The sequence below is a fragment of the Talaromyces stipitatus genome, genomic scaffold (assembly GCF_000003125.1).
Source record: "Talaromyces stipitatus ATCC 10500 scf_1105507295549 genomic scaffold, whole genome shotgun sequence".
NCBI lineage: Eukaryota > Fungi > Ascomycota > Eurotiomycetes > Eurotiales > Trichocomaceae > Talaromyces > Talaromyces stipitatus.
The window spans coordinates 206,456-340,223 of NW_002990117.1; the positions used below are offsets into that span (position 1 = coordinate 206,456).

The 133,768-nt window shown below is 44.7% G+C and overlaps 41 protein-coding genes across 45 annotated transcripts in view, besides 30 other annotated features; 20 read left to right on the plus strand and 21 right to left on the minus strand.

The window, feature by feature from the left end:
• The first annotated feature begins 69 nt into the window (after nt 1-69).
• Nucleotides 70-864: a mobile genetic element.
• On the plus strand, nt 70-4,355 carry TSTA_009530 (uncharacterized protein; the record flags this gene model as incomplete). Its single annotated transcript, XM_002483020.1, has 2 exons — nt 70-3,081; nt 3,166-4,355. 2 exons carry the CDS (start codon nt 70-72, stop codon nt 4,339-4,341), a joined length of 4,188 nt encoding a protein of 1,395 aa, XP_002483065.1. The 3' UTR covers nt 4,342-4,355.
• Nucleotides 745-4,347: a mobile genetic element.
• Nucleotides 1,567-2,160: a mobile genetic element.
• Nucleotides 4,356-6,490: 2,135 nt separating the features above from the next.
• Nucleotides 6,491-10,030: a mobile genetic element.
• On the plus strand, nt 7,697-8,551 carry TSTA_009540 (reverse transcriptase, putative; the record flags this gene model as incomplete). The annotated part of the gene is made up of 2 exons (XM_002483021.1): nt 7,697-7,824; nt 7,927-8,551. The coding sequence occupies 2 exons, from the start codon at nt 7,697-7,699 to the stop codon at nt 8,549-8,551; spliced, it is 753 nt and encodes a 250-aa protein (XP_002483066.1).
• Nucleotides 10,031-10,232: 202 nt separating the features above from the next.
• Nucleotides 10,233-10,287: a microsatellite.
• A 261-nt stretch (nt 10,288-10,548) lies between these two features.
• Nucleotides 10,549-10,582: a microsatellite.
• A 764-nt stretch (nt 10,583-11,346) lies between these two features.
• On the plus strand, nt 11,347-12,054 carry TSTA_009550 (uncharacterized protein; the record flags this gene model as incomplete). Its single annotated transcript, XM_002483022.1, has 2 exons — nt 11,347-11,615; nt 11,910-12,054. 2 exons carry the CDS (start codon nt 11,347-11,349, stop codon nt 12,052-12,054), a joined length of 414 nt encoding a protein of 137 aa, XP_002483067.1.
• Nucleotides 12,055-13,477: 1,423 nt separating this feature from the next.
• Nucleotides 13,478-16,468: a mobile genetic element.
• A 216-nt stretch (nt 16,469-16,684) lies between these two features.
• Nucleotides 16,685-16,742: a microsatellite.
• A 265-nt stretch (nt 16,743-17,007) lies between these two features.
• Nucleotides 17,008-17,027: a microsatellite.
• Nucleotides 17,028-21,508: 4,481 nt separating this feature from the next.
• TSTA_009560 (uncharacterized protein) lies at nt 21,509-22,585 on the plus strand (the record flags this gene model as incomplete). Its single annotated transcript, XM_002483023.1, has 2 exons — nt 21,509-21,753; nt 21,790-22,585. 2 exons carry the CDS (start codon nt 21,509-21,511, stop codon nt 22,583-22,585), a joined length of 1,041 nt encoding a protein of 346 aa, XP_002483068.1.
• A 664-nt stretch (nt 22,586-23,249) lies between these two features.
• Nucleotides 23,250-23,269: a microsatellite.
• A 1,165-nt stretch (nt 23,270-24,434) lies between these two features.
• Nucleotides 24,435-24,680: a mobile genetic element.
• Nucleotides 24,681-25,588: 908 nt separating this feature from the next.
• On the plus strand, nt 25,589-27,277 carry TSTA_009570 (uncharacterized protein). Of its 2 annotated transcripts, XM_002483024.1 has the most exons (6): nt 25,589-25,635; nt 25,688-25,795; nt 25,847-26,130; nt 26,187-26,223; nt 26,370-26,578; nt 26,638-27,277. In XM_002483024.1, the coding sequence occupies exons 1-6, from the start codon at nt 25,626-25,628 to the stop codon at nt 27,220-27,222; spliced, it is 1,233 nt and encodes a 410-aa protein (XP_002483069.1). In that variant the 5' UTR covers nt 25,589-25,625; the 3' UTR covers nt 27,223-27,277. The 2 variants fall into 2 exon arrangements, with proteins under 2 accessions (XP_002483069.1, XP_002483070.1); XM_002483025.1 differs by lacking the exon at nt 25,589-25,635 and having other exon boundaries at nt 25,665-25,795.
• A 2,324-nt stretch (nt 27,278-29,601) lies between these two features.
• TSTA_009580 (glutathione S-transferase, putative) lies at nt 29,602-30,430 on the minus strand (the record flags this gene model as incomplete). The annotated part of the gene is made up of 2 exons (XM_002483026.1): nt 29,602-30,322; nt 30,414-30,430. 2 exons carry the CDS (start codon nt 30,428-30,430, stop codon nt 29,602-29,604), a joined length of 738 nt encoding a protein of 245 aa, XP_002483071.1.
• Nucleotides 30,431-31,225: 795 nt separating this feature from the next.
• Nucleotides 31,226-32,162, plus strand: TSTA_009590 (short-chain dehydrogenase, putative; the record flags this gene model as incomplete). The annotated part of the gene is made up of 3 exons (XM_002483027.1): nt 31,226-31,523; nt 31,591-31,841; nt 31,902-32,162. 3 exons carry the CDS (start codon nt 31,226-31,228, stop codon nt 32,160-32,162), a joined length of 810 nt encoding a protein of 269 aa, XP_002483072.1.
• Nucleotides 32,163-32,647: 485 nt separating this feature from the next.
• TSTA_009600 (uncharacterized protein) lies at nt 32,648-35,856 on the minus strand (the record flags this gene model as incomplete). The annotated part of the gene is made up of 5 exons (XM_002483028.1): nt 32,648-33,322; nt 33,480-33,594; nt 34,074-34,696; nt 34,916-35,578; nt 35,827-35,856. The coding sequence occupies 5 exons, from the start codon at nt 35,854-35,856 to the stop codon at nt 32,648-32,650; spliced, it is 2,106 nt and encodes a 701-aa protein (XP_002483073.1).
• Nucleotides 34,232-35,566: a mobile genetic element.
• Nucleotides 35,857-37,534: 1,678 nt separating the features above from the next.
• Nucleotides 37,535-40,093: a mobile genetic element.
• Nucleotides 40,094-41,114: 1,021 nt separating this feature from the next.
• Nucleotides 41,115-42,031, plus strand: TSTA_009610 (uncharacterized protein; the record flags this gene model as incomplete). Its single annotated transcript, XM_002483029.1, has 2 exons — nt 41,115-41,171; nt 41,333-42,031. The coding sequence occupies 2 exons, from the start codon at nt 41,115-41,117 to the stop codon at nt 42,029-42,031; spliced, it is 756 nt and encodes a 251-aa protein (XP_002483074.1).
• Nucleotides 41,642-41,721: a sequence feature (C-rich).
• Nucleotides 42,032-43,002: 971 nt separating the features above from the next.
• Nucleotides 43,003-46,470: a mobile genetic element.
• TSTA_009620 (reverse transcriptase, putative) lies at nt 44,485-44,945 on the plus strand (the record flags this gene model as incomplete). The annotated part of the gene is made up of 2 exons (XM_002483030.1): nt 44,485-44,888; nt 44,912-44,945. The coding sequence occupies 2 exons, from the start codon at nt 44,485-44,487 to the stop codon at nt 44,943-44,945; spliced, it is 438 nt and encodes a 145-aa protein (XP_002483075.1).
• A 243-nt stretch (nt 46,471-46,713) lies between the features above and the next one.
• Nucleotides 46,714-46,771: a microsatellite.
• A 265-nt stretch (nt 46,772-47,036) lies between these two features.
• Nucleotides 47,037-47,060: a microsatellite.
• A 254-nt stretch (nt 47,061-47,314) lies between these two features.
• TSTA_009630 (short-chain dehydrogenase, putative) lies at nt 47,315-50,773 on the plus strand (the record flags this gene model as incomplete). The annotated part of the gene is made up of 9 exons (XM_002483031.1): nt 47,315-48,321; nt 48,495-48,535; nt 48,673-48,740; nt 48,925-49,085; nt 49,164-49,231; nt 49,322-49,447; nt 49,943-50,434; nt 50,512-50,625; nt 50,664-50,773. 9 exons carry the CDS (start codon nt 47,315-47,317, stop codon nt 50,771-50,773), a joined length of 2,187 nt encoding a protein of 728 aa, XP_002483076.1.
• A 377-nt stretch (nt 50,774-51,150) lies between these two features.
• Nucleotides 51,151-52,989, minus strand: TSTA_009640 (uncharacterized protein). Its single transcript, XM_002483032.1, has 6 exons — nt 52,832-52,989; nt 52,358-52,775; nt 52,134-52,289; nt 51,915-52,070; nt 51,738-51,860; nt 51,151-51,679 (listed from the first exon to the last, which is right to left on the minus strand). The coding sequence occupies exons 1-6, from the start codon at nt 52,890-52,892 to the stop codon at nt 51,442-51,444; spliced, it is 1,152 nt and encodes a 383-aa protein (XP_002483077.1). The 5' UTR covers nt 52,893-52,989; the 3' UTR covers nt 51,151-51,441.
• Nucleotides 52,990-54,567: 1,578 nt separating this feature from the next.
• Nucleotides 54,568-55,261, plus strand: TSTA_009650 (uncharacterized protein; the record flags this gene model as incomplete). The annotated part of the gene is made up of 2 exons (XM_002483033.1): nt 54,568-54,671; nt 54,748-55,261. 2 exons carry the CDS (start codon nt 54,568-54,570, stop codon nt 55,259-55,261), a joined length of 618 nt encoding a protein of 205 aa, XP_002483078.1.
• A 295-nt stretch (nt 55,262-55,556) lies between these two features.
• TSTA_009660 (aldo-keto reductase (AKR13), putative) lies at nt 55,557-56,785 on the minus strand (the record flags this gene model as incomplete). Its single annotated transcript, XM_002483034.1, has 4 exons — nt 55,557-56,142; nt 56,195-56,264; nt 56,355-56,548; nt 56,613-56,785. 4 exons carry the CDS (start codon nt 56,783-56,785, stop codon nt 55,557-55,559), a joined length of 1,023 nt encoding a protein of 340 aa, XP_002483079.1.
• A 380-nt stretch (nt 56,786-57,165) lies between these two features.
• TSTA_009670 (uncharacterized protein) lies at nt 57,166-59,093 on the plus strand (the record flags this gene model as incomplete). The annotated part of the gene is made up of 3 exons (XM_002483035.1): nt 57,166-57,206; nt 57,265-58,937; nt 59,026-59,093. 3 exons carry the CDS (start codon nt 57,166-57,168, stop codon nt 59,091-59,093), a joined length of 1,782 nt encoding a protein of 593 aa, XP_002483080.1.
• Nucleotides 59,094-59,881: 788 nt separating this feature from the next.
• Nucleotides 59,882-61,204: a mobile genetic element.
• TSTA_009680 (uncharacterized protein) lies at nt 59,894-61,068 on the plus strand (the record flags this gene model as incomplete). The annotated part of the gene is made up of 4 exons (XM_002483036.1): nt 59,894-60,448; nt 60,591-60,699; nt 60,729-60,855; nt 60,891-61,068. 4 exons carry the CDS (start codon nt 59,894-59,896, stop codon nt 61,066-61,068), a joined length of 969 nt encoding a protein of 322 aa, XP_002483081.1.
• Nucleotides 61,205-61,710: 506 nt separating the features above from the next.
• Nucleotides 61,711-61,734: a microsatellite.
• A 1,440-nt stretch (nt 61,735-63,174) lies between these two features.
• Nucleotides 63,175-63,194: a microsatellite.
• Nucleotides 63,195-63,509: 315 nt separating this feature from the next.
• Nucleotides 63,510-64,070: a mobile genetic element.
• A 2,770-nt stretch (nt 64,071-66,840) lies between these two features.
• TSTA_009690 (uncharacterized protein) lies at nt 66,841-68,914 on the minus strand. Its single transcript, XM_002483037.1, has 5 exons — nt 68,575-68,914; nt 68,139-68,511; nt 68,061-68,073; nt 67,888-67,958; nt 66,841-67,838 (listed from the first exon to the last, which is right to left on the minus strand). The coding sequence occupies exons 1-5, from the start codon at nt 68,772-68,774 to the stop codon at nt 67,014-67,016; spliced, it is 1,482 nt and encodes a 493-aa protein (XP_002483082.1). The 5' UTR covers nt 68,775-68,914; the 3' UTR covers nt 66,841-67,013.
• A 599-nt stretch (nt 68,915-69,513) lies between these two features.
• TSTA_009700 (aldo/keto reductase, putative) lies at nt 69,514-71,010 on the minus strand. The gene is made up of 3 exons (XM_002483038.1): nt 70,613-71,010; nt 70,188-70,514; nt 69,514-70,109 (listed from the first exon to the last, which is right to left on the minus strand). Exons 1-3 carry the CDS (start codon nt 70,868-70,870, stop codon nt 69,612-69,614), a joined length of 1,083 nt encoding a protein of 360 aa, XP_002483083.1. The 5' UTR covers nt 70,871-71,010; the 3' UTR covers nt 69,514-69,611.
• Nucleotides 71,011-71,579: 569 nt separating this feature from the next.
• On the minus strand, nt 71,580-73,326 carry TSTA_009710 (uncharacterized protein; the record flags this gene model as incomplete). Its single annotated transcript, XM_002483039.1, has 2 exons — nt 71,580-73,037; nt 73,099-73,326. 2 exons carry the CDS (start codon nt 73,324-73,326, stop codon nt 71,799-71,801), a joined length of 1,467 nt encoding a protein of 488 aa, XP_002483084.1. The 3' UTR covers nt 71,580-71,798.
• A 1,082-nt stretch (nt 73,327-74,408) lies between these two features.
• Nucleotides 74,409-77,053, plus strand: TSTA_009720 (uncharacterized protein; the record flags this gene model as incomplete). 2 transcript variants are annotated; one of them, XM_002483040.1, is made up of 4 exons in its annotated part: nt 74,409-74,572; nt 74,632-74,766; nt 74,859-75,615; nt 75,674-77,053. In XM_002483040.1, exons 2-4 carry the CDS (start codon nt 74,645-74,647, stop codon nt 77,051-77,053), a joined length of 2,259 nt encoding a protein of 752 aa, XP_002483085.1. In that variant the 5' UTR covers nt 74,409-74,572; nt 74,632-74,644. The 2 variants fall into 2 exon arrangements, with proteins under 2 accessions (XP_002483085.1, XP_002483086.1); XM_002483041.1 differs by having other exon boundaries at nt 74,409-74,523; nt 74,632-74,795.
• A 597-nt stretch (nt 77,054-77,650) lies between these two features.
• Nucleotides 77,651-79,191, minus strand: TSTA_009730 (benzoate 4-monooxygenase cytochrome P450, putative; the record flags this gene model as incomplete). The annotated part of the gene is given in 5 exon segments (XM_002483042.1): nt 77,651-78,302; nt 78,314-78,423; nt 78,460-78,602; nt 78,669-78,852; nt 78,927-79,191. The coding sequence occupies 5 exon segments, from the start codon at nt 78,966-78,968 to the stop codon at nt 77,651-77,653; spliced, it is 1,131 nt and encodes a 376-aa protein (XP_002483087.1). The 5' UTR covers nt 78,969-79,191.
• Nucleotides 79,192-80,011: 820 nt separating this feature from the next.
• TSTA_009740 (uncharacterized protein) lies at nt 80,012-81,255 on the plus strand (the record flags this gene model as incomplete). Its single annotated transcript, XM_002483043.1, has 4 exons — nt 80,012-80,065; nt 80,130-80,395; nt 80,459-80,532; nt 80,602-81,255. The coding sequence occupies 4 exons, from the start codon at nt 80,012-80,014 to the stop codon at nt 81,195-81,197; spliced, it is 990 nt and encodes a 329-aa protein (XP_002483088.1). The 3' UTR covers nt 81,198-81,255.
• A 336-nt stretch (nt 81,256-81,591) lies between these two features.
• On the minus strand, nt 81,592-82,499 carry TSTA_009750 (uncharacterized protein; the record flags this gene model as incomplete). The annotated part of the gene is made up of 3 exons (XM_002483044.1): nt 81,592-81,876; nt 82,021-82,331; nt 82,403-82,499. The coding sequence occupies 3 exons, from the start codon at nt 82,497-82,499 to the stop codon at nt 81,592-81,594; spliced, it is 693 nt and encodes a 230-aa protein (XP_002483089.1).
• A 654-nt stretch (nt 82,500-83,153) lies between these two features.
• TSTA_009760 (uncharacterized protein) lies at nt 83,154-83,980 on the minus strand. The gene is made up of 2 exons (XM_002483045.1): nt 83,661-83,980; nt 83,154-83,488 (listed from the first exon to the last, which is right to left on the minus strand). The coding sequence occupies exons 1-2, from the start codon at nt 83,890-83,892 to the stop codon at nt 83,271-83,273; spliced, it is 450 nt and encodes a 149-aa protein (XP_002483090.1). The 5' UTR covers nt 83,893-83,980; the 3' UTR covers nt 83,154-83,270.
• Nucleotides 83,981-84,133: 153 nt separating this feature from the next.
• TSTA_009770 (uncharacterized protein) lies at nt 84,134-85,382 on the minus strand (the record flags this gene model as incomplete). Its single annotated transcript, XM_002483046.1, has 2 exons — nt 84,948-85,382; nt 84,134-84,843 (listed from the first exon to the last, which is right to left on the minus strand). The coding sequence occupies exons 1-2, from the start codon at nt 85,282-85,284 to the stop codon at nt 84,134-84,136; spliced, it is 1,047 nt and encodes a 348-aa protein (XP_002483091.1). The 5' UTR covers nt 85,285-85,382.
• A 323-nt stretch (nt 85,383-85,705) lies between these two features.
• Nucleotides 85,706-85,745: a microsatellite.
• Nucleotides 85,746-86,768: 1,023 nt separating this feature from the next.
• Nucleotides 86,769-87,062: a mobile genetic element.
• A 1,316-nt stretch (nt 87,063-88,378) lies between these two features.
• Nucleotides 88,379-88,636: a mobile genetic element.
• Nucleotides 88,637-89,763: 1,127 nt separating this feature from the next.
• Nucleotides 89,764-91,792, minus strand: TSTA_009780 (cytochrome P450, putative). The gene is made up of 3 exons (XM_002483047.1): nt 91,564-91,792; nt 90,345-91,516; nt 89,764-90,281 (listed from the first exon to the last, which is right to left on the minus strand). Exons 1-3 carry the CDS (start codon nt 91,690-91,692, stop codon nt 90,014-90,016), a joined length of 1,569 nt encoding a protein of 522 aa, XP_002483092.1. The 5' UTR covers nt 91,693-91,792; the 3' UTR covers nt 89,764-90,013.
• Nucleotides 91,793-92,094: 302 nt separating this feature from the next.
• Nucleotides 92,095-94,199, plus strand: TSTA_009790. 3 transcript variants are annotated; one of them, XM_002483048.1, is made up of 4 exons: nt 92,095-92,246; nt 92,301-92,434; nt 92,494-92,562; nt 92,614-94,199. In XM_002483048.1, the coding sequence occupies exons 1-4, from the start codon at nt 92,159-92,161 to the stop codon at nt 92,872-92,874; spliced, it is 552 nt and encodes a 183-aa protein (XP_002483093.1). In that variant the 5' UTR covers nt 92,095-92,158; the 3' UTR covers nt 92,875-94,199. The 3 variants fall into 3 exon arrangements, with proteins under 3 accessions (XP_002483093.1, XP_002483094.1, XP_002483095.1); XM_002483049.1 differs by having other exon boundaries at nt 92,095-92,434; XM_002483050.1 differs by having other exon boundaries at nt 92,301-92,562.
• Nucleotides 93,072-94,199, minus strand: TSTA_009800 (uncharacterized protein). The gene is made up of 2 exons (XM_002483051.1): nt 93,613-94,199; nt 93,072-93,553 (listed from the first exon to the last, which is right to left on the minus strand). The coding sequence occupies exons 1-2, from the start codon at nt 94,137-94,139 to the stop codon at nt 93,208-93,210; spliced, it is 873 nt and encodes a 290-aa protein (XP_002483096.1). The 5' UTR covers nt 94,140-94,199; the 3' UTR covers nt 93,072-93,207.
• Nucleotides 94,200-94,569: 370 nt separating this feature from the next.
• Nucleotides 94,570-95,982, plus strand: TSTA_009810 (uncharacterized protein; the record flags this gene model as incomplete). The annotated part of the gene is made up of 2 exons (XM_002483052.1): nt 94,570-94,676; nt 94,704-95,982. The coding sequence occupies 2 exons, from the start codon at nt 94,570-94,572 to the stop codon at nt 95,980-95,982; spliced, it is 1,386 nt and encodes a 461-aa protein (XP_002483097.1).
• Nucleotides 95,983-99,317: 3,335 nt separating this feature from the next.
• TSTA_009820 (uncharacterized protein) lies at nt 99,318-99,857 on the plus strand (the record flags this gene model as incomplete). The annotated part of the gene is made up of 3 exons (XM_002483053.1): nt 99,318-99,398; nt 99,459-99,578; nt 99,753-99,857. The coding sequence occupies 3 exons, from the start codon at nt 99,318-99,320 to the stop codon at nt 99,855-99,857; spliced, it is 306 nt and encodes a 101-aa protein (XP_002483098.1).
• Nucleotides 99,345-99,842: a mobile genetic element.
• Nucleotides 99,836-100,078: a mobile genetic element.
• A 1,139-nt stretch (nt 100,079-101,217) lies between these two features.
• TSTA_009830 (pogo transposable element, putative) lies at nt 101,218-103,098 on the minus strand (the record flags this gene model as incomplete). The annotated part of the gene is made up of 2 exons (XM_002483054.1): nt 101,218-102,332; nt 102,522-103,098. The coding sequence occupies 2 exons, from the start codon at nt 103,096-103,098 to the stop codon at nt 101,218-101,220; spliced, it is 1,692 nt and encodes a 563-aa protein (XP_002483099.1).
• Nucleotides 101,551-102,264: a mobile genetic element.
• Nucleotides 102,526-103,236: a mobile genetic element.
• A 695-nt stretch (nt 103,237-103,931) lies between these two features.
• Nucleotides 103,932-106,011, minus strand: TSTA_009840 (uncharacterized protein; the record flags this gene model as incomplete). The annotated part of the gene is made up of 3 exons (XM_002483055.1): nt 103,932-105,057; nt 105,109-105,546; nt 105,623-106,011. 3 exons carry the CDS (start codon nt 106,009-106,011, stop codon nt 103,932-103,934), a joined length of 1,953 nt encoding a protein of 650 aa, XP_002483100.1.
• A 1,836-nt stretch (nt 106,012-107,847) lies between these two features.
• Nucleotides 107,848-109,152, minus strand: TSTA_009850 (isocitrate lyase/malate synthase, putative; the record flags this gene model as incomplete). The annotated part of the gene is made up of 2 exons (XM_002483056.1): nt 107,848-108,805; nt 108,988-109,152. The coding sequence occupies 2 exons, from the start codon at nt 109,150-109,152 to the stop codon at nt 107,888-107,890; spliced, it is 1,083 nt and encodes a 360-aa protein (XP_002483101.1). The 3' UTR covers nt 107,848-107,887.
• Nucleotides 109,153-109,232: 80 nt separating this feature from the next.
• Nucleotides 109,233-112,441, plus strand: TSTA_009860 (aconitase, mitochondrial, putative; the record flags this gene model as incomplete). Its single annotated transcript, XM_002483057.1, has 7 exons — nt 109,233-109,784; nt 109,859-110,041; nt 110,110-110,469; nt 110,532-111,072; nt 111,143-111,486; nt 111,549-112,005; nt 112,188-112,441. The coding sequence occupies 7 exons, from the start codon at nt 109,233-109,235 to the stop codon at nt 112,439-112,441; spliced, it is 2,691 nt and encodes an 896-aa protein (XP_002483102.1).
• A 1,854-nt stretch (nt 112,442-114,295) lies between these two features.
• TSTA_009870 (tyrosinase, putative) lies at nt 114,296-115,749 on the minus strand (the record flags this gene model as incomplete). The annotated part of the gene is made up of 4 exons (XM_002483058.1): nt 114,296-115,052; nt 115,126-115,211; nt 115,295-115,457; nt 115,511-115,749. 4 exons carry the CDS (start codon nt 115,747-115,749, stop codon nt 114,314-114,316), a joined length of 1,227 nt encoding a protein of 408 aa, XP_002483103.1. The 3' UTR covers nt 114,296-114,313.
• A 2,203-nt stretch (nt 115,750-117,952) lies between these two features.
• Nucleotides 117,953-120,508, plus strand: TSTA_009880 (uncharacterized protein). Its single transcript, XM_002483059.1, has 9 exons — nt 117,953-118,288; nt 118,617-118,646; nt 118,717-118,939; nt 119,018-119,052; nt 119,112-119,217; nt 119,274-119,328; nt 119,406-119,468; nt 119,527-119,625; nt 119,688-120,508. The coding sequence occupies exons 1-9, from the start codon at nt 118,130-118,132 to the stop codon at nt 120,187-120,189; spliced, it is 1,272 nt and encodes a 423-aa protein (XP_002483104.1). The 5' UTR covers nt 117,953-118,129; the 3' UTR covers nt 120,190-120,508.
• A 250-nt stretch (nt 120,509-120,758) lies between these two features.
• On the minus strand, nt 120,759-121,387 carry TSTA_009890 (uncharacterized protein; the record flags this gene model as incomplete). The annotated part of the gene is made up of 2 exons (XM_002483060.1): nt 120,759-120,784; nt 120,817-121,387. The coding sequence occupies 2 exons, from the start codon at nt 121,385-121,387 to the stop codon at nt 120,759-120,761; spliced, it is 597 nt and encodes a 198-aa protein (XP_002483105.1).
• Nucleotides 120,929-122,428: a mobile genetic element.
• TSTA_009900 (uncharacterized protein) lies at nt 121,481-122,473 on the minus strand (the record flags this gene model as incomplete). Its single annotated transcript, XM_002483061.1, has 2 exons — nt 121,481-122,100; nt 122,218-122,473. 2 exons carry the CDS (start codon nt 122,471-122,473, stop codon nt 121,700-121,702), a joined length of 657 nt encoding a protein of 218 aa, XP_002483106.1. The 3' UTR covers nt 121,481-121,699.
• A 1,224-nt stretch (nt 122,474-123,697) lies between these two features.
• TSTA_009910 (uncharacterized protein) lies at nt 123,698-126,856 on the minus strand (the record flags this gene model as incomplete). Its single annotated transcript, XM_002483062.1, has 7 exons — nt 123,698-124,386; nt 124,855-124,885; nt 124,967-125,091; nt 125,350-125,665; nt 125,752-126,283; nt 126,381-126,684; nt 126,715-126,856. 7 exons carry the CDS (start codon nt 126,854-126,856, stop codon nt 123,698-123,700), a joined length of 2,139 nt encoding a protein of 712 aa, XP_002483107.1.
• Nucleotides 126,857-127,159: 303 nt separating this feature from the next.
• TSTA_009920 (uncharacterized protein) lies at nt 127,160-128,875 on the plus strand (the record flags this gene model as incomplete). The annotated part of the gene is made up of 4 exons (XM_002483063.1): nt 127,160-127,200; nt 127,354-127,441; nt 127,490-127,714; nt 127,793-128,875. The coding sequence occupies 4 exons, from the start codon at nt 127,160-127,162 to the stop codon at nt 128,825-128,827; spliced, it is 1,389 nt and encodes a 462-aa protein (XP_002483108.1). The 3' UTR covers nt 128,828-128,875.
• Nucleotides 127,205-128,692: a mobile genetic element.
• Nucleotides 128,876-133,131: 4,256 nt separating the features above from the next.
• The window catches only part of TSTA_009930 (ankyrin, putative), a gene marked incomplete at both ends in the record, with an annotated part of 5,539 nt that continues 4,902 nt past the window's right edge, over nt 133,132-133,768 (minus strand). The window contains 3 exons of the mRNA XM_002483064.1: nt 133,132-133,310; nt 133,375-133,480; nt 133,548-133,768. The exon at nt 133,548-133,768 is cut by the window's right edge and continues 382 nt beyond it. Coding sequence (XP_002483109.1) covers nt 133,132-133,310; nt 133,375-133,480; nt 133,548-133,768 — 506 coding nt within the window. The remainder of the gene's footprint in view (nt 133,311-133,374; nt 133,481-133,547) is intronic.

Sequence of the window (133,768 nt, forward strand, 5' to 3'; positions counted from 1 at the left end):
TACAGCTCCTAGGAGTACCCAGACTCGACTCTGATTTTCGATTACAACCTCCTCTACTCTTCCAAAAAAATGTCTGCCTCTAACACCTTTACCTCTGGTGAAAAGCTCCCAATCCTCGACTACTCCAATTGGGTTGATTGGAGTGAATACTGGCAAGATCATCTTATCCTCTACGACCTATGGCAGTACGTCGATCCAACATCTACAGTGACGGTGCCACCCCCTACGACTAATGTCAATCGAGATATTGCTAAAACGTTAACCGAAAACCTTACCAAAATCCGTCAACATGTGTCCCCTGAATGTCGCAAGCTCCTAGTTGGCCATACAAACCCAAGAGACCTCTGGTCCTCACTCAAGGCTGGCTGCGACCGCGGGACAACTCTCCCATTAATTGCTCAATACGAATCATTCCACAACAACAAGTGGGAGCCAAAGGATACCATTTCTACCTACACAAGTCGTTTCCGCAATATCTTTCTTTCCTTGGAAAACACCTCTTACAAAATCCATCGAGATATAGCCGTTCACATCCTCGTGGATCGACTCCCTGACTGTTACAAGACCGAAGGTCAAACGGCAAAACAATTGAACCTTCCCTTCATTGAAACAGTGACCTACCTGCTTGCCAATATCAAAGATTCCTCTTCTGAAGGAGACAACACGTCTGGCCAAGCCCTAGTAACTCGAGGCCGTCGTCCGAACCGCAGAACAAGCTCTCGGAACCTCCGTAATGGAGGCAATAACTCAAATTCAAACCGTCGTGAACGATCAAATCGAAATTCTCGGAATAAGCGACTTATCTGTAACTGGTGCAAACGAGAGGGCCATTACGAGCGTGACTGTCATATTCGACAACAGCAACTAGACTCTGGCGCTGCAAAGCTTGACAGAGGTCGTGCCTACTTAGTTCAACAGCCAAGCAGTTTGCAACCTCCGCCTCAGCCGCTACCTCTACTGGCTCCTCCACCTCCGCAGGCAAATTTCTCCTCCTCCCAGTCTCAAAGCTCTGAGTCAAACGCTTACAGTTATCCATCTCATCTTCTTCTTACAAGAGCATCCTACATCAATAGTGAGATCCGACAACAAGACTATCTCAGCTGGATACTGGACTCTGGAGCTACACAGCATTTCTGCAATAGCAAATTGGACCTTAAGGACTACAAACATTTCCTTGAACCCAGAGAGATCTACCTTGGAGATAATACTACGATCTATGCAGAGGGATCTGGTACTCAACATCTTCAAGTTGGGCCTTATATTCTAGTCCTCAACGTCTGGTTCGTACCAAAATTGGCAGAGAACCTGCTGTCCTTGCAGCTCCTTGATCGAGCTGGCTACTCTACTCTTATTGAAAATGGCATTGTCTACATACGGCAGCAAGGCGACTCAAATTCCGCATGGTTTCAACTAGCCAATTCGAAGCATGGAGATCTTTATCGAATGCATATAAGTCCCTCATCTCTAGTGAATGCCCCACGAGCTCTCCGTACAAGAGAATTCAGTACACTCAGGCTATGGCATAATCGCCTAGGCCACCGAAATTTTCGATCAGTGGGAGATCTCATGAACTTATCTGTGCCGCGTCAACTACCTACATGCACAGCATGCCTACAAGGTAAAATGAAGGCAGATTCGCACCCTCCTGTGCTTGAACGTTGCAGCAAGTCATTCGACCGCGTGCATGCCGACCTTATCCCCTTGGACGGTATCTCCCTTGGTGGATCTAAGTATATGTTACTACTGGTCGATGATTACACTCGCTATGCATGGTGTTACTTTGCCTCAAGCAAGAATGTTCCTGCAATTACGCCTCTCCTACAAGGATTCATAAACTTGGTCCTAACTCAATTCAATGCTGTAATCAAGTCATGGCGAACTGATGGCGGTACCGGTGAATTCATAAATAGCATGGTCAAAGAAATAAATCGCCAATACGGAATACTTCACCAAGTCTCTACATCTGGTGTCAAGCAACAGAATGGTGTACTGGAACGACGAGTTCAGACGATCAAGAATATGGAACGCTCTATGAGAGCTGGTGCTGGTGTCCTAGATGACTACCGACTACAAGCTGAGTCCCTGGCCACCTCGGTATTTCTAACTAACATCCTGCCATCCACTACTCTAGGCAATATATCCCCACACCTTCTTTTATATAAGAAGCAACCACCTCTTACTACCTTGAAGCCCTGGGGATGCCTCGTCTGGATACACCTTCGAAAGGAGCACCGCAGCTCGAGCTCTGATCCTCGCTGCAGGCCAGCCATGATGGTAGGCTATATACAAGACTCAAAGTCTATTTATAAATGTCTTGATCTTCATACTCTGCAAACAAGCAATCATTCTGAAATCAAGTTTGATGAAGACCTTTTCCCTGGTCCATGGCTCAAACGCCCTGCCGGTTTTAAACTGTCTATTGCACATAAAAGAAATCCGCCTGGTTCAGCGGTCGATACTGTACTTGGTCAGTCAGTACCGGGAGCGCTTCCCAATGTATCAAGCGTACCATTTTCCTCGATGAACCCCTTCTGGCTGCAGCAATCCCAACCACCTGCAGATCCTGTGAACCCGGAAGATCCTGCAAAGCCAGTAGATCCTATGGAACTAGCAGATGTAGCCCAAAGGGCATTGGACTCCCCCCAGTCCCTGGCACTCCGAATGGACAGCCAGCCCATCTACAACCCACGAGGAAGCGTTGTATTTGGCACCTGCGTCAAAATCCATGAGCACGATACTACAAGGGAGCTTGTGGAAGCCGCTTTGATCGTGCAAGGCATGGAGTCGCTCTCCTGCCCACCCTGGCAAACAGCAGAGAGGATCCAAACAGACCACAATGGAGATCCTCTCTCCTATTCGGATGCCTTGCTCCAGGATCCGATTAGGTGGCCACCAGCAGTGCAAGAAGAACTGAAATCTCATGAAGAGAATGGAACTTGGATAGTTCAAGAGATCAGTCAGATGCCAAAAGGGTGTAAGCCGATCCCCGGCAAGTGGGTATTCAAGCGTAAACCGAGTCCTGATGAAGGCATTCGCTATAAGGCACGATTGGTGATTAAGGGATTCCTCCAACGCTTTGGAGTAGACTTCATGGAAACTTATGCCCCAACTGCCTCATTAGCTGCATTCCGACTCCTGGTGGCAATAGCTGTGCACAATGGCTAGTCCTTACGCAATCTTGATATTATCACCGCTTTTCTAAATGGCGATATAGACTCTGAAGTCTATATGGGGATACCAGAAGGCATGGATTTAGATCCAAAGAAATATGTTTTGAAACTGCGCCGGTCTCTGTATGGACTTAAACAAGCTCCGCGCATCTGGTGGGATAGGATGACCTCATTCCTATTGAAAGCAGGCTTCTATCAGTGCGATGCTGAGCCAGCTATATTCATTCGCAGCCTGGATAACAAATTCCTCATACTCCTCCTATTTGTCGATGACATCCTGCTAACTGGTGACCAGGACGCAATTGAGGAATTCGTCAAAGAATGCTGCAATGAATTTAAAACTCGAGATATAGGAACACCTAGGCGCTTCTTAGGCATCCATATTGAACATCGGAATGGCAAAGTGATATTGCATCAGAAGGCATATATACAGCGAATTCTCGAGCGCTTCAACGCACCCACGAATCCTGTTGCAACTCCACTTGATCCCAAGCACCCACTTGTTGAGGCAACTAATGCAGAAAGTCTAAACGAAACAGATGCTTTGGAATACCGTGCTGCAGTGGGAGCGCTAATCTATCTCATGATTTGTACGAGACCTGATCTTGCATTTGCACTTTCTCGCCTCTCCAAATTTGTGCAGAAACCAGGTATAAAGCATGCCGCAGCGCTCAAGCGTGTACTCAGGTATCTGGCTGGCACCCAGAACCTGGGCATCGCCTACTGCAAATCATACTCCAATGACTCAGTCTTATATGGCTACAGCGACTCTGACTTTGCCGCTGATTTGAATAACCGACGTTCAACTTCCGGTTTCATATTCCTTTTGAATGGCGGCCCAATATCATGGAAATCAAAACAGCAATCCTTAGTTACCAGCTCAACTCATGATGCTGAGTATGTTGGACTGGCAACTGCATCATATGAGGTTATCTGGCTTCGGAAACTCATTCTCGCTATCCTGCCTCAGTATGCAGAACATACAATGCCTTCCAACACAATTCATTGTGATAACCAAGGCGCCATTGCAACTGCGAATCAACCTAGTCACTCGCCCTCTACTAGGTCAAAACATATCGATATCCGTTTCCACGTTATACGCGAGGCTATTGCAAATGGCCTTATTCGTCTGGAGTATATTCGTACAACAGAAATGACGGCCGATATATGACGAAAGCACTACCGAAGGAATTGCATGAACGTCATGTAAAAGGGATGGGAATGGAATCGATATGACATGTACCTGAACTGGCCTGGTTTCCTCCATGATTTTTCATCCCACAGGGTTTTGCATGGAGGTTTTCCCCCAGGACTGCCTGTATATACTCTCTTTTTTCCTTCTCTTCTTTTCTCACTCTCTCTTTTCCCCATTAAAATCACCCGTGATCTAGTGGGAGGAACCTAGCCGATCTGACGCCTTTGGTGAGATCCCGGATGAGTGGGAGTGTCAGCGTGCTACACCCGTGGATCTCCCTCCGGCACAGATCAACTATGCTCCGAGAGTCATGTGACCTCCGTAAAGGGGTCAGCGCAGCTGTAGTTAGCTTAGATAACCAATAACAACAACCAGCACATTAACACATGTATTGGAATCTTTGGGTACTAGTCCGAACGGGGTTAGCAAAAACAGTCAGAGGCTCAAATTCCTCACCCCTCTCTACTACTTAGCTCCCAAGAGCGCGACCGTTGACGCGTCTCAACGCGCCTGGCAACACCATGGCGCGTAAAGGCTCTGGTACAGATGGCCCTCTATAGATAGCCCTCCTGGAATCCATGTTTGCAGCCACGACAAGAGCTTCTAAAGGATAGAAGATCTTCAGCCCTATAGCTGCATTCCTTGACAAACACCGCAGCTAAACCGCCGGCCTTGTCCCTCACCTACTGAGAGCCCTCACCACTCTAAGCGATGACCTCGCCTCAATAGCCCAATAACATTTCAACGCCTACATTAGCAGTATCTCGACGACCTCCATTCCCCCTGCCCTATCCTCTTCCCTTTCCCTCACCTCAAATTCCTTCCTCCCCTCACCCCCTTTCTCACGCCCCCCCTCAGGTCTTGAACAGTCAACTTATGCGACTATTACCCAACATGCCCCAGCCAAATCAACTCCCACCACTCACTCTAAAGCCCCTACTAAAAAGCCTATGCCTCTGATTAAACAACCCCTTCCTGATAATTGGCTCTTTGTACGTCTCCCAGCTGATCATGCAGCTAGAAAAATGGAAGTCTACGCTATCTACTCTAGCCTAAGGTCTTAACTAAACTCAAACAGTGCAGCACTAAAAGAAGTTCAAACCACAAAGACTGGCTTTGCACTATGTCTCTCATCTCCGGAAGCCCTCCTAGCCCTTGAGGCCCAGAAAGAGATTATCTCTGCATTCTTTGTTAACTGCCAGATAGAACGCAGCTCCCGATGGGTCTCATATCGAGTTACCAATGTGCCAAGGAAAATTGGCCAAATCTTGAATGGTCAATACTCTCTAATCCCTGTCAATCCTACACTTCTATCCTCAGAAATAAGCGAAACTACAGGGCTTAAGCTCACATCTATTAGCGAGACCACTTCAAGCGCTGTCAACCCTGATACTCCCTCCTCAAGCTGGTTTATAAACTTCCCAGAAGGCATGAAAACACCACTACCTATCCAACTACGTCTTTTTAGTACTATTATCAATGCTTGTCACCTCCCTAAGAAAACAACAGTTATTCAATGCACATGATGCTAGAAATGGTATAATGCAAGATCCTGTGCCCGCCCCTCTCAATGCTAGCTATATAGCTCCTCAGAGCATACTGAAAAGGGCCATGCCAATCACTGCATAGCCCTGGAACCTCATCAATGCCCTTCTAGATATATACACTATCATAGACCACATCCAGCTGATTTCTCAGAATACCTCCTGCGCCCTAGAGGCAATACTAAACATACTAAAGCTCAACAAGTAGAGATCTGTAAATCCTACGCCACAAACCTCGCAAAAGCTCAAACTGAAGGAGGATGTAGCCCTCAGCTCTTCATAGGCACATAAGAAACACCTATGGCAATAGACGAGGTGCCAACTCAGCCTCCAACCTATAAGATTATCTCTCCTTTCCGCTCAGTAACCCCCCCACCTCGCGCCCTAACTAAAGATCCTTCAATTATGGCTCGTGCAGTCCGCTTTATAACCCCTCAACTATAAAACTGGTTTGCCTCTCTTCTCAAACAGGAGCTATGATCTATTACTATCCAACTCAAAAGGCGCCTCTCAAAATCCTACAGTTAAATGTAGGGCACGCGCCAGATGTATATGAAATAGCTCTTACATTGGCATACACTAGCGATATTAACATTATCCTAATCCAAGAACTATATATATTCAAAGATCTTAGCTGACAGATTACTAAAAAACACCCATTATATGAATGCTTCTCCCCAACTGACAGTTGGGCAATAAGTGGTCGGCCACGAGTCCTCACCTATGTCCAAAAGAAGAAAGGCATTCGGACTTCCCAGCTTTGCCCCTTCACATCTGACACTGAAGAGGCCTTGGATCTCCTTTTCCTTCAGATTTTCTCGCCCATAGGAAAGTCCGCTCTAATAGTTAATATCTATAATGCTCCAGCAGGCTGCATCAGAGCAGGTAAAGCTACAAAAGCTCTTACAACCCTGCCAGAGGTGTATTTCCCTCAAACAACGATACTTGCAGGCGATCTCAACCTACTACATAATAGATGGCAACCCTCGCTACAACGCAGCCCTATAACTTTTGCAGAGCTGTTTATTAACTGGCTGGATCTCCAGGGTCTAGTACTTATTTCCGACATAGACTGTCCCACACATGAAAGGGGTAACGTGTTAGACCTCAGTTTCGCCTCAAGCCCTCTGGCACTTGCAGGAGCTAAAGCTAGCATAGCGAGCCACTTAGATGCAACCTCTGATTATTAACCACTAATTACCACTGTTCTATGGGATCAGAGATACAAGGAAACAGCTCAGAAACTAAGATTTGACACACTAGATCACACTTTCTTCCTTTCGCTCCTTGCCTCTAATCTCGCTGGCACCGAGAGCTCAGCCGCGACAGAAGAAGATCTTGATGCTTTCGCTGAAAAACTGATATCTGCAATTCAAGGAGCATATAGAGGCTCTACTAAGAGGACCCTAATACAAGGTATAGGACAACCTTGGTAAAATAAAGACTGCAAGAATGCATTACACAATTACCGCTCAGGCCTCTGCTTAAAGACAGACTTCCGCAGGATAACTAGATGGTCTTAACGACAATTTTAGCGAGATAAGCTCTCTACAGTAACACAAATGAAGGACGTCTTCGATATAAGTAAATAGCATAAGTCCACAGGCACCTTCCGAAGCCCTCCACTGAAGGATCCACTGAGACCTAGCAGCCTCCCAGCAGTTACTATACACGAGAAACGAGACGTACTAGTCTGAAATCTTCTTCAAAACTCGGCTGAGGCAGGAGACATACCTCTGGACTCCCCAGCAGTCCCTATCACTAGCCTCTACTTTCCAGATATATCAATGTCACAGGTGGAGGAGTCAATACTTCAGGCAGGAAACACAGCTCCTAGCGCAGACGAAATCCCAATCTGCATACTCAAAGTAGCATGGCCTTTAATTAAGGATAAGGTACAAATGCTATACCAAAGGTATCTAAAGATTGGATATCACCTGAAATGCTTCCAACATGCAATTTTAGCAATTATCTAGAAACTAAAAAAGACTAATTGGTCCTCGCCCAGATCATACAGACTAATCGCTCTCCTATCAGTTCTTGGTAAAGGACTTGAGCGCCTAGTGGCACAGAATATGGCATGGATCTCTATACACTATAAAGTATTAGTGAGACAACAGTTTGGAGCTCTCCCACTAAGATCTGCAAACAATCTGACCACATGCCTAACACATAACGTTGAACAAGCGCTAAATCAAGGCATGACTGCCTCACTCCTTACCCTAGATGTCAAAGGCGCATTTGACGCCGTGCTTCCTGGCAGACTGATCTGTAGATTGCGTGAGCAGGGCTGGCCTACTAATCTTGTCCTCTGGATCGCCTCCTTTGCTACTGGGCGATCAGTTCAGATCCGACTTGATGGAGAGATTGGCCCCTCAACAGACATTGCCTGCGGCCTTCCACAAGGATCCCCAGTATCTGGCATTTTATTCATGCTCTACATAGCGTCTCTATTCCGTCTAGGAAACCCAAAGAACAAATTTGGCTATGCCGACGACGCAGCTAACCTGGCGATCTCAACATCCCTTGCTACTAACTGTGAAGCCTTATCAGACTTACTTCAAGAAGCTCTTAACTGGGGTGCTGCAGAGGGCATTACTTTCGCACCAGATAAATATAAGCTTCTTCACTTCTCTCAATGAAAAGCAGACCAGGACCTAACCTGCACACCTTCAGTAAAAGCTAGATCTATTACAGTCTCAGAAAATACTAAATGCCTATATCTACATTGGCTAGGAATCCTCTATGACAAAAAGCTTACATTTAAATGGCATGTCGGTGAAACAGCATCTAAAGCCCTTACTGTGGCTAATGCCCTTCGCTCTCTAGGGAATACTACTTGAGGAGTTAAACCTTATTTACTATAGCAAGCTGTATTAGCCTGTATACTCTATAAAGCATACTATAGTGCTGAAACCTGGTGGCCAGGATGTACTCGCCCTGGGCCTACCTAGACTTCAAACCAAGTTGGCGAACATCTTAAGAAACTAACTAAAGTAGTACTAACAGGCGCAAGAGCAGTTCTTCTAGTTTTCCGCACAACCCTAATATCTATCCTTTACTGGGAGTCTGGATTCTCTCCACCAGAAATTGAACTAGATCGAATAGCCCTCCTCGCAACTGTCCGCCTACGGCGTCTGGATCCTTACCACCCACTTCGAAGACGCGCAGAATAGGTTGCCAGTAATAGCCGACAAACCAGCCGATTTGCCCGCCGCATACTGGCCCTCTCCAACTCTGAGCAGATAAACCCTCTCCAACACGCTCCCTGGCACCCTCGCAAGACGCGCGAGAATGCTCAAGCTCAAATAGGAGCTCCCATGGGACGCAGTAAGGAATAGGCAGTGGCTGATTTTATAGCTTTTCAACGCACCATCCCTAGCTCTGATATTATAATCTTTTCAGATGGATCTAGACTAGTAGATGGATGTGCAGGAGGAGATTACATTGGATTTCAAGCACACAATCAGTTCCTCCGCTCCTCACTCTCATATGGACATGGGAAAGAGGTCTTCGACGCAGAAGCAGAAGCTGCCCTAGCTAGTGCCCAAGCAGCAATAGCATACCTAATAGCTTAATTTGCTATTAACTTATGGATCTGCCTTGATAACTTAGAAGTTGCCACGCGTCTTCTATCTCCCTCTACTAGATCTTCTCAAGAAGCCTTTGAATCCTTCCGCACCCTTGCAGCTGGCTGGCCACTACGTGAAAGGCTTTCACATACCAAAAGTGGATCAGTCTAAATCTGATGGGTCCCTGGACACACTAAAATCCCTAAGAATGAAGCAGCAGATTCTACTACTAAAGAGGGAGCTGCCTCTATCTCCCTCTCTCTATGCAAGTCCTTATATGCCTCGCTAAAGAGACACGCCAAGACTCAATCTCTCTCTGCTGCCCAGACACGGTGGCAGACTATAGCACTATAAACTTACCAAGATCTAGAAATAACTATATCTCCTAAACGCCCTGGAGAGCTTTAACTTAACCGACTTGACCTTGGCTATATCATTGCAGCCCATATTGGATATGGAGACTTCGCAGACTACCATGAACATTTTAATCATAATGATGTTTATCTCCTCTGTCAATGTAGAGTACGAAAAGCATCTCTACATTTCTTCTTCTACTATATAGCTAAGAGATAAGCCCCTCGTCCTCCTGGACCTTCTTCTGAGGTCATATCCTTCCTTCTAGGCACCGCGAAAGGAGCACAAAAACTAGCTACATGGCTAGCAGAGACCCGTTTTTTTGAGGATATCTGTTCTCGCCAACCTCTCCTTAGCACCTAGCTAAGTCAGCCCTACTTTTTCCTTATATCTCTCTTTTCTCTCTTTCTTTCTCTCTTTCTTCCCTTCTTTCCTTCTTTCCTTCTTTCTTTTAAACTCTCACTGCTTGATTACTATTATGGTAGAGTTATGGGTCATGGAGCGTAGGTGGACCATTGCAGCTGGCAAATATCTAAAACCCACTCGGAAGTGGACTCCCTGTAAGACCACGGCAGCTATGGAAATGCGCCAAAGAGTCCCTTATTTGTATATAAATCTGATAGGACCTGAAGCCCGAGGCTTACCCCTCGGCGGCCTATGTCCCAGTAGGGATTGGTGGAAAGCGTGCGAGTCACGATCCACGGCCGTTAAATACACACACACACACACACACACACACACACACACTCCGAACGGGGTTAGGCTCTGATAGGAGTTGTACAATTTGGGTGAGGAATAATTGACTCTGATTTGCACGTCTTCTAAAACATAGCTAACTACACATCTTGATCCTCTTTATATACACATCATAGTGGCAAAGTATCACGGATTTACGGGATAAATGACAATCCTGACTCCAAAATGTAGGCTTGAGTTTGGCTCTCATGTTCTCACGGATATGTCATTATTCCGAGGAATCATGATTAGTAATGACATCCTGATTGGGATTAGCGTATCAAATATCCAACACCATGAATATTCATGGATATTGCTGTCAGATAATCCGGCTTTCAAACGAGGCAGAAAGATCGACTGTTCAATCTTACAGGTCTAAAAGGCACCTTTAGGCATATATCTGGGCACCTAGATTTCAGCCCAATATTTACCCCTCCTGATAGCTCACAAATCACCCCGCCAAAGGTGTCTATAAAGGACCCGGCTTTAAAAACTTGAAAGACAGACACAGAACTCAATGCATACAATCTTGCTAGTCACTTCTTTTCTTTGATCCTAGTAAAACACTCTTCAGGATTGGCCTGGAATAAACCGACCAATCCGACAATTGCACCCGGATCCGTATCCATATATCAAAAAACGATTTTCGAGTTGATAGGCGACTTCCTTATAATTATTTATATCAAACAGTCGGAGGCTCAAAATCCTCAACCCTCTCTACCACCTAGCTCCCAGGAGTGCAGCCTTTGACGCGTCTCAACGCGCCCGGCAACACCATGGCGCGTAAAGGCCCTGGTACAGATGGCCCTCTACAGACAGCCCTTCTGGAATCCACGTCTGCAGCCACAACAAGAGCTTCTGAAGGACAGAAGATCTTCAGCCTCATAGCTGTATTCCTTGATAAATACCGCAGCCAAACCACCGGCCTTGCTCCTCACCTACTGAGAGCCCTCACCGCTCTAAGCGATGACCTCGCCTCGGTAGCTCAACAACATTTCAACGCTTATATCAGTGGTATCTCGATGATCTCCATTCTACCTGCCCTGTCTCCTTCCCCTTTCTCTTCTCCCACTCTAAATCTCTTACCCTCTTTACCCCCTCCCTCACGTCCCCTCTCAGGTCTTAACTAGTCAACTTATGCGACTATTACCCAATATGCCCTAGTCAAATCAACTCCCACCACTCACCCTAAATCCTTTATTAAAAAGCCTATGCCTCTGGTAAAATAACCCCTTCCTGACATCCAGCTCTTCGTATGCCTCCCAGCTGACCATGCAGCCAGAAAAATAGAAGTCTATGCTATCTACTCTAGCCTACAATCTCAACTAAACTTAAATAGTGCAGCACTAAAAGAAGTCCAAGCTATAAAGACTGGCTTTGCACTATGTCCCTTATCTCCAGAAGCCCTCCTAGCCCTTAAGGCCCAAAAAGAGACTATCTCTACATTCTTTATTAACTGCCAGATAGAACGCAGCTCCCGATAGGTCTCGTACCAAGTCATCAACGTGCCAAGGAAAATTGGCCAAATCTTGGATGGTTAATACTCTCTAATCCCTGTCAATCCTACACTACTATTCTTAGAAATTAGCGAAACTACAGGGCTTAAGCCTATATCTATTAGCGAGACTACTATGAGCGCTGCTAATCCTGATACTCTCTCCTCAAGCTAGTTTGTTAACTTCCCAGAAGGCACGAAATCACTACTGCCTATCCAGCTACGTCTTTTTAGCACTATTACCAATGCTTGTTACCTTTCTAAGAAAACAATAGTTATTTAATATACACGATGCTAGAAATGGCATAATACACGATCCTGTGCACATCCCTCTTAATGCCAACTATGCGGCTCCTTAGAGTATACTGAAGAGGGCTATGTCAATCACTGTACAGCCCTAGAGCCTTATCAATGCCCTTCTAGATATATACACTGCCATAGACTATATCTAGCTGATTTCATAGAATGCCTTCTACGCCCTAAAGGCAATACTAAATATACTAAAGCTCAACAAACAGAGATTCGTAAATCCTATGCTATAAACCTTGCAAAAGCTCGAACTGAAGAAGGATGTAGCTCTCAGCTCTCTATAGGCACACAAGAAACATCTATAGCATTAGATGAGATGCCATCACAGCCTTTAATCCATAAGATTATCTCTCCTTTCCGTTTAGTAACCCCCCCACCTCGCGCCTTAACTAAAGATCCTCCCATTACAGCTCATGCAGTCTATTTTATAACCCCTCAATCATAAAACTGGTTCGCCTCTCTTCTTGAATAGGAGCTATAATCTATTACTATCTAACTCAAAAGGCACCTCTCAAAATCCTACAGTTAAATATAGGGCACGCGCCAGACGCACATAAAATAGCCCTCATATTGGCATACACTAGTGACATTAATATTATCCTAATCCAAGAACTATATACATTTAAAGACCTCAGCTAATAGATCACTAAAAAACATCCATCATATGAATGCTTCTCCCTAACTAATAGCTAGGCAATAAGTGGCCGACCACAAGTCCTCATCTATATCCAAAAGAAGAAAGGCATCCGGACCTCCCAGCTATGCCCCTTTACAACTGACACTAAAGAAGCCTCGGATCTCCTATTCCTTCAGATTTTTTCGCCCACAGGAAAGTCTGCTCTAATAGTTAATATCTATAATACCCTAGCAGGCTGCAGCAGAGCAGGTGAAGCTACGAAAGCTCTCACAATCCTGCCAGAGGTATATTTCCCTCAAATAATAATACTTGCAGGCGATCTCAACCTACTACACAACAGATGGCAACCCTCGCTATAACGCAGCCCTACAACTTTTGCAGAGCTGTTTATCAACTGGCTGGATCTCCAGGGTCTAGTACTTATTTCCGATATAGACTGTCCCACATATGAAAGGGGTAACGTAACGTATTAGACCTCAGTTTTGCCTCAAGCCCTCTGGCACTCGCAGGAGCCAAAGCTAGCATAGCGAGCCACTTAGATGCTACCTCTGATTATCAACCACTAATTACTACTGTTCCATGGGATCAGAGATACAAGGAAACAGCTCAGAAACTGAGATTTGATACACTAGACCACACCTCCTTCCTCTCGCTCCTCGCCTCTAATCTTGCTGACACCGAGAGCTCAGCCGTAACAGAAGAAGATCTTGATGCCCTTGCTGAAAAACTGACATCTACAATTTAAGAAGCATATAGAGGCTCTGCTAAGAGGACCATAACACAAGGCATAGGATAACCATGATGGAACAAAGACTGCAAGAAAGCTTTATATAATTACCGCTTAGGCCTCTGCTCAAAGACAGACTTCCACAGGATAACTAGATGGTCTCAATAACAATTTTGGCGAGAGAAGCTCTCTATAGTAATACAAATAAAGGATATTTTTAATATGAGTAAATAGCATAAGTCTATAGGTATCTTCTGAAGCCCTCCACTAAAAGATCCGCTAAGGCCCAACAGCCTCCCAGTAGTTACTGTACACGAGAAACGAGATGTACTAGTCCGAAATCTTCTCTAGAACTTGGCAGAGGCAGGAGACATACCTCTGGACTCCCCAACAGTGCCTTCCACTAGTCTCTACTTCCCAGATATATCAATGCTATAAGTGAAGGAGTCAGTACTTTAGGCAGGAAACACAGCCCCTGGCGCAGATGAAATCCCAACCTGTATACTTAAAGTAGCCTGGCCTCTAATCAAAGATAAGGTACTAATGCTATATCAAGGGTGTCTAAAGATTGATTATTATCCTAAATGCTTTTGACACGCAATCTTAGCAATCATCCAGAAACCAAAAAAGACTGATTAGTCCTCGCCCAGATCATATAGACCAATTGCTCTCCTATTAGAACTTAGTAAAGGACTAGAGCGCTTAGTGGCATGGAATATAGCATAGATCTCTATATACTATAAAGTATTAGTAAGGTAACAATTTGGGGCTCTCCCACTAAGATTTACAACTGACCTAACTACATGCCTAACACATGATGTTAAACAAGCGCTAAATCAAGGTATGACTGCCTCACTCCTTACCCTAGATGTTAAAGGCGCATTTGATTCCATACTTCCCAGCAGACTGATCCGCAGACTACGCGAGCAGGGCTGGCCTACCAATCTCGTTCTCTAGATTGCCTTCTTCGCTACTGGAAGATCAGTTCAGATCTAACTTAATGGAGAGATCGGCCCCTCAACAGACATTACCTGCGGTCTTCCACAAGGATCCCCAGTATCTAGTATTCTTTTCATGCTCTACATAGCGCCTCTATTCCGTCTAGGAAATCCAAGGAACAGATTTGGTTATATGGATGATGTAGCTAACCTAGCGATCTTAACTTCTCTTATTACTAATTGCAAAGCCTTATCAGACTTACTTCAAGAAGCTCTTAATTGAGGCACTGCAGAGGGCATTATATTTGCACTAGATAAATACGAGCTTCTTTACTTCTCCCGACATAAAGCAGACCAGGACCTAACCCACACACCTTCAGTGAAAGCTAGATCTATTATAATATTAGAAAACACTAAATAGATATATTTACAATGGCTAGGAATTCTCTTTGACAAAAAGCTAACATTCAAATGGCACGTTAGAGAAACAGCATCTAAAGCCCTCACTGTGGCTAACGCTCTTCGCTCTCTAGAGAATACTGTTCGAGGAGTTAAACCTAATTTACTATAGCAGGCTGTATCAGCCTGTGTACTCCATAAAGCATACTATGGCGTAGAATCCTGGTGGCCAGGACATACTCGCCCTGGATCTTCCCAGATTTCAAACTAAGTTAGAGAACATCTTGAGAAACTAACTAAAGTAATACTAACAGGCGCAAGAGCAGTCCTTCCAGTCTTCCGCACAACCCCAAAGCCAGTCCTTTATTGAGAGTCTGGATTCTCTCCACCAGAAATCGAACTAGATTAAATAGCCCTCCTTACAACTGTCCATCTATAGCGTCTTAACCCTTATCACCCACTTCGAAGACGCGCAGAACAGATCACTAGTAATAGCCAATAAACCAGCTAATTTACCCGCCATATACTGGCCCTCCCAAACTCTGAACAGATAAACCCTCTCCAATATACTCCCTGGCATCCTTGCGAGCCTCGTGGGAATACTCAAGCTCGAATAGGAGCTCCCATGGGACGCACTAAGGAACAGGCAGCGGCTAATTTTATGGCTTTTCAATATACCATTCCTAGCTCAGATATTGTAATCTTTTTAGATGGATCTAGGCTAGCAGACAGATGTGTAGAGGGTGGCTATATTGGACTTCAAGCACACTATCAGTTCCTCCGCTCCTCACTCTTATATAGACATGGGAAAGAGGTCTTCGATGTAGAAGCAGAAGCAGCTCTAGCTGGTACTTAAGCAGTAATAGTGTACCCAATAGCTCAATTTGCTATTAACCTATAGATCTATCTTGACAACCTAGAAGTTGCTATATGCCTTCTATCTCCCTCTACAGGATCTTCCCAAGAAATCTTTGAATCCTTCTGCACCCTTGCAGCTGCCTAGCCACTTCGCAAAAGGCTTCCTCACACTAAAAGCAGATCTATCTAAATCCAATGGGTCCCTGGACACGCTAAAATCCCTGAGAACGAAGCGGCTGATCTCACTGCTAAAGAGGGAACTGCCTCAATCCCTTCTGCTCCTCACAAATCCTCATACACCTTGCTAAAGAGATACGCCAAGACTTAATCCCTATCCGCTGCTCAGTCATAATGGGAGAAGGTGGCACCATAGAGCTATTAAGATCTAGAAATAACCACTTCCCCTAAGCGCCTTAGGGAGCTTTAACTCAACCGACTTAACCTCAGCCATGTTATTGCAGCTCATACTAGTTATAGAGACTTTGCAGACTACCATAAACGCTTCAACCATAATGATGTTTATCTTCTCTGCCAATACAGAGCATAAAAAGCACCTCTGCACTTCTTCTTCTATTATATAGCTAAGAGACAAGCCTCTCAGCCTCCTAGGCCCCCTTCTAAGGTTATCTCTTTTCTCTTAGGCACTGCTAAAGGAGCACAAAAGCTAACCACATGGCTAGCAGAGACCCACTTCTTTGAGGATATCTGCCCTCGCCAACCTCTCCTTAGCACCTAGCTAAGACAGCCCTACTCTTCCTTTATATTTCTCTTCTCCTTCTTTCTTTCTCTTCTCTTCTTTCTTTCCCTCTCTGCAAAACTTACTGTTCAGTTATAATAGTGGTGGAGTAATAGGTTAGGGAGTGTAGGCGGACCATTACAGCTGGCAAATACCTAAAACCCACTCAAAGTGGACCTCCCTGTAAGACCACAGCAGCTATGGAAATGCGCCAAAGAGTCTCTTATTTGTACATAAATCTGATAGGACCCGAAACCCAAGGCTTACCCCTCGGCGGCCTATGTCCTAGTAGGGATCGGTGGGAAGCGTGCGAGTCACGAACCACGGCCGTTAAATATACACACACACACACACACACGAGGTCAAAATAGCAAGAAGAGACAGACAATGAGAAGAATATGACTTTACCAATTGGTTACTAAGCTACTTGTATGCACATGTGCAGAAGCGAACCCACACTGATCAGTCTTGGTTGCAGAACTAAGACAGATTGGCAAGGTATCAGACCCCTACGCGGTAGCCACCTGTGGTTATAGGTAGTAAGGCCTGACTCCAGGATTTGTGTTGTCTCATCGCGAGGAACCAAATCCACGTGGAAGAGACAGACTCTGTAGCGTCACCTGTGACAAACTGAGCCTGTGCTAGAAGCCTCTCTCCTCTCAGAGCGAGACCCAGAGAGACTGTATTTGGGACAGTTCGTCAACGAGCCAACATTCCATAATACTACCATATCGCGAGACCACGCCGTTGACGCGTACAAAAGTCAACATCAATCAAATATCAAGAAAGAAGAGACAACCTACTAACAAGCTTCCTAAAGCCAGCAAGGGCAAGAATGTCTCAACCAACTCCAGCAAATCCAAACAGCTAGGGCGAACACGACAAGTATCAATTAGTTGGAAGTCAACATAGCGAAGCTGACAAGGACGAGACAATGGAACTGCCAGACAATAAATTCTTGATGGAAACTAGACTCAATAATGCTGCTGGATGGAGAAAAATTGACATGACTATATGGTTTAAAGATGTTATACTAGGGGACAATGAGCGAGCGTTATTCACCTACACTGTCTAAGTCATGTATGATGCTGCAAGCAGTCATCACTTTGACTATGAAATCTTTGAATGGTTCCACGATTACTTTAGAGAGTGGGCTATCGATAGTTTCAAGCGCTTAGATAGGATAGCGAGAACTAAATTGAAGGACTTCATCCAGTACCGTGGCGTATATGTTGACCACGGAAATAGGAAGACCATCCCAATGGCGTTGATGGAATTATTGGAGAAGAAAGACTCTCTTAAATAGCCTGAGAAAGCTCTATAAAAAAGGACTTTCCACCCTCGATCAAAGATGGCCTCACAACACTATGAATAGACAGTAGCTACCCATATCAAGGAGTTAAGAATTGCCAATGATGCCTACATGGTACCATCCATTGAGGAAGAAGATGAGAGTATTCATAAAGAACTGCCTTCTTCTAAGACGCCAAGTCAATTGATTCAAGACCATGTTCAATCGCCATTAGGATCTATCCAAGACATCTCAAGATTTACGCCTTTAACAGGTGCAAATGCAATTCCAGTAGGGATACCGGACTCCGCCAAGGTCAAGATATCAGAAACACCAATACTGAGTACCTCCGTGACCTCAACCTCCGCAAGGATGTTGGACCCCTACATCAAGTTGCCACCTGAAGAATATAGACGTGAGCCTATTGATTTACAGCTAGCCATGAAATTTGCCAAGGCATGGGACAAGTCCAAGAATTACTCAGGAGAATAATATGATATCCTGGATGACAAAGTTCGCGCCTTCTTGAGAATATGCAGACTGATTGGAATCCACTTGGATTAATACTGGGCGATCTTCCCAGAGATGCTGTCTGGATGAGCGGAAACGTATTACACACATCACGTTGACCCAGGTGCTTCATTTGCACAGGCATATTGGGCTATTAAGAGATATTTTAACATGGAGTTGAATCATGTGTTGTACTACCACGATTAGACGTCAATCACCTTGGGAAACGTACATCGTGAAAATGCTGGAAAGACATTGGAACAAGCAGTTAAGATTCTAGTAGAGAAGCTTAATCTATGCCAGCGTGCGTTGGGGCAGTAGTATTTAGCCCCTGAGCACCTAGTATCCGCTATTGTGAGAGCTTGCTAAGGATCACCAGAAATGGGTAAAGCTCTCACTGAGCCAACGACAAATTTTGAGATCTTAGTGTTACGGCTCCGGGCAAGAGCTGCCTTGGTCCAAATGAAAGAGAACTCTAGCTAATATCTGGTGGAACTAGATAACACACTGACAACACTCTTCATAGATAGGAAATTTAGAGGACGTACAAACCGCACCGGTTGACAACCACCACCGCGTCAAGTATATCGACGCCAAAACCAGGAGAACGGTGGATATTACTAGAAAGGGAGGGGACAATGCTAGATATGTTAAAAGCCAGATTGTTAATTGTTCAAGTATTCTAAGAAGGAATGCTACAAGGCGAGGAAATGGTTTGACGGATACTAACATACAGATAGAAAAGCCACAGCAACAGACTATGCATATTAGACTTTCCTCATGGAATTCGAATCTGGTTGCAACATCACGTCAGATAGTGAAGACGAGGAGGAAGTCGACGATAATGACGAGGATAAAGCAACAGCATATTATATGGTTGGACGACTATAAGATCAGGCATTCTTATATTGGATAATAGGTGAGGAGACTGAATAGGATCACCCTTCTACCATTGCTTCTTAATTCGTGATAGACCGACATGACAGTGAGATTTTCCATGGAATCTTACCTGACACAGGAGCAGTAAGAGTATTAATGATTGGAAGACATTAACTCACCGCTTTACAAAAGATTTATCCAGGGATCATGGTTGACGAATCTCGTGCAGGAGAGCACTCAATTCGATTTAGTCAAGGGGATAGCGTCAACTCTGAGGGAGCTGCTACTATCAAGACCCCAATTGGCAATATCAATTTCCATGTTATAAATATACCGACCTCATTCTTACTTTGCATTACTGATATGGATTGCCACGAAGCTTATCTTGATAACACCACCAACTGCTTGGTTAAGGGAGATTTGAGAGTACTAATTGTCTGGAAATAGGGACACCCTTAGTTCTTTCTGGATGATAGTCATACACTAGTAACATTCTTGACGGAAGTAGAAATGAGACGTCTTCATCGATGATTTAGTTACCCAAGTGTTAACTGATTGTATAAACTCTTGGAGTAAGCTGGTCATGACAATGTTGACCACAAATCTCTTACTAAGATTGAGAAGTATTGTTACCACTACCAGATGAATTAGCAGGCACCCCACCAGCTCAAGTTTACATTGACTAACGACTGTGAGTTCAATTATGAGATTGTCGTTAATATTATATATCTCAATGGAAAGCCAGTGCTTTATGTTGTAGATTGGGTAACTTCCTTCCAGGCAGCAAGATTCTTAAAATCTCTCTCAGCAAAGGATACTTGGGAAGCACTTAGGATGGCATGGATTGACACTTACCTTGGTCCACCAGACATCATATCTCATGATGCTGGGACGAATTTTGCATCAAATAAATTCAAAATGGAAGCCAGGATGATGGGGATTATATGCCACTAGATACCAGTAGAAGCACATTCCAGCATTGGTAAAGTCAAGCGGTATTACGCACCACTACATAGAGTGTTCAATATTATCTCTATAGAACTTGGCACTAGTGTTGACAAGGATGTAGTTCTCCAAATGGCAGTTAAGGCTGTTAACAATACCATAGGACCAGATAGAATTGTGCTAATAGTGTTGGTTTTTAGGGCATATATGCGGATAATGTTGGATTTACCACCATCTATGTTAACAATTAGACATGCCCAGACGACAAGAAAGGCAATGGCCAAATTAAGAAAGGCCATGGCCGAGAGGAGAGTTAATAACACCCTAAACACCAGGAACGGCCTAATAATTATAGAGACACTCAATCTTCCTCCAGGGGCTAATGTCAAAGTTTGGCGAGAAGGCAAGGGTTAGACAGGTCTATATAAACTTATCTCAGTAAATGGTCATGATGTGATAGTTAATCTTGGTAATGGTGCTGTCGCTTTCTAGGCAACGTCAGTCCAGCAGTATCTCTAAGATCAAAGAGAGACAGAAGATGGAATCCATATCTCTAAACCACCTGTGACACCTTCACCTCCACAATGTTGAGGACAACCACAAGGATCCAAGAATAAGCAAAAAGTGGATGTCAATGTATACCTATCGAAGAAAGAGAAGGGCGACCTTGAACTCGCACTCAAATTGAGACGAGAAGGAAAGATTGTGACAGAAGGTGCCCCATTCAAACTTTCAAGCGTTGCAGAGATCGATGGCCTGATTGCAAACGGGACGTTCAAATTGTCTACTGAGGCGATGTGAACCTTAGAGATCTCTGCATTTTCAACTCCCGCTTGGTTAATGAGATCAAGGGGAAGAATGAGATCCCATATGAGAAATCATGCCTAGTCATCCAAGGATATAATGATGCCGGGAAAGCTGGGATCCTGACCTAAGCATCAACAATTCAATGGGCTAGCCAGAGGCTGTTAATATCCCTTATCCCTACTTTGCTAAGTATGGATATGGTTGTGAAGATCTGTGATATTACACAAGCATACACATAGGCCAAGACAAAGTTGCAATGTATTATTGTTGCTAACCTGCCCAAAGAAATGAGGGGTGAATATCTACCAGACTCACTACTATTGGTAGAAGAAGCTTTGTATAGTATTCCTGAAGCTAGCATTCATTAGTTTAGCACCTACCACAAGCATTATAAGATAAAAATAGATATGGAGACTTCTATGTACAATCCATATCTACTCGTGACAAAACTAGGCGCTGAGAGCTTCAGCCTAGTGGGCATGCAGACTAATGACACACTCATCATCGCAATAGAAAAGTTTGCTAGGGGTGAGGAGCAAGCACTACAGGAAGCGGGATTTAAAGCCAAACCCAAAACCCAATTGTTGCAGGATACTTCTTTAGAATTCAATAGCGCAAGGATTATTTTAGAGCAGGACAACGTTTTCATGCGGTAAAAAGGGCAAGCGATAAAGATAGAGCCGGTTAGAACAACAGATCGCGCGCAGAAGTACATTGAGCAACGGGCACGAAGGGCTTACCTCGCGTCTATCTGCCAACCAGAGGCTTCTTATGATCTTGCCGTCGCGGCCCAGTTGCAGGAGAAGGACCGATCTGAAGACAACTATTTAGCATTGAATAAACGCCTCATATGGCAAGCCGAGAATCCTGAACGAGGTCTTAGATTTATCCCTCTTGATCTAACAAAGGTAAAGATCATAATCTTTATCAATGGATCCTTCGCCAATAACCGGGATCTGACCTCCCAGATTGGCTTTATGATTACAATAGTCAATGAGGACTTCACCGAGGAAGGCCGTTTCATCATAACCGGGAATATGGTCCACTGGGCCTCATCCAAATGCAAGCGCGTCACTCGGAGTGTACTGGCCTCAGAAATCTATGGATTGTCGACTGGATTTAATCATGCAATCACTCTGGCTAGCACTGTCAGGATGATCACGGATCGTCTCAACATGCCCGCAATCCCTGTCGTAGTCTGCACCGATAGCTACTCACTATATGAGTGCCTCGTTAAGCTTGGGACGACCAAGGAAAAGCGTCTTATGATTGACCTTATGGCGCTTCGACAATCATATAAAAGACGGGAGATTGAGGAGATACGCTGGATCCATGGAGACAACAATCCTGCGGACGCTTTCACGAAGGCGAACCCAAATGGAGCCCTGAGAGACTTCATTGACAATAATAAATTGACAATTCATGTGGAGGGGTTCGTTAACAGAACCAAGCAGGACTTGGGGGTAGCCATTGACGTTGTTTGAGATTATTCTTGGTGGTTTCGTTTTGACCTTTTTGTCATGTGGATGGGTTGATAATCCTGGTCGTCCATTGACTGGTACGTGTATGTTTTTCTGCGTCGTTTTCGGGACAATTGAGACCTCGACTGCAATCCCATTTGTAAAAGAGATCCAGTGTTGGATGTGCGGGTGCAGTCGAGAGCTGGTCACGTGATATTGCTCACGTGACGCAGGCTACACGAAGGGATGATCTACCGCGTCGAGGTCAAAATAGCAAGAAGAGACAGACAATCAGAAGAATATGACTTTACCAATTGGTTACTAAGCTACTTGTATGCACATGTGCAGAAGCGAACCCACAATTACAAACAAATAATATTGTCGGTATAGCAATCTTGCCTATCTCGGCGCGGGAATGGGATATAGTTTATCCGTGCGCTATAGCGTACGGAGGATAACTACACCTCACCACCCGCATCCCCCTAGTTCTTAGGATTAGTCGCAATATTAGGAATTCAGTATTACTGGCTCAGTCAGCTTGTTGGATTAGCTGTCCTCATTAGATCTTGCGTAGATCTTGCGATCTAATGAAGGTAAGCCAACAAATATATAACGTATTTAACGGGTAAGTGACGCACCAAAATAGAATTTCCGCGCGATTCGACTTCGCCAAAGCCCACGAGGCCCACAACCCAACCCAACCCAACCAGCAAATGGGTTGGGCCATGGGCCCGGTTCTCGAGCCCATGATGGGCCTTGGGTTTTGCCTTTGGGCCCCGAACAGTGCAAACAGAGTATGAACGTAGCTGCATATTTTATGCATATTTTATGCATATTTTATGTATATTTCATGTAGATTTTTGCTTGTATTTTTGCGTATTTATTTTACAATGTTCTTCATACAAGAGCATCAATGTAACAACCAGCAGGCCTGACAGACTCGTTACGGTATGTATCAGTACCTTACCGGCATGGTGGGGAAAGTGCGGATACTTCAGCTGCCTATGGTCAAAGTTCAGCTGGTCATGATCAATCAAGGAACTATGAGACAACATGGAAACCTGTATATAAATGTCGGAATGTGAATATCAAACCCTACGCGTTTCGGCACCGGATTAGTTAGTCTGATGTGGCACGTGGCGTATATATCTAGCTAGCTATCCCCCGTCCCCCTCGCTCTTGGGCACTAGTCACAATATTAGGAATCAAGATAGCTTTATATTGTCAGGCTCGCTAGGCCGCTTCGTGTCCGCGCTTTACTACCGTCTATGCTTCGTGAGACGGACCGTAGTAAAACCAACAATAAACGATAGATGCTGCAACAGCAGAAGGAGATAGGTTTCAGTACATTGCTATTCCATACCCTACCTTGTGTGCTTGCCTTCAGTGAATCCTCTCGAACGTAGTTATACATATCCCTCGTAACGTTGTTACACGAACGCGTACACAATCTTGATTCTATATTATTTAACACGTCAATATGCCACCAATCACAATAAAAACAAAAGACTTAGCTGAGCAAGACTACTCTACAAAAGAAATTAAGCGGTACTCAACAAAAATCTCAAATACGCGCCAACAATCATAAATTGGCTCAATGTAATAGGAGGTTAGTCCGTTGGTTAGACAGGAGGAATTATCAATATGGCAGAAGGTCGTTCGGTGTCTTTGAGATGTTTATTAACAAAGGTACTGTTCCTAATGTACAGAGACTGAAGCTTGAGAAAAGAAAACAATCCTAGTTACAAGGAACCTCCTTCTTATGCATGCATGAGTCGTTCACAGGAGGCATCGCGTTGTCCACCTGGGTGGTGTTTACTTGTGGCTTATCATGGATATCATGTGTACTGTTTTAGACTTTTGGTACTGTTACACTCAATTTGAGGAGGAATCACTTGTCAAATGGATACTCGATCTAGATAAACGTGGATTACCCCCTCGGCACTCTCTTGTACGAGAGATGGCTAATTATCTTCTCTCATAACACGGAAATCAACAGGTTGGAGAAAAATGGGTATATAATATTGTCAAACATCGTCCAGAGATTGAATCAAAATTCTCACGGAAATACAACTATGAACGTGCTAAATGCGAAGATCCGAAGATAATCCAAGATTTTGATCGCGCACGAGAGGTTATACTGGAGTATGGATCTTACAGGTCTAAAAAGGCACCTTAGGTCATATATCTGGGCATCGAGATTTCAGCCCAATGTTTACCCCGCCAAAAGTGTCTATAAGGACCCGGTATTGAACCTGATGTATGAGACAGAGACAGAGACAACTGAATACACACAATCTTGCTAATCACTTCTTTTCTTTTCATCCTAGAAAAACACTCTTCAGGATTGGCCTGGAGTAAACCGACTAATCCGACAACAGGAAGCGATCGATATGCTCGGCCAAAGCTATTTGTATTTGTAACTTAACTAACTAACTAACTTAGTTACAAATACAATCAATTACGTAACAATACAAGACATCTTTCATGAACCAACTATGATTGATTCTCGCTGAAAACCGTGTTAGATTGGAATACGTACAATCTAACAGGGTCCACTTTAGATTCCCAACACTCACAAAAGTTGCCGTTTTTCTCAAAGCGGAAAGATAACTGAGCATTAATAATCAGAAATGCAGTCATTGCCATTATCTCTCCACCGTGTAGCGCATTTAACAGAGACGACAAGGCAACTTTTTGTTGATGCTTAACAATTTCTCTCAACCTACAGAGTCAAGGAATCAGTCTACAATGCAGGCGAATGCTTGTTGGGCTTGCAGAGGTACTGTTCCCTGTCCCTTGTCTTCTGAATGAGTGCGCTACTTACCCAAGTGCTACAGACTCCAGAGCAGTTTGCAACCGCGCACGGCCACGTTGTTCCAGGTGCACCAAGTCTAATAGACCATGTCGGTATGGGCTACGGCTGTCGTGGCCAAAGGCTACCAATACGAAGCGGAGCTTGACCTATTCCATCCAGGATGGATCTGAGACTGCAAAAAGTGTCTCCCCGGCGAGCTTTGTAAATGCGACATCATGGGATATCCAACTTCACCATTATCTACGGATGAATCAAGGTTGAGTCTCTCACGGAATTTGCTTATCACCCAACTAATGCTCCAGAAACAGGACTTGGTAGCCATGAGGGATTTACCTTTCAAAGACTCGATCTACCGATGGCGCTATCATGGCTCCCAATCAACCTAAGTTATGAGGAAAGTGAACTTCTTGACCACTGTAAGTGTAATACCATTATTTTGTAGGATTTGACCAAGCTAATCCTTGTAGTTATATGTACGGCGTCTTCCACACTGGCTATTTTCGACCCTGACAGGAACGAATTCTTGAGTCTTTTGGTGCGCCTAGCTCTTTCAGATAGTGCACCCTCTTCGATGGCCGTACTACAATCAGCGTTGGCGCTCTCGTCCTTTCACCGGCATGGTTTGCAAGGAGATGTTTTTCGATTCAAAGCGCGCGCTCTTCGTACACTAATCACATCTTGCACTCCCTCTATTGAAAGTTCCACGGTGGTTCAACATATTGCAGCTAGTATGATACTGTGCCACCTTGAGGTATGTTCGATCTTGGGTCTATATCTTTTTTGAACAAACACTTACCAACGCTCAAGATGCTCGGAATGCCAAATGCAGTATCCCTTTGGTTCTGTAAGTGATGTGTGGTCTATTTGTTTCTACCTGCTTAGCCTGAAATGATGAAGCCGGTCGTACTGTGTTAGTTCTTGTGCTGCCTTGTCATGAAATAGGTGACCTAACTCTTCAAAGACATTGCTTAACTGGGTTTTGCATTCCAGGTCATTTGAGCGAAGCTAAATATCTAATCGACAACGCAGGCGTTGACAGCCAATATTTTCAACGCGAATTTTCCCGACTTCTAGGCTGGGTGGAGTATCATATGGTCATGAGCCGGTTTAGCATCCGACACTGGTATATAAAGGAAGAGTCTATTAAAGGAATCAAAAATTCCGTGCCTGTGGACCAGGGTACTTGCCAGTTACGAAAGGTTAGGCCAAAGGATATGAAAATTTCTGTTAGCACCGTCATTCTTCTAACACGAGATAGGTTAAAGATGTATCGTACTGCTCACATGAAATTCTTCGATATTTGAATATTATGTTCGAGATGATTCGACAACCGACAGACTTACTATACCACAGCAACGAATACGAAAATTCCTTGCGTTGCCTCGAAAACAGGATAGCCAATATTGTCCCGTCGGCACCAGAAGGTATATCGGATACCATGTCAGGCCTGAGCACAGCCTGGGTGGCTACAATAGAACTTTTCAAACTAGCTGCTCTGATTTACCTTAAGAGAGCATCGCGGAACTTTTCAGGGACCTCTCCTCAAATTGACGCAATGGTTGAGAGGGCGTATATACTTCTCGATGACCTTGAGGCCGTCAGTCTGGCCTTTCCACTGCTGATTATTGGATGCGAGGCTCGGACAGATGAGCAGAGAATGAGAATTCTAGAGCACATTGAAAGAGCAATGACGACCTCGAGTTTGAGTAGCCTGCATGGATTACAAATTATTCTCCAGCAGATATGGGTTCAGGACGACCTTGCTCTTGATTATGAGCTAGACTACTTGAATAGGTTGGACGCTGTAATAACTTCGTACCGGATTATGCCGAGTTTTGTCTAATATAGGAAGTTCTCGGATTATTGAATATGATGGATAATAGGAGACTCCATTCCTTGAAAATGTTGCTTCGTGGATTCTACTATGCTTCATACCGGATCTTTACAAAGATTCTTATTCGTGAGGCCGTGCATGCAGTAGGTGAAAGATGACCGTCATGGATACTTTTTAATCAATTGACTTTAATCAATTGACAACAATATCTTATTACGTATTGGTTTTTATTTATATCTCATAGTGGTTTATTCATAGTTGTAAAGTAGTGTATATATTTATAGCTGACCATTCCTTAAATCTTTCCTAATAACATTAAAACGTGCATATGCTTGATTCATAACACCCAGTAAAGCAGTGATCTTTCGAGAATGCCACAAAACCGAGATGTGCATGATGTAGACTGAGACTGCAGCGCCAGCGCTGTTCTACCATTAGCTTCTGTAATGTATGTTACTGTGGGTTGGCTTATAAAGCCAATAAAACAATGTACGTACGTCCGTACACGCGCTTCAGGTGGTACTCCAAGTACTATGGTCAAATGTATTCAATCGTCTGTTCTCTTCTCTTAATGAGGCCCCGACGCGGTCTATATAGTCCTTGCTTGACGAGGTCACGTGTACCTTCACGTGACCTCTCCTTGGTATTGGAAGTTTTCCGTACTAGTTCTAACTGGGTTAGGCCAACCAAAGAAGTTTCTTAGTGTTGGTTTAGCTACGTCCCGTATCACGAAGCGTAGGATATCGTAAGCTAGGGCGATCCAACTGCCCTACGTGGTGAGCCTTGCTATATAGCACGAATGTAATATTATAAAAGACTGACACCCGAAACTAGGGGGGCCGGGGTGCCTAGATACATTATATGGTGTTGGTCGCTCTAGCGCACGGAGAATAGTAACCCCGACCAGTTCGCGTACGAATCGACGGCGTGCTACAGCGCCGTATAGTGATTCGTAAGATCGCTATTCAAACAATGGCAAAATATTTGAAGTTGATAGGCTGGTATATGGGATCCGTGCACCATACTAACGAAGTTACCTGGGTAGACCATAGTACAGTTCTTTTTTACACTATACTCCGTACAGAGAAGTGCAAATGTCACGGACCTGGATCCACCTTAGTTCTAACAGCGGTGCGTCGTGATACGTTAGGATAATTGAACCTCGCACAGGTTCCAACCAATAAAGTAGTGGAGCGTGATGGATCGTATGTAACGAAGTATCGAACGGTAATGGGACGGTGACTGAGAATAGTAACAAACTAAGATAGAAGAGATCCCCCGTACAGCCTGGTGCCCGTACGAGTTTAGAATGCCTTGCTGACTCTCACTGTTGTATTCAAGTGACTTATGTCAAAGAGCTATGAAGAACTAAATACATGATGGTAAAAGAGCGTCCTTATATATCCAGTCCTCCCTATTTCGTAGTATGAATATCGTAGTATCGTAGTGTACTATCTTGCACCTTACTACGATACTATCTTTCCTATCCAATCAGAGATTGGAGTTTCGTAGTGTCCTTATCTTCGATAAGATAACGGTATATCTTTCTTATCGTCACGTGACTCCTGTCCCCTGATTGCACAGTACGCCTTACTGTTCATGACTGGTACTGGTTTCTTCTTGTAATTTGAGACCTTTCCTTTTCCGTAGTAGTACCTTTTAGCGTCATGCAGTTCAGCTTCGTAACAGCAAAACCAGCTTCACCAATTTGCACTCTTATGCCCCACCGCCAAGACGCTAGCTTAAGGAATGGATATATCTAAATATAGAAGATATATATATTTGGATTCAATCAAGAAAACTTCGCCTTCTATCTAGGAGTTTTATCTTGAGATGGATGAGCACAATCTTCTGTGTATTGCTCTAACTAACAGATGTGAGCGTGTTGTTGGGACCAGGAATAATCTCGCTAGCGAGCGAGGTTATTGTTAGATAACTAGGTGTCGACAGGACGATACCTCTGACCCTAATTAAGAAAGTGCACATCGCCAAAATGCCCCTTGATACCAATCAACTACAGTGGTCAAACCTGTATAGTTTCATGTTTGTGACTCGGATTCTTCGCTTTGCCTTAGCTGAAATTCCTGTTGTTATTTCCCTTACTTCTCTGAGGCCGCATTGGAATATATAAAGACATAGAATCACCCTCAATTCTTAGAAAGAGGGAGGGGGGAATACATACAATTTTGCTTGTTAATTCTACTTCCAATACGAACACTTTCCACGTAGCAAAGCTAGGAATCATTGCCGAATCTGCCCCCACGGATTAGTAATAATCCAACAGTTATATCCAAATCCCAACGGCGCTAAACTACGTGCGGTAGGCGGCGCTGCAGAACTACAGGTGAAGGGACTTCCTGTCAACATTTTATCTACCATGACATAGCCTTATTTCCCTTCAGCAGCCGCGGCCTTTGCTTTATCATCAATGGTCTTGGCAATAGCCGGGCGAGCCTTGATATGGTTCAACCAGGAATTAACATGCGGGAAGTTCTTCTTGAGATCCATTTCATTCGACCAGAAGAGCGCAGCCACCTCGAACCACGGCACAAAAGCAGCATCGACATAGCTGTACTTGCCGCCAACGAGGTACTCCTTGTTCTGGAGTGATCGGTTGAGCACGCCCGAAACACGACGGATTTCGTTAACATAGCGCTCGACCGCACTGGGCACCTTCTCGGGGTGATAGATCGTAAACCAGGCGGCCTGCCCGAAGTACGGTCCCTGGCCGGACATCTGGTAGTGTAGCCACTGCTTGCTTTCGTAGTACTCCTTCGAGCCAGCGGTGAAGCTGATGGTGTGTTGCTTGTCGTATGTGTCAACCAGGTACTCGAGGATAGCGCCGGACTCCCAGATGGTGATGCCGGTGTTCGGATCCTCGAGGGCTGGAACACGACCGTTAGGATTGATAGACTCGTAGGGTTCCTTCTTTAGGTCACCAAGATCGACCAACTTGGGCTCGTAGGGAACCTTGAGCTCTTCCAGGATCATGAGGACCTTCCAGGGGTTGGGCGTGCCGGCATGGCCCCGGAGGGTCCAGAGAGTGAGAGTTTTGAGAGACATGGAGAGTGAATGAATGATTGATTGTGTCGGAACGTGAATATCAAACCTAGCGCGTTTCGGCACTGGATATCAGTTAGTCTAACGCGGCACGTGCGTGCCGCGTATATATGTAGTTAGCCACTCCCCGTCCCCCTTACTCTTGGGGGGCAGTCATCAATATCAGGAATTCCATACCATATTGATCAGGCTCGTCAGCTTGTCGGAATAGCTGTTCTACGTGACTAGTGCTAGCGACCTAGACGTAGATAAACCGACAGATTGATTGGGAGGAAGAGAGTTCGATACAGAGACTACAAGGATCGAGTGCTGCTCTGCCTAAAAGTACCAGTATACTTCAATGGCCTGAACATCAGGACATGGATTATTCAGTTCGGCACCTGAGAAGACCGAACGCTTGGTAAGCTGGATAGTTAATTGTCTCTTGTGATTTTCATCAGCGTTTATTCGGCCTTAGTTATCAATACAGACCACAAACTATACAGCAACCGCCTGGTCCTCGGGACGTCGATTGGTCATTGGTCATCAATGCAAACAGCACAAACATGATGCAAACAAAACTTGGAGAGGGGATTAATAATTGCGAAGCGTAGCGAACCATTGGTCTTTAGTCATCAATACAAACAGCACAAACTACGATGCAAACAAAACTTGGAGAGGGGATTAATAATTGAGAAGCGTAGCAAACCATTGGACCAGGGGCGCCGACAATCCTGCCCCTGATATTCATAATCAACAGGAGCGGGGGCCGCATAGATAGAACAATATTGCTTTCCCGGCTTTTTATAACTTGATGATTTATAATAGCATCTATTTAATATATATAAAATCAATACTAGCAGCTCCATACAACCAGATCTGTCATATATAAACATAGCTTCTTGCCAGTCCGAGTTTGGAACTAGCTCTGTGATCCTTTCCTTCGATAGCTTTCTTTGCTGATTTTCTGGATATGTCGGCCGACACACTCTCACTTGAGGGAAAGACTGCTTTGGTTACAGGTTCTGGCAGAGAGACTGGCATCGGCGCCGCTATTGCCAGAGCTTTGGCCCGGAACGGCGCGTCTGTAGCAATTCATTATGTGTCGGAAGGCTCCAAGGCGCGGGCTGAGAAGGTAGCGATTGACATCAATAAAGAGTTCGGCACCAAAACCACCGTCGTACAAGGAGGAGTAGAAAATTATGATAGTGCAAAGAACATGGTTGAGCAAATTCTGAAAGCATTTGGCGTCAATCACATCGATATTCTCGGTATGCTATGGGCGGCGTGATGTTCTTTCCGGGTAGTTGGACAAGACTGATTGGCTATTTGTTCCAGTCAACAACGCAGCGGCTGCACGTAACACACCTCTCTTGGAGGTTAAAGAAGAGCAGCTCGAATATGAATTCGCCGTCAACGTCTTCGGCGTGATTTACATGACACAAGCTGTTGTTGGAGTAGGTCGAATGCCTCAAGGCGGCCGTATCGTCAACATCGGCTCTATCGCCTCGAAAATTTTGGTCCCACCCCCTGTATATGGTGCGACAAAAGCTGCAATGGATGCCCTGACAACGTTGTGGGCTGGCGAGGTAAGCTTTCTTTGGTGCTTTTCCTCCCTACGCTCGACCATCTAACGAAATGCCGGACAGCTTGGCAAGAGCCATGGGATTACCGTCAATACACTCGCACCCGGTCCAGTTCCTACAGATATGTCGAAAGCGTATCTGGTGGCCCCTGACGGGTCTCCAACTGCGCTTCAGCTCTCTATGTATGAACAGACGCGAGCTGCAAATCGCCTCGGGTCAGTGGAGGATCTGGCTGATGCTACACTACTGCTAGTATCAGAAAAGAGCCGGTGGATCACCGCACAGTTTATCTCAGTTAGCGGAGGAATTACCGGGACTATGTAATCTGAGGGCTGAGTTGACGCGCCCACTTGACTAAATCAATGTGGCCATTTCGTTTAAAGTTCCCAACTTCGCGTGCTCTTCTCAGGGATCGCAGGTATCTTTCATGCTGGCTGTTATTAAGTGCTCCTGAATATGTACAACGAGCCTTGAAATAGTACCGTCATATTCACTCTGGAAAGCTTCCTTATTCAAGTGGTTTTGTAGAGGCTCGGTAGACCTAATATGGAGCTTTGAATGGTGAAAGCACACTGATGTTTTCTTGCCATGTCTGGGGGTGGGCAAGAATTCGTCTAGTGAATCGCATTTTTATTGAGACATTCGTCACTATGGAGAGCAGAATGCTCATGACGTAATGTAGACAGGTCTAACTATTTAACATTAACTACTAGTACATCACTGAGGAAATAATAAAATAAGAGAAGAATAGCAGAAGACGAAATAAAAACAAAGCACAGTAGAACACTTTTCGAGCAAATAGCAGCTAACTAGCTGCGCCTTTTGATGTCCTTAACACGATCATCCATCCATTGACGCAGTCTAAAATGTTTTTCCTTGACTTCTTCCTCAAGATATGATTTCCCTCCAGCATGCAACCAAGTTTTGATCACTTGATCGCAGTCCTTAATCCATTCCTTTTTCTCCTTAGGGAATTTGTCTTCCCATATCCAAACCTTTTGTAGTATTCCTCTTTTATTTAGGAGGTCCACCACCTCTTCCGGGACGGTTGCGATTATAGGTCGTAGCTTGCCTATAGAGATCCCGTAGGTTATGCCAAATCCTTCAGATGCATTTTGCACCCGGGTAGTCTCACCAAGCTCTTCAAGAAACTCAATCGCTCTAATAGCATATTTGATGTCTCCACCATGGATGATGACATTCCTTGTATAACGAGACTCCGCACCCCTCTTTCCAGCTGTCCATTCCAGCTCATTTGCATAAGCCGCCAGTAGTAAGTACTCGCTCTCTTCGATCCTTTCTCGTTGCTCCTCGATATTTCTCTGTTGTCTCTTTTGTTCTTTTTCGGACTTCTTCAGTTGCTCCTTGAATCCCCTCAGTTCTTCATGCATGTCATGTAGAAGTTCAATAAGATTATGCCCTTCACAATTTCCAATTCGTCTCGGCTCTGGATCCATCGTTATTTCGTCTACTGGGAAAATGTCCTGAGAAAGTTTTCGAGCTCGTTTGTGGGGTCTGATAGAAGCTGACGGGGTAGGGAGATTGACATGGTTTTATAGAGTTACTGACCATTTTTCGTTGCCCTTATACGTTGTTAGAACCCTTCCGAGAAAAATGAATAATGAGCTTTGAGATGCTTACCTCTCCAATCTTTCTCCTCCTTTGAGGAGGCCCATCCTCATTCACCGCGACGGCTTGACTTGGACACCGAATCATGATTTCAAAGTCGGTGACTTCTTGGTTTCGGTTCTTTGTCCTTGCTTTTTGCTTTCAAGGGATTGATAGGGTCTTTCCGGAACATCACTGGACCTCAGTCTCATTGAGGAATGTTTGAGAAATCAAACTTTAGGTGTTTAGGTTAAGGAAGTTTATGAATTTATAGATACCAGTGCGATTGGCTTTCTCTCCTGAAAAGGTAAGAAGGGGTATAATTCTTTATTCATATAGCTTTGGCAAATGCTAAGAGGGGATATTCTTCCAGTTTCATCTAATGTGAGACTCTTTTGAATGCTGTGATATTGCACAAAGAGTTTCTTTAACACTTTGATAGATGCAGTACAGTCTGTGTGTGTGTGTGAATTCATACCCTGACCCCTCGCCGAAGCGATATGCAGGATACCACTATCTAATCCTTATCTATGTCTATGTACATCAATCTATTACATAAAGACGAATTTAGAGCCTCGTCACGGCCTATGGTGGCCAACATGCCTGGTACTCTGTCAGCGGCCCTACGGCGCCCGGCTTTGAAACCTCTGTGATGCCTCTGCAAAGTCGAGTACTGCACCTAAGATGCTACCGCCTTGCATATCACCCTCCTTACCTTGCTTACCTTGAGATCCTCCTCCCAGCATGTCCGAGATATTGTTAAATGCAGTCCCGATCTTCTTCCGTAGTTCTTGTCGTATGGTCTTCAATTTGGGACAGTGAATCAGGACGTGAACCACTGTTTCTATCGCTCCACATTCACACTTGTCATCCTCTCTATGGCCATGTAGTTTGCCATGTGTTGCTAGCCATGAGTGGCCGGTTCGGAGTTGGGTGAGCAGGTAGGCTCGATTGCGTGGTAGCGAGCCATACATTCTCCGGGTACGAACTGCGGGTAGATTTCTATCTATCCGCCGAAGGTGGCCACCGTTCTTGGACGTCTTCCATCCCCGTTCCCATTCTTCTTGGATTCGGTTGCGGATGAAACCTTTTTCTCGTGAGAGAAGATGTTGGAAGGGATGTTCTTTGTCTAGGCCAACTGCTTCTTTAGCCAGTCGATCGGCCGCCTCGTTTCCCGGGTCACCACAGTGTCCTGGTACCCATTGGAGTCGGAGCGGAATTCCCCGTGCTTTTAACTCCCGAGCTGATTGCTGAACCGCTTAAATAATCCTCTGGCCCGACTTGTTCCGTGCATTCGAGATAGCCTGTAATGCTGACATGCTATCACTGAGGATAGTTGCTGGTTCCTGTTGGCTTGCTGTGGTGTCCCAGTTTTCTAACGCGATCTTAAGGACAAGGCTGATAGCATAGTATATTGCCATGAGCTCAGCTGCATATACTGACTAGTATTCCATGGAGCCAATGCAGACTTTCCGGTGTTGGATGATGTGCTGGTTCTGATCTAGGGCTACCGCTGCAGCTCCTAGAACATTCTGTTGGCCTGATGCATCCGAGAAGACTGTGATACCGGCTGCTTTTTGTCTAGCAGATGCTTTCTCTTTAGCTTTGTCGTGGTCTGCTTCAATGTCGATTTCTATAAATGCTGGTGTCTGCCACGGTGGTGGGGGTGTTGGATCAATTGTCTCCAGAGCCTGGAGTCGAGTGAGGTTCATTGTCCGCAGGGTCTCTGCTAGAGGAAATCGAGGTCCACTTCCTATATGGTTGCTCCGCGTTGCTGCTCGGGTCACTACTGTATGGCCTGGGTGATCCTCTGGAAGGGTGCTGAGGCGGGCAGCCACTATTTGGGCACGTTGTTTAAGTCGTAAATTGGTTGGAAGCACATAGGCTTCCACCTCTAGGGCTGCCGTGGACGCCGTCTTGAAGGCAGAGAGAATGCGAATAAGGGCGGTTCGTTGCACAGTTCCCAGCGTTCTCAGGTGTATCTTATCCTTTAGTGGGTTGTGCCAGACGGTGGATGCATAATCCACGATTGGTGTCACGCATGCTTGGTAGATTTGTCTCATCTGCTCTGGGCGGAGGTGTCTCAGTCCCCCCAGGGCGATATTCACCTGGGTTGCTCGCTTGACTGCTTGCTGATGCAGTACAGTCGCATTAGAAATCTCCTTCCCAGGTGTACATACATAGAATGCTTTTCAAACCCTAACATGAAACATAACTAAACCATATGCGGTTAATGCGTTACTTTGAGTATGTTTCGAAGCTGAATAGTATAATACCGTACAGAAAACCACCTCTAGAAAAAAGTATTGATACAGTACCAAAAAATATAATGTTTCTTCATGATGTCACACTCAATCTCTAGGCAACAACCACGTTCTACATGATCTCCTTCGAGGCTTGCTTGTGACATTTTTAGTGAAATTCCGCGCCGGGAGTCTCGCACCTTTTGCAACTAACAGATATATACAATTCGTGTATTTCCGACCTGTCCTCCTACAAGCCCCTTGTTTTACCGTAAGAACAGTGTGCTCTAGGAGACGCTAACGTCTCGTAAAGCTGGCCTGCTTTTAGTTAGGAGGAGATCAACATTGCCAATATAGATCAGGAAGATTCATTCATAGAGGACAACCTACGGGGATCTTTCTGATTATCGAAATACGATCTGCGTGATTAAAGGAGAGATCCCTGGGTAGCTGGGTTAAAGACGAAGAGGGCCGGAAGCGCGATGGAGGAAGATCCGGCCGTAACGACGCGCGTAGGACGCGTCGTAGTGCCGTCAACGAGAGCTCGAGAAGCTCTGGAAGGTGCTGACAGCACCGATGCCACCACTGCGACTAGGAGGACGACGTCAAAAGTGAAGCCAACTACAGTAAGGAAGGCTGCTAATCAGATTAAGGAGAGACAATGCGCTCAGAACGAAAACCAAATGATGCTTAGAAAGATATGTCAGTACTTGGAGGGCACCTATTAGGAGGTCAAAATTTTGAAAGAAACGCTCAGTAAATAGGAAAAAACCATCTAGGAACAAAACAACATGATCAAGGGACTACAGGCCCAAATAGAAGTAATCTAAAGCCAAGCTGCGGAAGACTGCAAGCAACTCTGGGAGCAGCTAGACACTATCGTGAAAGCATCAGTTAACGCAGCTCTTATGCAGACCAAATCACAGCCATCATTTGCAGACATAATTAACAGCCAATCTGTTCACCAGCAGGGTATACACCTAGGCCCTCTCGGCCCTCTAGTGCCTCCTACAATGGCTAATACACTATTCTGCATAATTGACACGTCTCGCGTTAGAGAAGAAGATAAAACTAAGGCGCAGATAGCTAACATTAGACAAATGATTAAAAAGGAGATACAGGGAAAAGAAGGAATGGAGACCTAGCGCTGTGCAGCAGTGATTAAGGATCCAAAGAATGCTGACCGAGTTAAAATTATTTGCAGATGGGAGGATGAGATCCTACATGTTAAAGAGGCTGCCTAAAAGTTAAATATACTAGGATGAAGGGTGTTACAAGACCAGCTCTACCCAGTTAAAATCAATAATGCTAACTGGACAGCAATCCTAGATATGGATGGTAATATCCTACCAGGAGCAGCCAAAGCCCTAGGGAAAGAGAATAATGTTGACATTGCCAAAATCATCTAGCTTAGTAAGAGGGACTCTAATAAAGTGTATGGATCTATGGTGGTATATATTACCAAAGGGACAGATGCTAAACGCCTGCTAGAAGGCAACTACTTTAATATAGTAGGAGAATCTGTATACACTCAAGCCTTTAAACCACACATAGGACCATTCCAATGCTATAACTGCTAAGAGATAGGACATAAGACTTTTTCATGCAAAAAGACTTAGATATATGGTAAATGTGTAAAGGAGGGACACCATCACAGTACTTGCCACGCCCTAGTCCTAAAATGTATTCCTTGTAGAGGACCTTACAAGTCATTTAGTAGAAACTGTTAGGTTTACCTCTTATAATCTGATGCATAAATTATTTTGCATTCTACAACTGAATGTTAGTAAACAAGACATAGTATAACAAAGCCTAATAAATAATGATAAAATCAGAGACTACAGAGTAGTGGCAGTATCCAAACCATACGCATGGGTAATCAAAAATACTATGGTGATAAGCCCAATGGGACACTACTACTGGGCAAAGATGATACCTATAGAGAGACATGATGGAAGATGGCTAATTAGAAGTATGCTTTGAGTTCAGAGTGATATCGAAGCTGAACAGATCCTGGAAGTATCTCCAGATCTAACAGTCACGATACTACAACTCCTAGACCAGGCAGTGCTAGTAGTGTCAGTCTATATAGAGGGGAACAGTGAGAAAGCATTAACATCCACTATTAGATTGCTACGCAGCCTAGTAGCGGATATCCAGGGTAGGGGAGGAACACGGACAGATGTGTTGATAATAGGAGACTTCAACAGGCATGACCAACTCTGGGGAGGAGACGAAATATCTTCTGCGAGACAGGGAGAGGCTAATAATCTGATTGACTATATGAGCGGAAACTCTCTACACAGCCTCCTACCTAGAGGCACGAAAACATAGCAATTAAGGGATAGAGAGACAACAATCGACTTAGTACTAGCATCAACGGAGCTAGCAGAAGAGATGGTACAGTGTAGCATATACTATACAAACCATGGATTAGATTATCAAGCAATTGAGACGGAGTTTGACATATCAGTTCCAGATCGACCAGTCAATGAGAGGCTACTCTTGAAAAATGCGCCTTGGGTTGAGATTAGATCCAGAGTAGACAGCAATCTACAGGCGGTTCCTCTAGGCAGCTGTATACAAGAGCAGACGGACCGTCTCATGATAGTGGTCATGAAAGCAGTCCTGGAGCTAACACTGAAAGCAAAGCCCTCACCATACGCTAAGCAATGGTGGACAACAGATCTAACATAACTTCGCTATATATACACCTACTGGAGAAATCAGGCTAGATCTCAACATAGAAGAGGAAATGCAAATCTGGAGCTTAAACAACAGGCCAAAAATATAGTAAAAGAATACTATGATGTAATCCAGAAATAGAAGAAGGCACACTGGAAAGACTTCCTTACTAATGATACTAATATATACTAGGCAACTAAGTATCTAAAGCCCAGTGGGAGCTTATTCAGTAATAAAATACTACCATTAATATGGTCAGATAGATCTACTACTAAAGATAAAATGGAACAGGCTAAAGAGCTACTTGCTATGTTCTTCCCACCTCTCCTAGTAAGAATTGAGGATGAGAGATTTTAGCAACAAAGAGAGCTAATATACATGCTAAACCTAACTATGAAGGAGATTAAGCGAAAAGTGTTTAAAGCTAAACCATAGAAAGCACCCAGAGAAGATGGCCTGCCAGTAATGGTGTGGAAATAGCTCTGACCAGTGGTCAAAGATAGGGTATTCTTTATCTTCTGAACATCACTTAAAGATAGTGAAATCCCTTCTCAATGGCGGAACGCTAAGATTATACCACTTAAAAAGCCAGGGAAGAATAACTACGCACTAGCTAAATCATGAAGGCCTATATTGTTGCTCTCAACACTAGGTAAAATACTTGAAGCGGTTGTCGCAGAGAGGATATTATATGCTGTTGAAGAGTTCGGCTTATTACCTACAAACCATTTTAGAGCGAGGAAGAGGCGCTCAGCAGAACAAGCGTTGCTACTACTCCAGGAAGAGATTTATAAGGCCTAGAGGAACAAAAGAGTGCTTAGTATGATCAGTTTCAATGTTAAAGGCGCATACAATGGAGTCTACAAGGAGAGGCTACTGCAGAGACTCAAGACAAGAGGGATACCAGAGTATATAGTTAGGTAGATTAATGCTTTTTGCTCTAACCGCACAGTAACTATTGTGGTCAACAGGCTAACAAGTGAACAAAAAGAATTATTACAAGCAGGCTTACCGCAAGGATCGCCACTATCCCTAATGCTGTTTCTGTTCTTCAATGTAGATCTAGTGTAACACAGGATCAGTGCCTCAGGAGGATCAATCGCCTTTGTGGATGACTTAATAGCCTGGGTAACAGGCCCAACTGCTGAGGCAAATCGATCTGATATTGAGGCCATAATTAATAGCATTCTTGACTGGGAGAAGCGAAGTGGAGCTACTTTCAAAGGTGAAAAGACAGCTATTATACATTTCACTTGAAAATTAGATTGGTCAAGCAGAGCCGCATTCATGGTCAAAGAAGAGTTAGTTGAACCGAAAGAGTATGCTAAGATTCTTAGGGTAGTTATGGACTCTCAACTACGCTATAAACAATACATTGCTCGAGCAGCAATAAGAGGGCTAAAGGTCACCATGGTACTAAGAAGGCTGAAGGCACTCTCCCCACCAACTGTAAGGCAACTATTCACAGTAACAGTGGTATCTATAATAGACTACGCCTCTAGTGTGTAGATGCATGCCTGCAAGACACATGGAACGCAGTATCTAAATAGAGTGCAGAAGATAGAGGGTATAGCAGTTATGGGAGCCTTTTAGACAGTTGCGACGGCAGTCATAGAAGCTAAAGCAAATATTCACTCATTTAAGGAGCGACACACAGAGAAAGCAACAAAACTGTGGACTGATATCTATATATTTTCTGGAACAAACCCACTAAGGAAGCTGAGGGTCATATTAACTCAGAGGTTTTCCTCTCTACTATAGAGTATAGCGCAAACACTAGGAAGAGATGCAACAGAAGGTATGAAAACCATCAACGCGTACGCGGTGTCACCTTGGACAGATCGACTGCATATGAGAGGTGAACAGGATAGAGAGAAAGCTATTGAAATTACCAATAGTGCAGAAGAGATCTTATTGCCACTAGCTTGTCCGCTAAGGGTAACATAGTAGGCATGGGAGGAAGCATTAAGGATACCTAGGTTAACAGTACAGATAATGTACTGACTAGCTACTCTGCAACACTATCAAGTTAAATAGAATAGAACCCATACACAGCTGAGCTAGAAGCAATAGCTATAGGATTAAAATATATTCCGCCATGAGTCTTTAATAGGCAAGTGACTATCCTTAGCAGCAATTGATCAGCATTAGCTGCTATTAGATAACCACGTCAACAGTCTAGCCAGAGAGTAATTCAACAGATATATATAATAGCCCAGCTTCTTCGGGGAAGGGAAAATATAATCAGCCTACTTTGAGTCCTAGTATACACTAATTCTATATTAAGATTGAAGGCGAAAATGGCCGCTCAAAGATCAACAAGAGAAGGATGTGAACCAGAAAAGCAATCGTACCAGACTAAACCTACCGTAGTGAGACTTGCCATCGCTAAATAATAGCACAAGAGAGCCCTTCCAGATGAAGTGGGTAAATACTCAAAGACTATTGACTTAGCGTTGCCAGGAAAGCACACTAATAGCCTATATGATAGGCTGAAGTGGAAAGAAGCTGTAGTTCTAGCGCAACTCTGGACAGGAATGATTAGGCTTAACAGCTACCTAAATAGGATAGAAGCCGTAGAGTCAGACCTCTGCGCTTGTGGTTAGGCAAGCAAGACTATAGAGCACTTTCTATTTTGCTGCATAAAGTGGGTAGGAATGAGAGAAGGTATACTACAGTGTATAAAAACAAGAAGAGGGAGTCTATCTTTCTACCTTGGAGGAAAGTGTGACGGTCAGTAATGAGGTTATTCGCAGAGTTCGGTTTACGTAGTCACATGCTAGGGTTACGTAGGGGGGTTCGTGATTCTGTCACGTGATCACGACAATACATCTTGTTTGCAGATAGCCTCACATTCCTAGCCTTTCAAGGAACTCTTGCACAGATAGACGAACTCCCTACAATTGTTTATATCAAACAGTCAGAGGCCCAAACTCCTCACCCCTCTCTACCACCTAGCCACCAGAAGTGCGGCCTTTGACGCGTCTCAACGCGTCCGGCAACACTATGGCGCGTAAAGGCCCTGGTACAGATGGCCCTCTACAGACAGCCCTACTGGAATCAATGTCCGTAGCCACGACAAGAGCTTCTGAAGGACAGAAGATCTTCAGCCCTATAGCTGCATTCCTCGATAAACACCGCAGCCAAACTACCGGCCTGGCCCCTCACCTACTGAGAGCCCTTACCGCTCTAAGCGATGACCTCGCCTCAGTAGCCCAACGACATTTTAGCGCCTATATCAGCGGTATCTCAATGACCTCCATTCTACCTGCCCTGTCCCCTTCCCCTTCCCCTTCCCCTACTCCAAATTCCTTACCCCCTTCACCCCCTCCCTCACGTCCCCTCTCAGGTCTTGAACAGTCGACTTATGCGACTATTACCCAATATGCCCCGGTCAAATCAACTCCTACTACTCACTCCAAAGCCTATGTTAAAAAGCCTATGTCTCTAGTGAAACAACCCCCTCCTGACAACCGGCTCTTTGTACGCCTCCCAGCTAACCATACAGCTAGAAAAATAGAAGCCTACACTATCTACTCTAGCCTATGGTCTCAACTAAACTCAAACAGTTCAGCACTAAAAGAAGTTCAAGCTACAAAGACTAGTTTTGCACTATGTCTCTCATCCCCAGAAGCCCTCCTAACCCTTAAGGCCTAAAAAGAGATTATCTCTGCATTCTTTGTTAACTGCTAGATAGAACGCAGCTCCCAATGGGTCTCGTACCAAGTCACCAATGTGCCAAGGAAAGTTGGCCAAATCTTGGACAGTTAATACTCTCTAATCCCTGTCAATCCTACACTTCTGTCCTCAGAAATAAGCGAAACTACAGGGCTTAAGCCTACATCTATTAGTGAGACTACTTCAAGCACTATCAACCCTGATACTCCCTCCTCAAGCTAGTTTGTAAACTTCCCAGAAGGCATAAAAACACCACTATCTATCTAACTATGTCTTTTTGATACTATCACCAATGCTTGTCACCTCCCTAAGAAAATAACAGTTATTCAATGCATATGATACTGGAAATGGCATAATGCAAGATCCTATGCCCGCCCCTCTCGATGCCAGTTATATGACTCCTCAGAGCATACTAAAAAGAGCCATGCCAATCGCTGCACAGCCCTGGAATCTCATCAATGCCCTCCTAGATGCATACACTATCATAGACCACATCCAGCTGATTTCTCAGAATGCCTCCTGCGCCCTAAAGGCAATACTAAACATACTAAAGCTCAACAAACAGAGATCCACAAATCCTGCGCCACAAACCTTGCAAAAGCTCAAACTGAAGGAGGATGTAGCCCTCAGCTCTTCATAGGCACACAAGAAACATCTATGGCAATAGACGAGGTGCCATCTCAGACTCCAATCTATAAGATTATCTCTCCTTTCTGCTCAGTAACCCTCCCACCTCGCGCCCCAACTGAAGATCCTCCAATTACAGCTCATGCAGTCCACTTTACAACCCCTCAATCACAAAACCGGTTCGCCTCTCTTCTCGAATAGAAGCTATGATCTATCACTATCCAACTTAAAAGGCGCCTCTCAAAATCCTACAGTTAAATGTAGGGCACGCACCAGATGCACACAAAATAGCTCTCACATTGGCATACACTAGCAACATTAATATTATCCTAATCCAAGAACTATATACATTCAAAGATCTTAGCCAATAGATTACTAAAAAACACCCATCATATAAATGCTTCTCCCCAACTGACAGTTGGGCGGTAAGTAGCCGACCACAAGTCCTCACCTATGTTTAAAAGAAGAAGGGCATTCGGACCTCCTAGCTGCGCCCCTTCACAACTGATACCAAAGAGGCCTCGGATCTCCTATTCCTACAGATTTTTTCGCCCACAGGAAAGTCTGCTCTAATAGTTAACATCTATAATGCCCCAGCAGGCTCCATCAGAGCAGGTGAAGCTATAAAAGCTCTTACAACCCTGCCAGAGGCATATTTCCCTTAAGCAACGATACTTGCAGGCGATCTTAATCTACTACATAACAGATGGCAGCCCTCGCTACATCACAGCCCCACACCTTCTGCAGAGCCATTTATTAACTGGCTGGACCTCCAGGGTCTAGTACTCATCTCTGACATAGACTGTCCCACACATGAAAGGGGTAACGTGTTAGACCTTAGTTTTGCCTCAAGCCCTCTGGCACTCGCGGGAGCTAAAACTAGCATAGCGAGCCACTTAGATGCAATCTTAGATCATTAATCACTAATCACCACTGTACTATGGGATCAGAGATACAAGGAAACAGCTCAGAAACTGAGATTCAATACACTAGACCACACCTCCTTCCTCTCACTTCTCGCCTCTAATCTCGCTGGCACCGAGAGCTCAGCCGCAACAGAAGAAGATCTTGATGCCCTTACTAAAAAACTGACATCTACAATTCAAGGAGCATATAGAAGCTCTGCTAAGAGGACCATGACATAAGGTATAGAATAACTATGGTAGAACAAAGACTATAAGAAAGCTTTACATAATTACCGCTTAGGCCTCTGCTTAAAGATAGACTTCTACAGGATAACTAGATGGTCTTAACGACAATTTTGGCGAGAGAAGCTCTCTATGGTAACACAAATAAAGGATGTTTTTGACATGAGCAAATAACATAAGTCTACAGGCATCTTCTGAAGCCCTCCTCTGAAAGATCTACTAAGGCCTAACAGCCTCCCAGCAGTTACTGTACACAAGAAACAAGATGTACTAGTCCGCAATCTTCTCCAGAACTCGGCAGAGGCAGGAGACATACCTCTGGACTCCCCAATAGTCCCTTCCACTAGTCTCTACTTCCTAGACATATCGATGCTACAAGTGGAGGAGTCAGTACTTTAGGCAGGAAATACAGCCCCTAGCGCAGATGAAATCCCAACCTGCATACTTAAAGTAGCATGGCCTCTGATAAAAGATAAGATACTAATGCTATATCAAGGGTGCCTAAAGATTGGTTATCATCCTAAATGCTTTCGACATGCAATCTTAGCAATCATCTAGAAACCAAAAAAGACTGATTAGTCTTCACCTAGTTTATATAGACTAATTGCTCTCCTATCAGTACTTGGCAAAGGACTGGAGCGCTTAGTGGCACAGAATATGGCATGGATCTCTATACACTATAATGTATTAGTAAGGCAACAATTTGGGGCTCTCCTACTAAGATCTATAACTGACCTGACCACATGCCTAATACATAATGTCGAACAAGCGCTAAATCAAGGCATGACTGCCTCACTCCTTACCCTAGATGTCAAAGGCGCCTTTGATTCCGTGCTTCCTGGCAGACTGATCCACAGACTACGCAAGCAGGGCTGGCCTATCAATCTCGTTCTCTGGATTGCCTCCTTCGCTACTGGAAGATCAGTTCAGATCCGACTCGATGGAGAGATCAGCCCCTCAACAGACATTGCCTGCGGTCTTCCACAAGGATCCCTAGTATCTAGCATTCTTTTTATGCTCTACATAGCGCCTCTATTCCGTCTAGGAAACCCAAGGAACAGGTTTGGTTACGCGGACGACGCAGCCAACCTGGCAATCTCAACATCTCTTACTACTAATTGCAAAGCCTTATCAGACTCACTTTAAGAAGCTCTTAATTGAGGCACTGCAGAGGGTATTACATTTATATCAGATAAATACAAGCTTCTTTACTTCTCCCAATATAAAGTATACCAGGACCCAACCTACACACCTTCAGTGAAAGCTAGATCTATTACAATATTAGAAAACACTAAATAGCTATATCTATGATGGCTAGGAATCCTCTTTGACAAAAAGCTAACGTTTAAATGGCATATTAGAGAAACAGCATCTAAAGCCCTCACTGTGGCCAACGCTCTTCGCTCTCTAGAGAATACTGTTCGAGGAGTCAAACCTGATTTACTATAGTAGGCTATATCAGTCTATGTACTTCATAAAGTATACTATAGTGCAGAAATCTGGTGGCCAGGACGTACTCGCCCTGGATCTTCCTAGATTTCAAACCAAGTTAGAGAACATCTTGCGAAACTAACTAAAGTAATACTAATAGGCGTAAGAGCAGTCCTTCCAGTCTTCTGCACAACCCCAAAGCCAGTCCTTTATCAAGAATCTGGATTCTCTCCACTAGAAATCGAACTAGATCGAATAGCCCTCCTTGTAACTGTCCGCCTACGGCACCTCGACTCTTATCACCCACTTTGAAGACGCGCAGAACAGATCGCTAGTAACAGCTGACAAATCAGCTGATTTGCCCACCATACACTGGCCCTTCCAAACTCTGAATAGATAAACCCTCTCCAATATGCTCCCTGGCACCCTCGCGAGCCTCATGGGAATACTCAAGCTCGAATAGGAGCTCCCATGGGACGCACTAAGGAACAGGCAGTGGCTAATTTCATAGCTTTTCAACGTACTATCCCTAGCTTAGATATTGTAATCTTTTCAGATGGATCTAGGCTAGCAGACGGACGTGCAGGGGGTAGCTATATTAGACTTTAAGCACACCATCAGTTCCTCCGCTCCTCACTCTCATACAGATATAGGAAAGAGGTCTTCAACGCAGAAGCAGAAGCAGCTCTAGCTGGCGCTTAAGCAGCAATAGCATACCCAACAGCTCAATTTACTACTAACCTATAGATCTGCCTTGACAACCTAGAAGTTGCTATACACCTTCTATCTCCCTCTACAGGATCTTCCCAAGAAATCTTTGAATCCTTCTGCACCCTTGCAGCTACCTAGCTACTTCGCAAAAGGCTTCCTCACACTAAAAGCAGATCTATCCAAATCCGATGGGTCCCTGGACACGCTAAAATCCCTGAGAACGAAGCGGCTGATCTCGCTGCTAAAGAGGGAGCTGCCTCAATCCCTCCTGCTCCTTACAAATCCTCATACGCCTCGCTAAAGAGATACGCCAAGACTCAATCCCTATCTGCTACTCAGTCATAATGGGAGAAGGTGGCACCACAGAGCTATTAAGATCTAGAAATAACCACTTCCCCTAAGCGCCCTAGGGAGCTTCAACTCAACCAACTTAACCTCAGCCATGTTATTGCAGCCCATACTGGTCATGGAGACTTTGCAGACTACCATAAATACTTCAACCATGATAATGCTTATCTTCTCTGCCAATATAGAGCATGAAAAGCACCTTTGCACTTCTTCTTCTATTATATAGCTAAGAGACGAGCCCCTTAGTCTCCTAGGCCCCCTTCTAAGGTCATCTTGTTTCTCTTAGGCACTGCTAAAGGAGTACAAAAGCTAGCCACATGGCTAGCAGAGACCCACTTCTTTGAGGATATCTGCCCTCGCCAATCTCTTCTTAGCACCTAGCTAAGACAGCCCTACTCTTCCTTTATATTTCTCTTCTCCTTCTTTCTTTCTCTTCTCTTCTTTCTTTCCCTCTCTGCAAAACTTACTGTTCAGTTATAATAGTGGTGGAGTAATAGGTCATAGAGTGTAGGCGGACTATTGTAGCTAGCAAATACCTAAAACCCACTCAAAGTGGACCTCCCTGTAAGACCACGGCAGCTATAGAAATGCGCCAAAGAGTCTCTTATTTGTATATAAATCTGATAGGACCTGAAACCCGAGGCTTACCCCTCGGCGGCCTATGTCCCAGTAGGGATCGGTGGGAAGCGTGCGAGTCACGAACCACGGCCGTTAAATATACACACACACACACACACACACACCCCCCCTCGCTCTTGGGGATCAGTCACAATATTAGGAATCAAGATAGCTTCATATTGTCAGGCTCGTTAGGCCGCTTCGTGCTCACACCTTACTACCGTCTATGCTTCGTGATACGGACCGTAGTAAAACCAACAATTATCATTATTTTTAAATATCAGAGACCTTGGACAATCCAAGATCACCAGTGTTGACGTTTAGGATTCGTCTTGATTTATAGTACCTCCAAGCAAGGCACCAAGCTAAAGAAATTGTCATGGCCAGCTCCGTGCTCTTGGCAGGCGCAAATGGCTCGCTCGCCATGCCAGCCATCCAACATCTTTTATCCACCTATCCTACTATATCCGCCATCTTAGCGGTGCGTAATACTTCTGCCTCGGATCCAAATACTCGTCGTCTACTTGAAATTATTGCCCCATTCAAGGACCGTGTGTCTCTCCGGTCTCTTGACCTAGCCGACCTGTCCTCTGTCCACAGCTTTGCCAATTCGTTGGCCGCAGAGATTGCCTCGGGCGCTGTTCCTGCATTGGCCAGCATTATATGCAACGCCTTTTACTGGAACCTAGCTAGCCTGCCCGAACTAACTAGCGATGGGTTTGAGAAGACCTTCCAGATCAATCATCTTGCCCATGCGGCGCTCATTCTGCGTCTACTAGGCTCCTGTACCGCTAATGCCCGAATCCTCGTTTTGGCCAGTGATGCTCACTACCCCGGTAAGAATTCGCTTGAAAAGTATCCTCCGGCTTTACCGGAGGTGAATGGGCAGAACGACCAAGGTGACTTCGACATCCTCATTTATCCAGAGACCAAGACAAAGAATGATCCCATGGGCTACGGGTTCCAACGCTATGCTAATTCCAAACTCGCCATCGTCGCCTGGATGTACGCGCTCAATCGTCGCCTATACATCGCCACAACAAACGTAGCCGGCGACAACAACCACCGTCAGTTGAAGGAGGGCATCACCGCCATCGCAGTTAACCCGGGGAACCTCGGTGACTCGCGAGCATTGCGCTCGAATACGCCAACCAGCCTTCGGGTTATGTCGCGGGTGATCATCAAACCCTTGAGCCCGTTGTTGCGGATAATGGTGGATCCAACTATGCGGACTGCAAAAGATGCTGGAGTGGATGTGATCGAGCTGGCAGTTGGGAAGGAGTATGCACATGCGGAGGGATATTTTACGATGCGAAAGAAGGATGAAAGTTCGGTGGAGAGTAAAGATGAGATGAAACAGGAGGCTTTGTGGACCAAGACCTTACAGTGGACGGGAATAGACGTGGAGGATACTGTTATTGCTATTTGAATTTCCTCTTTGATAACTATTCTTTAACCTTGGTTATGATTTTCATCTGTTCTTTTTAGCATGGAAGATTCCGAATGAATTAGAATCAGATTGCAATTCATTTCATTGATACTACTCTTTAAAAATGTAGTAAGAACATGATGATGGTTAGTAATCAAGACGAAAGGCCCAGTAGGTAGAACAGAGAAGATCAGCTCTTTTTCTTCATGATAAACCGACGTTGAAAGAAGCTTTTTCTTATCTTCTCGCACGCCAAATCCCAGTCCGAGATCCATTTAGGACAGTACAGCTGATATCCAAGGGAGCAGGCCGATGCAGCGACCTACCAAGATATCCATTGACATGGACAGCGTGCCTCCAAACGGAACCCACCACGGTAAGGAGAGATAGGAGCCTCCAGCATCAAACATCTAGCCATTCCATTAGTTATTTGCAGAAAGGACCATAGTGGGGTGGGGGAAGAATAGCACCGTCAGAACCTGAACCAAGTTGAGTTGTTTGCCCGTCAGAATAATCTCGTCCTGATACCCATACCAATTCTCAAAGAAAATTGTATCTAGCCTAAAAGCCTTGTCCGTCTCTTGGCCCGATATCAGAAACCGGATTGGATATCCTTCGCCATCTTCCGCGGAGGTAGCGGGAGGATACAAGCGATGATTCACCCAGGGTTTGATGCAGGTCTCGCCATCGGTTGCAGTCAGGGTACGAACTTCGCTGCCCTGTTCTACGTAGAGAAAACCTTCTAGGACCTGTATATATTCCTCTTGGAATTGGTGGAAGCGCATAGGCGGTTTCTTAGTGAGGAGAGCAGCGGGCCAGAAACGAGGGTAGAATATGACTTCGAAGGCGAAGGCGCGCGGGGGATTGGTAAGTTCGGTGAAAATACGAGTCTCGATTGCACCGTTGAACCTGGTAAAAAAAAATAATGGAAACATCAATATATATAGCGATTTGAAGGTATTATCGCGGTTGGTCGACCATGGCGGTACCAAGTAACCCAGATAGACGTACGCTATAATGGTGCGATTAGCCTTAACGGCCATCTTTTCGATTCTGATTCTTTTGTTAAATACTTACTGAGAGGTAAGTACAGTAATACAAAGTAAAAATAAGAGTGGAAGAGGGAGCCATCAATACATAGGAGTAAAGGCAGTGTCGGTCTAGACTATTCCAGCTCTAAATAGAATAATCCCAACAACTACTTGAAGAAAATCCTTGCTCGCCACTTATATTGCCATTCACTGAGAGTTTCTGACAATACTATACTAATACCATGCATTCGGCTAAATGTATTGTAGGCTTTATTCCTGATTGGCTTCAGGCTTAGTTTTTGTTGATTAACTATCATAATGATACTATCTTCCATGCATATCACAATTTTTTTTTGTCTCAAGCCCTTAATATACTACGATTTGATTTTAGAACATTTCTAGCATGGCAGAATCTAAATTAGCTGGCTGAAATATTATCATGAACTCCCAGTCTTATTTGTACTACATAGGAATTAGGAAGCCCACGAGGTCCAATTAGGGTCCATCCTTATTATTGGATCACTACCAAAACCTAAGTTTAATATAGACAAATTATACCACGATTCTTTCTTCCTCTTGCAACTCGGCGCTCCGTCATATTTGGCCAAGCGATCGAAAAATATGAACTCGGACAATCAGCCTACCACTCCTCCATCCCAGTCGCACGACTCGCCGCCGCAAATCAGCCCACATGAGCACGATGTTCCTCCCGAGGGTGACTATGGATGGATGTGCGTTGCGTCTACGTTTTGGATCAACGCTCATACATGGGGGATCAATAGTGTAAGAATATCTTTGCATATGACAATCAATCTGATTATTGCCCTAGCTTCTGCTTTAATTGCGTCTTCTGTTGCTCATTTCTGGTTGACTAAAACGTCCTTCAGCGTATTTATTGCATACTACCTAAGCCATGATCTATTCCCTGGCACAAGTAGTCTGGAATATGCCTTTGTTGGCGGTCTCAGCATGTCTTGCGCACTGTTGGTTGCACCTCTAGCGACTGCAGTCATGGGTAGACTCGGTACTCGAGCAACCCGTAATATCGGCGCACTGTTTCAATTTGTCTCTCTGATCGGCGCCTCGTTTGCAACCAAAATATGGCATCTCCCTCAGTCAAGCTCTGTGTTTTGGTCTGGGAATGGGATTTCTTTTCGTTGGAACTAGTGGTATCCTTGCTCAATGGTTTCGACGCAAACGCAGCCTTGCAAATGGCATTACTACGACAAGGTCGGGTTTTGGCGGGTTGACCTACTCCATCATCACAGGTTTTATGCTTGAGAGAATCGGCCTTCGTTGGACATTCCGAGCGTTGGGAATCATATGCCTTACCATGATCGTCACCGCAGCCAATCTACTTCGAGACAGACTCTTCTAGTCAACCGTAAGGACCTACCAATATAAAGATTAACAAAAGAGTACTTAGGAGTCATGTTGACCTAGACGTTGCATTCTTTTTCAAGCTTCACAACGACACAAAGATCATATGGACAGCAAAAGCCGCAACTTTCGACAGATAGCAATCGCAGACACGTGAAGAACAAGTGGCTTTCCTCTGGTTTACAACATTCATCACTTTTATTTTCAATCATATTTTCATCCGTTTTGATGCTCAGCCAATCAGAGGAACGACCACTAAATACTGTACATGTAGGATATGCTATAAACTTCACTCCTTGGGGAAATTTCTCATCGCATCAACATAGCAAGTAGAATATGGCTTGACTTGTAGTCTATAACTTAAACCGTGTCTGCATCCATCATATATATAAACGGCTGTTGAGCAAAAGGACCTGATGGAATCTGCTGGATCGAGAACAACTCAAAGGTTAGGGACTCAGGTACCATTTTCACTTCAACCATCAAAATTAAGCGGGTCTGGGAAAATTTTCATGTACTTAATGATAATCCCTCGGGAGTATTATTAAACTTCATGTTGTTTGCTTCTGAAAGCTCGATCAAGTGAACACTGTTCACCTGCTCATCTCTCGAAAGCTAGTTATTTGAAATTCTAATTGATTATTCAGTTAAAAGAGGGCTACCACTTTACGACATGGCGAATTCAACAAAAATGCCAATAAAGACGCCAAATGCGACTTTGGCACCAAGATGAAGATGAAGACTAAAATGCGAGCCCGAACTGGTCCAACTGGTCGAGCAGATCACCAAGGGCTCCGACTTATTTGTCGCAGTCGTTATTGTCTGCTCCAAGGATTTACAGTCGATGTCAGCATCTGAGTTAACTGTGAATTGCTCGATTGACGTTAAATTTGGGAGTCGGACACTGTAAAGATCCTGTTAGTATAGTGTTTTGGCGCATCATAATAACGACCGCGACGTACCTCGTGATATTGCCTGTTAGTGTTATATATGCCGCTTCCTGGAAAGGCAAGTTGATGTCCAACCGGTCGTAAGCATCGACAGTAAACAAGGCGCTCATATTGCTTATGTCGGGTATCGATAAACTGAGGCTATATAAGAATATGGCTCCCGCATTGGAAATAGGTCAAGAATGCTACCTTCCAATATTTCCTTCGAAATCTACAGCTCCTCCTGGAATATATTTCAGTTCAGGGAAGGATATGTTAATCGCCGATCCTCCGGATGTGAGGAGCTTGATACTATAATAGAGTGCTCCGAGTCCAGTGATGTTTGTGAGGTTCGGCGTGTCAAAACTACATCATTACCATCAGCATCATAGGGTCAGCTATTGCTTTGGAGCTAGTGAAGAGTATCACCTAGAGAATCTTCCCTCCAGATCCATGTTGCCTGCACTCTGAAGCGCAGGGAGGTAAAGATCCAAAGAGCCATTGGGTGAAATTTTCGAATTGCAACTGACTTTGTTGCAGATAAGGATACTTTCGCGAACCTGTCGCAAGGAGTCGAGGCGTAAGCTATTACCCATCATTCATCGTCAGTCTCCCAAGTCGGTCACGGTGGTATATTGATAAGTTGAATTCACCTGGAAACATTGCCAGTAATACTCAGATACTCTAAATCGACCAATGATCGCAGATCTACCTCCTGAACGTAATCAATGCTCAGACTCCAACCCACCGTTGCCAGCTTTGGTGCAATGAGGCTCGTCAAGGTTGGAATGCCAGGCATATCCAAAGTTCCACCTAGGTACTTGAGATCGGGTAAATATATTGAGGTAGTTTGGGGACGAACATCAGAACGGTTCGCTTGGAACCACTGGATGTTTTCTGTAATGTTTCGGATGTTGGACAGGTTGAAGCCACCGGTGTAGTTGGCAGACATGATAATGGTCCCGTTGACAGTCGTACAGTTTGCTGCAATTGCATCCAGATCCGACTGGTCGTTTACTATGTAGGCGTACCCTTCGTATCCATATTCTGGGGTGCAAAGCTGGGCCAATGCTAAGTAAATAGGTCAGTTCTGAGACTTGAGTCGAAAAAATAAGAGAAATTCCCACCGCTCACAAGCAGCCCGACCGCCACGGCAAATCGCGACATCCATGTCCAGAGAAACATCATGTCAAGGACGTTGAGACGCACATGAATAATCACGTTGTCGAAGTTTTTGAGATCTTGTCGGCCTGATGTTGTTCCTTGTACCCGGGCGCATGTCTGCGACGAGGCTGAGCCAGGCACCAGATATCAGCCCTTAAAAGACGCTTCAGAATTTTGTCGAGTCTCGCTGCAGTGGTTGCACAAGTGGGAGATTGGAATCTGATTGGCTCGGAAGAGTAGCGTTGGCTTAGAGGTTAGCGTGCTAAGATTCCTGGACAGACACAATCCACGAATTGGAGTTGCCCAGAGCGCCACCCAACATACTGCCTTTCTATGTATGGATGTACTACGGTAGGACGGCGGGCCTTACAAGGATTTGAATCCTTTAGGCGGTCAGCTGAAAATGCTTGACTGGCTACCGAATATAGAATATATAAACTTCAATGAGGGTTGTTTTATTAGGGTTGCCACATGTGACGATCATACTGTGTTAGGGCTCGGTGACGCTAGTATGAATATGGAATATAGGCAAATAACAAGATCTAGGTTAGTTAGTTAACTCAGGTCTTGAACCAACCACATGAAGCCCACTGCCCAGTCATTACCCTAGGGTTGTTGCTGCGAAAGCCTTACGCTAGCCGATAATGGCTTGCGCGCAGCTGCTTCTGGTTAGTCCCTGTAGGCCTCATCTGTTAGATTGTATGTAACAATCTCTAGCGGTTTATCTCAACGTATCAAATTATGTATGCACAAGATGTGGGAATCCTTGATCCTTGTTGTTCTTGTTCTTGTCTCTAAGTACAGTCCAGGTGGAAGATATCTTTTACCCCCTATTCGGTGGATCCGTGTGTGGCTCGCTATTATTGGCTGACAAATCTCCTCTATCTGATTGGTTGAATCAGCTTAGCTAATCCAACATCATCCATTCAATGAAGACCCTGAATACGGAGTAATGCTCGGAAGGCACTAGTCGGGATAGTAAGTGATCGCTACTGGATGCCTTTTAATTGCTCCACTTGTTGGGTGGATACCTGCACCGAAACGGATTAGTAATGACGTCAGACGGAACGGTCCGTACCCTTTACAAGTTTGAGTCGCATTTGATAGTAGGTGTTTTCCAGTTTTCTTGAAGACTAGCACCATAATATAAGCTTACAACGACGACTTGCTAGGCAAACCACAAGATCCTTAAGAGACCAATGGAGTGTTAATAAGCCGCGGAGCGCGAAAGAAAAAGAGAGACCTCGCCAAAGCCCGCCGCCCACTGCTACTTCACCGTCATGGAGACCAGGTCCGGTTAACTGAAAATTTAATATCCACCATTCTGCAGCTGTTCGGTGGCACAGCAGTCTCACTCCTACTACGAGTACTCGACCAACATGGAGATCAGATCCAAATAAGTGAAGATGAGGAGTGATGAGGTCAGCGAAACTGGAGACGGTTATCCAAGTAACATGTGACGAAAGGTATTTGATTTTATTATTTTTGCAGCCCGTGAAAGCAGTAGGCCAACTGAGTGTCTCTGTATAATACTTGTTAGGGAAAAGACATTTCGACAACACATTTTAGGACATGCAATCGTAAGCAGTTACTATGATGGTGGCCTTTTACATTCCGCCTCAAAGTGCCTCGCCTGAGACACTTAGCTACAAGCCTGCAGAATAGCTACTGTTTTGGTGTTTCTGAAGAGTTGTACAGGATGGCTAAGGAAGGAAAGACCAGTGAAGAGTTTCATGCAAAGCAAGCGCAGAGTGAAGCTACCGCGGCCAGGGTGAAGCATGAGGAAGATAAGAGACAGACGCAGTGAGACCGTTTAGCCCCGCTATCCGGGATTCAGAAAACAGCCCTTTTTCCCCAGAATAGCAAATTATGCTAATAGCAGCATTGAAATTGACGGGTGCCACGCTTTACCCCAACGTCTGATGGATCCCATTGATGGGACATCTTCGAGTTCGGAGACAATGGAAGACGTCGACGTCTTCGACGCTCTCAGCTCTTTAGATGAGCAAAATAGAGATAGTGGCGAGGATGACATCGAGCTCGACTTCGAACTGACAAATGAAGACAATTTGAATCCCTTCGAAGACTTAGACGAAGAGATAAGCAAGTTTAGCAAGCCGTCATTCGAAATTCTATTTGGAGTGCATTCGTCGTCACACCCCTCACCATGTCCTCAGACTACTATGCATTCTTCACTGCCGCAGCGAGAGCTAACGCCAGCTCATCTTACCGATACGAAACCAAAACATCTGGAACTGGAGCCAGAGTCTAAATGGACCTCACACATGCAATTTATTGCCTTCCACGCCACAGCTGGCAAGATCGCAGAAGAGTATCTCAAAGGCAAAGGCGTGAAGCTTCATAGCCGGTTAGCTCGTAGTAGAAAGATATAGGACTTGAACGCATACAAGCAAGGAGTCAAAGACAGCAAGAAGATTGATGTGCATAGGAAGAGGATAGAGTAGACTATCTGCGATGCATCATGATTGGCACGGTATTGGGTATTCAATCTTTCCGATTGGGCTGTTCAAAGCTTCTGTATAACCACGTAGACATTATATAATAATATCAGATGCTATGTCATTTGAAATCTCAATAATCAAGTTCACTAACAGGCTATAGAGCATTATCATATCAGTCTGCCCACTGGATACATGATAAAGCTCCACATAACCAATCTCAGGCAGACTACTCTTTAGTGTCCTTGAAAATATAAGACGCAAACTGAGGCGGCACAGTGCCACCAACGATAGTAGCAGACTCAAGAAAACTATCAATCTCAGCTTCCTCCTCATCCGAAAGAGAAACATCTTGAGCCGCCCAATTCTCTTCAAGATACTTGATCTTCTTTGTACCCGGAATCGGGAAAATATCCTCCCCACGCTTCAGCAACCATGCAAGAGCAAGCTGAGCAACCGTGCAACCTTTCTTGTCAGCAAATGCTTTGAATTGATTGACAGTTGCCGTATTTGTGGGCGCATTTTCCGCCATAAATCGAGGGATGGCGACTGGTCTGATGTCTGGACCATCGGCGATTGCTTCGCCTTTGCTGAAGGCGTCTGTGATCAGGCCTCGTCCTAGAGGTGTTGCAACGACTACTGCGACGCCGAGTTCGCGGCAGGCAGCTAGGAGGTCGGTGCCAGCGGTGCCCTCAATTTCGCGGGAGAATACCGAGTATTCTGTTTGTACGGCGGCAACGGGTGCAACCTTACATGCTCGGCGGAGGGTGGTCGAGGAAATCATGGACAAGCCGATGTGTTTGATTTTGCCTTCTCTGTACGCCAACGATTAGTTAACTTTCGGTGAAAGATTTTGAAAAGGCTCACGCTTGAAGCTCAACCAAGGCACGCATGGTTTCTTCAATTGGTGTCTCGAAATTGGCACTGTGCAGGTAGTCTGGAAGATGTTATTAGCACTTGGAAGTGTTGAGGGCAGAAGATTCATGAATAAATTCGCTCATTGATATAACAGAAAGAGCAAACTTACACAAGTCGATGGTGTCCACGCCAAGTCTCTCCAGACTCTTCGCACAGGATTCCTTGCAGTACGCTGCCGAACTATCTGTCTCGTATGCTTTGCTGTGCTGAACATAACCAAATTTTGTTGCAAGGAAGATCTCTTGTCTTTTCCCAGTTTGCTTGAACCATTTACCAAGTAGTTCTTCGTTATCACCATATTGGCTTAAACAAGAACACATTAGGGCTGGTGTATCAAATGAAACCAAAGGAAGGACGTTGAACTCACTCGGCAGTGTCCCAAAAGGTTGCACCTATTTCGACCGCTCGATCCAGCAGGGCAAAACGTCCTTCGTCACTTGGAAGTACTCCATAGTGAGGTTGGGACATTCCCATTAAACCAAACCCTAGGGCTGGTACAAGAGGACCATTCTTTCCGAGCGGGTGGAGTTTGCTAGGCATGTTTGCTGTTTCGATAAATCTACTTTAATGCTTGTGATATTCTCGATACCACTTTGATGGTCAAGGTCTTCCTTTATGTAGGCATTTCTGACACAGCTGCCTGTGAGGAGCTCAGAAAATGAAAATTACCGAATATGGAAGGGGTGACTTTAAAGTCAATGCACCCAATCTGCGTGCACAAAGTCCGAGATGCTGACTCAGATGTTGAACCAATGAGTGCGTAGCCGGTCCGAGCTCGCCAATAAAATATGACTATGGACCCACCATCACGAAAGTAATGAGCTGAATTTCTGTCAGTTCGCAGTTTCTTGCATTCCCTTCCTTTCATTCTTGGATTCTTCCTATGTGCTGGACTGTTTATACTAAGGAGCAGCTCTGTAATGGGAAAAAGTAAGGTCCGGACAGGCTGTCGCACTTGCAAGTAAGTGGATTTCTAAAACCTCTCCGCAACTTAAGCCTCATGCAATATGCAATATCAGGATCCGTAAAGTGAAATGCGACGAAAAATACCCTGTTTGTCACCGGTGCTCATCTACTGGGCGCATTTGTGATGGATATGGAGTATGGGGAGGCGGAGGCAATCAAACACACCGGGATAGCCGTGATCGAGCTATCATAGCTTCGACTTCGTCATCTTCCAATGAGCCCTGCAATACAGTCCTACCTCGACCGGGATATGTTTCCTTCTTTGTGGCCAGTCGAGAGGATAAGGAATGTTTTCATTGGTTTGCGTGCCGCACTTCGGTGAAGCTAAAGGGATCATTCGACTCAGAATTCTGGTCTAAGCTTATATTGCAAGCTAGTATCAACGAGTTAGCAGTCCGGCATGCAGTCTTGGCTGTAAGCTATGTTCACCGGAGAGGCAGCCTAGATGTTATGGATACACGTTTGAAAAAAGAAACCACTGGTCAAGTGGATCAAGTTCCTCTACGATATTTTGCTAGATCCATCAACCATCTTCAACACCATTTGTCGGCCAATACCCAGGCATCTTTGCGCATCGTCCTAATAACATGCATTATCCTTACCACATTAGACCTTCTTCGGGGTCACTTTGAAACAGCGCGGATACATGTCAAAAATGGGGTGTATCTTGTGAGAAAGTTGAGATCTTTCTCGAACAGGGATGATAGGCTACATTCCACACGGGTGGCTGAGTCAACAGACAGTTGGATTGCGGAAGCCTTTATGAGACTTCATGGCCAGGTAGAAGTTCACAATATCATGAAACGAGTTACCTGCGAACCCCTTCTCCCGAGTCCTAGTCCAATACCATCGATACAAAAGTTCTTCTCAGTCAAAGAAGCTTGGAATCATCTAGACAAAATATTGGAGCAAATAATACATCTGAACAATCGAGTGCTTGAATCCGAGACCGAGTGTCAAGCTCTACGTTCCCCTCCCCCTTTGCTAAGAGCAGACCAGCAACAGATTCAAACCGCACTCTCTTCATGGTTGAAAGCTTATAAATCTTTATCATCACCGCTTATACAACGTTACATATCACCCTGGGAGAAGAAGTTTTCTGGGCTACTTCTTTTACATCATCAAACGCTCACAATTATGACTGATGTATGCCTGTCACCCAGAAATGAAATGGTATTTGACGCTCACACCGACAGCTTTTTACGGCTGATAAACCACGCCGTGGATCTATGGAACTACACTCTCAGCACGAATCCTCACCGGCCTAAGTTACCGCCAGGCCAGTTCTTGAACATGTCCAACTCAATTACAGACAAGGGATGGATTACAGCTCTATACTATACGGCTGTGAAATGCCGTATCCACAGAATCAGGCTTCAGGCTGTTCGCTTCCTTCAGTCTAGTCATCATCGTGAGGGCTTCTGGGATTCATCTATAATGGCAGCCGTTGCGCGAAAAGTGATGGAAATCGAAGAAAGAGACTACTACCAAGACATTAATCCTCTTGACAATATCTTTTCGCTTACGAGCTCGCCTACCCCGTGGGATTTGTCCTTGCCCACTTTACCAGAGTCATATAGGTTACGTGGAGTTGAGACAATTCTTTCCGGCTGTCCTGTAAATAGGGTTTTATTGCTATGTAAGCAGAGGCAAAACATGGAGGATCAAAAAGTCCAAATAGGGGAATATGACATTCTCACTCAGCGGTGGAGCTATGCGGCTGACTGTTCGCCTAAAGGACATTTAATGTTAGCACAACATCTTCCTTATATCCATGACTCTATATTACCTGTATAGAACAACATGTTCTTAAGCCAATTTCAAAGCTCAAAAGTCAAGTCAGATTCGGGTCGGACATCTACCATTCGTATCTCGTACTTAAACGAAATATATAATTATCCTACGGCTTTTGTAATGGGCTGCAGTTATTGACAAGTCCACTATCAAGGGGTTAGTACACCCTCCTTTTGCAAAATAGTAATCTCTCAATAGGAAGGAATGTGTCAGATAATCCGGATTACAAACGAGGCAGAGAGATCCAACGTTTACAGGTCTAACAAGGCACCTTGGGGCATATATCTGGGCACCTAGATTTCAGCCCAATGTTTACCCCTCATGATAGCTCACATCACCCCACCAAAGATGTTAATAAAACGGAGCTTTAGAACCTGATAGAGAGAAGACAACACATACAATCTTGCTAGTCACCTCTTTCTCCGCTTCCTCGTAAAACTGCTATTCAGGATTGGCCTGAAGTTAACCCAGCAATCCGACAAAATGTGCTTTGTATAACAAAGTCCAGTGCATACACCATAACCCCAACCCTATTCTATCTGCACGTGATTTTGCGACAAAGGCGCGTTCTAGCCACGCATTTTGTTAGATATTATTGGTGAAGTGCACAGCGCAGCAAGGTAAAATAAACCCTGGTAAATCCAACACGTTTGATGGCATCTTGAGTTTCACTCCATCAGAAAGTATTCCAAATTGAAAAACATGAAAAGGCACGATTGCCCACAGGACCTGAAACAAATCTAATATGCAGACTTGGTGACGATTCACTGACGAACTCAAACAAACATCCTCAGAAGACAAACCACTTTCTCTCCTCCTAGCACAAACAATTCTACCTGAAGTGTGCGGTATCTGATTTTATAAGTCTTCTCACAACAACCACAGATCATGTACACATGCTCCACATGGTATATAAGAGGTGGAAGAGGCTTCGCTGGTGCGCAGCGGGCCGCGGAGCAAGCCATCCGATCGATCCAGGATCAGGCTCTTCACCAGATATCTGGCACTTTTAAACGTACGTCACGACAGGCCCTAGAGGTCTGCCTCCATGTGCCACCTGCAGAGCTCACACTTGCAAAGCTGGCTGAGGAGGCCTGCCTGCGGATCATGACCTCGCCGCTTCGATCTACGCTTTGCCACGTACGTGGCCAAGCCCACCGTAACGACCCATACGCGTCGCCACTTCATCGACTGGAAACAGCCATCAACTGCAAACTTGGACGTGATACTAGCCAACGTATCGAGACGATCTACCCCTTTGTAGTGCCACCGCGGTGGGAACCACCAGAAGCAAGGATTGACGACACCCGTGAGGAGGCTATCAAGGCTATTGAAGCAACCTCAAGAGCAGATACAACAATACAGTTCTTTACCTACGGAAGCGGCTTTGACAATGGGATTGGGGCAGCGGTCTACTCATCAATAGGACAGGCTTACAAGCCAGTAGGCTCATCTGACACACATACTGTTTACGCAGGGGAACTGGAGGGAATCGACGCGGCATTGGAAATCCTACTCCGAAGTCAGCCACGCGATGACAACCTACACGAAGCCACGATCTACACTGATAATCAAGCCGCGATAGGCGCCACGTGCCAGCCAGGGAGGTCTTCCGGGTAGTATATCCTTCGACGGATCGTACGACACCTGGGCCTCCTACGCGACAACCGATCTCTATGGCGTGTACGACTACAGTGGGTGCCAGGCCATGAAGGGGTCCCAGGCAACGAGAAAGCAGACCAACTTGCAAAGTTGGCCGCAGTTGGGGCGACACGGCGTACACAGGAGAACACCCGTGTAGCCAGGTTCCATGCACCCAACAAGACTACACCACGCGCCGCACGAATGTTGTATATTCCAAATCAGTCAACTATCCTCGTTGCAGTGTGTCACCAGAGGCTACGCGCAGGCTTCGCAATGTGGTGGAAGGATCAATGGGAGCACGCCGAGCATGGGCGGCATCTCTATCGGATAATCAGAGCGCCAACGAAGAGGTTGTTGCAGCTGCACGAGGGATTACGACGGGCTTGGAGTTCGGTGTTGATCCAACTACAAACAGGTAAATCAGCGCTACGCAGCTTCCTAGCGAGCGTACGGATCGAGGACTCACCTCAATACTAATGTGGCCTTGGAGATCAGGATACGGCCCACGTCCTCGTACGGTGCCCTATCCATATAAACCTGCGTATGGAGACTCTCTGGAAAGAAGCACGTGAGACAGGCTATCGGAAGCTCCTCAGCGAACCCTAGTGGGTTCGGCAGAGTATCGAATTCATGATGTGGACTGGTCTATTGACGCAGTTCCGTCACGCAATCCCCTAATAACCACGCGCTCACAGTAAGTGCGACACTATCTAGATGAAGAGTAACCACGCTGATTCGCTCGTACGGATCAGCCACTTGACACGTTTAGAATAGAACCGGACACCAAAGCATATCACATCATTCCGCACCTAGATCCTTCACTCTTTTTGTATATGTACGTATACACATTTCCTTTGTTGTTTCAGCGTTCTGTTCACTCGTTATCTGCTGTTGGTATTCTTTGGATCTGGATACGGATATGTGTCGAGATTTTCGCGTGGTGTTGGCTGAGCCAGCGTCAAGCCGGAAGCACGTCGACGTTGATTTATGCTTTTGTATGGTAGTACGCCCGCTGCCTAATTAGAATGCGCCGCCGGCCACTAGGCTTAGATGCGTGTATGAATCAATCAATCAATCAATCAATCTGTCAGATAACTCGGATGTCCGGAAGCAGTAAAACGAAGTGAACAATCAGAAGCTCTATCTTATAGCCCTCAAAATTTACCCCTCTTGATGACTCACAAATCACCCCGCAAAATGTCTCTAAAGACCTGGCATTAAAACCTGATGTATTGGAACAGACAGAGAGATAGACAACTGAATACACACAATCTTGCTAGTCACTCATTCTTTTCTCATCCCAGTAGACCATTATTCAGGATTGGCCTGGAATAAACCTACCAATCCGACAGATACCTCGACACTTCGTTTTCTTATTGTTCCCATCTCATGCACACACATTGTAAGTAACATCCCCACGGGCAAGGTTGGGCTCGACACACACATAATCAGTGCGATCATACCCGTTGATACTAATTATAGTTAGTACCTAAAGCATTTCAGAAGTGTCTATCTGAACTCACTTTGCAAAATGAACACATTTCCCTCTCATATATCCTCCAGGGAATACGGTGCCCTGGCTCGACCAGCTAAATGCCTCACCACCACTGCCACCTGATCCTCCGTTTGTCCAAGCAGCTGCAGCTCCAGAGACTGGGCCTAACGCAAGGAGATCCACGCGTCCCTTGAGGAAAATCGGCAGCTAGTTTGTACTTTGACTTTTAGGGGCGGCCCTCAATCTCCATTAATGTCCGCGAAGCGGAGGTTGGCACGCTCCTTTCCCTCACTAGACTTTATAAGCCCAATGGATTGAAAGTTGCTAAGTCCTTTATTCAGCCAGCCATTCACTGCCCCTCTTGGCCTATGTATAGGAAGTCGGCCCTGCCATCACCTGTCGCAGACATTAGCTCGACATCAATCGTTTAGTGGTGCGAGGGAGTGAATGATGATACGTACCGTCGATATCCGCAAATCGAACAGATAAATCAAATAGGCCTGCTCCGTAATGCTCTTGACAGTTGATACCCCCAGAAATGATTCCCATGTCCGTGAAAGAAAATGTGTCCGTCTCTCGAGAGTGTCATTCCGTAGCATATAAATTGAGTTGGATTCCTTGTCAATAAGAAGGAAATCGCATTTTCCATCACCGTCAATTGGGCTTAGTGAGTTTATCAATTTCCTTAAATATGGCTGAGTTTAGAACTCACGATCGGCCAGGTGAATGTCCTTTCGAACATGACCAGACATTAAGGATTCTGTTCCAATCAAAATATGCCCATACTGTCCCCAAGCTGGGAGCATGTGGTTGTTTGCATGAAGAGTCAAATTTCCAGTTTTACAAAATCCACACATAATCACATTGGGGGTACATTAGCTATGTCCAAGATCATTATTCTTATAGGTGATTATTGCCACTTACCTGTTCCTGGACACCGCATATCGCAGTATTACATACCGTCTCCTTTTGTCCTAGCTCCGCCATAGCCTGAATTACAGTACATGGTTAGTCCCTCCGGGCGTACTGAATCATCATCATCATCATCATTTGGCAACACAAACTGGTGGTAGGAGGGGATTCCTAGCCAGTGTAGATATGGGCGTCTAGCATTTTCTAAGCTTTTTATCGATCTAGCTGTTACTGAAGGTATACAATCTAGGTCCTGATCTACTCTATGTTGTTAAAAATAAAGAAGCTCATACTTATCTGGCACAAATATAATGCTCTCAGCAGCGCCCCAGTCCAGAGCTTCTTGAAGAGAGTTTGATAAGGCTTAGCAGTTAGTGGCGAGAGACAGAGAGATTGCCAGATCAGCTGCATTGTCCACATAGCCAAATCTAGTCCTTGGGTTTTCTAGACGGAATAGAGGAGCATAAAAAGAATACTAGAGACTGGAGAGCCTTATGGTAGACCATACGCGATGTTAATTGAAGAACTAGTTTCTCCATTAAGTTAGATCTGAACTGATCACCCAGTGGCAAAGAAGGCGATCCAGAGAACAAGATTGGTAGGCCAGCCTTGCTCGTATAATCTATGGATAAGTCCACCAGGAAGAACAGCATCAAAGGCGCCCTTGTAATATTGAAACAGCCATGCCTTGATTTAGTGCTTGCTCAATGTCATATCTTAGGCATGTGGCTAGATTAATTGCAGATCTTAATAGGAGAGCCCCAAAGTGCTGTCTTGCTAATACTTTGTAGTGTATAGAAATCAAGCCATTTTCTATGCTAGCAGGCGCTCAAATCCTTTACTAAGAATTAAGAGAAGAGCAATCGGTCTGTATAATCTAGGGGGGGATTAATTAGTCTTCTTTAATTTCTAAATAATTACTAGAACTGCGTGTTAAAAGTATTTAGGGTGATAACCAATCCCTAGGCACCCTTGATATAGCATCAATACCTTCTCCATGATCAAGCGCCATGCCATTGAGTATGCATATTGGAATTTCATCTACACCAGGGGTTGTATTCCCTACCTGTAGTACTGACTTCTCCACCTGTATCATTAATATATCTAGAAAGTAGACACTGGTAGATGGGACTGCTGGGGAGCCCAGAGGTATATCTTCTGCTTCAGCCAAGTTGTGGAGAAAATTATGGATTAGTACGTCTTTTTTCTTATGTACAGCTATTGCTGGGAGGATATCTAGTCTTAGAGGCTCCTTCAGTGAAGGGCTCTAAAGGAGTCTACAGACTTATGCCATTTGCTCATGTTAAAGGCATCCTTGATTTGTGTCACTGCGGAAAGCTTTTCTTGCTAGAATTGTTATTGAGATCACCTAGTTATCTGGTGGAAGTCTATCTTCAAGCAAAGATCTAAGGGATAATTGTGCAAAGCTTTCTTGTAGTTATTTTTCTACCATAGTTATCCTATTCCTTGCGATAGCGTCTTCTTAGCAGAGCCCCTATATGCACCCTGGGTTGCGGATATTAGTTTTTCAGCGAGAGTATCAAGGTCTTCTTCTGTTGTGGCTGAGCTCCTGATACTAGTAAGTCCAAAGATGAGGAGTGAGAGGAAGTAGGCGTGATCTAATGTATTATCTTAGTTTTGGGCTGTTTCTGTGTATCTCTAATCTCAGGGTACAGTAGTGATTAGTAGTCGATGGTCTAAAGTTACGTCTAGGTGGCTTGCTATGCTGGCTTTTGCTCCTGCTATTGCTAGGGAGCGTGAGGCAAAACTAAGGTCTAAAACATTACCTCTATTATATATGGGGCAGTCTATATTAGGGATCGCCTGCAAGTATTGTTGCTTGAGAGAAATATGTCTCTGGCAGGGTTGTACTGATAGAGCTGGCTGGGGCATTGTATATTAACTATCAGTATCGTGTGCACTAGATAGTTGTTATTTTCTTTAAGAGAAAATGAGCGTTAGCAATGGTGCTAAAATCATCTCCTTATCAATACTTACAAGCAGCTGGTCACTGATCACTATTACTGGATGGTATTAATCCTCTGAGTCTATACGATCCATTCACCAATTTCTTTACAGTAAACCAGCATTTTTCATAATGTAGATTACTGTATATTCGATTTAGGAACAGTCAAATTTCTCATGCCATAGAAAAATTGTAGCATAATGCCAATTAGGGCCCCGAAAACTCTGTATTATACGGTCTTTCAGTCTCGGAATCCTGGTCTACCTAAAATTGCATTCCCTGGCACTTCCTCCCAATATGCTTCGTTTTCACCACTTTCATCTATTATTGATATTGACCTAATTCTGCGCACTCTCTTCTATCTACATCTTAAGGGGATTGTTGGACACTATTTATGCTTGAGAATCCCATCTAGAAGATATCCAGACAACCTCAAATAGAAGATTCTCGATATAAAGTTGTAAAACTGATTCGTAGGCTCAATCTTGTGTCTTCAATTCTCGAATTTTCCTTGTATCATGTTTTAGGCTTTCCTTGATTAGGTTTAGCTTACCTAATCCTCAACACCAAGGAGAGGTCACGTGAACGTACACGTGACCTTGTCAAGCAAGGTCTATATAGACCGCGTCGGGGCCTCATTAAGAGAAGACAGACGATTGAATACATTTGACCATAGTACTTGGAGTACCACCTGAAGCGCATGTACAGACATACGTACGTTGTTTTATTGGCTTTATAAGCCAACCCACACGTACACTATTTTTATGTATCATTATTGCGTGTGATGTATACTAGTTAAAGTGCTTTTGGAGAAAGCATTTCACATTCACATGTGCGGAGCATTCAAAACTTTTAGATTAGCATTCATATGCTATACAAGTATGGACTATATGTACCATGGTCTAGTCTCTTATAGCAATCTTCGATTTGTTCAAGTGCTCTCTCCTGTTCCTCCTTTTCATCTTGCATCCTCATTATCATCTCTGTCTTCACTTCACGTCTCATATCAAAATAGGCTTTGTCTCAGCGTTGCTCATCTTGGCGTTTGATTTTGCGGAACCCTTTAGCTCTTCGTAGATAACATCCGATTTAGTTTATAAATCGGTGATATTTCCACTCATAATTCGAAGTGTAGCTTTCATAGAGAAATGTCCGCTATGATTGCAGATCTTCCGCCAGAAGAGGCATCCGTTATCTTCAGAAGTCTGTTATGTCTTGATATCTAACTTTAGCGTGGTGTAGAGTAACATATAAGGCCAGGTGGTCTTTGAAATGTACTGATTGATCCTATATTCCATCAGGATGGGGGAAGGCTGAAATTCTTATATTCTAGTGGCTCTATGGAATGGATGAATTGGAGAGCCAATTTCGTGTTCCTCATCCTGACCGCGGAACCAGTGAAATGCCTGTTTTTACGGGGTGATACCTAGGTATAGGATAGTTATTCTAAGATTATAGGGGCTAGAAAATCGTAAGATGAATTCTTTATATCTGCATACTCTGGCCCGCAAATGGTCTTGTGGCTGGCGAGGACGAACACATGTACGGGAAATCTGAATGACATTCTGGTCTGTAACTATATCAAATTAGTAATTTTCATTGCGCTATATTGATAGGACAGATTCTATGCCATCGTTCTAGCGCTGTCAGCAAACTCAGGCAAGTCCTTGTGTCTGGATTTTTGATGCTGAACACGAACTGTTCTCAACTTCGCTGGCAGGTCCTGGCTATTGCTAGCATGCCGATAGTAATTCCACAGCCATCGAAAACAGTAGTTCACATTATGATTAGTCTATGTATGTAACAGTATATGGAACATAGAAGACCAGGAATTAGACCGGCCTTAGACTTGAAAAAAAAAAGTTTTCAGACTTGGTGAGTCCTTGTATCAGGGTTTTTACTCATTTGATAAGAACAAATTTTTACTCCGCGAGTCGTTTAGATGCCAAACCGCCCAACAACACCATGAGTATAAGACAATGCTTCCTCCTTCAGAAACTTGCCTGAAATCTTGGATTAGTGCGAATCCGAGCCCCATATTTGAGTAAGACGAGAGAAAAAGGAACAAAAGCAATAGAAATAAAAGCCAAAAGACTGTTGCCCCATCCCAATCCCAATGTGTCGTACAGGGGATTCCCAGCTAAGGGAACTAGAGCACCAAAGATCGACCGAACCACAGTATTAGCGGCTACAGCACTGGCAGCGTGAATAGTGAAGGCATCGATAAGATACATCTGAATTGGGAAAAATGTGAACTCTACCCCTGCGCTGAAAATACATGTTCCCACGATGGGAACTATCCAATGTGTTCTCGCTTCAGCTGACCAGCCGTAGCAGAAGAGACCGATAGGAACCAAACAAGAACCTAGCAATAATGGAGGCAGGCGGTCTTCTGGTTGAACCGATCCGCGGCGTTTTCTTTGTAACTTTATGTACCGATCTGAAAAGGGTCCGATGGCGACTTGACCAGAAATAAATCCGACCCCAAGTCCCAGATAAGCTAACCCAGCTTCGCCTGAGTTGAAGCCATAAACTCCTTCAAAGATCTCGGTATATGTAGTTAATAGAAGGTATAGATAACTGTAAACTATGGAAATGTAGAGGGATAGGATGAGTACAATAGGGGACCGAATCAGCATTCTGAGAGGCCGTGTGACCGCAGCGCCAATTAGCTGTCTCAGTGTCTGGCCTTTATCGTATTTCGTTCTCATATTTCCTCCAGTAGACTTTCGCAATGCCTTCGCTTTTCGTTCGAGAATGATTGGCACGTATGTCTCTCGCATAAATAGGAAACTGGCAATAGTGGCTGCTGCTCCCTGTCTGGTGTAAGCTCAACACAGAGACTGACGTGTTTCAAGAACGTACAAGAATTGTTATCAGCCAAAATGTCCATCTCCATGTCGTACCTAGGGCCATATAACCTCCAATAACCGGACCTGCGTATATTAGTTTCTCTTGATCGAAGAGAGCAAAATTGGTTGGAACAAGGTGGCAGTCAGGGGAAAGAAAGGTGTCTTAGAAGAGATTATTCACCGTACCAATAACCGGACCCTAAAAGAAATCATTAGTCACTATCAATAAACACTTGAGAAAATCCCCCCAGGGCTGAATCGTACCACTAGAGGCCCAAAAGTCCAGATCGCGAGTGCCATCCCCCTCTTCTCAACTGGCATCAGGTCTGCTATGAAACCAGCTCCCAAAGTCACTGGGACACAGCCAGAGAGGCCCATGATTAAACGAAACACAATAAGCATTGGTATATTTACTGATACCGCACATAATATTGAAGCAACTAGAAATATGATGTTTGCCGAGTGTGTGACAGGCATTCTTCCGTATAGCTCACTGGCTGGAGTAAGTAGCAATGGTCCAATAATGAACCCGACAATAAAAACCGAGACGACGAAGGTAAAGAGTATTGAGCTGTTAGAGTGGAAGTCCTGCATCGCTTGTGGTACTCCTGGGGCGAAAATGCTCGAAGCCATCGATCTAGTATAGATTAAGAACTACCTGTTAAATTAAGAATAATAACCCCAAGGAATTGAAACATACGCATTGAAAGTGTTGAAGGACACTAGACCGATCACTGTCCATTTCTGCATATTTGACCAATTCACAGGATTGGCAGGATCATCTGGGCCATCCCAGTCAACAAGATTGACATCCTCATCGTCGTCTTTTTCTGTGGCGATTTTATCTGTCGTTGGCACCGCTAGATCCTCAACATCGTTGCTAGAGGCTGGTTGAGCCATTTTTCATTGACCTACTCTTGCAGTGAAGGGATGATTCGTATCGCCACAAAAGTGCCGGTAGATTAGTAAGAATCTGTGCTGTATCAGCTGCGTTGCTGAGGAGGTATGTATAGATACTCTGGGGAAATGATTATTGTTCAAGTCACGCTACATACATGAAGCCATGGCTGCAGTGTGGAAAATATATTTGCTCGGAGCCCGGGCTTGTATATCAGGATTTCCCGTGCGTATGTGGCTCTAGACCGGATGCATATGACAATATCATGCTAACTTGTGTAACCTAGACTCGAGATTCCAGACCGGGTTATCCGTAAATATTTCAAACGAGACTGATCTACGTCCATAATTAGAATATATTTACCTTGCTTTGTGGTACCACCCTTCCTTTGTCTATAGATGGTTGTCAACTGGAAATGGCCGAAGATCGGATGGACAAAGATTCCGACTAGGCAAGAATTTTGTCATGTTTGATACCAAAAATAGGAGCAGGCAAATAACGACAAACAATTATTATGTGTTTGCTAAATTGTCCTCTGAAAAGTGCACTACTTAACATTCTGAAGCGGGCCATCAAGAATGCGGTAGAAGGTAAATGCTGAGGAGTCAAACATGCTCTTATTTTACATACAAGAAGAGTTTTCCAGTAAATGATAAGTTGTTCACTGTGAATCTGATAGTTAGGGCTCAGCATTTGAGTCTTTCTAAGTGAGCTACCAGCTGCTAGTACCATCACAAATTTACAAGTTATTTACAAGTTTTTGAAATGTTTCAGATAATAATCATAATTATATGTAGTCACGTCTTAGGGCAATGCGATATGTGGCTATTACTTCACCACTAGAAGTGTCCTTGAACAGCCCTACTTTCGTATAACTCTTCGAGGTACTCCTCTTCTTCCGCTGTCAACTTTTTATCTTTGGCGGATAGAGCTTCATCAATCCTCTCAACGGTACTGAATCCAATGATTGGACTCGAGACTCGCTTGGTAATCCACGCCAAAGCGACGGTACTCATTTTCCATCCTCGCTTCTGTGCTATCTCCTCCACTCGATTGATAATAGCATGGTCAGTCTCCGTGTGCCCAACGGAGAGGATCCGCCCCATCTTCTGTTCCGCTGCAGCGCGATCTGAGGGTTGTGGTGATGCGACTGGTCGCGCAAGGTAGCCTCTGCAAAGAGGCGCCCATGGAACGAGACCGACGCCGGTCTCGTTGCAGAATTTGTTCATTTCTCGCTCTTCTTCTCGGTAAAGTAGGTTATAGTGATTCTGCATGCTAATGAATTTTGTCCATCCATTTGTCTCCGCGCAGTGCTGCATCATTGCAAATTGGTATGTCTGAGAAAAAGAGAATAAATGTAAGTATCCTTTTTGCCCAATATTGAATGACTGCAAGGAGGATATTTGCATACATACCCACATACTGGAAGCCCCAATATACCGTACTTTGCCACTTTTAATAAGATCATGCAATGCTTCCATAACCTCTTCAACCGGCGTGTTATAATCAAAGCGATGGATTTGGAGCAAGTCGATGTATTCGACACCCAGACGCTGAAGGCTTGCTTCAACAGCTGAGAACAGAGCTTTTCTTGAAAGTCCGCCCTGATTAACGAAATCCTTACTCGCTGCGCATTTCTCTCTGTACAACCAAGCCCGAGATTTGGGGGAGTCACCAACCCAACTAGAGCATTGGGTCATGATAACCAGCTTCTCACGGGGAATTTGAAAATTTCTAATGGCCTGCAGATAATGAGCATGAAGTTACATCAGGCTAATAAACGACTTTCAAGCCTATCGACTGCCACTCTTCAAAACGACGCTGCTGAAACCAGACATACCTTGCCAATAATTTCCTCGCTGATGCCATTGCTGTACACATTCGCAGTATTCCAAGTGTTAACCCCACGGTCATACGCTGCCTTGAGGATGATTAGGGCTTCCTCTTCTTCAATCACCCAGGGCTGCCAGTCTTTATGACCCAATGACATTGCCCCCAAGATTGGCACAGAAACACGCAGTCCACTTTTTCCAAGACGCACATATTTGGCCTTGGTCTCAGCAATAGAAGCAAGAACAGGATCACTCATATCTCCCATAGCTTGATATCCTTGGGATTGGATAATGGGGTGACTAGTGGAGATAGCCTTAGACGTCGATGTATTGTATACGAGAACGATAACCGTGAGTAGGACAGTGGTTGTAAAATCAGCGGATAAGAGTTAGGAGAATTTCATACACTTGATACGGAGCTCTCCACATCGCCCGTCGATGTATATAGGTATTCTGCATCCATGAATATCGCTCATGAACCGGAATCCGGTCTCCGGGATCCCCTGTCATCATATGTTAGTGTGATTTTCTGCCTACATACAATATACTGAGGCCATGAGGGTTCCTTCGGATGTTGTGTAACATTCGGATTGGACGTTTTGAATAATTCGTATATGTATAGACCGGGATAAATTTTAAATCAGACGTATACAAACAAGGAAACTACAATACCCAAGTTGCATCTCTCTCGTATTCATATCTCGAACATTCTTAATCGGTGATAGGGAATATCGTGATGGATACATTCCAAGGCTCAAACTACGTGCCCCGGGATATCCCTGACAAGGGCACCTGAATAGGCACGCCATGACAAGGCTTCCTTGGCATCACGATTATGCTAACAGATAGGCCCCACAAGGTATACTGTGGATTTGTACTTCGAGCGTTTAGAATGGGTAAGGCAGGATTTTGAAATGCGATTAAAGAGTAATAAAGAGCTACCCTCTACGCAACGTGCCAAGATTGTTCAACAGTTGAGGAAGAGTAGATAGTGAACGTAAATCTCCGTGGGACTGAATTATATGGAACAAGCCAAGAGCAGCAATCCGTGCTGAGCAATAGCACTCTTTTAAATGGACAGATATTGATATAGTAAATCGATTGTGATTCTACCACCCAGTGTACTTGAACTATTCCGCGGCATGAAAGCAACATTAGGATCTCCAGAGAGACATTTTCCTCCTTTGAGATGCGCTAATAGATCCTGGTAGTATCTTCCGGGGTCTCTAGTGTAGTATCATCAGTCCCCTCAGCGTTGTTGCAGATTCCTCTAGTTGGGTCAACTGGATGAGCATCAATGCCTTGGTTAATGTTTGGCAACAAATGCAGAGTAAAATTAAACAAGCTGCTTGATCCGGACGCATCCAATGCATTTCCTGTATAATGCATACCACGATAACCTTGAAGATTATTGAGCTGATTGTAGAAACCATTCACAACGGCTGTGGCGGGAACTTGCTGCTTGAATGGAACATGACTTGCAAAATCCAAAAAGCGTGGAATGCTTGAATTACCAGATATAATTTGGATGTTCTCTGCTATCCTTGCCTTGACTTCACTTTCGGGCAAGTCTTCCATAGAGCCGTAGTAAGCAGTATATATGGTGCTCACTCGAGTTATCCCAATTCGGAATGTGTATGGCTCTATAGGAATATTGTATAGCGTGTCGCTGGCAGCATTTTCATAAACATAGCCAGGTTGTAATCCTGTATCAGTCACCACGGCAGTGTACCAACACGAATAGTAGACTTGCGAAAAGAGGGCATATTCTGTAGTATCAAGGTCGAAAGTATTGAGATTGTCTAGCACGATTGGTGCACTGAAAAGTATTTGGGATGCGAGTATCAGTTTCTTCGTCGTTGGAGTCTGCACCACGAGCGAAACGCTATCATTGGACCGAATTGCTGCAATGACTTGAGAACTTAGCAAGGCGTTGCTTCCTACTTCTTCTTCTGCTTTTCCAAACAACTCGGAATTATTTCTCGTCATCACATCAGAACCTTGACCACCAAGCAATGGTGTAGAGGCTGCGTTACAGCCTAGTATGACGTATAATGTAAGCTGGTCAAGAAGGTTTTTTCCAGGACTGGTATATCTCCAAATGGTGTATGATGCATTTTGAATCGAATACTTGGTGACAAAGTCTCTAAAGGGAAGCAAGAGGTCCTCCGGTACAGGTTGAGGTAGGTGTAAACCGAGTGCTGGTTCTGGGTAGTACATGTTGGTCTGCTCGCTGTAGGTGACCATGCTAGAACCTGCCACTAAAGTGGTCACGTTCTCTCCTGTGCCAAAATCTACCGTGATCTGCCCATCTCCTTCACTCAAGGGAATGAGCGGAATATCGAATCTGGAGAAGAAAGCTCGGGTAATGCTATCATTGCCATATCCTTGTACTCCAAAGTCCAACGCAAGTCCAGTCTCAGGATCAGTGTACTGCATGAATCGAGTCCACATCAGTTTTGTCACACATTGAATGTCGGTCTTTGGTCCTTACTGTATTCACATGTCCACCAAAGTGCGGATTCTTCTCTACTACTGCAACGCTTCTGCCCATATCTTTCAGTGCAATCGCGCCATACGTTCCGGAGGCCCCTCCACCTATCACAATGACGTCCCGTACCAGTACATCCTCTGGTGCGTATGCGCATGGATCAAAAGAGGTTGATTGCGAGGACACCAAGCCCGTGAATAAGCTCATGCACAAGACTCGTATTTGAGACATGGTATGTTGCTTGCGGTCGACCGAGACCTTTCATGAGAATTCAGCACAATGTGCCACGGCTGACAAACAGTGGCTACGGCACCTTTATGCAAGTTGGGATTACTGCGAATATAATCATGTTCAACGAAGCTTCTGAAGCTGCTTACGCGTAGACAGCGATTCCGTTTATCCGGCATTTGGGGGCTGCTGCCTGGAGCCAGTGAGGACAATGACAGCATCCCCAAGTCATTAATCAGGGAAAAGGAAAGAAAATTCTTTTCTGCATCTAGATTGATTAGGCCTCTGTACGGAGTACTGTAACCTCTATTGCATAGTCAATTTTAAATCTGCCCTGCATGATCTACTAGATCAAGCCACAATCATTAAGACTGATTAGTGATAGGCTTCTCAAAGTCCGTGCTTTGGCTCTCAGCCTTCTGGCTTGCGTACTCCCTTGATTCGGCCAGAGGGTTCGAGGAAGTAGTCCGCCGAGGAAACATGTATGGCTTGAAGATCATGTTCCCGAACTTGCATCGGCAGGGTTTGTAAACGAAAAACTAAAAGTCCGAAGCAGGAAAAATTCGAAATTTCATCGTAACAGTACCTGCATGGTGAAATAGTCGGAGTAATTTTAACTTATATTTTCTTATCTTTTCACTATAATCCATTGTCTGATTGCCTGTTTTGTTGAATTTTGCATATGGATCCTGCTAGTAATATCTCCTGCTGGATCTATAAGAGAAACGATGATTCATTGTTCCGATCATGGGTCTTCACCCCTGTCAAAGACAGAGCAACCATATATTGAGATTTATGATCCCAGGAAATCTTGGCTGCAGCTTTTCAAGACGTCTATTTTGGTGGCGTGACAGCCTTTACTCAAATTGAAGCTGCGAATCTCGGAAAAGCGGTTAAGATCATTGCTGGCATTGCCCGAGAGAGTTTTACTTCATTGGAGATCTCTCGCAGCTGTAATCAGAGTATTCTATCATTTCTAGACTTTGTAAGCGTGGTCGGAGGGGCTAAATCTTACGATGAGCGAATGTTGAGAATAACAGACATAAATAGGTAGGTTCACTCCCCAGTGAACAGTATTGGAATCCACCTGTAGTCTGAACAGTAACCTGGAGAACACAGTTACGGTCCCTCTTACTCTCTAGTATAGCTCCGTTACAGGGTCAAGGATACTTTACTATCCATGTTATCCTAGAACAAAAGGTGGTGAATCTGTTTCCTTCCTATCACGATGCCGGCTACCGACAGACGGGTAATTGAGACCATGCAGCCGATTAAAAGATTAAACTAAATGCTAAGGGAGCGTAACAGAATCGCTCGGAAGATGCCATTCCTGATCTCGCATGCACCCGCTGCCGTGAGCGGAAGATCCGCTGTGGTAGGGAGCGCCCTCAATGCAGCAATTGCGAACGGGACTCTGGCATCACCTGCGTCTATCAGAATCCTGTAAGGAGGGTGAATCATACTAAATTGCTGTAGGTCATTACCAAGGCTCTCATTTGACTTAGAATTAGAAGATAGAACTGACCCGCTACAAGGTGTGACGGCGTCGATCAGCTTCAGAGCCGTTTGACTTCTATTGAATTGCAACTGAGGCGGCTTTCGAGTGCCATGGCTCGGAACTTGGACTTCGACGATGATGAATGTATGGGAATGCAAGCTTCTTCAGGCAGGTCAGATGAAGACGGAAGCTACGTGCAGGAAGAAGAAGAAGGAATACAAGCGGAAAGTCCGGGCTCGCTGACAGACGACATGACCTACTCCCATATCTTCCACAGCGATGCGGATATGATTGATCGCTATCACGGAATCTCTTCTCCCTTCGCCCTTTGCAATCGTCTCCAGTTACGGACATTGGCGTTATCTGATCCAATTGAACCCTATGCTCTTCAAGAGCTGCTAAGAGAGCTATGTGAAACCGCTGGTAGAGCAGAACCTTTTCCATCTTACAATGATCAATTTCCAATTCAGCTACCGCCCAAACAACAGGCTCTCGCGGCCGTTACATATTTTTTCAAGCATATCGACTGTGCAACAGATATCTTCGTGGAACAAAATCTGCTTGCTACTCTTGAACGAGTCTATTCTCAGCCGCCTGAGCCAGGAGACGACACGTGGGCGGTATGCCTCAAGGCTCTCATATTGCTTGTACTTGGTGTGGAGATTTCAACACAGGCAGATAGTGCACTGTTTGGCGACTTTGCTTGTTCCATGCTTCCCAGTCGTGCTGCACTGGTCAGCTCCAGGTTATTGAATACGCCGCGACTGATCAATGTGCAGACACTTATACTTCTCGTAAGCTTGATGCCGTACTTTTGAGCTTTAATGGGAGGCTAATATTAATGGCTTTTAGAGCGTTGCAGCACAACAATTCGATCCACCTGGATGGTCAGAGCTCCTTTTTATTCATGCATGTATGCTGGCTAGGACCATGGGGTTACACAAGTCTGGAATTCTGTCTTCAGGTACAAGCCCAAATGATGACGCGGCTGAACGAGCCAAAGTCCTTCAATCATTGTACATTAGGGATAAGAGCCTATGCATCACTCGAGGATCCGTGTCTTGGCTGCCCAGCTACGACTGCAACATTACTACCCAACTGAAACTCGTAGTAGAGCGCCAAGCCTCCTTTTCAAGCCGGATTCGATTGGCAATGATCCAGGATGAGCTTTACCACATGACCTGTGCAGCCTCAGGGTCCCGAAGAGACTCACACCCGAGGATATCACAGCCAGCAACCCCTAAGTCTATCAGACAACAGCTGGACCAACTTGCAAGCGATTGTAGTATACTCAGTGGCCTGAGTCCGTCCTATCTACCTCGCGATATCTTCATTGCGATGGAGTTCCTCAGCACCCGCATCGTGGCCCTGAAACTCGATCCGGAAACACGGCATACAAGCGGAAGACTTTTTGCGGATGCCAGAGCTAGTTGCTTTTTGTTGTTACTTGCACATGGAGATCGTAATTCTTCAGTGATTGATGCCTACCACTCTTCTACCGGCACCGATGTCTCGTCCATCCGAAATGGCACTTCTCCAACTAGCGAACCAAACACCAAATCTTTCACAGCTTTGCTCGACGTTTTCTCAGTTCCAGCATTTTTTGTTCTTTTTGAGAGTCTTGTTTTTCAAGAAACTGAAAGGGATGGTGGTGGAGAGTCGGGTGCGGACTGGGATCTGTTACGCAAAGTCTCGTCCTGTTACACCAAGGGCAGCTCACATCTGCCACCGCAGGGCTACCATAGCCGAGTGGCAAGGATTTTGAATCAATTGATTGATAATGCTCACTTGTTTCAACGAAGCCCGTCAAACTCATATTCGTCGGGGTCCTCGTTGGAAGTTGCAGCTGAGTCAACACAGTCACACTCATCGTCAAATCAACAACTACCTCCAGAGCCTGAGGCGACCATCATTCCTTCCGTACCGTCGTCAATTCTGAATGGACACATGTCCGACTTATCTCACGTAGTAGCATCACATACATCATCGAGTTGTGGACCGTTTACATGGGAGAGCTTGTTATCTGTGCCGACAACATTAGATCCGCCTACGACTCTGGATGCGCAGAGCATAATTCATCCTTCTGGGACAGGTTCATCGACTGACCTTCTCACTCAGTTACTAGATGTGTCTCAACCTCATTCAGAGCCCATATTGGAATCTATACAGTGGCACTCTTTACCTCCAGATCAGCCCCGTGCAAAGAAGCGTTTGAGGACAAGCGACGATTAGGTGGCGGATCTACGATTCGCAAAGCCATTCATCCAAATCATCATCCAATACATTAAAATTCACAATCCCAGAAGCTCACCTTGCCTGATGGCGGGGCAATCTATTCCTTAAACGCTTGGGGCTATCTAGACTATCATTAAATGAAAGGATATCACCCGACTCACGTAGAGCCTGCCTCTGTGTCATATTGGGACTAGCCCGTTCTAGGCGAGGCGTTGATATCAACTCTCGATCTCACCACTTGGCTAGAGCACAGATGTCATCTTCTAGAGCCTCATCATTAAATAATAACATGTCAAGAACACGATCGTTGTTTGGGAAACCTTGGAACTCCTCTGATTAATTTGAACAACATGGCAATGGAACAATCCGTGAATTCGAGTTCTTCTCGCCAAAACGTGAACGCTGTAATCCTTCCAAGAAACCTTCAGGCGCTTGTTTTTTGTACTGAAACACTGTAGCTGGCTGTTTTCTATGTATTGTGGCATGATGTAATTAAAGATAAAACGATGGGTGCATTATGACAAGTTCACGACAATTTCACACCAAGTAAGAATGTACAGATACCGGAGCAGAAAAGTTACAGACATAACCACATCATGTACTTGTTTTTTGCTTCGGCGTCAAATGAACAAGCAAGGGCGGCTTATCCCAAAACCCAAAGACATTCTGGCGTTCCGTCCACCGATTGCCAACACTTCGTTCCGGCTCCCTATCAAAGAGATATAACAGGTGCGTCGTAATAAGACGAATCTCAGCCCAAGCCAAGTTCTTTCCTAGACAATTTCTGGGTCCAAGCGAGAATGGCTGTAGACAATTGCGCTGATCATGACTGAAAGGAGAAGTTTTATCTTCAGCACTGGGTATCCAACGTTCAGGGAGAAACTGGTTCGGTCGGTGGAAGTTTCTCTGGTCATGGTAGCATGCGAAATGATTCACACCGACGGTGGTGCCGGCTGCAACGTATCCTCCGTCTATCATCTCACCACCGTCAGGGACCACTCGAGGGAGTGTTACGGCGACAGGTGGATAAATCCTCAAACATTCCTGCAGAACGGCATTCAGATATGTAAGATGATGAACATTTGCCATCACAATCTGGTCTTCCGATTGAAATGCGTCCCTAACCTCCGTGATCAATTTTTGGCGGACTGTAGGATGAGTGAGGGTATAGAAGATAAATCCACATAACAAAGTCGCCGAGGATTCTGAACCAGCGATCCTCAAGGAAAAAGTATTGAATCCATCTCTGCTCGAGACATGCCCTTATCAGTCTCCATAGCGGCGAGGATGTAGTGCAAAAAATCTTTCCCGTTCGTTTTGCTCTTGGCTCTTCGGTCTACTGTTGCAATTACTCGTTGCGCGCGCTCCTGCGATAGCTTTTGGCATGAATAATCGTCTCAGACCCAGGAAGCCGTAATATTGAACATTTGTATCATTGTAAGTTCCTTTGAAATATTTCTTATTAATTGGACGAATGGGTCGTACTCTCCATCCTCTACGCAGCCAAATTGTTCTCCGAACAAAAGGCCGCGGATCAAGTCGTACGCTGTGTAAGACATCGGTTAGACAGTTATAACGAGGACGCCGAGAGTCGCTTGACAACCCAACATACTAGTGAAAGTGAACCACCGAATCACGTCTTGTGGTCCCTCGCTTGATCGCAGGGTAAGTTGTTCCATTAATTTCTTAACGTATCTTTGAATAATCGCTTCCTGTTCTCTCAACGCTTTCTGAAAATGTATGAGAGAGCAGGCGTCTTTGTCGGGTATGAGTAGGTCGATCGGCAGTAAGTATATCTGATACAACCAAAAGTCAATCCGAAATGCTCAGATATTGCTAAAAGGCAATAGGGATATCACATACTTTGTACCCCCGTTGGTGTAATAAGCGAAAATACCGGATCCTTCATCATCTCTTTTGATCGTGATCAATATATAGTCTTCCATGCCGCCTCCGATATAAAAGACAATTCATTCGGAGCTACTCGTACGGTCTTTCCGTATATTTGGTGCAACTCGGGTAGTTTTCGGTTCAGACGCACATGGTATTGGTGCCAACACCATGATAAGCGTGTTGCGTGCCATGATATAGTTGCGTAAAGGGTGTAAGAAGACATTGTAGAGAATATGAAGTAGAATTCAAATGGACGGCTGCAGCAGAAATGCGCAATTAGTTAACTTCTTCGATATTTGTCTGAAGGGGTAGACATAGTACCGCTATAAATAAGGTAACCAGAGACACCGATATGAATCGACTGAAATTTACATCTTCTACCCAGAAGGCAAAACGTATAAATGCGATTGTTCCATTCAGATTGTGTTCAAGGACGTACTGGATTATATCCGAGCCAAGGATAATCCAGACTACAAGAAGTTATCTTGCCGGATCATGCTAATTTTGCTGACCCTGTTAATATGGCTTTTGTGACTGGATTGTTGGAGAGGCACGTAGCAAATGGCGAAGTGGTTTAGGGATGATGTGAGCCTTGACTTGGAGGGAATTGTTATTCGCTATTGGAACAGATCCAGTTCCAGATCCTGGTCTGGATATGATTTCATCTCGCTATTGTGGCGAATCAGAGAGCTAGTATACTCAGTGACATGCCACATATTTCGAATTCCCACCTAGACTGGTGTTTCACCAGATGTAAGCATGCTGAATTGCAGATAAGCACGTAGGATACGATATCAATGGGTCGTTGTAAGGCAGAAGCGCAATAACGGGAAATTGGAAAAAAAGAAGGATTTCCCGAGATGATTCGCAAACAAAGGATGGTTGCCTGTAAATAATGCATTTATATCATAAACCAGACTGACAGCGGATTCCGAAAGTGGTTCCTTTTGTCTTTGTGAGAGCGTCCAAAATCACGTGGTTGTATGCATACATAAGAATTGCTGGTCACATTTGATCTTTGTTTACCCCTCAACCCCATACGATCCCAACAACATCGAGTCCATGCTAGAAAAGATGGCATCCGGAAACCGCATCAAAAATGTTGCTGTCGTAGGAGTATGTAACTGCCCTCTATGATACTCGATATATATCCTCTCAGCTAACAGATCCTTTGATATAGGCGGGAGGCAATGTAGGCAGCTACATAGCAAATGCCCTCCTAAAGACGGGCAAACACACTGTTACAGCCATCACGCGTCACAACAGCCAGAACAAGTTGGCCGAGGGCATTATATCCAAAGAAATCGACTACGAGAAACCAGAGACACTCGTTGACGCCCTTCGTGGCCAGGATGCGCTTGTTATCACTCTCAGCGGGTATTCCCCAATTCAAGAGACCGAGGAGAAGCTTGTCAGAGCGGCGGCTGAAGCAGGAGTCCCGTGGATGTAAGTTTCAAGTTCCATAAATTTTTTTGCTAGTATTATACGCTGACTATTCCTTTCAACTAGTCTTCCTAATGAATGGTCTCCTGATACAGCGCACGAAGGCATGGTGAACGATCTGTTTCTTTTCAAACCAAAGGGTGAGTAACACACTATACAGTCCAGATTCATTTATTCATTTCCACTGACATCGATCTTTTGTATTCTAGTGGCGACTCGCAAGCTGATCGAAGAAATCGGAAAGTCATCGTATATCGCCCTCTCGACCGGCTTCTGGTACGAGTACAGTCTCGCAATGCCGCGAAACTACGGTTTCGACTTTGCCAATCACACCGTCAAATTCTATAATGATGGTGAAGACAAGATCTGCACCTCTACATGGCCACAGATCGGTCGCGCGGTCGCTGCCCTTCTAAGCCTCCCAATCCAGCCTGAAGAGCCAAACACGGAAGCATGCCTTGAGAAGCTGAAGAACCGAGTTGTGTATATTAACTCCTTCAACATCAGTCAGAAGGATATGTTGGCATCTGCTTTGCGTATCACCGGCACAAAAGAGGAAGACTGGACTATTACGAAGGAACCGGCTACGCAGGTGTATACAACAGGCCAGGAGCATCTCAAGCAAGGCAAAAAAGAAGCTTTCGCCAACGTCCTGTACTCCCGGATTTTCTTCCCAGATGGTGCTGGAAACTTCGAAGACAGTAAGGGCACACTCAATAGTATGCTCGGTCTGCCAAAGGAAGACCTTGACGAAGCAACCAATATTGCGATCGAGCGTCAGAAAACCCAAGCTGATGGGCATTGACGTCCAGTCGGTGTAATATCAGATACACATTTTTTGTCGTGAACCCAATGTGATTGAATGGCTATGAAGTAGACAAACTACTGCTGACCTTAGACATTAATACTAAGTCTGTATGATTTGTAACATCTCTGCTTGGACAAAGACCCATAAACAGCGACTCTCGTTCTCCCGGCAAAGTGTATCTATCTGAAGTTGTTACGCTGGCTCTTTTGCAACGCGAAGCTATCTACATTTCCGCGAGATTGAACCCCCTAGCTCCCATAACCTTCATAGACATCAATTCCCGACCAGATATTCCTTGAAAAACTCTATGAGCTGTGTATACCTGAAACAAACACACTTGTCAGCACACTCCAATCTCTCCGCCCACATTCGTAACTATGGTGACTTTTACTTAGCCTTGTCTATATCCCACAAATGTGCCTTCCTCAACCAAATTGGCCTTCAATCCCGGCCAGCTGTGATGCATTGTGGTGTACGTGGGCAGATATCTGCCGATACCATTTTCCTCAATAACCGTCTTGAAGTCTGCAACCGCCTCGCTTGGCTCATCCTTCGATGCCATCACCAGATGAAAGATTGTTATTTTTTTCGCTTCGGCGGGGTCCAGCATGCTAAAAACATCAACTGGGTCACTTCTAGGATCGTTTGGGGTGAAAGAGTAGGGATAAGTCTCACCCTGGATGTGCCTACGCGGATGCTACAAAGAGAGTTTCGGCCATTGAATCTAACGTTACAACCTATTTAACAGTCAGATCATCGGAACTGAATAGAAGAAATATCCTTCGTATAGGGTTGGCTAAGGCTACGAGAAAAATCTGACCTTTCCACCCCAACACAATCCAAACGACCCCCATTTCGTCACTATCGGAAACCGGCTCCGTACATGTCGCATAAACTCCAACGATGGATCAACAAATTTATGCGGCGCTGCGTAACCCTTCAGGAGCCCAAAGAACTGAGCACGTTTCTCATCTGAGTTGAGAGGGAACCATTCCGGCTTTGCATAGGTGCCCTTCAGTAAGTCGGGGACGGAGGCGACTAGGTCTGCGCCTTGCTGGGTATGGTTCGATATGCCGAAGACATCGTAGACATCAACTACACCTACTGTGGCATCCCGTCGGCCGGTAACGTCTATACATCAATTAGAATAGTAAGTGGGGTAGGGTTAGAGTTGGATCTAATGCTTGAAAAGGGGCTGTTACATGTCTTCAGGCCACCAATTGTTTCCTCAGAGCCACATGGATTGTAAGACTCTCGTATGAAAGCCATAAACACATCTTTAGGAGTTTCAGATGCCATGTTTCTCTACGCCTGTTTTGGTAGGTATCTGTGAATGTTATGTTCGTCCTCCCAGGTTCCTGTTCTACCCAAGACTAAAAGTTTGAGAGAGAACCGGAGGGTCGTGTGCGTGAACGACCATAGCGTCAGGCTCTACATTGAGAGTCTGATAGCTATTCAATCCATTGGAGCCTACTTTCAGAGGTCCGATGAAAGGAGGAGAATCATAACAATCTACGGGGTCTGGAGTCCGGGGCCCGATGTTTTGCGCGACCTCGGGAGGCCGAATGGAAAAACCAAAGATGGCAATATTGGACGTGAAACGGAGTATATTGCGATTTTGCTTATGTTGTATATATCTCAGAACAGCCTTGACAACTACTTCATACGGAACTTACCATTTTTCATATCTCAACTAATGGTCACGCTAGTAGACATGTTAAAACACAGAACATCCTTAGGAGACGCTCATATCGCATTGCACCCCTGAAAACAAGGTATTACCGGAAACTGCCCAGGTAAAATCGTAATGCTATTTGTAAATTCAGACGTATTCCGTGAGTAACACAGAATTTCAATAGCGAATGTTGCTCAAGTCATAGGAGTGGAATTTCTGATATTGAGACTTTGACAACTACATGAACATAATTCAGAACGTCAATAATACATCCGTTGAAAGAATGGCAAAGGATGGAACCTTCTGAAACTAAGCATATAGCGCCACGTGTACAGGTTCAAAAGGAGAACAGGGAAAGAAAGACAGTATTGTAAGTAAGAATCATTCTAGTAAGCTCATGCCAATGCCCGCTGAAGGAAACTTGCGAATTGCTTCTTATGTGGCCCCTTATCCATCATTGAGAGATGATCTACCTTGTCCATAACGGTGATCTGCAAATTCTCTCTGCCTACCAGTGACGCCCATCCATCACCACCGGAATCAGTCCGCCCATTGAGCAACCGAACCACAGGGATCGTCGGGTCTGATTTCTGGTCGAGGAAGATTGAGGTCACTGCATATACCATCTCCAGCATATAACATGTAGGCCTTCATTTTAAATGCCAACAGGTCGGATTCTATATTTATCAAGTAACCGAATGAAAGCGTCAAAATGCGGCCTCAGCCAGCTGGGAGGTGGTTGGCTACCGCTCCCAAAAATACCAATGCTTTCAAAAAAGTCATACAGTGCTGCGGAGGATTCTCCAGCCCTATCGGGTTGAACGAATCTATGAGGATCAACTTTTCGGCCTTGCACCCTTCACGAGCAAGTTGCTGCGCGGCTTTGTATGCACAGATACCACCTGCTGGCCATCCGCCTAGATAATACGGCCCAGTTGGTTGACGGCGTCGAATTTCTACGAGATACATAGAAGTCAATTCCTCCAATGTGCCTGTCATGTCTTGTGGGGTCTTCATATATGGACAATTCAATCCGTATACAGCGACCTCAGGGCCAAACTTTGGAAGGGAGGCATATTTTCGCGGAACCTGAGCCGTCGGGGAACAGAAAGAAGATTTTATTGGCTGTTTTCACATTTCCGGATAGCAGAATCAATGTTGATTGAGGACCTGCATGTGGGTAAAAGCTGGAAGTTGTTATTGTCTTCGCATTTATGACTGGCCATGCAGGAAGAGTGAGTGGTCGGCTCCTGCAGACCTAGTGCTTTACTGACTTCTCCGAGTTTTCATTCTCCATAAGCAAGCTGGAGGGTAGATCCATGTTTAGAGCCTCTAACAACTTGCCGACAATGGTGAATATAAGTAAGGAATCAACCCCTAAGTCTGCAAAACTGCTGCTAAGTGTCAACTCGCTGACTGGAACACCTGTCTCCTGTGCAATCGTTTCACGGATTACTTCGATGGTAGAGCTATCCATTTCCCCGTCTGTAGAGGTGTTGGAATCCATCTCCCTATTTTCAGGAGTGTTAATTTTATCAGTGTTGTCAGAGGATGAAACAGAGCTGGCGGACAATGAGTCATGGCGGTTATCACTGCCGAGAAAACGACTCAATTCCATTGGAGTGCAATAATCTGCGAACAATGAAGACGAGACGTCAACGCCAAGCTCTTCTTGAATCCGGCCACAGATAGTAAGTGAAAGAAGAGAATCGATCCCGTGGTTCTGGAAGTCTTCATTCGGGTCTAATTCCGTGTGGTCGACTCCAGCTTCTTCGCCTACGATAGCCAATACACGAGACGCAATTTCATTAGGTCTGGGCACTGTAGATGAAGCCGCCGGTTTTGGTTTCTCTGCTTGAATTCGGTTGTTTCGGAACTGCATATGTGGGCCGCGCTGCAGATGGCGTTGGCCGTTGAGTTGATACCTCGTTAATGGGCGGTTTCGCTGATTGCTCGTCGTTGAGGTTGCTTGCTTGATGGTAGGAGGCGATCAAGAAGTTGACGTGGGACTTCTTGAAACTAGGATACCATTAGTTTCTCAATTCTATAATTTGATTGTTCTTGAGATAGACTTATGCGAATGCCTTCGTAAATAGCAACCAGACTGTTATCCTTGAAGATATAGGTATCACCCGCGTAGGTTGTGCCGTTCTCCAACTGCATGCGCTTGTAAACGTGATATTGTACGCCTTTCTCAAATTCGATAGCGCAACACATTTGGTCCCATCCATGATTGATAAATATCTGCGGTTTAGTGGGCGTTGCATCACTTGCATTCATAATGAAACCGGCAATGTGTCCGAGACTATCAACCCAGCATGGGTTGAGTCTAAATCCACAGTCGTCCACCTGAAATTCAACTCTGGTAGTTGCTTCATGCTCATCACTGTCCAGTGTCACTTCCTGCATTCCTTGGTAATCTTTACCATACGATACCAGTGTCGAAAATAGCTGATATGCTAAAGTGCGCTCGAGTTATACCAAGGTAGCAATACGTAAATGCATAACTGAATATTTATAGTATACATGGTATTAGAGTGAGCGAGTATTATCGCATAACACGTCTCATTTGATGATGAGGCTCTAGAAGATGTCATGAGTACTCTAGCTAAGTGGTGAGGTCGAGGGTTGATATCAACACCTCGCCTAGAACGGGTTAGTCCCAATATGACACAGAGGCAAGCGTCTACGTGAGGTGATATCCTGTCATTTAATTCTTATTTAATCCCCATAACGGTATGTAGACAGTAGACCCGTATCTTCACTGTATGGTTCGGAACTGACTTGTCCAAATTGTGGTGAGCGCAACCCGGATGCCGCGACCCCGGAAGACTGATTGACTGATTAATTGATTGATTGATTAATTCATTCACGCATGATGCATCTAAGCCTAGTGGCCAGCGGCGCCTTGTTATTGGGCAGCGAGTGTACTACCATACAAAGCTTAGGTCAACGTCAACGCTCCTGGCTTGATGTTGGCTTAGTTAGCCGACACGACATTATCCGAAAGTCTCGACATGTATCTGTATTCCAGTTTTGGAGAATAATAACAGCAACAGATGAATGAATGAACAGAACGTTAAAATAACAAGGGAGACATAGGGAATATACAAACGAGTGATTAATCTTGATTCGGAGTAACGCCCGCTGCCCAATTAGAAGGCGCCGCCGGTCAATAGGCTTAGATGCGTGAATGAATAAATCAATCAATCAATCAACATAATGTGCTTTGGTGCCCATTTCTGTGTTAGATGCGTCGAGTAGCCGATTTGTATAAGTCCAACTGACGCTGTTGCCCTTCATTGAGATGCTGCCGCACTTACTGCGAGCGCGCGGTTGGGAGTCATGTGGCGAAACTGTGTCAATAGACCAGCTCGCAACATAAACTCAATGCTCTGTCGAACCTACCAAGGCTCACTAAGGAGCTCTGGTAATCTGTTTCGCGTACTTATTTCCAGAGGGTCTCCGTACGTAGGTTCGCGTGGATTGGGCACCATATGAGGACGTGAGCCGTATCCTGATTTCTAAGACCACATTAATATTGAGGCCAGTCTTCGACTCGTATGCTTGCTAGGAAGCTACGTGGCGATAATTTATCTATTTGTAGTTGGATCAATGCTAAACTCCAAGCCCATCGTAGGCTATCATGTAGCTGTAACACCTTCTTTGTTGGTGCTTTAACTATCCAATAGAGATGCTATCTATGCTTGATGTAATCCCATTAATCTTTCTACTAGTTTATGAAGCCCTCCTAGTCTCCAGCGGCACACAGTAACGAGGATAGTTGACTGATCTAGGACATATGAGACCCGTGCAGCGTGCGGCGTGGCCTAGTTGGGTGCGTTGATCTAGGCTATGCGAGTAATCTATCGTGCGATCCGTGTCGCCTCGACTGCGGCACACTTCGCAAGCTGATCTGCTTTCTCGTTGCCAGGGATCCCTTCGTGTCCTAGCACCCACTATAATCGTACGCGCCAATGAGGTCGGTTGTCATGCAGGAGGCCTAGGTGTCGTACTATCCGTCGGAGGATGTACTGCCCTGAAGACCTCCTAAGCTGGTATATAGCGCGTATAGCGGCTTGGTTATCTGTATAGATTGTGGCTTCATGTTTATTGTCGTTGTATGGCTGGCTTTAGAGTAGGATATCCAGTGCCGTGCTAATCCACTCTAGCTCCCCTGCATAAACTATATATATTTTAGATGAGTCCACTAGCTTATAGGCCAGTGTTAGAGCACTAAATGGCTTCAAACTGAATGTTATTAGGTCCTAACTCATGGAAATTCTAAGTTTAAGAAAGAAGAGAAAAAGAAGGAAAGACTCTAAACTACATGGAAAAGTTGATATGATAACTTGTCAGACTCGCTATTCTGCCGTTCCAGACCACTTTACCCCATACGGCCCTTCATCCTATGACAGCCTGTCCCATTGTTAGTGAACAGACTGCTGCTTCAATCCTATTGTCAAAACCACTTTCATCAGTATAAAACTATGTTATTATATCTACAATTAAGGATGTCTTAATGGCCTTAATAGTCTCCTCGCGGGTATCATCAGTCCTTATATCTGGTGACTCCCACCACGGTAGCACTATAAAGGGATAGATTATCTTAATATACTAGTAGATGCCATGCCAAGTTTGCAGTTAATAGCCGTTTCCAGCCAATAGAGCGGCGATGTATATGGATTATTATAGTGGGCTTAGCTATATATGCTGTAGAGTGTATGTCATAGTGGTGAGGTCATAATTTACAGACAAGCTTCCTCAGCTAGTCTCGCAAGGGTAATCTCTGCAGGCGGCACATAGAGGCAGACTTCTAGGGCTTGTTGTGATGTATCCTTGAAAGCACTAGATATCCGGTATAGAGCCTGATACTGGATTGATTGAACGGCTTGCTCTTGTCGGATTAGTCGGTTTATTCCAGGCCAATCCTGAAGAGTGTTTTACTAATAGCTGGGTTTTTATAAACATCTTTGGCGGGGTGATTTGTGAGCTATCATGAGGGGTAAACATTGGGCTGAAATCTCGGTGCCCAGATATATGACCTAAGGTGCCTTTTTAGACCTGTAAGATCGAACATCGAATCTCTCTGCCTCGTTTGTAGTCTATGTTATCTGACAGCTCTGTGACGGTGTAGCTCTACCTTCCGCGGGCTTGGCGCGCACGTCCCTTATTGGCTAGGGAATCCTTGTATGGAGATCCTCGTCAATAGGTTCTCAAGCGGCATTGTTCTTTGCTTTTGATACATATCGATTCCATGTTGGGACACCGGCTAGGCAACAGAGAATTTGTATGAGACGGGCCGTACCGTCAATGAATGGGAATGGAGGCTAAAAATACGTGCTGTTTCCCCTCGATAGATAGTTTCCCTCTTCATACTCAGTTTCTTCGTCGACACAGCACCCTAGGAATAGAAATACTATCTATTTAGATTGGCTCCTCGTCACATGCTCCATAGCCTACTGCGCGCCAACAAAGCCTCTTCCACTGTGGACATAATCTGTGGTTGTAGAACAGCTGTATACATCTTCTGTAAATAGACTGGAGGCGTCCCCCATGTCGATCGGGCGATTAAGCTTAATCCTGCTACCAATTTTGCACCCTTCTTCCTCATCTGCGGTACATGTGCTTCCCCAGTGAGGTGAGCATCGAGCTGAACCCCAAGATATTTGATTGAATCCTGAGGCTTGATTTCTCTTGATTGTAAGAGGGATATTGTTGGTTTAGCACGGTCCCAGAACACGAAGCAAGGATTGGTGCAAGGCTAGTCCAACAAGCCTACGGGTGAGTTTGATCAATATAGTAACATGATTCCTAATTGATAACTGATAACTCGAACTATCTCATGGGAAACGCAGGCCATATTTATGCCTGCGTAGGAACCTACGTTGGGGATTGAGTAAGGACTCAATCCGGCAATTGAGACATGTACAAACAACGAGTGAAGTATGGATATGAGCTCACAAAGGATTTTGTGAGCTATCCCGAAATCATGAAACACGTATAACAGAAACTCCCCGCAGCTTCTTGCAGTGGTGCCAAATTCCGACAGGATGTTGTGCGCGTACAGACAGATATCTAATCCCTTAGCTTTGGCACCAGCTGGTGCTTCCGCCAAAAGTGGGTAAGCTGATATTTAGGAGGTGCAAATTTAGAAGCGTGGGTCCTTTTTTAATGCTCTACGACCTGGTGTGCTTAGGTAAGTATATAGTAGTTAGTAGTGGCAGAGATCCTGTGCACCATAATAAAGATATCATTAATCTTACTTCAAAATTCGATCCTCCGCCCCTGAGCGACGCCAACAGTGTCTGTGTATATGTTATTCGCAACCTTTTTGGAACTGGACTGATGATGAAGCTGTCAAACTTCTTCAATGGTTAGTTTAAATCCTACGTGACAGCTCACTGACACGGATCATTGTTCCGGACAGCGTCTCGCCATTACCAGGCCAATTTCCGCCACAAGTGGAAATTGCATATTGCCGACAGGACATAATGACCATGACGATGCACAATGTGGAACAGAGGAGCCAAGAGGAGTGGCTGAAATTATTTTCACGTGTTGATTCTGCCTTGGAGATTGGTGATCCTCTTACAGCCGTTGAGCGAATGTTGCTGATATTAGGACAGATTACGACGCAGTTTGAGAGCAGTTCACATGTATGAAAAAGCCTCTAGGAACTTCGCATACAGACAGGAGAGTAGAGCAAATCTTTGAATTATTTCATGTTCATGAATGGTCTTGCTGTCGTGATGGTGTGCTAAACAGGCTCCGGAGTAGTCGTGCAACAGTATTTCCTAATTAGGAAATGATTACCGCATTTGGCTACTTGTATGGTAACATTTTCAGTAACATGTAATATTTTGTTTTTATGTGAATATATATAGTGATAGTATAATAATCAATATCTCATTATTTTATTGCAATAACTTTGTAACGTAACATTGAATGTAAAACCCGTCCGTAGCGATTAGGATCTTGCGATTAACCTAGACTTCCATTACCGCACATGGTAGTATGACTGATTGACACTATGATCAGCCATCACATGTTAACATCAGCGATGAACACTGAGTCACAAAAGGTACAGTTAATCTCAAATGGGATAATGAACTTTCGGCAACATGGATGGGTTCAATTAGTTACCAGTACTCAAAATGACCTCACAGCTATCGTGCTTGGGGAATAGATTGAATCGATCAACCATTACCATGCTTTCCGGGGTTACAGACGGAGCCAGCCTGGCCCCTGGGAGAGACTTGAAGAACACCGCAGCCATAACGCGTATTTCCATCAAGGCGAGATGATATGCAGCACACATTCGACTACCTGCGCTGAAAGGCTGGAAACGATCCGTTGATATCGAATGACTTTGAGCAGGATCAAGCCATCGCTTATGGTCCCACCTATGATCGTAACAGTCTCAGCGTTTTGTCTTGTTATCTCATCCATGTACGTTCAACGCCTACCTAAAGGGATCTTTCCAATTGTCTGGGTTACGGTGCAAGGAATATGCCTGCGTGGAGACTACCGTGCCTTTGGGAATAAGGTACAATCCAGCAAGGAGTACCCCGCCATCCGTTATATCCTCCCGTCTTCTCATTGCCGTCGCATTGCCACCCCATAATCGTAAAGACTCCAATATAGTCGAGTTAAGGATGGGCAAATTTTCAAGAGCGGCATCTGAGAGTTCGACATCTGCCACTTCCATCTCAACTTGCTTCTGTACATCCGGGTGCTGTAGGATACACCATATCAAGTAAGTTAAGGAAACTCCCACAGGTTCTGCTCCAGCCAACTGGAATCCCAAGGCATCTGCAGCAATTTCATCGTCCGTCAAGCGTGTTTTGCCATGACCTTTCAACATTTCATCTTCCTTGGCATCCTCAATGGCCCTGGCAAAGACCGTTCGCCCTTCTTCGTCTGTTCTATCCATTCTCAGCTGCGCGATCGCTTTATCCTCCGTTGGATTAAGGGCCACATCAGCGCGGAAAACTGCCTTCATACGCTCTGAAAAGTGCGATAATACAAAACGACCAATCAAGAAGATTGGGATCGAGAGCTCTGACCATGCAATCATTTTGTGAAGCTCTACCGGAGTCACGACACTTACTACTCTTTCGCCTTTCTCCATCAGACCGAATCCTTCACCGAATGTCAGAAGGGACATGATGTCATTACCGAATAACATGAACCATTCGTGCACGTTAACAACATTTCCTGCTGCAGCAGCATCTTTTTTCATTCCCTGTATGGCCATTTTGGCTGTCGTCAAAACTGCCGGTTCCATTGTCTTTCGCAGCGTTGTCTGTTGAAAAAATTTCTTATAGAATCGTTGCCGAATACTATGTTGTTTTGGATCAACGATGCTGAAGATGTTTGGAGTAATATCATCGGGGATATGACTCCATTTGCGCCAAGTAGTACCAACTGCATGGATATCCTTCGTAGCTGCGGCATCGCAAGTCACGACTTCGTTGTGAGAGACTCGGACAAATGGCCCGTACTTTTCATGTAGTGATTGCACATAATTCACCCGGTTACCATTCAGGATATGATACCTGAGGACGAGGCCGGTCAGGTGACCATGCCATGGTCCCGGAATACGGCTCAAAGGTGAGAAATATGCTATGCGAAGACGCTACAGTTTGTTAAACGGAATTCTGTATAAGAGGGTGGGCCACTTACGTTGACAATGTTGTAAGAAAGATATATAATGAACAGAATGATAGCTGTATTGAACACAGGGCTGTCTGTCATACGGCCGCTAGCTTCTCGAATCAGATATCCCAGGAAACTCGTGTTTGATGTAGCCATTATGAAATGAATGCCGAGTAAGAATTAATAATACACCAGAATGAGGACAACATCTATTGCATGAACTTTTCTATTTGTCAGGTTTGCCTGTTTTCAAGATACGTGGCTCAGAAATGGGACGAAGCATGCTGATCAACTTGAACGGCTTCCACGGTACTCGGAAACCGAGCAACTACGACTGCACAAGCACTGATGACTGACACAGGAAGCGAGGAACAATTTTAAACCTTGCTTCTATGATATGGGTTCAATCAACCTCGGAGGCCGGAATATACATCTATATTCGGCTTCGGATGAGTTCGATTTTAGATTCACCGATATGCACGCAGATCCCTTGAGCCCATTAATCGACTAATGTCAGCCTACATGCACCTCATGCACCTTCTCAGCTGAAGATACCTCGCACTGGAAATCTTGTTTTCACTTTCTAATTCATACACGCTTATTAAGAAACTTGGCATCCAACATGGACCAAAAGCACAAACAATACGTCGAAACCCTACACATAGGCCACGTCCGACCGGAAGATATCCCATGGCGGAGATTGGGGCAATGTAAGATATACGAACCCGACGAGATGATATGCAAGGCTCACCAGCTCTATTAAGACCTTTACAGAATTCTAGAAGATGGATCACAGACGCAGATGCGTCTCTGTATGATCGAGAGCCTGATTCCCCCTCGCAGTGACGGGCCGGTATTTCACTTTCATGAAATGCATGACGAAGGATTCATTGTCACGGTAAGCAATGCCTATCCGAGTGGTATAACCTCGTCAAACATCGTTAACGGGATCTTCAGAAGGGCAAGATCCGCTTCCACACCCCCGGTGCGCCGCCAATTGATGCCAAGGCGGGCGACATCATCACTGTAAGAACCAAACTCATCCTGGTAGGTTACCTCGTACTGAGCGCGGAATAGGTCCCGATTCGTCTTCCCCACAAATTCAGCAACCCCTTCGACGAAGAAGGCGTCTTCATCAACACGATTACTCCAGGTTTCTTTGTGAGATACTTCGAGTATCTAGAACAACTCATAGGAGAGGGTACAAAGCTCACAACAGAAGCAAATATAGCGGCTTTGAAACGATTCGCGACTGTTCCACTAGATGAAGACACGATTATGAATTTGATTGAGGAAAGTAAAGCCAACGGAGACGATGGAGTTGACATCGACATATAGTCAGTTTGAGGTTCAGACCTTCATTAGAGAACACTACTTGTTGTGATCTTGTTTGCTTGAAACATATGTGTCTTGTGATCTCTTTTTAAAGATCGAACAATTACAATCATGAGTAACTTGAAACAGCTTACCCGCCAAGGGGCTCAAAGACCGTCGAACCCTGGTCGGTATGACAAGTAGATATTGGAGCTTAATGGGTAAAATTTGCCTCCTGAAAAGAAATTTTACATTCTCGATTATGAAACCTCCGGACTAGCCAAATTTCTAAGCTGACAATAAAATATCGAATAGGCCTGAGATACGTAGCTATACTAACTAGCTTCAAAACAGAATCTACGAAGACTCCTCCTGTGCCTTTTTCTTCAGCCCACAATACCAAAACAGCGTACCAAGCGGTGGCAACACGACCTCCTCGCCATTAGTAAATGTCCATTCACTCAAATCCAAATCGCGCTGACGGCGAATGAGATTAAATGTTTCTTCGGGCGTTCGCCCTCTGATGCAAGAAACAACGCCGTCGAAAACGTAATATATCGGAAATAAGGGGATGAGATATGTGAAAATCAAGTGGAAAGGGGACCACCAGTATTCTATCCAGGTGGTACTCAATGCGCCGAACAAGGAAGCAGTTGCGGTATATATGATCGAGGGAAGAGTGCGATGTGTGATTTCGAAGATCCTACAAAAAAACGATTCTGGTGAGTATTTTGTTCGCCCGCTGTGAAGGGGTCAGCCTACAGGAACGCATCTGCAGATTCTATGGCGCTTCGAAGAACCTTCTCGGCCTCTGGGTCATCGAAATGATGGAAGCATAAATTGAAAATCCGGCACTCCTTCTTTTCCGGTCCGGCGATCCTCACAGCCTTAGACGCGTCGATAGGTTCTTCAATATACGATATATTCATGCTCTGCGCGGAAAGTGACTGCCAAGCCTCGAGGTATGGCGCCCAATCAGTCAGAACAAATCGCACTGGAGTGTGGCCGCCTGCCTCCAATTGCTTGTTGATGTACTTCTCAAAATACGGGGTTGGACCTCCGGCACCAGCACAGGAATCTACAAAAGTAAATTCAGCGGCAGCGCCGATGCCACCGACGGAGTCAAGAAGGATGTTGCATGCTTGTGTAGCGAGGGAATATCCTCTTCGGGATTTGATTTGCCATAGGCGAGCAAGGGATGCATGAGCGTGGTCACGAAGCCAAGATGGACACCAGGATGTGTCTTCGATCTCAGTGAGATGAAAGCGAGGGAATAGGACCCGAGACATTGCAAACTCAGAATTTGAAGTTCCAGCTTCTGGAGTAATCGTTGAAGGGCTCGGTGGCTTACTTTCTACCTTTATCTATGCATTTTTGGGCCGAAGTTATGTAATTACTCCGGAGGGGAGGTATTAATTTGTATCAGGACATCATCCGGAAGCCGAAGTCTACTTCTACCAACGCATCTACGTATTAAATTCTACAACTCATCTCCGAGGATATAGCATACAGGTGAACAGAATATACCAGAGCACTTCATTGGCTTCTCGATTTAATATTTATCTCCGTAGCAGAAGTGGAAGCTCACTGTTGCGGATACCGGAGTCCGGCCTCAACAAGTTGTTGGTAGTTGCTTCCTAGTCAACATACTGTTAACTACATCTCATCTTGTCAGTTTGAATACAATATGTGTGATGCTGTCAAGCAAGAGTACCCATTATGTCGATGCACTCTCAGACGTTGCAGCTTTCGCCACTGGATTTAATACCTCCAGGATATTATACCCGAATAGCGTTATCATTCAGAACTACAGAATACGTTCAGCAGTGTGTTATTCCCAAACTTCAATTCAGCCTGAACGAAATATGCCAAAAGAGTATACCGTGGCTTGGAGGGAAAGTCCTCCCTACCACCACGATAGACGACAAAAAGGAGCTGCAAGTATGCTGGAACGAGGGGGATTCACCAGAAATCAAACACATGGATTCTTTACCAGGCTCTTACATGGATACAGCAGCAGCTGGTATGCCATTGACCACAATACCGGAGGATAAATGGCCGTTATCGAATTTGATCAACCACGAGATTCGTCAAACCGGTGCACCTGTGTTGGCCATTGGGGTTGTACCGTTTAGTGCTGGAGACGGAGTGGTTTTATGTCTGTGCTTTCATCATAATGTTGTTGATGCTGGTGGTATGGCAGAAGTGCTTCGGGTCTGGGCGAGCGTAATATGTGGAGAGTCTGCTCCTATCTTTCCGAGCATCAATGACCGTGTCGGTCGACTCGGTGCTGCATTGAGTGCTCATACGGGGGCTACCCAGTTTGGGGAATTGTTACCTGACATCCTTTTGGCGTCACTTTCGGAATATACGCCTACCCCTCTGCATTTTGTGGCAGATCACTTTGCAAATTGTACCTCTGCCGTACTCAAAGTCAGTCTCGTAAAGATTGAACAACTCAAAACCAGACTGGCGGGGCAAACAACTTCTCCACTCACTGTAAATACAATTATTTGCGCCTTTCTTTGGTGCAGCGTCACGCGTGTTCGTCAGAAAAGAGACACAACCCTTTTCTCAAGCGGAGAAAAGAGCAAATTTGGTACATCAGTCAACGGCCGGGCACGCATTAATCCAGACTTCGCCAATCCCGGAAAGGATTTCTATTTTGGCAATGTTTATCTTTATGCATTGGCCGAACTAGATGTGGACAGTGTTCAAGAATCTCCGGCAGACGTTTTGTCAAAATCCCTTCCACGCATATGCGATGCAATCGCCGCCTCATATTCCACCGAAAAGCTCAACACTAATTACATCTCAAGCCTACACCATCTAATATCTTCTCACATCAATAAATTACCCGCCGGACTTTTCCCCGCTTGGTCCATCTCTAGCGGTCGTGATTTGGCAATCACAAGCTGGGCTAATCTCGGGATATATGAGATGCGATTTGGAGATATACTTGGTTACCCGGAATTTGTACGACTACCTTTCGCGAAGCTTGATAGTGCGGGGATCGTTTTGCCGCGGAAAAGGTTGATTGAATCGGATTTCATGGAAGTAATTGTCATGTTGCGTGAATGTGATGTGCAGGCTCTCTCGGAGGATGAGGTGTGGGCGGAGATTGCATATTGACAATGCCGTTTATTACATGGTGCGACTTCTCAAGGTATTGTAGGATAGCAGCCAATGATAGTTACTTTACTATCTCAGTCGCAAACTTGTTTGGCCTTTTCATCTATCATCTCCAGGCCATTACCCAGCACATTCTGTTAACTATCGTCTTGCTTCGTACAGTTTCTATTTTTGAATCCTCGTGTCAATTTCTATTTTTGAAGTACTCTGCCTGGGATAAAACCAATTAAGAGCCATCGGTTCTATTTCAAAGGCCTTGACCAGGGAAACTAATCCAGAAACTACACTGGCACGCCAGACATGGTGCTATCTAATGTTACGATATGTACCTAGGTATCCAAATATCACACCGTAGATACCTAGCATCTCATTCCATATATAGTGTAGGACTGACTAACTAGTCAGTCCAAAAATTTGTGCGAATGCTAGATGGTATGTATAACACACTTATGACTTTCATATAAAGCCTATATGGCAGTGTACGAAGATGAACGGATATGGATATATACATGGATCCGCCAACACAGCCTTGGAGCATAGAAAGATGAGTGGGTATCCATGTATGGATGTTTAACAACCCTGAAAAACAATACAAATACTTGTCTCATGTAGTTAGACACAATATATATATCAATTAATTACGATACATATTGACACATCAAATAATACTCCTCTCATGCACAACCCCCTCTTAAAGCGTCCTACAGATACAGGGATAGTTCTCTTTTTCCGTAGCCACATAACCACCCTAAAATTTGGGGATCATTGCTGTCTGATGAATTCTGGGGTCTGTAAGCCGGGAAATGGGGTATCCGGCTTTAATTCACCGATTACTAACCACATTGTTGGAGAGAGTGCTGGTTTTACCTTTTGAAGGGGAACCGGCTGAGTACTGCGAAACTTGGTCTCGAACAAGAATATATCAAGTCCCTTGGCCGATTTTCTTATTACCGGACTGTGCCGTATTACACAGGTAAATATACAAATTTATAGAACGAACCAATATTAAGAGCGGGATAAATAGCTTGGATTACCAATGCAAATATCCCTTGAACCCAATGGGTTTTCATTTTTATTCGTGCAACATGAAGTAGCTTAATCATTTCGGTAGTTATAGTATCCAAACGTCATATTGCTATGCTAACCCTCGATTGACTCAATTCGCAACGCTATTTCGCTAATACATCTAATGCAATTCATATTTCGACAGGTAGTTAAAAAGGTTACACCTTTCCTACGGTTCATCGCTTGGGTAGAATCCACGGAGCAGGACAGACTACCTATACACCTCGTTAGTACGTGCTTCCTCGATGAATCTAGAAATCTTAAAAAGGGAACAAACATCTTCTTCACTATAAGCCCAAAAATAAGCCGCCATCCCAGTCAAATAATAGCACAGTCAAAGCGCTCAATGGGTAGACCAGCAGTCTCAATTCAATACTCCGATGGGGAAACGTTCCCGCTAGTAGACCAGGGGCCATTTCCATGCAAGCCCATGACCAGATTGATCATTTGTAAGATCGGACCGGGTGGACGGCGCCGCTGAGACTGTGGGTAATGAAGTCCCAGAATATTTTGGGCCAGAAGAGAGTTTTTATTGAGGCGCCTATTTGCCCTGTTGATTGACATGTTGGGAGATTGCAAGGTGTCGTTGATTGAAGAAGTAGACTTATAGAATGCGGCCACAAGGTGCATGAAGTCTGATGGCGGGGGTAGTTCGACCTCGAAGTCTCGTCAAACTCAAAATAAAACAGTCATTGTGTGGCCCATCTCCCTGGATACCTATAACTAACGATTACGGGGTATCTACGATCTCATGAGGCATAAATGAGACCACACCGAATCCTCAAACTTCGATCCATAGCAATGACATTCTGGAACGATCACATACCGACTAAAGCAATTTACCGCCGTAACGAAACCCACGATTGTCTCAATAAGATTATCTATTATCTCCAGTGGTTGTCTGAGTGTGGGTGCACTAAGGTGCATGTACGTACGTACGAAGCAATAGAGTCAATTTCAATGGGTATTCATTCAGTTCTGTGTCTCTTCCTCTAAGTACATCGTGTTCCAAAGCCGCGTCTATATAGACCTTCTCCTGAGCTGATTTGTAAGCTATCCCATGGGGTAAACTTGAGACCATTCTCTTACACATGACAGTTTCGGATTGATCGCTTCATTGGAAAGCCAGCTTATCTGACACATCTCGATTGCATGAAGCAACCAACACATTCTTTAGAAAATAAATATAATTATACCCAAAAATTTAAATGCACAGAAATAAAAGAAATTGAAATAAAAAATGCTATATTTCAATCTTCTAAAAATGTGACAGCTGGGCATGGCTCTACGTTTCCCATCTCAGTTCACAGATAGGGCTCGGAGCCGTATAACCCTATCTGCGCCGTATTGAGAAGTCATATCAACATCAGATGTCGGGGCCGGATAGGGAAAGGCACCTCGCACAGAGATTTATATGAGAAGCGAGAGCCAGAGCTTTTGCTTCATTTCTTCCTTTTTCCCCTTATACTCAATATTACCTGTCGACAGGCACCTCTTGTACGTGATAGCTAGCTAGGATAGCGTACTCAAATCAAGCAGATTGGCAACGTCACACTGGGCAGGACCTAATATTATTCATCTTGATGTATTTTCTAACACTTACAACCAGTCGATAAACCATTGGGAAAAGCACTGGGTTAGGGCTTAGGGCCTAGATTTAGGGCCATAGAAAATATTCGCTCCACTCCCTATAAACAGTCTGCACGCGTCTCATGTTTATATTTTACCTTTCCCTCATATTTAGATCTTTTCCTATTACTAGTGCTTAGTTAGGCCTACGTAGAGGAGTTTAAGCCCCTTAGATCCTTAACTATCTAGCACATGTCTCAACCATCAGAATTTTCTGATATACATTCCTCCTCTATTCATAAGGAGGATCTGTGTGTCGAGTTCTCTATTTATACACAGTCATCCATGCCTAAATCTTCAGGAAGCCAACAGGCCAGTAAATCTAATTATTTAGCATATGACTCTACGTTTGTTTGACCTCAACCTGTGCCTCTAATCCCTAATATCCTCGAGCGCGGTAGCCCAACTAAGATAAAGGGATACACGTTCTCTACACCGATATGTCCAAAGATAGGTTTAGAGTGGCTACAAACAGCTTTCAGAAAGAAGAAACAGATTAATGGGAATGGAACATACCAAGCTAAGTGCTATCATCATTTCCAGCAGATTGTTAATGGGAAGACTAGAAGACCGGAGGTTATATATAAACAATACAGCAAAATTCTTAACATCCTAAAAATAGCTACACTAGAACATCCTCTATGAATAAGCACATCAAGGGGGTTAACTGTCGCAAGTCTCTCACTAAGAGACCAAATATCAAGCAGCTTCTAGAGAATGCGGTACGTCTAAATTCACTAGATGAACAGAGAATAAAGGCTAACTTATTCTAATATTATTAGTCCCAGGCCCCTGCTAGACCTATGGTCTCTACCCAGGAATCCTGGGAGCCTAAACTCCTTAAACTTCTCACCACATCGCGTTTTCCCTTCCAATTTATTGAGTATCCCAAGTTCTATGATGTAATCTACTATACACGATGTGCCCCCTCTTAGCCAAAAATCCCATCAGCAAAGACAATTCAGGATCAGCTTTGACATTTAGTGAAATAGTACCGACAAGGATTTCTTCAAAAGCTCTCTCCTAACACAAAGATATCTATTGCTTTAGATACTTGGACATCCCCTTTTTGGTAGGCCTTTATGGCAATTACAGGCTACTTCATTGATGAAGCTTGGGAATATCAGGAGATTTTACTCAGCTTTAATCCCTTTCTAGATCACACACTAGTGTCAAATTAAGTAGTGTACTCCTGAGAGTTCTACAAGAAAACGGGATTACAGAACGTGTGCTCGCAGTGATTACTGACAATACATCAGACAATAACACCCTGACATTAAGTATCCAAGATTCGATTTAGTCACTTAAGTTAAACCTCATCTCTATAATTATTTGAGTTCCTTGCCTTACCCATATTATCCAGCTTAGTCTAAAGGGTCTCCTCGGACAGATGAAAGCAAGCCCAGACACTGAGAGATCAATTCAAAACTTCTGACATCAAGATCCCGGAATCTCATTCTGAATGCGTATTTGTTGCCCAATGAGTATAGGAAGGATTACACTGTAAGAACCTAAGAATCAAGAACTGCACTATAAAGGGCCCTCACTTAACAAATGATAAGAATCTAGAACTCCACCAAAATAGCAGCGCCCGTCACCATCACGACCATAGCAAATCTTGCTATCGCCTCAATTCAAGAAGGAAGAGGAAAGATCAATACTATCTTAGCTATCATCGAGGCAATAATTATAACAGGGATAAAGATTAAAAAGAAAAAGAAGGAATTTCTAATAGGAGAGAGACAGATCAAGTTGTCTGTCGGAATATCAATCTCATGATTCGGCGCTTCTGCACCCCGGTGCAGAAGCAAGCACGTACGTACGGGAGCGGGATAACGTTATCCCTAGCGCCCGTACGGCAACCTCGTATATAGCTACCATGACACCCCGGGGCCCCCTACTTTCTCTGAGTTAGGCTTTATAATATCGAATATCATATATATACAGCTTCACCCTTGACAGGCTTGTCGGACTAGCCTTGCTACCGTCTATGCTTCGTGATACGGACCGTAGTTAAACCGACATTGTCTGTTATAATTGTAGTAAACCTAGCTACCTTCAATATGAATGCCCAGAGAGAAAGAAGTCAAAGGATGACCACTATTCAAAGGTCCAATCAACTCATATTAGAGACCGCTCTGAATCTCCTAGAGAACAAACTCAAAGTCGTAGTCACTAATACCAATCCTCGAATAATTTGTCATCTAGCAATCGCAGTAAACCTTTAAACTATGACTGTACCTACCAATACCGCTCATCAAACCCTCAGAAATGGGAATTTGTTTTGGTAGGCTGGCGCTAACAACAGATACAGTATAGCGTGGGCTTGGCACACTAAGGACGATTAGGTAGTGATCGTAACGGGGCAAAATAATTACCGTGCTTCACCGCCTCGTGCACGGAACCACCTCATGCACGATTTTCGCGATATGTAATATAGACTATTTGGAAGCTTTACAGCACCATATAATAATGAAATAATAATATCAATTTGGAGTACTAGTAAATAAATGACGACGAATCTAATGAACTAACTTTTACCTAACGAAAACGTGTTGTGAGCCGAATCTCGCGGCCTCTGCGATTTGTAGTAATAACCTCATCAATAACCTCATCCTCGATTTCACTGCGTTGTTTGTGCTTCAATTTCTTTGAATTTGGATTTGTTCGACTCGTAGGCTGCTTTGCTTTAGCTAGGGCATCTTTTTGAAGCTGTAAATCTGCTTGCTTAGCTAGTTTTTGCTCAAGCTTTTGGCGTTCTTTTTCAGCGGCCTGTTTCTCCCGTTCGTCTCGCTTTTTTTGACGGATTTGAGCCCGTTCTTGCTTTTCTTGCTCTTTAGCCTCCTTTGCAAGTTGTTGTTGAAGCTTTTTATCATCTTTCCTAGCTTTTTCCTGCGTGGCGTGATCCTCCTTTTGTTGAAAAAGTTCTCGGGCTTGCTGAATCTTTGAAGGACTAAAAAAAATGGCACCACCTTCTTGTTTATTGGGCAAATCCAGTAATAATGGCTTTTTTCGAATCTGGCGCCTTTTCTCATGTAATAGAGCCTTTCCTGCGCTTGCAAGACGTAATCTAAGCAGCACAACCTCCGTAGTAAGCTCCATGACTGTATTGCTTAGCTTTTTGAAGTCTTTGCTAGGATTTTTACCCCCAATCTTCTGCATAAGTTTGCGAATATCCCTCCACTCTTCAGGCGAGAGAATTGAAGCTGTAGAGCCAGCTGAAGATGGCCGGCTTTCGGATTTTTCATTAAAACGCTGTAAAATTATCTCCGGATTGAAAGGAACGAGGCCCGTACTTTTGAAGCTAGAGCAGATATTCTTTTTTGTAAAAGATAGCTCCCAGCTCATCCAAAAAAGCCGAAAAAAGTCACGTTTTGTAAGACGGCTTATTCCCTGAGTTTCATCAAGAAATTGATATAAAGCTTTGGAATAATTGGCGGCAAGAGGAGCAAATAAACCAACGTCAAGAGGCTGTAAAGTATGCGTTGCATGCGCTGGGAATATTGCTAATAAGATTCTGTTTTTATCACAATATTCAATAAATCTCATATTCACATGAGAATTGTGACCATCAAGAATCAGAAGGCGCCATCCCCGGCTTGCTTGAGATTTGGTTTCTGTCGGAACGTGAATATCAAACCTAGCGCGTTTCGGCACTGAATATCAGTTAGTCTAACGCGGCACGTGCGTGCCGCGTATATATGTAGTTAGCTACTCCCCGTCCCCCTTACTCTTGGGGGGCAGTCATCAATATCAGGAATTCCATACCATATTGATCAGGCTCGTCAGCTCGTCGGAATAGCTGTTCTACGTGACTAGTGCTAGCGACCTAGACGTAGATAAACCGACAGTTTCTTTATTAAAAACTTCCTGGAGCCAATGATAGCCAATCTCGCTATTCGTCCATCCTGTTTCTAAAGCTGCAAAGTGGCATCTTTGTGTTGTAAGATCTTGAAGCCAGGAATCTTGTAGATTACCGGATTTGGCCATATAGATCAAAGCCGGGGGAATAAGAGCTCCATCCGCGCGAATACAAGCAATTGTAGTGATCCACTCCCGATTTCCATCTTGAAGAAATTGCTTGAACTTCTTATCATATAAACGCCGAGAGAATACTCTTTTTTGTGTGGTCATAGTGCCAATCGCGAAGCCCTTCTCATCCATATTGTAAATTTGATCTGGCTGTAGATTATATTGCTCAATCTTGCGGTTTATAAGCTCAAAATAAAGAGCATAACTCCATGCGCAATCTGCCCTTTTTCGGTCGCGGTCAATGCCTGTAGAATAGCGAGATATCAACGCATTTGGATGTTTCTTTAACCAGCGAGAAGCCCAGTTTTTCCCTGGCCTTTTACCGGTTATCTCATGCGCAAAATTTGCAATCATATAAGGTGTAGGTGGCAAGCCTTTCTCGCAGAGCATTTCTATCCATTGTATAAGCTTTTTGGACTGTTGGTTGTTGAGTAAGCGTTGATTATCGTAATGCGCCTCTCTTGAGCCTGTAATGCCTCGATATCTTCTCGAAAGCGTAGTGCGATCAACACCGTAGATTTTTGCAACCAAAGTAAAATTATATTTTCGTCTTCATCTAAGGAATCCAAATATGCAATTGCCTCCTCAATTGCGCCCATTTTGACTGATTTATCGCGCTTTGAAAGTCGTGTTGTTTTTCGCGTTTTGAGGCTATACCGTGCATGAGGTGGTTCCGTGCACGAGGCGGTGAAGTACGGTAATTACTCGGAAGCGACACGATTTTAACTAACTATAAAATTTCTCTTGTGCTTGAAGCAGGAAAACTGACTCTGTTGTGTGTGTCTCTCTCTAGGAACCTAGGTTCCTAGGAGCGGAGATATCTAGCTACCAGCGCGCTAACTACATCCGGTAGGCGGTGCTGACTATCTAAGGGTAGAATCCCAACAATTTCTATTATCATAACTATCTCCAAGAAATAAAGGGGGTTTAGGGGAACTAGCTATAGACAAAATTGCTGTGTAGGCACTAGGAATAATAGTAATTCTATTCTAATAATCACGCGCTACTCCTACGTAGGGTGTACAGGAGCGCCGAATCGTGGGTTATAGAATCAGTATTCCGATAGTTATCCTCGGTATCTAGGCTGAATTTCGCCCCTGAAATGCGGATTTACCGGATGTAGTATATCTTTTGTCCAGCCGTCAGCTGAATTGAATCTAGACATCATGAAGATCCGGGGCATTATAATTCGCCCTAGGCACCCATATAGCCTGCTTGCTGTCTCATATCAGCCCATAAAACCCCCAGTCTTCCGTGGCGTTTTGGTCAAATCCTTCAAAAAGGTCAACATCCGAGTCGAGAACCGTTCCCCAACTCCCATTTCCTCCGAACAGACCACTTTGTACAGAAAGATCAAAATCATCCGCAGTCTCTGCGAGCGGAGCTTCTTGCGATGAAGTCTGAGGTAATAACTGGGAATCGAGCTGAAGTTGTAGCTGCTGCCGCTGCTGCACACCACATCTATCGCTCCCAACATTCCCTGACTCTGGCTGAGCTGATAATTGTGTTGAATTATAATTGCTATCCTTATAGTCACGCCAAAGTTTCAAGCAATCAAAAATCAAACTTGCGCCCAGGCGGCTTTTGACTTTGCAAGTTGGTTCTTCGTTTCGGAGCTCGTCATCTTTCTCGCCGGCTCGCCATAACTCCTTCAGCATATCAGCCATGCGTGTAGGAAAGTCCTTGTCAAGACGCTGAATGGAGCAGCGTCGAATGGCGAGACAGGCGGAATTATATAGTAAATTGCCAGTATCTCGATCTAACAATCGACCTGAAGGAGGAGTTACTGCCGCACTCGTATTTGTAGGCGCATAGTTCGAATGTAGCACACGGAAAATGATTAAAGCAGCGTAGAAAATCATGCGTGAAGTTGTTGCTGGCGCATATAGCAGTTTCTCATGAGCAGAGTCATGCGATATTGTTGTCGTGATAATTGACGTTGCAGTCTGGTAAGCGCGAAGAATACCCTCCGTTCTTCGACTACCGTCATCACCTCTATCGTCTGGTGAGTCGTCGACCACGAAATACATACTTTGGAAGTACAGTAGTGCAAAATGCAAACGAAGCGAGCTCATGAACGACAAGTCTTTGTAGAGAAGTTGATGTAATGACTTGAACTTTTCTTCTATGGCATCCATCTCGAGATAAAATGATTCCGTCGGTTTTTGGACAAGCGAGGATCCATTGCTTTTGAACAATGTTCTAGTTGCAGTATTACAACATTTTTGAATTATGAAATTGTGCTGCAATTCAGTAGGAATGTCAAATGACAGCTCAGCTCCGTTTGACAGAGAAGAATCGAGGTCCTTGCTTGGTACAGATGGCAGAACTCCCAACTCTAGTGAAAGACTGATTCACCATTAGCGTCATCTCTTTCAATGTAGAACGAAAACAAAATACCTTTGAGATACAATCACACAGGCAATCCAGGTCTTCGACCGCTCTAAACTGTGGCCTGCGGAGGAGTAAACTCTATCCTTTGAATATTCCTGCTCATATCCTGGCGTATGCAACCCCAAATGAGTGGCATATGTCAAGGCGATATTGGCATACACAGATGACTTGTCGGTCCAAAACCGGTAGTTCGGGGCTGGCCAAGCCGAATTTAGAATAAGGGCTTGCACCTGCGCCAGAGAAACGGGGGAAGAAGAAATTGCTTTCCAAATTAATTCAGTGAGTGCTGGAGTCAGCTTCGCTAATAACTTTGGATCTGTTAAATAATGTCTTGCGGATATTGCAATAATCGACCAGAACAGAAGGCGTGAGGTTCTGTGATACTCTGCGGCAGTGCGAGAGGAGTCTAAAAATGGGAGTATGGGATGATATTGTTGGAAGAAACTGATCATACTCAAGGTTGTTTAGTATACCGTGCTTGGGAGAGTGGAATGAAGGGTAATTAAAAAGGAGAACCTACCAGGCCAGGAGGCTATTCGCTTGGTCCTCGCTCAACCTGACCGCACCAATTGCATAGCCCGGCCGAGTTGCTATAAGTGGCTCTTCTTCGATACTCATAAGCTGCCCCGATCCAATTGGCGTCCCTGTTCCCCGTCTGGTCTTCGACGGCTCATCATGAACCCTAGAGACAGTATCCAAAGCTTCTACGTTCGACCGCCTGGCATCTTCAGTCCTCACAACTGGGATTTCTTCCGGCGTCTCATTTTGCTTCGTTAACAGTTTCCGGAGCTGCTCGACATGATCCTCAAGCTGCTTCACACGCTCTCGCTGATTGACGCGTTTGTAATATTGTTCCACCGTGCAGTCAATGCCCAGTCTGAGGCAGCGTGCACATGGTGGCGAATGCATCCCGCAGCGGTTCTTGTTTTGTCTGCATGGCTTACAAGCGACCGGAGTCCTTCGTGGTCTTTGCGCTGGTCGATTGGTAGATACATCCATTGAGAGGATTCACGCTGTTGACTATGAGAAAGTGTATTGAAGCGGGCCCACGCAGACACGCTAGGAGTACTAGTCAATGTCCATGACCCGTTAAGGAATGACCGGTAAAATGTCTGGAGCTGGTAAATGTTAGTTACCCTGCAAAATGGCCCTTTTATCCATTAATATATGGTCCCACCTGGCCCAATAGAAGCTCAGCTTGTTTGCCGCCTTCTTGCTACTTCCGGCGTAACCGACACAACCGTAGTCTTATTAACTCAGCCACCAAACAGGTCAGCTCAAAATGGCCTGGAGTATAACGACCAATCAGCTACTACCTAGTGACATGTATTGTATAGGCGGTCAGTGCAAAAGTCCATTTTGGTGAATATTGAAAAGGCGCCTTTTAAGAAGCGGATAATCTATTCTAAACCATGCTTTGTCAACACTATTTAATAGGGCAATATCTTGTACATGTAGATTCTTCTCTGATTAAATGTAGTTACTAAAAATGAAAGATCACTAGGCTAGAAGTCTAAAATTTCTTCCAAGACACCGTTGCAAAAGAAGCATAAAAGACAATAACGGAACTGGCCTGGGAATATACTTCTGAAGAAGCATATGTTTAGTATCATAGCTGATGCTGAAGTTTTCCTTTGGATCAGATCTCGCGATACTCGTCGCATCGAGATATTTGTGCAGATATAACTGGTATTTAATCATCACTTGTATCACACCTGGTAAAGATTCTCACTTTATTATCTGGAGAGCTGACGAAAGTAGAACTCATACTTTGCTATACCGGATCAAAAATCGCCGAGTGACTTGGAAAGCATGAAGAAATGAACCGCAACAGTTTGATGAGAAAGCGGCTATAGAGGCAGCACTTGCAAATTGGCTGGGGAATTTCTAGTGGTCAAACCCCACAGGATACAGATGATTACCCACTAATACGACAATTTTGGAGCATAGAATAACGGGGGAATGCTGAGTCGTCACGTGTTGTACTGGCCTTCGAAGGGATATGGCAGAGCAAGCAGGACATGTTTCTTTTTGGCCTCTTCGCGTTATGTCTTGTTCCTAGATGTACCTTAGGGTCTCCTATTTTTCCTCACCATTAAAGTAGCTTTATCTGGAACTTCTGCTCTAGATGGGAGATCCTGGGCATGGGTTGAAAAATAACATGCTTTTGGCTACTAAATGGTAGTTGCAAAACCGGTGAATTAAAACGCAGGTCAAATATTGTATAACTCAGCTTGTTTTGTTATCCACCGTTGCTCAGTCCAGAGCAATGACAGAGATTTTCCAATGCGCATTGTAAACTCGCTTAAGGTTTTATGGCGTGGTGGTGAGAATGACGTTGAGCTCTGTTAGTCTGGAACCGACTGTCAAAGTGAAAAGGCCGCATGGGAGGGGGTATAGTATTTGACTATTTACAATTTGGCGCGGGTATGGAAACGCCTATAAAGATCCCTCTCGAGAATGTAGTCGTGGCAACAGTACTATTTGCAATGGACCGCAGCAGCAGCAAAATTCTCTCGCCTGGACTCCCAACTATCAACCTCAGCCATTTTCGATGTTGCAGCAGGGGTCAATAGGGTTAGAAGGGTAGAATGACTCAAGCATACGCATAGACCTATTTGATGGCGTTATGAGCGGTGGCTGGGAAGAAATGCTAAACCCAGAGTGGAATAATCCTGGATGTATTTGATCAAAATACGCAGGACTGGAGACTATAGGCACTTCATATGATAATTACTGCTCGTTCTAAGATGGATATGTTGCACTAGGACAACCTCATTGGTCTTTATGAGGCATGGCTTATGGCTGCCTGACGATCGAATTCCATCAACTCCTTCATCCCACAAACATTAAACAAGTCGTGGGGGGTTATTTCAGAGTCATAGGCCTCAGTGTCTCCATCTTCCTTTAGCTTTTTTAGTGCTCTAGAGACGCCAATATAAACGGGAACTAAGCAAACGCCAGCATAGACAATGATCTTGATGCCAATATCCTTTGCCTCCTGGATTGTGAAATGCGGTGACTTCGAACCCTGCACCATACCATACATAACCGGCGTTCCGGCCTCTTTGAACGCGTTGCACACCTGTATGGCTTGCTCGCGAGTCTGTATAGCTTCCATAAAAGCTACATCCGCACCTATAGCCACAGCCTCTTTGAGTCGAGCTAGAGCCTCATCAAAGCCGAGTGACTGTAATGCATCAGTCCGCGCAATAATCACAATATCCGACCCCAATTGCCGACGCATATTCACCGCAGCCCTAATTCGCGAATAATATTCGTCTCTAGATACGATCTGTTTTCCCGCAAGATGTCCGCATCGTTTATTCACTACCTGGTCCTCCAGATGAAGCCCCGCAACACCAGCAGAAATATATTTCGCCACTGTTCGTCTAACATTGGCTGAACCACCGTAACCTGTGTCGGCATCAGCAATCAAGGGCACGGATGGGTCGAGATTGGCAATCATTTCGGCGTTTTCTTTCATTTCTGTCTGAGTCGCAAGACCCAGGTCTGCCAATCCCAGTCGTGACATGCTTGTGCCGGCACCGGTCATGTATAAGGTGTCGAATTTGGCGGCAAGGGCCATGCGGGCAGTCAAACCATCGTAAACACCTGGCCCGACGATGATCTTATCCGGATCGGAAAGGAGCTGGCGGAGCTTCTGAGCGCTTTGCGACATTGTCAAATTTATAATGCTTGTCTGTTACCTTTGTATAGCTTTCAGAATTGCAGTTTTGTGGTGGAAAGAGATGCTTTTTAAAAACGCTTATCCTTGAGTATTCGTTTTGCTTCGGCGGGTTACTTTGCCGATTCGGAAGGCTCTCCCCATTCATGGGTGTCATTTCTAACATTGAGTGGCCCGATTTGTAGCCTTCAGGTGACGATCTCACAATGAAGCTGGGGGTTATCAGGATCCAACCGGCATTTCACTGCCGCACCGGGCCGTCGCTGCCAACGGCCCGCAACCGGCAGCAACACGTTTGACTGGAGCCAACCAGCACAACGATGATGGTCAACGATATACAGGCCGGGGATGGTGAAGATCATGTTTAAATATGGGGTGCAGTGGACATTTGGACCCGAATCACGACTGATTCCACCAAATCAAGAATCAATAAGACAAAGTCATGGCAGACGACAAGATGCGCACACTTCGCCTCGACATATCCCGCGCCGCTCTGTCCCAATCGGAAAGGAAGTGCCTCTCGCTACTCGAAGATACTGGGCAGTTGAAATTTATCTTCCCTGATACATTGCTGACTGAATCCAATTATGCCAACTTAGTCGGCTTTCTTAACTACGTAGCTTCGAACCTACGCACCCAAGGGGCAGGACAACTTGACAGCCTCGCAGACGCTTATAGTGAAGTCGTTCACCGGTGTACCTCACATACAGATTTTGGAGGCTACGGTTTTGACCAGGATAGTACCGAGCTATCAGTTGAGCAGGAAGGCGAAATCGTGTTTCTCTGCTCCGCGTACCTTGAAGCAGTCAAATCTGCAGCCCGAGCCCGCTGCGGTCCTGCTGTTCAAAGCTTCCGTCCAAGAGGAAGACCGGGGATGACTATGACGGAGAAGATCCTGGCTATGCATGATGTCTCACGTAAAGGATTCGTGCGACCAGGAGATATCATACAGGTCGATGTTGATTGGGTAATTGCGTCAGAACTAGCCTGGAAGGTTTGTCGCTATATCGCCCTTTGACTTGACATGTTGAGTTTCTAATGGCAAAATGACTGAAATTGAGTGACTAGGGCATGGAAGGAGTCTATGATGCCTTTGGAAAACCAGGGATATTCCGTAATGATCGCCTCTGGCTTGCAGGGGACCATCGTGTTGAACCGGAATTGTATCATGTTCCTCAAGTTAAGGCTCTGATGGATGCAAGTGAACGGGCAAAGAAAGAGTTCAAAATGACTGATTTCCAAGGCTTCAACGTATTAACCCCTTCATCCACGGCCTGAGAACATTGTTATATTGAAAAGGGTACTGATTTCCCTCCCAGTACACAATCCTACACACCGAATTCGTCCGCGAACGAGCGCAACCAGGCATGTTGGTTATTGGTGCAGATTCTCATACTTGCTCTGGTGGTTCAGTCAGTTGCCTCGCAGTGGGAATGGGAGCAACAGACGTTATAATGCCATTGGTGACGGGACAGACATGGCTCACTGTACCGGAAACGGTGCATCTTCGGTTGATCAATGAGCCGCCGTTCGGCGTGGGCGGTAAAGACACTGTACTATATATACTGAAAACTTTTAAGCGGAATACCATCGCCGCTGATCGGATCGTCGAGTTCTCGGGGCCAGGGTTGGCAGCATTATCGTGCGACGCCCGGTTTGCAATTGCTAACATGTGCACAGTTAGTTATTAAAACGTCACAATTTGGGGGTTGTCCAAGTTATTAACTTCTGAGAAAAATAGGAATTCGGAGCCGTCAGCGGGATTTTTGCTGCGGATGACCGCACGCTTGATTTCGTAAATCGAAGACGCATCAGAAAGCACAAGAATAATGCCATATATTTCCAACCGGACGAGGACGCCATATATGCCCAAAGTTTTGAAATTGACCTTTCCAAAGTCGAGTCCGGTGTTGCCATCTATCCATCCCCTGACAACGTGGTTCCAGCGAGTGAGGTCGTGGGGACAGCTCTCGATGGCTGTTTCATTGGCGCTTGCACAACCACAGAAGAAGATCTGATTATGGCCGGTTTGGTCCTCGAAGCTGGGTTAAAGAAGGGCTTGAAGCCAGTCGACCATGGCCGGCGTATTGTTGTACCAGGCTCAAAACCAATTAGACACAAATTGGAAAAGCTCGGATTGATTGAAATATACAAACAATGTGGCTTTAAGGTCGGTGTTCCTGGCTGTAGCATGTGTGTTGGCCAGGGTGTGGACCAGGCCGCGGCGGGCGAGAAGTGGTTATCCTCACAGAATCGGAATTTTAAGAACAGAATGGGACCTGGTTGGTATTTCAATTTTGTCACGTTAATCAATTTCACAAATTAGTATTGAACACTAATACCAGGATATAGGTTCCATTGCGAATCTGGCCTCTGCGGCAACAGTGGCTGCTTCTTCCTTCTCTATGCAGATGAGCAATCCTCGCGAACTACTTGACATGATTGACAGAGATAGACTGAAGGAGTATCTTGGATTTGAGCCATCGGCGCAGATATCTCTGGTTTCTGGGAAATCCGAAATGAATACAAGTACACTAATATTTTCGGAACCATATGGCAGAGATGAAAATACTTCAAATAGTGCAGAAGGAGGCATTCCTAATACTAGTGGCAACGCTTTATTCGCAGACGAGGGTTTATCGACGGCAATTCAAGGGAAGGTTCTTAGGCTTGGCGACTTTGTTGACACCGACGCGGTATGCTTCTTCCTTTTGTATCGGCCATTCTGAAAAGGGACACGCTGGTTGACTGTATACAGATCATTCCTTCCAAGTTCCTTGCGTCATCGAGAACAAATGAAGAGCTTGGTTCTCACTGCATGGAATTTTTCATGCCCGAATTTCGACAGCTGGTCCGTGATGGACATGACGTGGTCGTTGCAGGTCGCGCTTTTGGATGCGGGTCGTCGCGCGATGTAGCAGTCAATGCTTTGCTCGGCGCTGGGGTCAAGTGTGTAATTGCGGAATCATTCTCGTTTATTTACTCCAGGAATCAGCCGAATATTGGGCTTTTAGGAATCGTTATCAAGGATAAGCCGTTCTTTGAGACTGCCTGTCGGGGAGAGCAGATATCAGTCGATCTGGCTACGAACACTGTGACATGTGGTGGGCGCAATTGGGCCTTTCAGTTGAGCGAGATGGAGAAAAGGCTTATCAACGTCGGTGGTATGACAGAAGCATTTCGAAAATTTGGCAAACAAGTCTTTGACGTCATGTGTCAGCCTGGAAGGCCTTCCCATTCTGTTGTTGCTGACATAGAGAGTTTAAACATTTGAGCCACATAGCTGGTATAGATAAAGACTGGGGTAACAAAATTTTAAATATAGCACCACAAAATGGGGGAGATATAGGAGCCATCTCCGTATCAACATGAATTATTTTCGTTAACTAACGCATAGTCAGTAAGCGGCCCGGCCATGTAAGCGATCCGGCCACCTCTCCCGGAAAACGCGCTCTATTTACTATATTTCAACGCGTCAAAATGCCAACAATTCGCAAGAAAGATCCTTTAAAATCAGATCAGATAGAGGGGAAGATTGAATTAGCTATTTCCAATTTAAAAAATGGAAGAATTCCCACTATTTATAAAGCTATAAGGATCTATATAATCCCTCATACAACTCTGCAAGATCGACTGAAGGGAGTACTGTGATGGCGTTCATTCTCTATCCTAAGAGGTAACTAGTCGAACAAAAATTAAGCATGAGGAAAAAAAGGAAAGGAGCACGCTCAGCCGCGGGCAGAGATCACTTTTGTATGTGTGCGTACGGCTCTCGTCGGAGCCTAATCGGGAAATTGTGAAGACAAAGAGATATCCCGATTTGGAACTCCCTAGGGCTTAGGGCTCCAACAAGGAGCCAACGCGATACAGCTGCCAGGCCCGTCACAGTACAATATTAATATATAATACACGCTAATAATCATAAATTAACTAGAAAATAATATGAATGTACCCAGGTTAATCTAAGATTTTAGAAGAAATGTAAACAAACATGAAGCCAGACAATGTACTATAGTGGTTTTTGCCTAATAGCTTTGGTTTTCCTACAATATAGATCACACCAGATTTAGCAAATGCGTACTTCATGGCTTGCGTGGACGCAAGCCCTTGAAGAAGGGGATATGTTGGATAATCCATCTATTCCAACAAGGCAGAGATCAACTACATCAATCCCCATTTGGGCCCCTAGATTTCAGCCCAATATTTACCCCTCATGATAGCTCACAAATCATCCCACCAAGAAAGGTCTATAAAAAACCCGGCTTTGGAACCTCATGTACTCAGAGAAAAAAAAAGACAACAGAATACATACAATCTTGCGAGTCACTTCTTCTTTTACCATCCTTGTAAGCAATTATTCAGGATTGGCCTGGAGTTAACCCATCAATCCGACAGGATAGTTGTAACAACCAACACACCTGTCCAATCTCTTAAGGGTTAGGGTTAGTTAACGCGAGAGCAGAAAGTGGAAACAGTGTAGATACTTCAGCTGGTCATGGTCAAGGTTCCAGCTAGCTATAGTTAATGTTCAGCTGGCTATGGTTAACAATATATTGCTACGAGACAACATGTCTCTTATATAGAATCCATGCTGCGGAAGCAGAAGGGATAGGTTGAAATTCAGTACATTGACATTCCATACCCTAACTACCTACTCCGCCCTTAAGCAATCCTTCTCGAACGTGACTATACGTATCCCTCGTAACGTTGTTACAACGAAGTTCACATGATCTTTACACTTAGAAATCGTGTATATAATTTCTTCAGCTTGGACGAACGAGCAGATAGAGAGCATAATTAAAGAGATAAAGATAAGAAGGATATTTTAGATCTGCTGGGTAAGTCAGAACTATTTATGCTATATATATAACATATTCTAATCTTTACTTTTTCTTGTTTAGTCTGTATCTATGTAACGCGTTCTAGTCTTTGTCTTTGCTTTCTCTGGTGTTGACAATCTTACTGGTTCTGTCGGTCCAGATTGGATAACCCTAACCCGACCAGCGGGAGGTAACGGTTGGAAGAGTCAATCAGCGGGCGGCCAATTGGATCCTGGATAGGATCCGATTGACGATAGGGTATAAGATAGTTATTCGTGGTTTAGTTTTGTTTTCGTATCTTAAAATGGTTTAGCCTTACTGTGAGGATTAAAATTTCATTAGTGGTGAGCCGTGTCCTGAAAAATTGTGATTGGCTTGACGTATCATAGTGTCCAGGGAAATTCATGATTGGCCCGTCCCATATCCGAATAGATCAAATTGAATACAGAGGTAAAACTCATTGATTTCCATACACTCCTGTGCTACTGAAATTCATTATATGGCCTTTGAAAGCTATTATATGAGTAGAAATATGGCTGTTAGACGTGCCTATTATTTGATAGTTATTAGGCACGAACGTTGTGCCAAAGTCCAGTCGGACAGGACTCACTGGTGAAGTACATCTGATATTAGTGTATAGTAATAAGCAAAGAAATGGTTATATAACAATTCTCAGGGACTAGAGATTTCTGCCAATACATGATCAGAGATATATATAACAGAAAGGTCCTCCCGTCGTGCTCATCAGCTCACGCATTGCTATCATTTCGCCCGCCGCGTACCCCAGATCGATAACGGTGTCGAGCGTCGTATTAGCCGAGGGAGGATTGTTCAAAAACGTGTTCGTGCCGGAGATAGCGTCCTGGCGATTGGCCAGATCAAGGGTCTGCCAAATCCACCAAACGCGGTCAATCATACCGTGATGGTGCCAGAAAGCAGGATCGCCAGGCGACACAAACACATCCCGGCCAGGGTCGCCGCCCATGGCGTAATGACCACCCCCGTGTACGCCAATTGAACCGCTACCGGGGACACCCTGCATGGCAAGCTGGAAGTCGGCGATGTCGTTGTTGTTCAGGATAAGGCTCACCACCGACGTGAAATTCGCATACCGCTGAATGAGGGCAGTAGTCAGATCACGCTTCAAACAGCGAGGATTGTAGCCCAATGGGTTGGCCGCCGCGCCCGTCGCGCCCCCTGGCAATGAAAGAGCCACTGGGCCCAGGTTCACAGTGTAATTTACGAATGGACCACTAGTCACACAGCCGCCTCCCGTGCCGAGTGGCAGATACACAATCGGATAATTACCGAGGGTTAGCTCAATATCGCTGTCAGTATCGTTGGGCCCGCGTGGCGCACCGTTTCCGGACATAGAGGTCGCACTGCCGTCGAACACGGAGTAAGTCTCCAAGGAGTTGGCGGAAGCCGGCCAGTTCCAGTACCTGTGACGCTGTCAGCGTGCTGAATCTCAAAGGCGAACGCACTTGGATCTTGTCATGAGAGTGAGAGACTTACGGAACCGTGCCAGTGTAGCCACACTCGTTGATCAACGTCTGCTCAAATTCCCAGGTGAAGTAACGATGCCATGCGAGGAACGTGCCCTATGTTAGGATAAGAAAGACAGCAGTTAGTATATCAGTTAGATGCAGGACCCCAAGTCAGAACCACAAGGATCATTGCTCACCGTATAATGGATGTTGAGTGTCTGGTTGATATGCGTGGCCACGAAATCATCATAGCGCGTCCTCGCTCCCGAAACCAGGTCAGAAGGAGTTCTTGAAGGCTTGCTCTGGAGGCAGAGCACTGCATTGATGTATGCCTCCTTCTGCGCAGTGGAGAAAGTGGACCTAGTAATAGTCAGGGAGTAATAGGGACAAAAAGAAAGCAAAAAATGACATACCACTCCCGGCGAATCTTCAAGTTGCTCAAATTGCAGCCGCCACGTTTGCTGGTGACGCCGTTGTCAAGGTTGCCTGTAGTGACGTTTTTGGCATACTGGCTCAAAGTGTTCAGTTGCGAAGCAGCCTGGGACGTCGACGTTGAAGCCGCTGTGGGCAAGGTCGTAGAAGCGGTCTGCGCTAGAACAGGAGTACTGGAAAGGAGAGCCAGCGCTCCGCCAACCAGTGTGGTATATCGCATTGCGATTTGGTAGAAGAGGCAATAACAATCACTACTCCAGGTGCACTCTTACAGGAACTGTAATTCTCAGGATCCCAGGTACAGAAGCTGAAGAAAGAAAAATGCTTACCTTGTTCACATTCTTATACAAGTACTAGGAAGGAGCCAATTCCAAGAAGGATTGATGGCAGTTAGACAGACGAAGTAGCCGAGACTAGAAAGTTAAAAAAAGATAAGAGGAGCAGGAGTTACACCACAGTCATTAGCACAGTGAGACGTTGTATTGATCTGGAAGAACTCTTCCTGTGTAAAGTACAACTAACCCATCGCTCCCCACACATTTGCCCACCGTGAAGAGCGACGGAAGGAGGAGAAATTCAATACTATGGTAGATATCGGGCCAGAATGCGTTCTACTAAGAAAACGAAGCTAGGAGATGCCAACACCGAGCAGCGTGGGTTCAAGGAACAAGCCATATTCGTTCGGTCAACCATTGACCGTCACGCCATGGGAGGATGCCACGCCATGCATTAAACCCATAAGAGTACATATTAGGCCAGGTAGCAAATGGCCAGGCTCACCAACACCAAAACACAAATTGTGGAGTCCTTCGGAGCTTCCGGAATAATTTATTCGTAGCAAGAAAAGCTATGGCCCATTTTTCATACCTTGCATAAATACGGCCTGCACTTACTATGACTGGGGTCATTTTTCCCGGTCCCAGGTGTACAGAACTAATATGTAGTAGGCAATAAGAGCAATGCCAGAAATCCAAATCAACCCAACATACAGCGTAGTAAACCTTGTAAGTATCACCGATTCCAGCATCGAACAGATTCAGACCGCGGGATAAATGCGAGCCACTACGTTGCAGTACTTAATATCTCTATGCAAACTTCCAACTAACAATTAAATTTAAGCGAGCCACCCGGAACATAGTACTACCCACTCGAGGTGAGAGTCAAAAGTAACGGCAATACGCTAGCTATTAGCGTGTAAACTATATGTATTAGATGTGTTTCTATACAGAGCTAAGTCAAAGAGCATCTAGCCCTTAAGTAGACAGACAAATAGAGGAGCTCCAAGGCAAAAGTAGCTGTAATTATTTATGATATACATGTCTACCGCCGTCCAGCGTGCATTTAGCGTATTGTCATCACTTTTGACTCCCACCTCCGTACTATGCATGCTTTCTGTCAAACGCTCTCATCAAATCTCCCTTGGGAAATCGATCAGGGCGGGGCCGGCCCCATAAATACAGATGCTACTCCCGAAACCCTTTGCTCCATCCTATTCTGTGCATGACCATTACCAGTAACCTGTTACAGTAAGCTTGTCGGGTGAAGCAATCTGGCTGGAAATATCCGTGGCTATTGGCCTTCGGATCCGAAAGTGTATAATAGTGCTATTAATCAACCGGGGCCCTAATTGCGGTAAAATTTCCGATCCAAGGAGACTAGCATTCCGTATTTTATAGGGTACTACCCAATTGGCTGATAGACCCATAATGAGGCGTGAGCCGGTTGAACCTTGAAAGGCACGAAGCTAGTTCCAACAGGGTCCTAAAGACTCCAGAGAGCAAGGTGTGGCTGGCCCCAGCGAAAGAGCAGAATTGAATTGAAAAATCATCGAACTCCATACAAATTTGTGAGTACTACACGTTTGTTACCGTACTTACATATTGGGATCTTTGCCACTGGACCGAAAGGTTGCGCCAAAACTGAGCAAAGGTGATTCTGTAGTGCGAGAGGCCGTTCTCGGCGCTGTAATATAGTCCCAACAGGACACACTGTCCCAGATGCATGATTATTGGAGCGGATCAATCTGGCTAAATTCCGCCCTCATCAAAATACACACCCTGCTATGCCTGAGCGCAAAGTAAATCTCATGCCACCGTCGGCGAACACGAGGAAAAGAAAGGCCAGCCCCAGGTATTTGGTCAATCTAAAACAATACAAACGAATCTAGCATGGTTCCTGCATTAAGGATGAGAGAATCAAGAATAAACTTCCAGCCGCACTCGAATAGCTGTCTGTTAGGTGTGGCTATTTCCTACCAGCCTAACGAAGTGTCTGGCGTACATAGCGATGGGATAAATAGGGGCCGGGTTCGGATTCTGAATGAGTTGAAATGTCTAACTAAGGGGATAATAGATAGTCAACCGTGCCAATCCAAGAGAATCCAAATCCCTTGGGCCCTTGCACCTAAATTTGCCTCGCCGTCATTGTCCTTAATGAAACCCTAACTTCGCTAGGACGTGACGATTTTAGACTTATATGAAATGTGCCCACTCTCCTGAGAACTCTACTTTCGCTGTTCCTTCCTCATCCTCTAGTAGCATTCTGCTTCTCCATCGACATACGTTAAGACAGAACGAGGTTGTCGACATCAGAACAGTACCATGTCAGCCATCGCCCACCCGGGGGGGGCGGGACTGCCAGACGACAACCGTGGTCCAAATATCCTCGCTGCAGTCTCCATTACCACCGGTGCTGCCCTGGTAGTGGTTCTGACCCGTCTATACGTTCGGATATTCATGGTCAAAAACATTGGCCTCGATGTGAGTATCTTCCCAGTCATCCGGTATGATGTTTTTCACAGAGCAAAACGCAAAATGAAGAATTCGAGCAAAAAGAGCACTACCTGTGAGTGATCTGTACCAGGTTACCGGATACTGTACGCATGTGAAGAAAATGGAAGTGGTCCACCAAGACGTTTATCATGGCATTGCTTTCTCCCTCCATCGCTGTAGTCCCTTCTTTTCACTGCCTTACAATTCTGTTTAGTTATATCCAGAAATGATCCCTGTAGTTTCTCTTTCAATTCTCTGATTTCCACCATTTTTTCTTCTTATCTGATATCTGGGTTGACTGACTCTTAGAATCAAGGACTGCTTCATGGCATTAACAATGGCCCTGGTAAGTCTTCCATCCCTTGACTCTTGATAAATCCAATCAGTGCTTCTAGATAATTGATAACTTTTGAAAGTCCCTTTCCGGTTGGGCTGTCATCATTCCAGAAGTCAGAAATGGGGCCGGACGACATAGGGTGTATCTCGATCAGGAAGTTGCTGTCACAGGCCTGCATTTGAATTTCGTCACTCAGGCAATCTATCTGTGGGCGATTGGCCTTGTAAAAATCTCAATTGGGTTGTTCTTAATTCGCTTTGTGCCGAACAAGAGCTACAAGATATTTATCTGGACTGTGATCGGTAAGTGTCGAGTGAATTGAATGAGCGTTGTTTCGGAACGAAGAAGAAACAACACCAGCTGATGTATATGCATTCTAGCCATGATGGCGATTTACACGACGATATGCTTCTTCGTACGTACATTCCTCCGCGGTATTACCCCCCTTGGGTGTTGAACTGATGGTTGTGATAGACCCTTATCTTCCAGTGTAAGGACATGGCATCTATCTGGGATGATAGGGTGAAGTCTCAATGTTTTACACCGAGGCAGCTTATCGAGCTCAGTTATACTAACACAGGTTAGCGTGTGAGAGGTATCAAGATTGGACTTTGACGCTGACAGACTCCCGGGAAGCTCTCAATATTCTCACCGATTTGACTTTCGCAGTTTTGCCGGCTTTCATGCTTCGGTACGTTCGCACCTCCAGTTGCTACAATCTCAAAGAGGGATACGATACAGTTATTTATTAATCATGATACAAATCAGAAAATTACAAATTAACATGCGCACCAAAGCATCTCTGATCTGCATTCTCGGACTCGGTGTCTTGTAAGCTTCCAGCCCCTTTTAAAGGACATGATTGACCGATACGACCTTTTGTCGATAGTGCATGCGTTGCAGCATTCGTTAAACTGTCATTCCTTCCAAACTACGGAAAAACAGGAGATTTCCTCTGGGACTCGACGGACCTGACAATATGGATCACGTACGGACACGCGCCATTTCTTAATTCCTCCCCTCAGACGTCGTCTAACATTTACATCGCAGCACCGAATGCAATACTGGGATTGTTGCAGGGAGTCTACCCTGCCTCAAGCCACTTTTCAAGAGGCTCCTCAATAACTACAGCTCTGGCTCACGCAGTCGAGGCCACTTTTACAATAAATATGACAAAGGAACCAAATTACGCTCGCTCTCCCGCAACACAAACAAGAATACCCCCAGCTCTGGAGCAGTGCTTCAATCTGGCCTCGAATACACTGCCCACAACGTCATGTCCACGAAACTCAGTCATGTCAAGCACTCCATTACGAGCGTCTCAGATATACACAGCAATAATAGCAGTGAGGAAAGGATCCTCCCTATTCACAGTGGCAACTGTGGCGGTCATGGTAGTGGCGGCATCGTGCGAACGACGGAGGTGCAGATCACGTCAACTACAGATAATAGTGACCACAATAGTAAGGCATGGAGTAATGATAATTCCTCACATGTGGCATGGGGAAATGGCGATACGACAAAGAAATATGATGTTGAAGATCGCGTGTGATAGTTGGTGGACTGTGGATTGATGGAGCCAGTCCAGCTAAAGTTCACACGTGTACAATAATTCTCATTCTCGAAAAGTGAAGCTTTTTGGTTCAGGAATCTTGTGCTTTATGCCCTAGCTTTGTCCACACTTGAGACGCCTCTGAAACTCGTTCTTTGGCCGGTGAGGCTATCGAAAACAGATCAGACTCTCTTTTCTGATCGTTTTAAGCACCCGGTAGGATAAGTATGGGCTTTTTGCCTTGCTCCAATAAAACCAAACTTATCGATATGGTTATTGCATCCCCACTTCGATTAACTAGTGGATATATGAGGGTCAGCATCGGCGTTTCGCAAAGCGGGCTACACGCCTTTTCTACAGAGTAATCAGATGTCATTTGAAACTCTCATACAGCGTAAAAAAAAAATATGGTTCAAGCGGTAGGCGGTTGCCCACTCTGCGTTAGTTAGGTTGGATACTGACGCTGGGCGATTGGATGACCTAACCATCCTCGAGTAACGTAGTCCACAAGCGAACAGACACCACAAGCGAACCACCACTTTTTCCCGAACGCGTACAAAATATTGATCTCAAATCTCAATTTCTAACCCACATACTAATTATATAGAAAAAATTAATTCCTAATACGATTAGGACATCCAGTTATTTTATGTCCTGCAACACCACAACCACTGCAGCGAAATTGACGTCGTACAGGTGGGTGAGAGACTGGGAGCTCAGGCTCGGCCGGAGCAGTAGTAACAGCTTGAGATGCTTCAATCTGACCTTGTACGAGTGCTTGAGCTTCCTCTCTGGTAATTCCCTGCTCATGAGATATTTGCTGCTTAGATCTTTGACGTTTTTGCTTCTCCCTCTCATGTGCAGCCCGTAGATCATGGAGTTCCTTCTGTGCAATTGTAAGCTTATTAATACTCATCTCATAAGCCTTTGATGCCCGTGTAAACACTTCACCAATAGCTTCAGATGAACTTCTTGTATGCCGGCTTATTCTCTTCTTCGTTATAGTCATTTGGCGCTTAAATTGACGTGGGTTTTGAGGGGTTTGCAAGCAGGATGATTGTGTATCACTTGATCGACTTGGTGGGGATGTTGGAGTCTTCAATCGAACAGTAGGCTGTTGATAAACTCGATCTGGATTGAATGGTACTAATCCAGTTGCTGTAAAGCTATTCCGAACAGTTTGAGCTTTGTATGCCATTGTACGAGCCTTTGGGAATGCAGTAAGAAAGTCAAGTTTATCAATATAATTGAATCCAAGCCTCATTCGCTGCTCAACAAGCTATCCATAATGTCGCTTTGAAACAGCAAAACAGCCAACATCAAGAGGCTGTAAAAGATGCGAGGAATGGGGAGCATATAGACTGGAATAATATTATTCTCAGTGCATGTACGGTCAAATTCAGCAGTTAAATGGCTTCCATGACCATCAAGAATCAACATCCGATATTTTCCCAATGTACGGCCATCGGTAAGAGGAATAAAATGAGTTTTCAGCCATTCTAATCCAATCTTATCTGTCGTCCATCCATCCATTATCGCTAATATTGATTTTCCAATCATCTGGAAAATCCTCAAACCAGCCTAATCGAGTATATTTCTTTGCCTTGAAAATAATGTACGAAAGCAATGCCCATCCAATCGAATTAACTGCCTCAATTGCAGTTACCCATTCTCGATTACCAGGCTGCAATAGCTTTGGCCGAGCATATCGATCACTTCCAGTGATAACTTTTGCATTCGCACAGAGTCCCATAGCAAAGCCCGGCTCATCAAAATTGTAGATATCTTCTGGCAAGATCCCATACTGTAATATAACCTCTCGTACGCGATCAAAATATTCTTGGATTATCTTCGGATCTTCGCATTTAGCACGTTCATAGTTATATTTCCGCGAGAACTTTGATTCAATCTCTGGGCGACGTTTGACAAGATTATATACCCAATTCTCTCAAACCTGTTGGTTTCCGCGTTGTGAGAGAAGATAATCCGCCATCTCTCGTACAAGAGAGTGTCGAGGGGGTAATCCACGTTTATCTAGATCGAGTATCCATTTGACAAGCGATTCCTCCTCACACTGAGTTAATTTATGACTGTTGGCGCGTACTTGAGATCTCTGCTGAGTGCCGTTTAATCTGTCTCGTAGAGTCGCCCGAGGTATACTATAAATCCTTGCAGCTTGAGCCACGCGGAAGATTCGTCCGTTTTGTAAATCAGAAATAGCTAATAAAATTTGTCCCTCTTGCTCAGCTAAATCTTTCTTATTTTTATTGCGAATTGGTGGCATGTTGGCGTGTTGATTGTGTACGCGTTCGGGAAAAAGTGGTGGTTCGCTTGTGGATTACGTTAGTTCTGGCTCTTGTTGGATTAGGTAAGCTTATCCAGCCAATTATAGAGATGAAATCTGTAAGCCAATAAGAGCGAGCAACACACTGAGGAGAGGGATCCACCGAATAGGGGGTAGAAGACATCTCCCACCTTGACTGTACTTAGAAGACAACAAGAATGACAACAAGAATCAAGGATTCCATATACTTTCATACATAACTTGATACGTTGAGATATACCGCTAAGGATTGTTACATACAATCCAACTGTTGGTTTAGCTACGTCCCGTATCACGAAGCGTAGGATATCGTAAGCTAGGGCGATCCAACTGCCCTACGTGGTGAGCCTTGCTATATAGCACGAAATGTAATATTAAAAAAGACTGACCCCCGAAACTAGGGGGGGCGGGGTGCCTAGATACATTATATGGTGTTGGTCGCTCTAGCGCACGGAGAATAGTAATCCCGACCAGTTCGCGTACGAATCGACGGCGTGCTACAGCGCCGTATAGTGATTCGTAAGATCGCTATTCAAACACCAACAAAAGGGCATGTAATGTTAATTCCTATTTGCATTAGCGTCTCAGCTAGGGTTTGGCCGAAATGGAAAAAAATCTAAACACCAGAACACCAAATTTTGATCCACCATAACTCCCCCAATTTGAGTCTGATGACAATATAAAATACATCATGCAATAGAAAATTAGATGACACATTGAATGCTATGAGGATTACTCTTAAAAGTTGCTGTTGAAGGGTGGCATGCACTGCGCAAATACCTCTATAGACTCGTTGTTTCCTTTGCACATCTTTTGGTATGTTTAGATGTCACTGCTCTACTAATTAGGAAAGTCCATGTCGGCAGGATGAAGCTTATAAGGAGTTCATCCTGCCCATTGATTTGTCCTGGGAACCGACAGTTCTCTTGTTTCCTTTTGTTAGATTTACCGGGGGTTATTTTACCCTCAATCTCGTGAGATTGATAGAAACCAAGATGATTTTGTAATTTCTCAACTAAAGGCCTGAATTTCTCTCTCTCCCCCCCTTTCAAAGTTGTGCGCTATGCACTTCACCAATAATATCTAACACCTTTTCTAGTCCTTATTTTCTGGTTCCTTAGTCAGTTTCCATCTATTCGTCTTCATTTCTGAGTCAGTCTCTTAGTCAAGATCCTTACAGTTATCTCAGCTTACGGCGTTGGCCTCGACGGTTGACAAGCCTATCACCCCAAAAGCAGCGGGGTCTTTCCTATCTTCCTCAATGCCGAATTCCGTCTTGAGATCTTGACGCAGCTTCACCTCCCTCTCGAACAGGGCGATGATCAATCCGGGTGCGGAAAATGCCAGACAGACATACCAAACGGTTTGCATTGATTTTGCGAAAACTCGTATGACTTCTGCTCGGACTGTCGGATCGCTGGTGCTGTTGAGAAAAGCCTGCGTGGCATACTCGTAGGCTTTTCCACCCGAAAGTTTCTGCGCAACCCCTGCGTTGCTCACCATAGCGGCATGTTTGGCACATTCATTGTTAAACACCGCAGCTGGAATAGTGACACCCCAGATCGCCCCAAACCCACGGGTGAAGCTCCACAAACCAGTCGCGGTAGCCACATCACTTTCATCTAGCGGAGCCTGAACGGCAGGCAGGGTGATGCCTGCGAGGCACCCAGCACCGATGGAACATAGCAGTTGGTAGCAGATCCAGGCAGCGTCACTTGGATTTTCATCCAGCGTACTAAACAGACCAAAGCCGATAGTCAAGGCAATGAACCCAAAGAAGTGCAACGGCTTGTACCGGCCAGTCTTGGACAGAATCACGCCGCCCATAATAGCAAAAGGGATAATACCAGCAAATGTTGGCAAAGTGTCGACTCCTGAGGTTAAGGGGGATCAGTCTTTGACCTCTTGAAAGTAGATTGGGAGAAAATAAAAGCTCCCGTAGGTGACGATAGAATGCAGGAAGGTCAAGATGAGAGCAGCTGACGAGGTGCGGGCGAGACAATCTTGCGTGGGAATGAGGGTTCTGGGGCAAACTTTGGCGTCCACTCAAATCTAGTCTAGATGAATAGACCAACAAATCCTAATATAAGGGCTACTAGGATGCGATGGCTGCTCCAGCTGTATACTGTGCCCCCCCAAGTGAGGGCTAAGATTATGGCCACCATGGCTGCGATGAATATAAAGTTGCCTCCAAAGTCGATGCGGGCAATCCGCTGCTTCCAGGTCTGGTCCTTACGGTGATTCACACGCAAAAATACGTAGAGAGCGACGAGTGCGACTAGATGGTGGAGAGAATTTCATAGACTGAGCATGTGTGTGCTTGGGAGTTGGAACAAACATACCTCCTCCGATTGGAACGTTGATATAGAAGATCTAACGCCAGGTAGTGTTGCTTGCAATCAGGCCTCCTAGGAGCGGGCCTAATGCCGCTCCGATGGTGCTAAACATCAGCACCACCGACATGTATTTGCCTCGTTCTCGCAGTGGAACAATACAGTGCTTTGCACATTCAGAGTAACAACTGAGACTCTCTTCGCTTTCCTCTGAAACACTGCCAAGAATGCCAATAAGATACCATACTAAATATAGAATAGTGTGGTAGTAATGTCAATCCGGATATAATTCTGTATCTCTTGGTACGAGTTTTTATTTACAGTAAATACACGTAGGGGATAAACTACAACTCTCGAATATTCGACTCTTGAGGTTGTTGCAACGATCATAGGGACAAGAACAAGGGACCACTAAGCCCGCTTATATATGGAGATAGAGGCATCAAAGTGGATAGAGGAGGAGCGAAGTCTATGGATTGGAATGCAGCCAATGTGCGCTTGCACAATAGGTCTTCATTGTCCAGTCTCGAATCCTTTCTATCATCCATCCGGATATGTATGTTCGCGCTGGATTCTCTTCAGGTGAACGTTTGCTACCAACTCGGATGTGATCTGAAACCGCGCAGGTGGTGCCATCATAGACAAACTGAAAGCAAGAACTGTCTAGTTCACAGGCTGCCTTGCAGTTTTGGAAGGAGCTATGAGCTGCCGTAGACTTTGGAAAAATCTTCATGCTGCCATGTATATTATCCCAGTCCTCACGGGTGCCGATTATCTGCGGAGCAACATATTCAAACAAGTCTTTGAACAAAATTGGTTGCTGTTTTGTGGTGAGCGAAATGGTCATGGAGGCTGCTAGTTTACGGAGATATAAAGATGGTAGTCAAGGGAAAAGGGTGAACCAACCATGCTGCTTGTCCTGAGTTTCCAATTTTCGATCCACTGCCAGAGATCTTGCATGTCCTCCCCGGCAATGTGATGTAACGAAATGACGGGCTCACACCAAAGATCTCTACCGAAGGAGAGAGCGGCTGGTATCTCTCCATTAAACATTGGCCAGTAGCCTTTTAGGCTGACCCCTTTTGATTTCAATACGTTCGCGAGGGCCTCATCGCCACAGCACAATGCAGTTGTGTTGAAACCGAATTGGCTATACAAGAGCTGTTCCTTATCACGTGTCTCAGGGGTATTTAGAGCTTTCATGGCGCCATATGATAAAATATATGCGCTTCCGCCATGGGCAAACTGCAGCGCTGGCAGCCAGACCGGACTGCCTATGTAAAGCGGTTTCGCATCGTTAAGATGACTCAACAGAACGAGGAGATTCTCCCATTCAATGAATGTGTCCGTGTCTAAGAAGACGAACCATCTGAAATTAAACCCGCCGTGAGATTCCTGATGCATTTTCCAGATCTTGCGCTTCATAGCTAGATTCATACTATGAATAGTTGCAAATTAACATTTGCTTCTAGATGTCTTGAAAGGTGCTGCTTCTCAAACATAATAGAAGAATGTGCTCTTTGATGATTACTTACTATTTGCCCAAGTTCCATCCACCTTGTAGCTCGCGAGTATTTCCCCCCTGTTTTTGATACTCCAGCTGTGTGTCATACAGGGCAAATTCGGGGTAGCTCGCACGCTCTTGCTCTGATAAGTCGGCATAGACATCCTGAACATGGTAAGAGCCGATCTCTTCTTCCATGTCCGACAAGATAAGGACATTCCGTTGTGGGATCCGAGAGAGAATTGTGGATAGTTGAGAACGAAGTCTACTCTGGGGTTCTGAGCCCCCTGTCCTGACCACAATTTGTATATCTTGGGCGATCGTAGCACTAGGATCTGTACATGATGGTTCGAATGGAAACGAACCTGGACAGCCTGTCCAATCCCAAGTGTTGTAGCGCCGTGCTGAAAGCTCTGGAAGCCAGAAAAAAAGCAGCAGCAGGAGGAACCCGCAGGAAATGAGATACTTAGTAGCTTGTCTGGTGTAGCCTGGGTACCGTAATGCCATCTTTGTAAACCTAGAAAGTTACTGTAGAATCTATGGTCCCTCTTGAATATAGCAATATTTATGTTCTCGTTTTTAATGCTACGTGTGTCAGAGAAATGAGAACGTCACAGCCAATAAATCGGGAACCAACGCTAGTTATATAAGCATGGGGCTGAATACAGCTGCTAGTCCACCAAAGAGGAATTCTTATTCAGTACAATTAGGTATAACGTAATCGGTAAGCGAAGCGACAATGTAACCGAGCCGACAGTTTCTTTCCGAACGCGTACTCAATATTGATTCCATACTATTCAACGCGTCAACATGCCACCAATTCGCAATAAAAACGAAAAGAATTTAGCAGAGTAAGAGGGGCGGATCTTGTTAGCTATTTCCGACTTAAAAAATGGAAAAATCTCAAGTGTGTATCAAGCTGCAATCATTTACAATATTCCTCGGACGACGCTATATGACAGGTTAAACGGAATTCAACAAAGATCTATAATACGTGCCAACAGACATAAATTGTCTCAATTTGAAGAGGAATCACTTGTCAAATGGGTACTCGATCTAGACAAACGTGGATTACCCCCTCGGCACTCTCTTGTACGAGAGATGGCTAATTACCTTCTTTCACAATGTGGAAATCAATAGGTTGGAGAGAAATGGGTCTATAATCTTGTCAAACGTCGCCCAGAGATTGAATCAAAATTTTCACGGAAATATAACTACGAGCGTGCTAAATGCGAAGATCCGAAGTTAATCCAAGAATATTTTGATCGCGTACGAGAGGTTATATCAAAGTACGGAATCTTACCAGAAGATATCTACAATTTTGATGAGACTGGCTTTGCTATGGGACTCTGTGCAACCGCAAAGGTTATTACTGGAAGCGATCGATATGCTCGGCCAAAGCTATTACAGCCTGGAAATTGAGAATGGGTGACTGCAATTGAGGCAATTAATTCAACTGGATGGGCCCTGCCTTCATACATCATTTTCAAGGCAAAGAAATATACTCGGTTAGGCTGGTTTGAGGATCTTCCTGATGACTGGAGAATCAATATCAGTGATAATGGATGGACTACAGATAAGATTGGGTTAGAATGGCTTAAAACCCATTTTATTCCTCTTACTAATGGCCGTGCAATGGGAAATTATCGCATGTTAATTCTTGATGGCCATGGAAGTCATTTGACTGCTGAATTTGACCGTACATGCACTGAGAATAATATTATTCCAGTCTGTATGCCTCCTCATTCTTCACATCTTTTACAGCCTCTTGATGTTGGCTGTTTTGCTGTTTTAAAGCGACATTATGGACAGCTTGTTGAGCAGCGAATGAGGCTTGGATTCAATCATATTGATAAACTTGACTTTCTTACTGCATTCCCAAAGGCTCGTACGATGGCATATAAAGCCCAAACTGTTCGGAATAGCTTTACAGCAACTGGATTAGTACCATTCAATCCAGATCGAGTTTATCAACAGCTTACTGTTCGATTGAAGACTCCAACACCCCCTCCATGTCGATCAAGTGATACACAATCATCCTGCTTGCAAACCCCTCAAAACGCATGTCAATTTAAGCGCCAAATGACTACTATGAAGAAGAGAATAAGCCGGCATACAAGGAGTTCATCTGAGGCTATTGGTGAAGTGTTTACACGGGCATCAAAGGCTTATGAGATGAGTATTAATAAGCTTACAATTGCACAGAAGGAACTCCATGATCTACGGGCTGCACATGAGAAGGAGAAGCAAAAACGTCAAAGATCTAAGCAGCAAATATCTCATGAGCAGGGAATTACCAGAGAGGAAGCTCAAGCACTCGTACAAGGTCGGGTTGAAGCATCCCAAGCTGTTACTACTGCTCCGGCCGAGCCTGAGCTTCCAGTCTGTCATCCACCTGTACGACGTCAATTTCGCTGCAGTGGTTGTGGTGTTGCAGGACATAAAATAACCGGATGTCCTAATCGTATTAGGAATTGATTTTTTGTATATAATTAGTATGTGGGTTAGAAATTGAGATTTGAGATCAATATTTTGTACGTGTTCGGGAAAAAGTGCCGGTTCGCTTGTAGTGCCGGTTCGCTTGTGGATTACGTTACCGCTTGAGATTGTTACGTACAATCCAACAGTACTCCGTTAGTCTAATCCGTATGGAGGTGGGCACCAAAAGTGATGGGAATACGCTAAGTTGCACTAGTTCGCTAACCCCGGGTCTAGCGTGTAAAGTTGTGTACTCAGATTACCATACGAAACGCTAAGGAAGTTGAGTAAACCTCTTTCAGCGCACAACCCTTCTCAACAGATTCTTTGCTTTTTACGAATTTGAAGCTATTCCCACCACTTTCCTATTATCACATAGGGCTCAAGCGAAAGTGAAGACTCTATCATACTACACCGCTGTTTTACTAGTTAAGGTATTGTTGGTTTAACTACGGTCCGTATCACGAAGCATAGACGGTAGTAAGGCGCGAACACGAAGCGGCCTAATGAGCCTGACAATATGAAGATATCTTGATTCCTAATATTGTGACTTGTCCCCAAGAACGAGGGGGACGGGGATGGCTAGCTAGATATACGCGGCACGCACGTGCCGCGTCAGACTAACTATATCCGGTGCCAAAACGTGTAGGGTTTGATATTCACGTTCGGACAGGTATTTAAGGAGCAATCCCCGTTGATACGCTCTGCGCTGGATCCGACACCAAATTGTACAACATGATGTCCACTGAGTCTTATACTATAAGGTTTACGGCTCTTTTGATTGTTTTCTAGTCTAATATAATAATTTGAGCATATCCGAGATATATCTGTCAATAGTAAATCATTAACTGCATCCTAAATCACTAAAGCTACTGGCTGCCCAGCCCTGAATCAAAATACCCAACACAGAAATCTATCACACTGAAAATATGATAGACTCCCTCATAATGGAAACTACTTTTTCAACTTGTTCTCTGCCAAGACACTAGTTCTTTGCATTTTAATATTTTCAAAGCCATTTTGCATTGTGTCGATCAAATGTCTCAATGGAAATGAAAATGGTTGCTCACATCCGAATCACGAGATGCTCCAATCTCAAAGGCACATCATTGATAGTTGATAGGTCTATCAAGTTGCCTGGTGATAAGATAGCATTATTCAAGATACATTGTTTATCATCATCACTGTACCATAGATGTACAGATAGGTCCAAGCTACCATGAAGGCGAATTTCCTTGGATCGGTACCACTGGAATATATGATTAGAGAGGCTGTCATGATTGATTTGCTGAAAGTCAATTTCAGATAAACCCCAATCATCATTTGAAGTCTTCCATTTCGGTTTTTCTTGAATATTAACAAGTATCACAAGTTTGGTTTGACGATTACTACCTTCCAACCATCGCTTTGCATCATGATAGAGCTTGCTTGTGGTTTCGCTAATGCCGACCTCAAGAACCACAGCTGGCCATTTAGCTCCAGACTTCTGAAGAGATGCATCTGCTTGTTTTGTAGATCCATCAAAGTCGCCGGCTAATGAACAATCTGATATAGTTAGGAGTTACAAAATAACATAGATAAGGAGACGGATCTATTAACATACCTATACTACCAGTCAAAAAGTAGCGCGAGCCAGTAGCGGCATTCAACTTGTCTCGTATTTGATAGAAGACTTCACGGACCACGTCGGCCGCAGCCTCATGCATCCATCCTGGGCCTCCTTTCAAGATAATGAGTGCATTCTATGCACTATACTCGACACCACGGATATCACCAACTTTGTCGAGCCAGTTCCAATACTCAGCAGGGGAGACTTTGAACTTGCCAATAGTAAGAGAACGCTGTACTGATTAGGAAAACCCATGCTGATAGGATGAAGCTTATAAGGAGTTCATCCTGCCCATCGATTTGTCCTGGGGCAGCAGTCCTCTTGTTTTCTATCTTTGCTTCTTGTTTCTCAGTAGTTAGCAGAATCAGATTTCTTCTTGCTGTCAGTTCCTTGCAGTACACGTGTGGTTTGCCGGAATTCTACGAATAACTTCAAAGAGCTATCCTTGCTGCAAGCTTCCTCTGTGAATACATAAAGGGCTTTATAGGATGGGCTCCTTTATGTGTACGGTCACTATAGTGCACATGAAAGTAAAAAGCTTGTTTCATTGTTGTTTCAAGTAGATTTTTGAAAGTAATATGTAGTGTTCGCAAGGGAAATTGAATGTGTAAGGTACTAGGCTGAAAGACTAGATATTTGCAAAATATGAATGTTTTGAGCTGGGGGGTTACATCAGTAATAGACAAGTCGTTGGAGTACTTAACGAAGCTATATGCTTGATCGAGCCTAAGGAATCTTTGTAAGCGGTTCTTCTACTTTTGGTTTCTTGTCTATGTCTGACAGTTAATCAAGTAAATATGATTTCTAGTCTGATTTATAGAACTGAACGCATTTCAGAGACTGCCCCTCCACATCCGAAATTAAAGTAACCAAATAGGAGGTACCGTAGATTCTGCAAACTTGTGGCATGACAAGTATAATCAGTGTACGAAAAAAATAATGAACCGTGAAGGTGCTCATATTCTAATTAAATTACCATCCATCTGATATCTGGGGTAGCTAATCGATGAGAATACTGAGTATGGGAGAGGAAAGAAACCAGAATCGGGCTCGGAGTCAGGGCCTGCGCCTCCTTATATTTCCCCTGACTTTGGAGCTGGTCTTGCTTCTTCAGCCACTGTCGAACTGATAATTGGACCAGCCAGTGCAATTCAAGCAACCATCCACCAACCTCGACCTGGATGAGAGAAAATTTTATTAATGGGGCCATTGCATCCTCCAATTCGAGTTGATCCATCCCTTCCTTGACCAATTCTTCTGGAATCCCTTGTCGGTCAAACATACTCATCAATGCCAACAGATTTAGTATGTGGTGGATCTGATCAAATGATATCTGCCATGTCGTGATGACTGGGTATCGGATAGTCTGATCCCGTCGAAGATAATAGGTATCTTCATAATTTAGAAGATGCTGTTGGTTATTCTTACTCTGTTGAAAATACTCCAAGTCGATACAGCCATTCGAGGTGAGCGATTCGAAATATATGCACCAGCTTGTGTAAGTGCCAAAGGGATGCATTCAAGTGCCTTGACCAACAGATGAGTGCTGTCTTTATTTGACTAGTCTATGTTAATGCGGGTTCGTAGTAGGGTAATAGCATCATACGTGTTCATTGGTTTCACTGGTATGACTTGACCATAAGGCCTCACGATATTCCGTGCCGTAATCAAAATTGGCGCATGCGAAACACGAGGTAAGTAATCCACTATGGCACATTCCCACTAGAGGTATTAAAAAAGGTATCAATAGCATCTGCATTGTCCAGAACCATCAACCAGCTGCCATTCGTCTCATCGCATAGCCCACATGTTGACCAGCTGGAAGATATTAGATTCTGGATCGTCGAATCCAGGTACATTTGCCACTGTTGCAATGTCTCGGTACCCTTGCTCAAATCTCGTCGTATTACTTGCGTGAACCCAAAATATTTATGTTCTGGGCGCAGATTCTCGTACACGATATGTATACTCTAGAGCGTTGGAACTTTACCATTCCAAATTTACTGGCGGTTAATAAAACAGTACTTAAAAAGTTGATCAATAGGTGAAGCCCTGTACTTATTGTTTCTACTTCGTCACAGTCGCCATCGTTGAGAACCTTTTTATCGCCGTCACGAGGATGAGCAGCAGCATATATCAAAAAGCCCAAAGTAAAGAATAGGACCACCAGATAGTAAAGAGATCATACAACTTGCCTTACTCCTTCTCGTGCCTTGACGACGCCTTTTTACCGAACATTAATTTTGTTGAAGGCATCTTCAAGAACCCGTGTATCCCCATCGTATCGCTCTTTGAAACAAGATTTCAAAGAGAACTTTCTTAATGTACGAGTCTGCCGCCAGCCAGTCTCAACAAATGTCTACCGACAACATAAGGCCCCTGAAGTACCACACCTATCTATATTTCCTCGAGCGATTAAGCTTAGCCGTGGGGATATTCGGGCGATGAAACTCTACGATCTTCGGCGCGGCATGGGTGACTATATTTTATCGGGACATTATTTTCCCATTCTTGCTATAAACTTGAATACAATACTATAATGCGGTAATCAATTATCTGGTCTAACTATTTTCTGGCAAATCCATCTGCAGGACTCCGCACCATGTGTTGGAAGGAAAAGGCTGAAATTGGTATTGATATACTAGGTGTCAAGGAAAGCTTGTAAGACGCAATCCAAGGCCTTGATGACAGACAGCTATACGTTCTCATCTTTGCTTCTCATTAAAGCTTCCCTTAGAGCTTCCTTTGTTGCGTCCTTTTCCTGCTTCTTTTTTAGCTCTCTGCCTTTTTTCCACCTGTTGTAGATTTCCTTCCATGTATTCCAATAGAATGCAATAACAGAAAAGATTCCTGATATAGCAAGAGAGACAAAGACTTCGTAAAGAGAGAGATTTAATCAGAATCAATGCTTCATTTGTCGGAGTGGTCACCAACTCACTGATGATAGGAAATATCCACCATCCTTTATAAGTGACGCTGCCATTTTCATGCGGGTAGTCGGAAACATTCAGCGCAAAAATACTAGCCAGGAAAGAAGCAGGAAGCTATACAGTGGATTGGAGTTATGTCAGCAACCTGTTGGACTGGAGAGGCAGCTGATAAACCACATACGAAGAGAATGGTTATCACAGTGAATACCATGACAGTGTCACTCTGCTTGCGAGTACTTTGAGCTTCAGCAATATTAGCCTGTTTCTGCTTCAGATCAAGTAGCGTATCAATAGCTTGCTGAACAGATTTGGCCTCGTTGATCATCTCGCTAATGTCATCCTTGACCTCGGTAGGGGTGTCGTAGGTGAAAGATGCATAAGGGTTTCTTCCCAAGCTCCAGA

Coding starts and splice junctions, on each gene's coding strand:
- TSTA_009570 (XM_002483024.1), top strand. Junction 26,131..26,186: donor TGATACTGTGCCACCTTGAG/GTATGTTCGATC, acceptor CCAACGCTCAAG/ATGCTCGGAATGCCAAATGC. Junction 26,579..26,637: donor GTACTTGCCAGTTACGAAAG/GTTAGGCCAAAG, acceptor AACACGAGATAG/GTTAAAGATGTATCGTACTG.
- TSTA_009760 (XM_002483045.1), bottom strand. CDS start 83,892: ATGAAGACCCCACAAGACATGACAGGCACATTGGAGGAATTGACTTCT. Junction 83,489..83,660: donor GGAGAATCCTCCGCAGCACT/GTATGACTTTTT, acceptor TGGTATATGCAG/TGACCTCAATCTTCCTCGAC.
- TSTA_009800 (XM_002483051.1), bottom strand. CDS start 94,139: ATGTCTCGGGTCCTATTCCCTCGCTTTCATCTCACTGAGATCGAAGAC. Junction 93,554..93,612: donor GAATCTGCAGATGCGTTCCT/GTAGGCTGACCC, acceptor GTTTTTTTGTAG/GATCTTCGAAATCACACATC.
- TSTA_009780 (XM_002483047.1), bottom strand. CDS start 91,692: ATGGCTACATCAAACACGAGTTTCCTGGGATATCTGATTCGAGAAGCT. Junction 91,517..91,563: donor TTTCTTACAACATTGTCAAC/GTAAGTGGCCCA, acceptor AACAAACTGTAG/CGTCTTCGCATAGCATATTT. Junction 90,282..90,344: donor AATTGGAAAGATCCCTTTAG/GTAGGCGTTGAA, acceptor TTACGATCATAG/GTGGGACCATAAGCGATGGC.
- TSTA_009880 (XM_002483059.1), top strand. CDS start 118,130: ATGTCAGCCATCGCCCACCCGGGGGGGGCGGGACTGCCAGACGACAAC. Junction 119,053..119,111: donor ACACGACGATATGCTTCTTC/GTACGTACATTC, acceptor TGGTTGTGATAG/ACCCTTATCTTCCAGTGTAA. Junction 119,626..119,687: donor GACCTGACAATATGGATCAC/GTACGGACACGC, acceptor TTTACATCGCAG/CACCGAATGCAATACTGGGA.
- TSTA_009790 (XM_002483048.1), top strand. CDS start 92,159: ATGGACCAAAAGCACAAACAATACGTCGAAACCCTACACATAGGCCAC. Junction 92,247..92,300: donor ATGGCGGAGATTGGGGCAAT/GTAAGATATACG, acceptor AGCTCTATTAAG/ACCTTTACAGAATTCTAGAA. Junction 92,435..92,493: donor ACGAAGGATTCATTGTCACG/GTAAGCAATGCC, acceptor CGGGATCTTCAG/AAGGGCAAGATCCGCTTCCA.
- TSTA_009700 (XM_002483038.1), bottom strand. CDS start 70,870: ATGGGAGATATGAGTGATCCTGTTCTTGCTTCTATTGCTGAGACCAAG. Junction 70,515..70,612: donor GCGAGGAAATTATTGGCAAG/GTATGTCTGGTT, acceptor CATTATCTGCAG/GCCATTAGAAATTTTCAAAT. Junction 70,110..70,187: donor TTGGGGCTTCCAGTATGTGG/GTATGTATGCAA, acceptor TCTTTTTCTCAG/ACATACCAATTTGCAATGAT.
- TSTA_009640 (XM_002483032.1), bottom strand. CDS start 52,892: ATGATGTTTCTCTGGACATGGATGTCGCGATTTGCCGTGGCGGTCGGG. Junction 52,776..52,831: donor GGTCGGGCTGCTTGTGAGCG/GTGGGAATTTCT, acceptor CTATTTACTTAG/CATTGGCCCAGCTTTGCACC. Junction 52,071..52,133: donor CTGGAGGGAAGATTCTCTAG/GTGATACTCTTC, acceptor GTAATGATGTAG/TTTTGACACGCCGAACCTCA.
- TSTA_009690 (XM_002483037.1), bottom strand. CDS start 68,774: ATGGCTCAACCAGCCTCTAGCAACGATGTTGAGGATCTAGCGGTGCCA. Junction 68,512..68,574: donor TCCTTCAACACTTTCAATGC/GTATGTTTCAAT, acceptor AATCTATACTAG/ATCGATGGCTTCGAGCATTT. Junction 67,839..67,887: donor TTTGGCTGATAACAATTCTT/GTACGTTCTTGA, acceptor TACACCAGACAG/GGAGCAGCAGCCACTATTGC.